General features: G+C 36.2%; 4 protein-coding genes and 1 long non-coding RNA gene across 10 annotated transcripts; 4 read left to right on the top strand and 1 right to left on the bottom strand.

The window, feature by feature from the left end:
* Positions 1 to 4,070: 4,070 nt before the first annotated feature.
* On the bottom strand, positions 4,071 to 9,413 carry LOC136981677 (uncharacterized). Its single transcript, XM_067278015.1, has one exon. The coding sequence runs from the start codon at positions 9,411 to 9,413 to the stop codon at positions 4,071 to 4,073; it is 5,343 nt and encodes a 1,780-aa protein (XP_067134116.1).
* Positions 9,414 to 10,500: 1,087 nt separating this feature from the next.
* On the top strand, positions 10,501 to 62,401 carry LOC136981684 (mortality factor 4-like protein 1). Of its 2 annotated transcripts, none has more exons than XM_067278027.1 (12): positions 10,501 to 10,699; positions 24,966 to 25,012; positions 25,397 to 25,464; positions 25,539 to 25,625; positions 35,500 to 35,594; positions 37,125 to 37,234; positions 37,316 to 37,414; positions 37,517 to 37,608; positions 37,685 to 37,787; positions 58,544 to 58,613; positions 58,700 to 58,784; positions 61,566 to 62,401. In XM_067278027.1, exons 1-12 carry the CDS (start codon positions 10,672 to 10,674, stop codon positions 61,645 to 61,647), a joined length of 966 nt encoding a protein of 321 aa, XP_067134128.1. In that variant the 5' UTR covers positions 10,501 to 10,671; the 3' UTR covers positions 61,648 to 62,401. The 2 variants fall into 2 exon arrangements, with proteins under 2 accessions (XP_067134128.1, XP_067134127.1); XM_067278026.1 differs by having other exon boundaries at positions 37,313 to 37,414.
* A 3,686-nt stretch (positions 62,402 to 66,087) lies between these two features.
* On the top strand, positions 66,088 to 78,799 carry LOC136981682 (tropomyosin). Of its 4 annotated transcripts, none has more exons than XM_067278023.1 (9): positions 66,088 to 66,399; positions 66,561 to 66,686; positions 69,250 to 69,383; positions 69,461 to 69,578; positions 70,073 to 70,143; positions 70,232 to 70,307; positions 77,088 to 77,150; positions 78,133 to 78,202; positions 78,472 to 78,799. In XM_067278023.1, the coding sequence occupies exons 1-9, from the start codon at positions 66,286 to 66,288 to the stop codon at positions 78,552 to 78,554; spliced, it is 855 nt and encodes a 284-aa protein (XP_067134124.1). In that variant the 5' UTR covers positions 66,088 to 66,285; the 3' UTR covers positions 78,555 to 78,799. The 4 variants fall into 4 exon arrangements, with proteins under 4 accessions (XP_067134124.1, XP_067134123.1, XP_067134122.1 ...); XM_067278022.1 differs by lacking the exon at positions 77,088 to 77,150 and adding an exon at positions 76,969 to 77,031 and having other exon boundaries at positions 66,095 to 66,399; XM_067278021.1 differs by lacking the exons at positions 66,088 to 66,399; positions 66,561 to 66,686 and adding an exon at positions 68,325 to 68,823.
* Positions 78,800 to 83,728: 4,929 nt separating this feature from the next.
* On the top strand, positions 83,729 to 86,261 carry LOC136981681 (cancer-related nucleoside-triphosphatase homolog). The gene has a single exon (XM_067278018.1). It carries the CDS (start codon positions 84,123 to 84,125, stop codon positions 84,690 to 84,692), a length of 570 nt encoding a protein of 189 aa, XP_067134119.1. The 5' UTR covers positions 83,729 to 84,122; the 3' UTR covers positions 84,693 to 86,261.
* Positions 86,262 to 90,871: 4,610 nt separating this feature from the next.
* Positions 90,872 to 101,297, top strand: LOC136981673 (uncharacterized). Of its 2 annotated transcripts, XR_010881758.1 has the most exons (4): positions 90,872 to 91,265; positions 98,696 to 98,943; positions 100,863 to 101,055; positions 101,140 to 101,297. It is a non-coding gene; the product is annotated as an uncharacterized lncRNA (long non-coding RNA). The 2 variants fall into 2 exon arrangements; XR_010881757.1 differs by lacking the exon at positions 90,872 to 91,265 and having other exon boundaries at positions 98,319 to 98,943.
* The last annotated feature ends 7,724 nt before the right edge of the window (positions 101,298 to 109,021 follow it).

The following is a 109,021-nucleotide window of genomic DNA, read 5'->3' as shown; positions in this document are numbered from 1 at the left end:
TATTTACGTTCTACAATGCCCCGAGACAGATCGAGTGTTAAGTTTATTATCTGTAGAAAATGATATTTTTAAAGAAACCGAATTTGAGGACGTTATAGATGAATTTGCGAACCCGAAGGCGAGAAAAGTTCGTCTCGTTTAGGTTTATTTTGTGATTGTTATTCGAAAGATATTAGCTAATACTGTATTGTCGACGTTCGTCGATCCGATACGTTAATTATAAACTTTTATTTTTTATGTTTATTACTAAGTAATTATTATTTTTGTTTTGTTACCAGTAACGTGTCAATAAAGGGTTAAATATTTATTTAATTTTGACGTCGAAAAGTGATATTAACTTCGTAACATCGTCGATAAGCGGCAGTATATATGTCGGAGTCATTTGTACGTGTAACAAAGCGAAATTCGTGGTAGTCAAAAAAAGGTTATTTATAAAGATATATTTTTAATTATTTACCGTATATATAGTTGAAAAGTATATTAAATGTCATTAGATAATTTTTTTAGATTAGATTTTATTTTTAATAACAAAAATTAAAAAGGCGCCATTTTTACTGTCGGCCGTAGGCGTCCAAAATCCCAGTTACGGCTCCGCTTCGCAGTAAATAAGGCGAATACATTACTACGATACGTACAGTACAGTACAATATTTCTTCCTAAAACTACAAATAATGTAAATTCATATTTTATTTTAGTTGAAGTCGAGAATAATGCCGACAAGTTTTGCGCCTGGTTGTAAGTCGGGATACACTGTATTAAGAGGTAATGGAAAATCCAAAAAAGAGCATTTTTTAAAGCCAAAGATTAGTCGAGTAAATCTATGGAATGGCGGTCGAGTACGGTATACGCTAGCAATTCCGACACTTAACAACAGTCGAGTATATGCCATCTTTATTTTAAGTTTTTGAAAACAACTAAGCACGCGATAGACGGTGACGTCGAGACCGCTGGTGGAAAGTAGGATTTAACACCCGATAGTATTCCCACTAAATTTCGTAACGCGCCTTACTCGCGTAAAAAGTTACCTACTAAAAAACTCGACCACCGAAACGAAAAATAGTAATTAGATCCGAATCGTTACGACACGAGTCGGTTAAATTACCACGTATCGATACAAAAGGTAAACTTTCCCCCGACATTTATAAAACGGAATTTATATAGTTGAATAATTTTGTTTATTTTTCGGTAACTCAATCGTCACACGGAAACACGGGCGAAACGCAATTATATTCTTGCGAGAACAGATTACAGAGCGGTTCGTCGACAGGAAATTCTACGACCCGTAACGAGTACGTTTATCGAGCGGCGTGTTACTCGAGATACAAAACACAGAAACGGAACGAAAAAAGTAATTGCTAATAACGCTCCTTTCTCTATTACCGTATTTTCCGGGGAAAGTTCGTTAAGTTACGGCGACGCGACACTCGGGCCATCTGCCCGGGGGAGGATGCCTTCCCGGAAGTCCTTTACGGGAAACCGGTCCCTATTTAGGTATTACTGACGCGGAGAAAACCCGGAAATCTCCACGTCCGAGCGAGGCGCGAACCCACGACCGAACTCCCGGAGTTCGGGCTACGAAGACCTCTCGGCCACCGGCGGGCCTCGGCGGAGAAGACTGCGAAATCGCAAGTTTCCGTACGGTAAAAGCCGGCCTGCCGATTTAAGCGAGGTTAAGTTTTTGCCATTTTTTATTCTTAATAATTTTTGTTCCGACATTTATCCTATCGATAGTAAATAAAACAGCAGAAAATAATTCGTAAAGACTCGTAGTTAGTAATTATTTTTGCTGTTGCGGAAAAAACTAACGATCGTTTATTAATAAAGCATCGACGGGAGAAAATGGGCTAAATACAATTAAAAGCCAGCTACCGGTAGATTTTACCACGTAGCGATCCGACAATGCTATCCGTATGTCGCGGGAATACGATAAAAGTGGGGATTTGGTCAAATCCCTAAGGGAGACGATAGATTTACCGAAGATGTTAAAATAAAGGTTCGATATTGACATTTCCCTAATTAAATGAACCGATTTGATCGAATCTCTAAACTGGTTTCGCGAAATGACAAAAAACGAATCGACAAAGTAAGAAGTACTTATACGAAAAGATAGAGATAACGCCGAGTTTATTTATTTTTATTCAAACACGTAGATTTGTGGCACCCGGAGTCGCGGAGAATGTTATTTTTTTTTAAAGACGCATCTATTTGTTTTGCATCGTGTCTTGGATTTTTCGCGGGAACATTTCTTAAACTCTCGACCTCCGAATAAAGATAATTTTCCAGCAATTTCTCGCAAACTTAGCTTTATCGGTGGGACGGTTTCGGTAAATGTGGTTGTAGCTATTTGAAGAGCGTTTCTAGGAAGCCAATCTTTTATAATGCCAGTCGAAGTACCAATTTAGTACAAACCATTTTTTTAAATCTAATATTATTCCCGGAATATTATTTCCGTCTAATGGACTCGTATCTACCTTAGGTACATCGACCAAAACTGTGAAATTCGCTAACGCGTTCTTAAATTTCTTCAATGAAAAACCTTCCATTTTTTCAACTGATATTTTTAGGTATTTTGCGGCACGTTCCCTCTGATCTATAATTTTCTTTTCTTTTTGGCGTAAGTAGCGTAAAATTTTCCATCCATATTCTTCTTCTTTTACACTATTTCCACATATTGCGTGTTTATTTTATCTTTTCGATAAAACAGTACAGGAATTTGATCGAATCGCTTATTTTATTAGGGAAATTACTCTATAGAATTGTCATTTTAACATCTTCGGTAAATTGATCATTTCCCTTAGGGATTTGACCAAATCCGCAGTTTTATCGTATCCCCGCGACATATATATCACGCCTTAAATATTCGTTTCGGTCGTTTTTCCACACGCCGTTTGGTCAAATGGTTTCGAAAAGTTTTAATTGGCATAAATTTGAGTTTTTGTTATTCCGAGTAACATTTTGAATAAAGTTCGTTCGTTTCCACGCAATTTTATCCCCACATCCGTAAAATTAAGCTGTAAAACTAAAGTAGCTCTATGGGAATTTCCCGTGAGCTATCGACCCGGAAATTTCGCCGGCATCCGATTTCTAACGAGAAAGCTTAAGTTTAAAATGTGAGCTCTCTAGACCCGGCACTTTTTCTCTACCACCGCGCGAACTGTCGACGAAGAAAAGAAGGCGATTTTTGCACTTTTTAATCGCTTATATTTCGGCAATCGGTTTATAGAAAATCTTGAAATTTTGCACGCTAGTTAAGAATACAACCCTCTTTCGAACGAGATACTCGCGATAACTTCGGGTGTTTGGGGAAGGAAAAAGCGACCCCCGAAGATCGGCAACTCCGCTTCCTGCGTACGTAGTCGGTGACTTTTTTACTAGGCGCGGAGTCGCGGCGGTAACTCTGGGTATGGGAACGTCGTCCGTGGCTAATACTACGACGATAAGAAATGAAAATTAACAAAAACAATTAAAGTTGTACAGAAAAGGAGGACGGTGGATAAGACGGTCGGCGACTCTATCCGGAGCGTAATTGCTCCGGTTTTCGGTTTGGTTGGGCCGAATACGACGACGGAAGGCAAAGAGGATAGGCGAAGAGACATCGCGTGGCGGAAGGACTTTCTACGGGAAGCCGGCCCTGTTTCTATATTAGACGCGTGAAGAAAATGCGGAAAACTCCGCCTGTCGCGTCAGGCCCATCCTAGTCTCGTGTAATGATTAATTAGCTTTCGTAACTCTCACCTGACCGTCTTGTTCGTACGCCAGGTTCCCTGTCGTATGTCCAATCAAGCAAAAAGTCCACTAAATCTGTCTTTAGATTTTATTCACACAAAACAAAAATCAACTATTTACATTAATTCGGTTACAAGAGCATTCCACTATGTTCCCGCGCCTTTTGGAACTTAACAACTTTTTTCTTGGTGTTGCCAACTCTCGACAAAAAACCAAAATTCCCGCCATCTAGTGGGATGAATGGGTCATCCTCCCACCCTTGATTTTGTCAGTCAAAATCAAAATTAAATTAAATTTAAATACAACAAACACATATAGTACTAATTGAATGAGTTCGAATCAGTCTACAAATCCAGCCGATTGGGAGCCTTTAAGGGTCTGCCCCTTTTTGAGACTCGAGAATTCTCAGATGAGGTGGTCACATCACTCCCTGTAGCGGCAGAGATCATTCGGGACCGATGATAGGTCCTCTCGCAATCGTTTTCAGTAGAGTCTACAGTCTTGCCACGAAATTCGTTTCGCATAACATACTTTTCATCCACCGAAGAGATTTCCAAGGGATACAGTCTCCTAACAGGACGGATGAGAAATCCAACCTGTGTTTTTATTTTGGCTACTCTTACCAATCCATCTTTACCTGGATAGATCTCGACAACTTTCGCCAGAGGCCAATCAAGTCGCTTTTGGTTGTCATGCCCAACCAAGACGATATCTCCCACAGCAATTACTTTAGCGCCCTTGGCTACCCCCTTCGGGTTTTGCAATTGCCCCAGGTACTCAATTCGAAATCTATTTCGTAAATCTTTTCTCAACTTGCATAAATAACGGAATCTCTTCCCAAGATTTACCTTTTCCAAGTGGTTTAAATCGGGAAGTCCAGTTTCCTTTATCCCTTGCAGAAACATATTAGGAGTCAACGGGATTAAATCTTCAGTATCTTCTGAGAGTGTAGTAAGTGGTCGAGAGTTCATCAAACCCTCTACCTCACAGATAATTGTGTAGAGCTCTTCGTATGTTAACGAGGCTCGTCCCAAAATTCTCCTCATAATCTGCTTTACACACCCTACCAACCTTTCCCACCAGCCACCCCACCAAGGCGAAGCTGGGGGAATGAACTTCCAGATAATGCTCTGAACAAGAATTTCATCTTTAATCTTCGTAAGTTCAGCCTCAGAGAAAATTTTGGCAGCACCGACAAAATTTGTACCGTTATCACTATAAATGACAGAAGGGCGTCCTCTTCTTGCCACAAATCGTCTGAATGTTTGCAGGAACGCCTTCGTTGAAAGAGACGTCAACAACTCGAGATGTACAGCCCTGTACACTGCACAAGTATACAGGACAATCCAACACTTCTGCTTATCCCTCAAGTACAGTGGACCAGCTAGATCAACGCCAGTAACCTCGAATGGCGCAGCATCTCTTATGCGATCCACAGGCAATGGCGGAGATTCAGGGTGGGCTGGAGACACAACAAATCTTCGACACCTAGAACATCGCAGTGTGATAAGCCGAATGTATTTTCTGCACCTCAGTATCCAGTATTTCTCGCGCAGATGATTCATTAAAATTTGAACACCAGCGTGGTTTAATTCTCTGTGTTTCCATTCTATCAATTTCTGTACAATATAGTGATTCCCAGGCAAGATAATGGGTAATCGGAAATCTTCACTATCTTTACTTCTGAATACGAGAGTTTTCACTCTCAAAAGACCTTCCTTGTCTATCACTGGGTGCAATTTTCGTAAACGGTTATCTATCCCCTTTGGAAATTCTTCTCTTTGAATCAGTTTCAGCAATACTAATTCAGCGTGCTTTATTTCCTTTACTGTGAGCCCCCCAGACATTCGAAGGGGTCGTCCTTTGAGATTTGAGGTAAACCGGTATATCCAAGCCGTTACTCGTAATATTTTCCAGTAAGTAGAATAATTCTCATAAAACTTTTCTGCTTTCTCTACATCCAGCGCAGAAATCACAGATTTTTTTCTTTCAGAGCTCACTATCTCCATGTCAGGCATTTCCTTCTGCCGAGGCCATTCTTCTACCGGTAAGCTTGTAAATTGAAGTGTCTCCCACCAGCGAGATTCGGCTAAAGTTCTTGCATTACAACCCCGAGATGGGAGATCTGCAGGGTTTAAGTATCCTGGAACGTGATTCCAGTCATCTGGACTACTTAAAGATCTAATTTCGTTTACTCTATTCATAACAAATGTAGCCCAGCATTCCTGATTCTTGATCCAATACAACGCATTCATGGAGTCAGTCCAATAAAGTGTTGATAATCGTTCAAGTGGGAAGTCCCCTTTAATAGTGTTCATCATTCTGACACCCAATAAACAGGCTAGAAGTTCAAGCCTTGAGATCGATACAGACCCTAAAGGTGCAACACGCGCACGAGCCTGTATCAACAGCCACTTTATGTTGCAGGTATCTGGCTGTCTGAGATAAATACAAGCGGCATAGGAGTACTGTGATGCATCACAAAATATATAAAATGAGAGTGGGACAGCTGTATTGTAGCTATTTACTATCCTTCTAGGAATTTTCACCTCCTTTAAAAATTTTAATTCTTTTATCCACTTTAGCAATCTTCTTTCTAAATCGTGCGGTAATGGGGTGTCCCAAGCTAACTTTCTTTTCCAACACTCTTGCATCAGAAGTTTTGGTATTAACGTCACTGGAGAAAGGAATCCAATTGGATCAAAAAGTTGACTCGCCAATGACAGAACCACTCTTTTTGTTAAAATTTCATCGTTAGGTACCCTAAGGTTTGCATCACAGTATAAAACGTCCTCTGAAATATTCCAATTCAATCCTAGCACACTGACTATTTCATCGGGCTGGATTTCCAAAGTTCCCAATGTCCTTTCATCGCCGTCGCAAACCGGTGACGTTTCTGTTTGTATACCATTGTATACCCAACCTCTTAAATCAAAGCATGCTAAACGCATGATTTCTCTAGACTGTCTCATAAAATTCACCAGCTCCTCTTTGGACTGACAACTCGTAACGCAGTTATCAACGTACATCGATTTCTTGAGTTTTAAAGCTGTTTCTTGCAGATGATCTGGAACATGGTTTAAGTGATAATTTAGAGTGGCTCCCAGGAGAAATGGACTCGAGTTTACTCCAAACACTACCCTGCGATGTCTGAAAACCTTTAATTTTCCAGGGTCGCCACCCTCCCACCACAAGAATCTGAGAAAGTTGCGATCCGCTTCACTTATTTCTATCTGCAAAAAAGCCTTTCGAATGTCAGCTATTACTCCGTATTCAAATAATCGAAATTTATTTAGAATACTGGGTATCAATTCAATGTAGTTAGGACCCTTTGCTAAACAATCGTTTAAAGAGACGTTGCCTCTTTCCTTAGCGGAGGCGTCGAAGACTGGACGAATCTTCGTCGTGGAATGCTCTTTGATGACCGCTCTGTGTGGAAGGTAATGGCAGTTAATCTCATTCGTTTTGACGTCTTTTATTTCTTCGATTATTTGTTCTTCAAGCCATTGCTTGAAGACTCCCTCGTAGGCATCGACCAGGTTCTTATTCTGTAGAGTTTTCACTGTAGATTTTAATCTTCGCTCGGCCAGAACCCTATTATCAGGCAGAGCTTGACAACCTTCTATCCAAGGCAAGGACACCATGTACCGACCATCGCTATCTCTCTTCAGCGTCTTTTCAAAATGTTCGATAGACGCTTGTTCCAGTTCCTTCTTTGATTGTTTTTCGGCAGGGTCCTTTATTCCAAGAATATCTAATTCCCAAAGATCAGGAATTCGCAAATCTCCAATTAACATCGAAGTGACAATCAAGTTTTCGGTTGGCTCGGAATGCTCCTTCGTGCGTCCTAAGATCGTCCAACCGAGTTTCGTTTCAATAGCAGTTAAACCTGATTTGAGTGTCCGGAGTCCTCCTGTCATTAGTTTGCCAGCGACATCCGCTCCTATGAGCAATTCAATGGGACCTTGACAATCGCTCAAGGATATCCCCATATTTGACAATTCATCCTGACACAGTTCCTGTGTAACTGGGGGCGTGGTCAGACAAATGGTCGATTGGTCCAAGACATCAAAATTACAACGATATTTATCGTCTACGCACGAGAGGTGTACCTTGTACACATCGTGTTCACAAATATCCGTACATGAACCTCCAAACAACGAATGTTTCAAATTTTCCTTTCTCATTGGTTGGTAACCGACTCTTTCTGCAGTGCTCTTCAAGATATAGGATCTCTGGGAGGCAGTATCAATAATTGCACGGATTTTGAGACACCTTTCCTCTCCCCTCAGAATCACAACCAAAGTCTGTAGCAAGACACGTGGAGTTGATGACACATTAGCCAATGCCTGCTCACATACTGGGGGGGCGCCGTCACCTTCACCAACAGAAGCATTGTTGGGAGATACCTTTCGGCTATTCCTACAGAGAAGAACGTGATGCGGTTTGCCACAAACTGTACAACTACACTTTGCTCTACATGAAGAAGATATGTGATTCAGTTTTAAGCATTTAAAACAAGCTCCTCGCTTTATAAGGATTTGTTTCCTTTGATCTAAAGTCAAATTTTCCGCCTTCCTGCACTCAGCGCTAGCATGGGATTTCTCACAGAATACACACTGCTGATCCCTGAATGGTTTCTCTTGAGCAGAAGTCAAAAGTTCCATACCAGTTGGAACAGTCTTGTTATAGGGAGAAGCAGCCTTAATTTTACTTTGTACTACCTTCTTGGTTTTGTTCTGAAAGCCAAACCCACTTGTGGCTAAGGAAATTTTCTCCTCGCTTTCAATTTCGTTACGCAAAAACTGCATCAGAGTTTCTAACTTGTTGAAATTCTCTCTTCCAGACTTGAGTAGCATCGAATTTAGGTGTCTTTCCCAAATTCTCAAGAGGTCGGTCGGTAAGCTAGATTCAACTAAAGGGTAGAGCATTGAAGCACACTTATCCGTAGTAACACCAAGCATTTTAAGGGATCGTAGTTGTGTCTCGATACGATCATAAAGTTTCACAATTGGCAATTTGTGCTCTTGCCCCAATGCATTATTCAGTACTAGACTCAGGAGCTCTCTCACGTAAACCTCGATGAGCACATCTTCTCTTCCGAAACGCGAATTTAAACACTCAATTGCTTGCGAGTAATGCTCGGCTGTCACGGGGAACGATTCAATTACTTCCCTGGCCCTTGAGCCCTTCAGAGTCGACTGAATGAGGTATTGAAATTTATCCAAATCCGAAATATTGGGATCTTCATGTATTTTCTTAAATAGTCCCCAAAAGGAAAGATAATTTTTCAAATTGCCATCAAATTTTTGCAATTCAATCTTTGGTAACTTAAAATTTCCCTTGGAATAGCCAGTTTCGCCTTCGCTTCGTGTTTCATCCAGCCCCGACGTATTCAAACGACGCTCTAGTCTTGTTTTCAAGTCTACGAATGTACCATTGTAATTCTCAATACCCTCAATTTCTTCATCCAACATCTGTTGAGAACACTTCTCATCCTTTTGTAACTTATCTAATATTTCTTTATCGATGGTTTCTATTTTAGAATATTTTTCCTGTAACTGGGCCAAAAATCCAGCACACGAATCGAAATCTTCAACCTTCGACGTCAGAAATTCCTGCACCCTATCGGCGAACTTTGTGAAAGCACCTCGGTAGGATCCACGTAATCTGATTGAGGGCTCCATGAAGTGAATCTTATTAATTAACCCAAAGAACAAAAGCAGACAAGATAGACATAGAGAAAACCTCGATGCAGAGATGTATTTCCACTAAATCCTCCAATCAGTACTCATTTTCCGCAGTTAAATAAATACTTCCAAACGTAAACAATGTTCGTACAACAATTGTAGAACGTTTATAAATAAAATCAGTTAGAACCTGACGTCCCTGTTCGGGCGCCATTATGTCGCGTCAGGCCCATCCTAGTCTCGTGTAATGATTAATTAGCTTTCGTAAATCTCACCTGACCGTCTTGTTCGTACGCCAGGTTCCCTGTCGTATGTCCAATCAAGCAAAAAGTCCACTAAATCTGTCTTTAGATTTTAATCACACAAAACAAAAATCAACTATTTACATTAATTCGGTTACAAGAGCATTCCACTATGTTCCCGCGCCTTTTGGAACTTAACAACTTTTTTCTTGGTGTTGCCAACTCTCGACAAAAACCAAAATTCCCGCCATCTAATGGGATGAATGGGTCACCGCCAGACCAGCCACGGGTAAGGCGCGAACCCGGTGGCGTAGCGTAGTAGGGGCGGCGGGGGCGGCCGGCCCCGGGCGGCGCTTTTAGGAGGCGGCAAAATTTCACAAGAAATAATAATTTCGTGTAAAAATACCTAAATAAGGGGGCGGCGAAATTTTCCCTCGCCCCGGGTGGCTGACACCCACGCTACGCCACTGCGCGAACCCGGAAATATTTACCCGTATCCGATAATGTTAGCCGGTGGACCCCGCCGAGCGAAAAAGAAACGCGGTAGAAAAACGGAGATTTTTTCGACCCGGAACTGTGGCACGGTACAAACAGATAGAACGAGGCCAAATCTTTTGGCCGTCGACGTTACGCCTTTGCGCTCGCGAGTATAAAATCCGATTACTTTAAACCGGTTTTTTTACCGAAACTCTTTAGGACGGAAATTGATTTTGTGCGTATACGTTTAATTTCACTTAAACGTTAATTTTACGCGGGAAGTACTCGAAAGTCGAGGAGTCGTTTCGTCGCATTTCCTGTAAGATTAAAAAATGAAAAGAGAAGACTCGGATTGTGGACGAAAGGTGGCGCCGAGAAGAGGCGCCATATTGAATACGGCGTTGTTTACGGTTGGCGGTATCGGATATTTGCCAGTGGACGAGTGAATTGTTTTTAGAAAAACAAATAACTTTTTTATTTAGTTTCTTTTATGTAAATTAGTCGCAACCACGGAAAATTCAAAAGCCCAAGACGAAATGGTGCCTAAATTGAGATTTCAGGAAGGTGAGTGCGAGTCCGTTTACTTCGTAAGGATGATAAAGCGGGTGAAGCGTTGGGAAGAACGCTTCTGGGCTTACGCTTTAAAACTCGCTTTTCGTCGACTTTGCAGCTCTGGCCCTAATCCTATTCCTTGACTGATTCAAAAGCATTAAATAAGGGAAAATAACGCATTTGGCCGAGTCCGGCTAACTACGAACGGTTCTCAAATGTTTACTTTTTAAAAGAATATTCTAAATGCGTAACGTCTGTCGACGAGATTCGCCCGTTCGTTAAGTTACGGCAACGCGACGCTTGGGTGATCCCTTTCGACGGGTCTTTCCGAGGGTAACTGGCCCCTATTCGGGCGTTACGGACGTGGAGAAAACCGGAACCCACCGCTCGACTCCCGCCGTTCGGGGAACGGAACCGCTCGGCCACCGGTGGGCCGATTCTTCTGCTGTCGGCTACCGTTCGGGCCCTATCGTTTGAGGTTCGCGGATCGATTCTGCCGTCTAATATTAAAAATGGGCAGAATTGGGGACGTCCCGGAAGTCGAGAAATCCGTTGCCCGTCGTCGGAGGCGAAACCGAGCGGAGAATTCGACGGTGCCCGTTACCGGGGGCGCTCCCGCTCCGAAGAGTCTGGGAGTTTCCGCTCTTCCGGGATTCCTCCGCTGCGGAAAATCCGTGCCTTCGGACGGTTTTTGCGGAGGCGGCCCCGGAACGGGGAGAGATGCGGGATTCGGATCGGCGGCCGCTGCCCCTCTCTTCCGTCTTTGCGGTTTCGCCTGCCCTTAACGTCGCCCGGGATTATTTTATTTTATTTTTTGTCTCGTTTTCCGATTTATATTGTATTTAATCTTGGTAAACCGTGATATTTTTTTATCTTACGTACGTCGAACGTCGTGTCTTCGTGCTCTCGCCTCGTTCTCTCTCCGTATTTTGCTACTCCCGTGCGTACTTCTGCTTTATTTTTATTGTCGTGCCGTCCTGTTAAACGAGCGTCCGCCGGGGTTCCCTTTCCTTTGCGGCGTTCCGGCCGCGGACTTAAGAGATTCGGTGCGCTGTTTTGCCGACGCGCGTGTTTGTTATTCCGTTTGCCGCCGCGAAATTTCTTTCGGTCGCGAAATGTCCGTCTTCGGTTCCGACGGGTCGGACGAAAAACGTGACTCGTCGCCGGGCTTCCGTAAAAACGTTACGATTTCGAAATGTTTTGTATTGTTTTCTCTCTGCGTTGTCGGTTTTAGACGGTTTGACCGTTGTCGAACGACGAGGTTTGTTAGTCGCGTTTTGCGCATTTATATATTTACGAAACTTTCCCGACGTTCTGCTAGTTGCGTACCCTTTACGTAATGTACTTTGGCCTCGGTGTGTTTTTTCCGTTACCCGACCAAAAATTACAAAATATCGCAAAATACTCGACCGACTTTGCATTTGTAAAAACAAATAAAACTTAACTTAAATTTTACTATTAATTTTTGAGTTGTTCGTACGCAATGCAAAAAAAGGAAACTAAGTATCGTGTGAACTGTCAAAAAGCAAATTATTTTTTCAAACTGTGAGTATATTGATTGATTGTGCGATAACCTGGATTAAATAACAAAAAGATACTTTTAAAAGAGGAAACGATACCGAGACGTAGCTGACGTGCGACCTCGGAGAGTTTTCCGTTTCGGGGAGTCGTCGCCCGTTCCTCCGACGGTCTAGTTGTGCCCGTGCTCTCCCGCTTCGCCGACCGATACTTTGCCCGCGGATACTCCTCGCCCGCCGTTTTGCATTCCGAGGACAGACTTTAGGGACGAGAACTTTCTTTAATCGATACGGTCGAAGAAACGATCGAGTCGACGTACGATTTTCCGGTCGACCGGCGTCAGACTCTTAGAACGTCTACGACGAGGTATTTATCGACTTGTGAACCTTTGTAAACTCTCTCTCTTTTGTGTTTAAGGTTACTAAAACCCCGACGACTCGCTATAGTTGCCAGAAATGTAAATCCTACGAACAAATAAATGAGTATTTTTTATTTAACTTGTATCCGAGTGCTTTTCTTCTGCCACGCTGTCTGTTGAACCTCCTTTGTCCCAAATGCGGTTGCCTATGCATACGACCGCTTGCACGATAAGCAATAAGTGGTTTCCGTGTTTTCCGGAAAAGACGCGGCGGCGTCGGTCCCGAAGTGGACGTTGCCGACGTGGCGTCGATCCGTCGGTCGAGCGATGCGGAAGCAATGGGGGATGCTTTGCGCGTTATCGCGATTGGGTTTAGATACCGACGAGCAATATGATCGGCCGGTCGAGGGAATATGCCTTATGGGAAGTCTTTTAATGAAATCTGGCACCTATTCCGGCATTATTAATGCGACAAAAACACACTTTGCTAACTAGCCTTTCGACTAAAGCACAAATTCTAGCCAACTTCCAGTATTTAGGAATCAAACCCAATTAGCCTGTGGGTCGGTATGTGTGTAGGATGGGGAAGACAAACCGGTGGATTCTACGTGAAAAATTTTTTGGAGCAGTCTTGACGGTGTTTGATCTCGGATTCTTCGCGGCAGCAGCTGAACACTACTGTTCGGTTATCTGGCTGCTTTCACTTTGTGAGAAAAACAAATAATATCTTTGAAGCTTTTCAGATCCAATTTCAATGTTACTAATGCAAGAATGCAAAGTGTAGAGACTGTAATAAAAAGCTTATTCTATCACTTCAAAGCACCAAACTTTACTTTATACCAAAAACAAACTCTCAAAAAAAGAGTTTGACTTTCATTTCAGATGCTATAATTTTTTACTTGTTGCAATGATACTTGTTTTACATCTGGGGTGTTTTAATTTGGATATCAATTTTCTTTTGACTAATTAATTTTTCATTGCCCTGCTATTGGTTGCAACTTATTTATAACTATTTATTATTGCTTCTATAACATAATATGGTCTTAATGGTTTGGTTTTATTTGTTTTATGGCAACGTGGGAGATCTGCCGAGGGAAGGAATGCTTCTCGGCAGACTTTTGTGGGAAAATGGTCCCTATTTAGGTGTTACTAACGTGAAGAAAACCCAGAAAACACCACTTGGCCAGCCCGTTGGCGAGGTGGGAACCCACGACCAACAAGCAATTATTTATTGTAGCATTATCACAATGCCAGGTCGCAACTTTTAATCACATTTTTAATTTAAAATATATGCTCTCCACTACTAATCCATTTTTTCATCCTGATCATAAATTTTAGTGCCACTGTTTATAGAGAAATTTTAAATTAAAATATTTGAATACCCAGTGGTACATTTCTTATAAAAGGAATTATAGCGTGGCATTTTAAAAAAGGGAAAGGTTGGAGTCAGAGTCACACATTTCAAATTTGCTGGACTCAGATTCGGACTATCATCTCCACCTCACTGCTTATATAAAGGCACTCTCCTTGACATTCATTGGGTCTTTCCCATTATATAATAGTTTATAGAGGCTTTGATTGCACATGTAGGCTATACATGTGCAATCTTGCCTATTTTCTTATATAATGCATGCATATCATGCTCAAAGTGAATTACAGTCATAGAAGGAATGATGTAAGGAGGTTCAACCTAACCTAACCCACACAGAAAGTAAGATGTTATTGTGAGATCTATATACAAGCAGGTCCAAAAAGGAGATATTTGCATCTTTCTCCTTCTCTTCATTAAAAGAAATAGAAAAATAGCCAATGGTGATTATTTAAACTCCAGTAACTCTTCATCTGAGCCTTCCCATGCAAGTAGAATATCATCAACATATATCAAATATAAAAGGGGATAACACATGGTAAGAGGGGATCTAAAAACTTTGAATTCTATGGCTTTCGTGACTAACTCCACCAAAATGGCTGATAGAGACAAGCCTTTAGCCACTCCCTGCTTTTGCAAGTAAATGTCACCATTAAAACAGGAATACCGTGTAGTTATTCTCAGTAATAGCAACAAGTTTTTTACCTTTCTCAGCACTGAAAGGGTTGAATCTTCCTTTGTTGACACAGATCCCAATTGTAGCAGGAAATCATTAGCCCTACATAAAAAGTCATCATTTCTGTACAGCACAAACTTCTTACCTTTGTATGAGATCAAAAGTCTTACATTCAAAGTGTTCAAGAACTGTGTAGCAACTTTTTTCCAGATGGAGGAGTAGTGTATGGACACTGCACTAGATAACTTTGCAAAGATATTATCCTCTCCAGCTGGGAGTGCAAGTTTTTCTGTTGGCAGTTTTTAATTCTTGCAATGGCAGGCAGAATTAATGTAGCTAGATCCTCCTTGAAATAGTGGCCAAAAACATTTGAATAATTTTTGCTGGAAATTTTGCATTGAGGTGTAATTCTTATCTGCATGTACAGTTCCAGTTTTCTGGTATAATTGGTGTTTATCCTTCTTTGGTTTTGGAATGAACATAGGACCATGCTGTGGCAAGCAATGCACTGTTTCTGGAACCACATCCTCTGAGTAATTGCAGTATGTAATACTGTCTGGAGATTTGCATCTGTCTCGTGCATTCCGTACCAATCGACGGAACTTGCTTTCCAACTTTGTTTTCGTTCGAAATATGCTGTTGTAGCTAATGGAATGAACTTTATCAAGTTGTTCATAAAGGATCTTTGTATCACAGATTTTAACAAAAGCTAAATGTGTAAGATGCAGGACAAGCAATTTGACGAAACATTGGCTGATGTTTGCGTTCTTTTTCTTGAATTGAAATGTTTTGTTAACTATGAATGATCCTGCCTGAAGACAACAGTTGTATACTGTTGAAAGTACTAGCAAAATAAATTATTTTTATGTAATGTTGACAGACAGTGGTATACATTATCTTTTTCTATTAATATACAGTGTGTATCGCTATATAAAACTTTATTACTAAGTTATCTGATCAAACCCGATAGTAACAGGATAACTTTTTACAAAATCCACATTTGTGTGCTATCGTGACGATGCACTTTGCTTCTATTGTCATATCAACTCTGTTAGTACAATGAGTGTAAGCTCTGCTGGTAAGTGCTCTAAACACAAATTTTATAACTGGGTCATTGGAGCATGACTTGAAATGGAGGGAGTTTAGATGTTCAAATGACATTTGTGCCAAAATGCCTCTATTACTCTACCAAAATCTCCAAAAGAAATGACAAAAGGGAAGATTTGTTCAGTTCTGATTACAAATATGTTAGGTTTGTTTTATCTTTTTGTGATGCAAGGGTCTTCTGAGTAAAGCAATCACAGTTAAGAACAACGAACAAATTGCTAATAAAGGAATTGCAAATAGATATGTGAAGGCCCGAATATAAGAATAACGAGATTCGATTAAAATTTTTTATTTGCCAACCGATTTTCGACAGTTAGGGTTAAATCAAACACAGAAACAAAAAAACGGAAAAACACCGACAAATTTTCTCGTAAAAATTAATCATAAACTATCGTTCCCACGGTAATACTTCCTTGTAGAAGATGAGTTAACTGTTGAAAAATAATTATATCATGTAATTCACCATTGGTCAAAAGGGACTTCCACCCTTGACGTACTTCACAAAATCTCGAACCCAAGATCCCGAAATAAAAGGAAAAACGAACGAAGATGACGAGAGAGAGAGAGAGAGAGGAGACAGAGTTTCGACAACTGTCAAGTGTGTGTGTGCCGTGGATTATCATCTCCCGCCGTTGAAGCCGTCCATTTCATCTATCTACAGTCCATTGACTCTTATTTTCAAGCGAACTCTCGTTCCTCGGACTTTGTGCAAATCTCAGGATCACAAATCTCCGGATCACTAAGGTATTTATCCTGCTCGCGATGTTTTGTAAACTCTCTCTCTCCGATCACTCGAGACGCGGTTTAATAATTCGATTCGATGATATAAATACTTCCAAATATGTTAATTGATGTATTCCCTATCAATCTCAAAATAAACGGGTATTTTTGTTTAATATTAGAAGAGTGTGCGTTTCTTCCTCCATTACCCTCATCATCGGCATCTTATGCTTCCGAAAAACGCGTATCTATCCGCGAGAAGTTTGATAGATTGGTGTCAGTTCCTGACGTAAACCGGATCTTACGATCCCAAATCCGTAACTAATCATTGACCGCTCGAGCCTTAATCATCCTTTCGACAACCGAGGTCGGACCTCAAGGTCTTGTGCCGTTAAGAGGTAGAGAAGATAGGAATCATCCTCCATCTCCTACCCTCGGTTAACCTCACACTGGTTGGTCAGAAGTGGGATCTGTTTCGATTCGTTCCGACATCTCACCCCCATACATCTTTTCCGGCGTTTCTAAGAATCGAGAATGGAGACAACTGGAGACGGTAATCCAGGAGGAAGCGCATTCTCCGGAATGTCGGGAATGATTCCCCTAACTCCCACATTTTCAGGAGACACATCAGGGTTGCGTATAAGGGACTTCTTTGACTCGCTAGATGAAATAGCAAAACTGACAGGATGGACAAAAGCGCAATGTCTCGGAGTTGCGAAGCTAAAACTGACAGGCATAGCAAGAGATTTCGCGTGGAAAGATGAGCGAATGCGAGCGATCGACACGTATGATGAGTTCAAACAGCAGATGACGCGGAGATTTGAAAAGGAGCCATATGCACTTAGACTGCAAAAATTCTATGCATGTATACAAAAACGCGATGAGGATGTACAAACATACGCGGTTCGGCTGCAAGGCCTAGTTTCAGAAACGATACTCGAACAGACAGGGGCCGACGCGCGGGAAACGGAAATAATCAAGCGATGTCAGGCTAAAGAACGAGACGAGAGACTACTCGTCCAATTTGTAAACGGTCTTAATGACAAAATAAAACGTACCGTAATGTCTAAAAATCCTGAAACATTTCAAAATGCAGTTAAAGCGGCCATTTGGGAAGAGACGGTGCTCCAATTAACAGAAACCCCTCGAGGAATAATTAGAACGATTAATAATCCGGAACACACAAATAGCAATCTAACCGCAACGATAGCGCATTTACAAAAACAATTGAATGAACTAAAATACAAGGAGGAAAATCGGCGGCGGAGAGGAATACAATCGGCGAATAGAGGGAGACAACATTACTCATCCCCATCAGAAGGACGCGGTTATGTTCGACCCAATTTTTATGGTGGAGGTACGCGAGGCGGAAGGCAACAAACCCGACGGGAAGACCACAATAGCTCAAGCGAACAAACAACCCAATTTCAGTCACGACAGACTCCATCTCAATCTCGACCCCTACCGCAAGGGAGAATTAACAAAATGAGCTGGCGAAGAAATGGCGGAAACTGCAGGAATGTTGGACAAGGTTCCTCATTCTCCTCCCGGACGAATTCACAAACTACAAACAGCAACGGTAGGCACAGAGAATGTAAACCTCGAGTAGGAGTAGGAATAGTGGCCAAAAACTTTGAACCTAGCTTATGTTGTTCAATCAATGACTACCCGGCTCGACTGGCCATAGATACAGGTTCCACGGTAACCCTTTTATCTCGATCCTTCGCTCAACGAGCGACTAAACACAAATTCGAACAGAGGGAAAGAAAGGTATTATTTCAAAGCGTCACAGGACACGGAATCAGAACATATGGAGCCATGGAGTTCCGCTTCTTAATAGGACCCTTGCATTTTTCGTACTTATGTTACGTGGTAGAAGATCAAATACCTTATCCGTTCGATGGCCTGTTGGGACGAGACATAATCAAAGCTCAAGGCCTCACTATAGATTTGGCACGGAAAAAAATATTATTTCGAGGAGGAGAGGAAATCGATTTCCGGAAGGCAGGAGTAGAAAGGATAACGCCAAACCGGAAACGCGAAAAACGAAATCGCAGAGGTAAACCAATCCAAGTTGTTTCTACATCACCCACACAAAATGAGAAAACAACACCTCTCGTTTCAACGAACCCCATCAAGGAGGGACTAATCCGACAAGTATTATTATTGACAGATTGTAATATTCCTCCCAGATCAGAGATTTTTGTCACAGCAAGGATCTCCGGAATAAAACGGAAGGGTGAAATAGGAATTATAGAAACAGAAATAAACAATCGAGAAGATGTAGTGGGAGTCGATTCTATAGTTAAAACGACAAGGGACGGTCGAGTCCCAATTCGAATAGCAAACTTATCTACTCAAACTAGGAAATTATCAAAAGGGGACTGCATTGGAACTTTCCATGAGGCAGTAGAAGAAACAGAACCTCCGAACGTCAACTCAATCACTAACGCCCAACCCTCTACCTCAATTCTAAACAAGCAAGAATTTGGACAGTTATTCGATTGGTCCAACATAGGAAAGGACAAAAAGAAACCTTTATTAGACTTATTGTATAAATATAAACATGTATTTGCCGTCAACGACTATGATTTGGGATACTGCCCGATCGTGGAACACGAAATACGCACCGGAGACGCTACACCCATATATCAGCCACCTTATCGAATCCCTTATGCTCAACGGGAACAAATGAATAAAATCATCGACGGACTTTTAGACCAAGGTATAATTGAACATTCGAAATCACCTTGGTCTGCTCCCGCTCTCCTGGTGAAAAAACGTGATCAAACATGGCGTCTCGTTGTAGACTATAGGAAATTAAATAAAATAACAAAGACAGATCCTTATCCCTTACCACTCGTGCAAGAAGCACTTAGCCTAATCGGGCAAGCGAAATACTTTTCTACCATGGATACCCTGTCTGGTTTCTGGCAGTTGGGGTTACGAGACAAGGAAAAATCCGCATTCTCAACACCGGACGGTCATTACCAATGGAATCGTATGGCAATGGGACTTTCCGGAGCCCCCGCGTCTTGGCAACGGGCTGCCGATTTTATACTACACGGTCTGAAAGGAAAAATTTGTCTGGTCTATATGGATGACATACTGACCTTCAGTCCAGACTTCCAAACTCACTTGATTCGTCTAGAACAGATTTTCCAAAGACTCGCAGATGCAGGACTAAAACTAAAACCAAAAAAATGTCACTTCCTTCAGCGACAGATAAAATTCCTCGGACACGACGTCTCGGAGGAAGGGATCAGACCAGATCCAGATAAAATCAAATGCGTTTTACAGTTTCCCCGGCCAACAAATGTACACGACATTAAGTCTTTCCTAGGATTAACGGGATATTATAGACGACATATCGATTCATACGCTAAAATAGCAAAACCACTGACTGATCTACTGAAGAAGGATACCAAGTTTCAATGGGGAGAAGAACAGGAACGTAGTTTCGAAAGGCTAAAGGAAATAGTCACTTCAGCTCCGCTTTTAAAATCTCCTGATTTTGCGACTCCATTTATACTTTCGACAGATGCTTCGAACGAAGCGATAGGAGCAGTTTTATCCCAGGAGGATGAAAAAGGAGAAAAACCTATAGCCTATATTAGTAGGATACTCCGAAAACCCGAAAAGAATTACAGCACAACTGAGAAAGAGTGCTTAGCTGTAGTTTGGGCTACAAAATACTTCAAACCATACCTATATGGGAGAAAGTTCACAATAATTACAGATCATCGACCATTGAGATGGTTAATTAGCAACAAGGACTCTTCAACAAACTCGCGAATAGCCCGATGGATCATTTTCTTACAAGAATTTAATTTCGATATTAAACATAAGGCAGGAAGTTGTCATAAAAACGCAGACGCGTTAAGCAGAATCCCTGTCCGACATATTTCTACAGTCAACGATGTTGACCCCATTTATTCAAAATCACAAATCGGGGAATTCCAAAGACGAGAGGAGAAATGGAAACTTATTATTCAACGTCTAGAAGACGGAGATGACGCAAAAGACATACAACGCTATTTCCTCGACGAAGAAGGAGTGTTATATCATGAATTTCCTTCCCCACAAGGAAGATTCGTAAATCAATTAGTCATCCCATCTATACTGATCCCTTACATTCTACGTATCCATCACGATACACCTATAGGAGGTCATTTAGGATCTCAGAAGATGCAACAAAAACTCCAGTCATTGTTTTACTGGCCTACTATGAAACAAGATATCAAAATTTATTGTCAAAGCTGTCAACGTTGCGCTATACAAAAAAGAAAGGACAAGCGACAAGAGGCGGAATTACAATTATTTCCTCCTTTAACACGATTATTTGAACGAACTGCTATGGATATCATAGGTCCTTTACCTATTACTACCAAAGGGAACAAATATATACTCGTCTTTATAGACCATTTTAGCCGTTATGCCGAAGCTATACCTTTAGCAGATACCCGAAGCCAGACTATAGCCAAGGCTTTCGTTACTCATATCGTCTTAAGACACTCAACTCCCGTTCAACTACTTACTGATCGAGCACCTAATTTGATATCTAAAATGTTTAAAGAGGTGTGCGAATTGTTACAAATCAAACGACTTCTCACTACAGCATATCACCCTGCATGCAATGGAGTAGTAGAAAGATTCAATAAAACCTTAATCGACATCCTCGCCCATTACGTCGCTAAGGATCAGCGAAACTGGGATGAATGGATCCCCTATGCCCTTTTTGCCTATAACACAACCATTCATGCATCTACCAACGACAGCCCTTTTTTTTTTATTATATGGGAGAGATCCAACCTATCCCTTTGACCTTGTAACCAGCCCCACTCGAACGAAATATGACGTCACCGTCAACTACGCATCAGAACTTAGATGCTGAATGGCTGAAGCTCATCAGGTAGCACAGAAACATGCCGAGCAAGCTGCTCAAGAAAGACAAATACACCATCGACAAACTCACAAAATACCCACATATCATGTAGGCGACCGAGTATTTCTCAACGAGGTTACCATACCTGTTGGATTAAAACGTAAATTAGCACCTAGGTGGTCAGGACCATTTCGAATTGTAAACTGAATTGAGTCCCGTCAATTTTATCATCGAAAATATAGATACAAAGAAACAAATTCAAGTGCACGCCAATCGTCTCAAACATGTTATCGCTCGACAAGAATTCGACCAGAAAGAACTTGTAAACCAACCTTCGATTACCACGACTATCCAACAACCTTCCCTTTCGGAAGAACCCCCTTCCACCATTGATCCATGGGACGAATTTATCTTTGCAGAAATGGCACAATCCCAACTCGAGTCTTCATCTGAATCCGAATCTGAGGAAGAACAAGAAACAGAGATTACACCCTCTATCGAGGAACAACTAACTACATCTTACGCCTTGAGGAGTCGAGGCCCAGTAGAGGATCGACCTTGGGTCCTCCCACTTCCTAAACGAAGTCGAATTCCTAAACGAAAGGCCAGCCCAATTAAAGAAGGGAATAATAGCCAACTTCCCAAAATCACAAAAAGGGGATCCCAAGTAAACGAAGAGGGAACTCAATAAATTTAACTTTACCCAATAACCTTGTTTAATTTTGAAAATTTTGCATAATAATAAACTATATTTTACCGCTTTAAATCGTAATTTCTTACAAACAAATATCACGCTAAGCGCGTCACTAAACATGTCAAAAACGTGTTATTAAAAAAAAGAGACATTAAATGTGTTAAATTAAATAAAGAAATTAAATAAAGAGTTATTAACTAAAGAGAAAAAGAGAGAGAGAGAGAGAGTAATTAACAACGAATTGTTAACAACGTAATCGCGACGTGTCAAAAACTTCCGACATAACGGGAAATAATACTGTAACGCGGTACAATATATATAAAGAGAGAGAGAGAGCCGGAACAACTTCGTTAACTCATCCGTTTCATAAAAATCCAGCTTGCTCGTCAGGAGTAAGCTTGATTTTTGAAAGTCCGCGGTGATGTGAAGGCCCGAATATAAGAATAACGAGATTCGATTAAAATTTTTTATTTGCCAACCGATTTTCGACAGTTAGGGTTAAATCAAACACAGAAACAAAAAAAACGGAAAAACACCGACAAATTTTCTCGTAAAAATTAATCATAAACTATCATTCCCACGGTAATACTTCCTTGTAGAAGATGAGTTAACTGTTGAAAAATAATTATATCATGTAATTCACCATTGGTCAAAAGGGACTTCCACCCTTGACGTACTTCACAAAATCTCGAACCCAAGATCCCGAAATAAAAGGAAAAACGAACGAAGATGACGAGAGAGAGAGAGAGAGAGAGGTAGACAGAGTTTCGACAACTGATAAGTGTGTGTCGTGGATTTTCATCTCCTGCTGTTGAAGCCGTCCATTTCATCTATCTACAGTCCATTGACTCTTATTTTCAAGCGAACTCTCGTTCCTCGGACTTTGTGCAAATCTCAGGATCACAAATCTCCGGATCACTAAGGTATTTATCCTGCTCGCGATGTTTTGTAAACTCTCTCTCTCTAATCTCTCGAGACGCAGTTTAATAATTCGATTCGATGATATAAATACTTCCTAATATGTTAATTGATGTATTCCCTATCAATCTCAAAATAAACGGGTATTTTTGTTTAATATTAGAAGAGTGTGCGTTTCTTCCTCCATTACCCTCATCATCGGCATCTTATGCTTCCGAAAAACGCGTATCTATCCGCGAGAAGTTTGATAGATTGGTGTCAGTTCCTGACGTAAACGGGATCTTACGATCCCAAATCCGTAACTAATCATTGACCGCTCGAGCCTTAATCATCCTTTCGACAACCGAGGTCGGACCTCAAGGTCTTGTGCCGTTAAGAGGTAGAGAAGATAGGAATCATCCTCCATCTCCTACCCTCGGTTAACCTCACAGATAAATTACACAAAGGTTAGCAGAATCCAAACTGATGAACAATCTTACTAATAAAATTCTTAAGAAGAGTATGGAAATAATGTAGGCTAGCTCTTAATTGTTAGAGTCTAAATGAGAATTATGTACAGGCAGAAAGCTTAAGATCTTTTAAGACACTTTATACATATACAGTCAAACCTGTTTTTATGCGGGGGATAGGGACCGCATTAAAAAAAACGCATTAAAAAAAATCTCACGAAACTTCACGAATGGCTGTAAATAATAGTTTTCGCAACACAATTTTAAAAATAATTTTTTTATGCGGTCAACAGGGACCGCATAAAAAAAAGTCTCACATAGAAAATAACTCAAAACCGTACGAAATAGAATTTATTGACAACAGATGTCAGCACTTGACTGCATCGTCTGGTCTATCGTCTGTTTTACATATTTTTGTCCAGGTGGTGTTTTGTTGACTTAAAAAGTAAATTATTTCATTTTTCGCATATTCATGCAATATTATTACTATAATAAGTGCATTTATGCTATAATAAGTTTATTTAGCTATAATAAGTCAACGTGAGACATGACGAATCGCACGAGACTAGTCGCCAACTAAAAACCGCATAAATTTAAAATTCGCATTAAAAAATCGCACAAATAAAAATCGCACATAAAAAGAGCGCATAAAAACAGGTTTGACTGTATATTTTAAATGACAGTAGCAAATGGCATATTTTTTTTTTATCCTGAAATAGTGTGAGAAACAAGTCACTTTGCATTATTATGACAGCAAATGACACCTACCAGTGGAGTTGATCCCAATGCTGTGCATCAGTGACTGTTTGATTTCTCAGGAGCAATTTGTGGAGGATAATGCCTTTTATATCTCACCATACGTACGACATTGTCTTGTGTAGATGAAGATCGGGCTTAGGATATAGTTTTTATCCGTTTCTGTGGGGTCGGCCACTCTTTTTGTATCTTCACGTCGACATATAGGCATTATATTTCGGCAATCCTTTTCCTTCGTTATCATAGGCCATTGCATACGATTATGAAGGAAAAGGATTGCTGCTAGTCTCAAACACGGTAATATTAACAAATTTGAGACACAGATGACAACATACTGATTTTTGTTGGCATTGGTGAGATGCTATGAAATGATATATTTTGAAATCAGCAATTACACGGAGGAAGAATGATGCAGCAGAGGTTAAGCGTCAACCTAATATTTTAGTTTGACTTTAAATAACCAAATTTCCATAACAGTGTACTTGTCATGCAAGTCTTGTTTTGATGTAAATTTTAGTTTCTAGATTAGATTTTTAATGACATTTTTGATTATACGCCGAATTTATTTTTTTAGTTCCTTGTTTACAATTTAATTATCCTGAAGATGATTAATAATAATGGAAAACATTAGAATTTCTTTAAATAAAATACTCCAATACAATAACTTGAGGACTACATTTGCATATTGTATTAAATAAATGACCACTTTTATGTCTTCATGTTACACAGCATAGTCTGGTGTACATAATAACAAATTTAGATATTATTTCAAACAACTTTCTAAGTATTTCTGTATCTAAATATTGATAAATATGTTGTTTTTACTAGGTGAAAAAGTCCTCTGTTTTCATGGACCTCTACTATACGAAGCAAAAGTAAGTTTGTTTTTACAACATGTTTGTTAAAAAAACCTCTTTAAATTTGATTTGAATTACTTTTCTTGGAATATAAAATCCTAGAAAGCTCAAACATGTTCAGGCTTTATACAAGGCTATTATCAGGAATTATTGATGACTCCTGATGTAGCTTGTGTATCCTAAAATTGCTCAAATTTTTTTCCTAATGTTTGTTTACTCCAAAAGCCTTTGAAGAAGAGCTCAACTCATGATGAGAAGAGCCTAAAAGTATTTCAGTCTTATAAGAAGTTTTTTCATTCCAAGAAGAGCGTTTTCAACACATCTACAATTTCTTTATTGTATTAAGTAGAATTAACTTTTTCATTTATCACATTATTTTATTCTGTTCTGTTGTCATTTCAGTGCATCAAAGCTCAAGTGAAAGAAAAACAAGTGAAATACTTCATTCACTACAGTGGATGGAATAAAAAGTAAATAATTAAAATGTAAAACAAATTTTAGTTTTGATATCTTTCTCTAGTAACAATTTTTTCTTCCTTCTTAGTTGGGACGAATGGGTTCCAGAAAGTCGAGTCTTAAAATATAATGAAATTAATCTTCAGAAACAAAAGGAATTAGAGAAAGCTCATTTGTAAGTATTTCCCTTTTTATGTTATGCCAATTTAATGAGTCTTCTCAAATTTATTACTCATTAAACCTTTATCTGATTTTCTACCACTTAATCAGATTTTGGTTTTCAAAATTTGTTTTTTTAAACTGAAAATGAAGCAACCTTATTTTTTGGAGTCTAAAAGCTTTTTAATAACACTTTTATATTCAAATTTACTTTGAAAGTGTTTTCATTTATGCTGTTTACTCCAAAGATTTTATAGAAGTTTTACTTGTTTTTTCTGTAATCAGCAAAAAGGCCTTACATTAAAAATTAACCTTAATATGTTATAAAATTTTCTGTTCAAAACTTGCATTACTTTAACATTGGATCTTTATTTTACTTGAATTAAAATGGTTGAGGACATCAGATGCAGTGTACTAAGTCACCAATTATCTCAACAAGAAAGGTAGGTGATGCAAAAAATACAATTCTTCTGCGTATTTGTTACCATTCTCCAATAACTTTCAAAACTCCACTTCCACCCAAATCATAAATTGACAAATAATAAACATCTTTGGCAAGAGAAAATTGCCAAATTTGTTACCAGATGTATAATCATATTATTTCTTTGCTTTTCTTTTAGTAAATGCAGGGTAAGTTAAATGAAAACAATAATCAGATTATAATTTCAATAACCTTATAGTACTGTTTTCCCCAAACTTATCACAACAACTTCTGTATGTTATAACTCTCTTTTTATTCTTTTTTAGGTACTTTTAACAAAATGCATTTTGGACTCATGTCGTCCCTCTTCAGTTGTTATACAGTTGTTACATAATAAACTGTATGAGACAGGTACAAATAAATTCCCAATTTTAACAATAAAATTAGAAGGTAAACAATAAAATAAATTTACATTTGGTGAACAAAGCAAAAGGTAAATACACATTCGGTCTTGAAGGATCTTCAAATACATTATTAAATTTACAAGATAGATACCATAAGATGACCATATGTTTAAAGTTTCAGTAATCTATGGGGAAGTTTTATGACTCTTACAGTTACTTAAAATAACCAACAACTTAAAATTTCCAGCAACGACGTATTTAATAAAATAATAATGTTTTCAACTATTTTTAATAGTCTTCTTCAGTTAAACAACTTTAAAACAAAAAGAATGTAAAATAGAACGCAAGCCGTACAACGGTTTAAAAAATTCGAAAATAATTTCAGCGTATAGTGCACGTGGTTTACATAGGAAAAATAAAGACAGAATAAATAAAAATGAAAGTAAAAAACAAAAAATAAATTAAAATAAAGTATCAAGAAAATGAATCGCCGTGGTAAAAAGATTTCTATGCGGAGGATAAACTTTCCGCATCTGTATGGTCAATGCATTCCTTGTCAATATGGGCCTTGTAAATTTCAAGTTTTTCAATATGTTTAAGTGCCTGTTTGTTGGTGGCGGTCCTAATTATGGATGCGTTGTCCCAATGAACATTAATATCTTGATGCTTGGCAAAGGCTGCAAGAACAGTATTGTCCAAGTTTTTAGTGATGGAATATTTATGCTCTTTAAGAGACATCGAATGCCAGGCTGCTCCTGACAAATATTTAGAATCACTACAGCAAAGAGTCAAAAAATTTTCTTCAACTCCTTTAGCTTGTTATTTACGTATGCATAACTCTTATCTTACAAGCACCAAGAACACCGAGAATTTTTGCCTTTGGCAAAACTCATAAGCCTAACTGCTTATTACACCCTGTTATTGAGAAATGCGGATCCCCTATTTTTGCACTTGAGAAACAACTTGTTAACTTTATCCGTCCAAGGATTCAAGATTATCCCTATGCTGTTAATAACTCTGTTCAGCTGGTGGATAAGCTCAGAAACATTAACCTCGAAGACAATGAATTTATGACCGTAATGGATTTTAAATCCTTATTTCCATCTATTAAATTACAGCCTTGTTTTTGCAAACTAAGAGACTTCCCTTTTCCAACATAAATAATGCAATGAGATATCACCAACACACATTAGAACTTGCACACCTAATATGTTACACTTCATTTTTTGTTTTTGATGGGAACACATATTTACAAGAAAGAGGGGGTACCAATGGGGAGCTCGATGTCCCCGTTATTATGTGAACTAGTATTACAACATTTGGAAAGTAATGTGCTGCCCGTCTTCAAAAACGACATTCTTTTATATGCAAATTACATTGATGTTGTTTTCATCCTTTGGAGGAATGTTAATAAAGCTCAATGTTTCCTTAGCAAAATTAATAACAACCCATATGGTTTGACTTTATCTAAGGAACAGGGAAGTGACATTAACATAAATTTTCTTGATCTGTCCATTACTTGTAAATATGGTGAAATTTCGACAGATATCAAAAGCCAAGCTTCCTACCCATTATTATACCGAAGAACTCCTTCGACCCTACGAATTTTAAACATGCAGCGTTTCGATTGTGGATCAAGCGGGCCTATACGCATTGTACGAGTATGTTTGATACACATAGAGAATTAAATTACATACATACAATAGCCATACAACAGGGATATCAAATAAGTGAAATTAATGCACTTATTGCTAAATTCTGTAATTAAACAAAAAGGCAGCCTACAACTACGAACCAGGGACGAAAAGTAGTTCTCAACTACAGTGGTGCCTCATATAACGTACTTAATCCGTTCCAGGTGCACGTCCGTTATACGAAACGCATTTTCCCATAGAAATACATGTTAAAACATCTAATTCGTTCCGCAGCATAAAATAACCGTACTGTATCATAAAAAAATGAACATGGGGTGCGTTATTTTATTCCTCCGCGTAACTCTGCGCGAGCGACATCCATTTAAAAATTCCTGCGGAACGCGTTCCTAAATTCCGGTGGGAGTGCGCGCCTTCGAACGGCAAAAAACGGCTGCTTGTAGCAGTAGTTTACGGTGGAAAGCAACATGGCGTCCTCCATGGCTCAGATAGTTTTGTTTCCGGGTCCATTATGTGGTTTTATGAATGAGAATTTAGAAATTGTGAAAGCGCGAGTTAGCGCACGCGGTGATGTAAGTGTCTTTACGAATTTTTTTCGAATGGTAGCCGGCGTTCTAATTTTTTTCGTGGCTATTTTGAATGCTCTTTCAACAAATAATCCATTTTATGGTTAAATTTTACAATTGGTACCCTTCTTTTGCCTTTAAAAGCTCATATTTTAGAATTATAGATTCCTCCATCACGATACTATCGATAGTGCGGGCGCTGCCATCTTTCTTTCTTTCACCGTCGTTTCTAAATGCCTACAAACAGCAGCGCACTCCCGTAGTAGCGGAGAAGCAGAGCGACCGCTATTAAAGAACGCACCCATGGAGCAGTCACCAATTATGCCGGAAAGTCCGTTGTTCGCAGCCAGTCCGTTGCTCGAGTCACGTAACGGCCAAACAGAAAGTCCGTTGTTCGCAGCGTCCGTTATTCGAGGCGTACGTTATACGAGGCACCACTGTATATTCCTTTCCTACGCACGATGATTAAAAAAATGGCCCACAAGAATAATTTAAGAATGATTTATCGATGTAATCGTACGACGTATAAAATTTTACGAAACGATAAGAAGAAAGAAAAAAAAAAACAATAGTACAGGGTGTATTTTAACACAGATCGCCATTTTAACACAGATCTGGTTTACGTTGGTGCTACTACGAGGCTTTTGAAACAGAGACTTAAAGAGCATAAATATTCCATCACTAAAAACTTGGACAGTACCGTTCTTGCAGCCATCGCTAAGCATTAAGATATTAATGTTCATTGGGACAAAGCATCCATAATTAGGACCGTCACCAACAGACAAGCACTTAAACATATTGAAAAACTTGAAATTTACAAGGCCCATATCGACAAGAGATGCATCGCCCATAGAGATGCGGAAACTTTATCCTCCGCACGGAAATCTTTTTACCACGGCGATTCATTTTCTTGATACTTTATTTTAATTTATTTTTTGTTTTTTACTTTCATTTTTATTTATTGTCTTTATTTTTCCTATGTAAACCATGTGCACTATACGTTGGAATTATTTTCGAATTTTTTAAACCGTTGTACGGCTTGCGTTCTATTTTACATTCTTTTTGTTTTAAAGTTGTTTAACTGAAGAAGACTATTAGAAATAGTGAAAACGTCGATTAGTGGAACCAATTGGGGACTGGGGTCCTTCCAGTTAATGATTTGTTCCAGTTTCCGACTTTGTACGAAAAAATACATTAACCTGTCCGATGTTCAAATTTTTCTCCGTTGCGTATCGCTTCCTGTTGAATTTTTCTCCGTTGCGTGTTGCTTCGTGTTGAATTTTCGTCGATTTTAAGCCTAACGAAAATTTTTATAATAATCATCGAGGCTATCGTATCGTTAAAAATTATTTCTGCATTTTGTACAAACAAAATAAATATATTAAAGAATGTAAAAAACATGAAAATTATACTTTAGAAGTAAATTTAGTATCAAAAACATTCGATTCAGCACGACACAGTCCGACTGAAAATCGTTCCACTTTCCGGCCATTCCACTTATCGACGCTCTACTGTATTAAAAATAGTCAGAAACATTATTATTTTATTAAATACATTGTTGCTGGAAAACGTGTTGGTTATTTTAAGTATTTATATTCCTGATTTTTGTATTTATTTATATTTATATTCCAGTAAATTGTTTGTTTTATGACTCTTACAGTGTACTTAAACATTATTGTAGGTTCCCCTGCTGGTTAAAAGTTGAAACAAGAGGGGTGTAACTGCATACCATCATTATTAATTTTTTTTTCTGAATTTAACTTTATTTCATAATGTTCAAAAATTTTCCTTTTGAATGTATTAGATTCCTTTTCAATCATTTTTAATGTAATTTTTGGATTTCACAGCCTTGACTATTACGGTGGTGAGCTACTGCTGAAGTATAATTATTATTTTTAATGGATGTGATGTGCTTTTTATATATATGTTATTTGACTCACAACTGCATAGAAATGTATAAACCATATTTTTTAGTATCCCAGATGTTATAATATCGTCATAAAACCCGAACAAATAAATAATATTAAAACACGTAAATCATAATGAACCGAAAATAGAGCAAAACATTTGGGATGGATGCCTTTTGCTTTGTTCACCAAATGTAAGTTTACTTTATTGTTTACCTTCTAATTTTATTGTTAAAATTGGGAATTTATTTGTACCTGTCTCATACAGTTTATTATGTAACAACTGTATAATAACTGAAGAGGGACAATATGAGTCTGAAATGCATTTTGTTAAAAGTACTTAAAAAAGAATAAAAAGAGAATTATAACATACAGTCATTGTGATAAGTTTGGGGAAAACAGCACTATAAGGTTGCTGAAATAACAAATCCGAGCAAGATGCTAAATGAAGAAAGAAAAAAAAGAAAACCAATAATGTTGTTATAAATTGCATATAATTAGGGAATGAACTGGAGAATAGGACAATACCATTGCACCTCTTTCTTCAGTTTTGTAATTATGACTGTTATTGGGCTGCAGTTTAAAAAAATTGCAACCTATAAATTCCCACTGTCATCCATCCATCTGTTCATCTTCCCTCAATCAAGAGATTGGAGTTAGATAGATGAAATCTGAGACCAAATGTGGAAACCTTGAAGTCCAGATTAACTATTTATGAACTTCCTATGCAAACAGGAAGTCACGTTATTTCAATTCAAAACTTTTTTGTGAAAGCAATTAATAAATGTCCAGCACAACTCTATTGTTAAAGGAAAAGTATGATGTACAGGAGCAAGCCACTGCTAATTTGAGGTGGAGAGCATATATTTTAAATTAAATAAATTAAAAATATGAATGAAAAATTGCCACTTGGCATTGTGGTGTTGTTTTGATAGAAGGAATGGCATCACACATTCTATAACATTATAATATTTGTTCTGATAGCAGGTTTTATATAATTCTGATAGCAGGTTTCAATTTATGTCACTATTCAGCTTCCATGAATGCAAACTTAATTACATTATATAATCAAATTTTTGTTGATGGATGCTATGTTGCTAGTCACTTAACAAGATGGTGCATGCCTTGATACAAATGGTCATCTTATAATCATTACATGGCATCTTGGTTCATTGTTGTGCTTTTGCATTCTGTTGCTAAGCATTGCCTGGACATGTGTGTATCTAACATAACATCATGTACTGATACTAGCTACATTTCAGATATACAACAAAACTATTGTCATCATTTGAATCCTCTCCATAAAAGATTATGACAAAGATTTTAGACCCCAATGAATAAAACTTTTTATCCCTAAGTTCGTATTTAAAAAAAATTTTAAAAATTAAAGTGTGTTAATTATTTCTTAATTTTCAAAATTTTTAAGTTTATTATTTTATTGTATATTTAAATTCTAATATCCATTTTGTTTAAGTGATTTCTAAGTTCGGAACACACTCGCTAACATGTTAACTGCAATCTGTAATATGATATTTTGCATTTTTCAGGCTAACCGTAATATGATATTTTCTGTTTTTTCAGGCCACAATGAGAAAATTTGATATTTAATATTTTATTATGATATAAATAGAAGGGTCATTATATAACAGTCAGTAGAGTGAAGATAAAAAACATATATCAATGATAACCGGCTGTCATATGGCCTGAAACCGGAGACTATAAGGCCACAGAATATTTAATATGAATTACTTTATATGTAACAAAAGAGAATAATTAAACTAGTTTTTGATATTTTTTCCATTTTTTTTAACTATTCACTATTAAAAAACATTATCGGACGAAGTGGTTCGACCGCCGACCGTCGAACCTCTTCGTGAGCCTCACGGGTGGTTCGACGGTCGGCAGTCAGGAAACAAACTTCATAGACATCCGCAAGAGGCCACCACTAGGATGTAAAACGTCTTACGAAGCCAGGATAATTTAACCTTGAGTGAAACTACATTGGTTATAGCAATGTTGGGCGACAGCTGGCAGTCGGACAGCTCTGTACGGCCCTAGTTGGTCGGACGGCTGGTGCGTCGGATGGCTCTCTGCGGTCCTAACTATTACAATGGCCAGTGTATCGGATGGGAGTTAATGTGTTAAAAAATAGAACAAAAATTACACATGTGAAAAACATTTAAATGAATTTAAATTATATGGATAAAAGAGATTAAAAAATAAAAGTAATAGTAATAAAGAATAAAACATGGATGCAAGTAAACATAAAATGATTAATTATTGATTTGTATATAGAATTCATTTGCAGCTACTTTTAAAGGCACTATAATCTATATGCAATACAGATTCTATTTGTCTCAAGTTGTAGTCTATATGACAGAAAAGTTGTTAAAAAAGGGTTAGCAGAGATATGGCATAACATAAAATGAGCAAGTTTACAATAAACTATATGAGACTAAGCCTTTGATAGAAAATTGGACATCTACAGAAATTTATGACATATTGGAAGTAATGTTTACCCATTTGATAATTGGACATACTTGACTGACTCAACAATACCTTTTGAAGGATGAAGAACCAGCCAGCATGCCATTATTGTAACTTTGGCAGATCACCAATGTGTTTGTTGCCTTATTTCATTAATCCAAAATGCATATTATGGCTGGCCAAATGTCAGTTCATGTGGGATGTTTTATGGTGCTTCACATCCAAATCAGGTCCAGTCATTTTAAAATTCCTGTAACAGATTGTATTTGCCACAAATCAGATGTATGCTTGTATGAGATGTATCACAACGCATTCAGCTTGCATTAGCATAAGACTTTATAATAGACAGATAAACGGCACTTGTATTTTGTTTGGCTCATATATTGGCCCCATGTTCACTATCTATCTATGTCAGAGATAGTGAACATGGAGAGTTTTTTTGAACCCTGATGTGGCCATGATTTTTACAATGTGATTTTATTATTTTATTAATTTCATAATCTTGTTAATTTGTTATTATTTGGTAGTTTTTGTTATTTGTTGTTAATTATATTTCCATTGTATTTAACCCGACGCTAATTGCAGTCGGATTTTAATGCCATTACTCGAGGGCGAGCTCCGCGCTCGCCCTACGTATTTTTATTTTCTTAATGATTTATGTTGAGAAATTTTACTTAGATGAGGAAGTTTTGTTATGAATATTTAAAATTTATTTTGTATACTAGTACTTTTTTATATATTAACAGGACTTATTATACTGGATATTATGGATGCAAATATTTAGTCTTACAGATCAGAAATAATGTTTTTTATTTATTACACCATTTTGTTATGAATAATACACATTTTAATGTTTACCTTGCTTTACTTCAGTTAGAGAAAACATTAAAAGTAATTTTGATATGGAAACAGAAAAATGATATTGAAATTATTGTTAAACTTAATTATAATTTCTATTCAAGTTCTGAATATGTGTTGTCTAGATTTTTAAAATGGCATAGTTTGCAGATTGTTATTACGTGATATCAGCAGATTAGTGCAGTAGGCTACATGTTACACTCTGTGTTCCTATTCTTCTTTTTTGGGCAATATGTACATATTTCTCTTGATACTGATGTTGCCTGCGAAGAATATGGTTTCTTTCTCAACACTTCCAGGATTTTCATACAAAGATCCTCACACTCAATGTCTGCAAGAAAGGAGCGTACATTTTCTTCTTCAGACTTCTCATCAAGCTATTTCAGAAACACTTCATCATGTTTTATGAGAGTTCATATATACAATATCACTTTGCAATTAGAATCATACCACTTTGAATGCAAAAAAGAGACATAGTATTACTTGTGGGTTAGCATCACACTAACTTGGCCAACGTGATCGAAACAAAGGTTGCACCGAAAGTATAGGCAACGACTATTATTTCAGTTCCGGTATCTTATCGAAAGGGATACTCGGATCGGAAGGTAGACGACAGTTTGGCCACAAAACTTCCAAGCCCAAGTTACAAGCAGTTTAAAATGAAAGGTGAGCACAGTGCTCAAATAGGTATGGAAAATATTTTAAACATCACTTTTGGAACATTCTCTTAAATCCTGGCATTATGTGAAATACATGGTCTCATAAAGCCTGGTTATTCCATTTTTGAATTTTAATATATTTGGTACCTGTCAGCATTCCATTTTAGAAAATTCTATTCGAGAATTATTGAAAGACCCGAGGAAGGCTTTTAAAGAAAGCCAAAAATATTTACTGTAAAAGTACTGAAAAGTATAATTACTTGGTTTTGAACTCAGTTCCAACTGTTACCTTCAAGTCGTTGAAGAGATTCAAAATCTGAAAAATGACGATGTTCGATTTAACTTCTTGCTTTAGTGTAGTACAGATACAAGGATTCAGAATAAATAGTAAGTTTTACCACTCTGTACCATCTTTATTCTTTTGTCTTTAGATATGTGATTTATTATTAACTTTTGTTATCTGTTTTAAAAACTACAGTTTAAATTACAGTAGGATTGTTATAAAAACAAAGTTTAGGTAAATTTTTTGAAAGTAAATAATTGTTCACTGTAAAAAAGCAAAATTATATCATGCCAGAATTAAGGTTAATTTTTATTAATGAAATTGCAAAATTTGTTCTGAAGATCTAAAGATATGCCACTAAATTGTGTTAAGAATTGTTATTACAAATTAATACAAGATGGCACCATAATCCCTATCTTTCAACCAAATTTTGTAATTTAATTAATTAAAACTATTATTTTATTTAATCCAAAAATGATTTTATTTTTATAAAAAAAATATTAAAAACTCATTTAAATATTAGAATAATTTTGAATCATTCAATTTTTTGGTTAATATAAATTAAATTTGTACATTGCACAAACTGTAGATTTATTTGGATGAACTCTGTTGTAATAACTAAATTTGTACATTCTCGTTTTTCTTTCTTGCAGAAAAACTAAGAAGACCAAAGTTGTTAAGCCAAAAAAAGAACCCGAGAAAGAACGGTCATCTACTCCTTCTCAAGAGAAGCCAAATAAACCAAAAAGTAATGTTTGAATTTTACTCTGATTTTAATGATATCTGTTATGATATTTTATTTAAAAACTTTTTTATATTTTTAACTATTATAAAATGGCTAAAAGCTTAATTTTGAGGGTAGGGATGGGTTTTATAAAAAATTGTAAATGCTAATTACAGGTAAAATTGTCATTAAGACTGACCTTACTTGACACAACCCACTTTATTACCCCAACCCCTTGATTTATACAACGTTGATGAAGAAGGAAGAGCAGGAGTATACAAGATTCCGTATGGAAACTTGGAACTAGACATTAAGAAAAATTACATTGGAGTCACTAATAGAAATTTGGGAGTCAGATTAAAAGAGCAAAAGTACAATGTCGGTAAAAGATCGAATGCCACAATACTATTGCAGACGGCACGAGTCGAGGGCTCGGTGGTCAAATGGGACGAAGCAAGTATTATTAAGCCCGTACATTCACCGACATTGGCAATTAGCACTGAAAAGATTGAAATCTATAAGAGCAATTGCATGATACACACATTAATGCTAGGGATGCTGAAGGGTTACCTCCAGCCTGGAAATATCTAATTAAAAAATTAGAGAGCTCTTAGTTTATGCCTTGATAATGTTTCCTTTTTTGCGTATCTTGCATTTTTTGAATTTCGTATCTGATACTATTATTATATAATGTTTTAATTTATTTATCCTATACATATATTGTTGGTTATATTAATTTTTATTTTATTTTATGTCATTATTTTTATACATGTATATGCATACTTTGTTAATTTATTTGTATTTAAATTTTTGTTCCATTTTGTTATATTCAAATTTGTTTAACCTGATAATGGCCAACAGATTTGGTTGAAAATGTTTGTTGCATTTTTTATTAAATTTTTCAGCAACTTAAGGTATGGTGTTTTCATTTATGTTTTGCTGAGTTAGTTTTACTTGAATGTCACTGTTTTAAATGTTATGGTTTTAATAGTGTACTTTTTATGTATATTGTTTGCCTCTTACTGCTATTACTACTTAATATATCATACCATCATATCTGCTGTAAGTTCACAATGTAACAGTGCAAATACTTTGTTAACTTGTATGCATTGTTTCCTAAACAGTTACGTCACAAAGAGTCGATAAGGGACTCGAAATCCAAAATGCATACTCTAGGAAATAAAAATGTAATTTTCTAAAGATTGTCCTGTTTCTAATTGATGGTGTAATAAGTCTAGCGGAAAAGAAAAGCCATCGTAGAGCTCGTAAAATTGAATACAAGACTAGACGAGAAGCATATAAAAAACACTCCTCGTAGATACAAATTGCTCGTCTTTCAAATTCAATCAAATATTCCGTAACAAAACTAACTCTGTCAAATGTCATTTGTTTGTATCAAAAGCTGATGATAACTGCTGAATTCATTAGTATATTTAATAAGTTATTTGACTTAATCGTATGAAGGACATTTTCTATTCAAATTAGATATATACCTAAAACAAAAGTTTATGTTTTATTATTAGTTTTTCCTCATACATATCATTATCTTATCAGTGCAACAGGGTGGAAGGTCGGGGGGTTCCGCATCAACCAGTCAGCAGGGTGAACAGGGAACGGCAGAAAATCTTCGGAAGAAGAGACGACTCGATCCGCACGTAGAGACCGTAAATATCCTTACAATTTGTCTATTAATATTAAAAGAAAATTTTTTTATAATCTGATATAATTTAATTATTTCTGAGGAGGAAGCATTTTTAACCAGAGTTGAAATTAAAGTACGGATGCCAGATGAATTGAAACCCTGGCTTGTTGACGACTGGGATTTAATTACTCGTCAGAAAAAGGTTAATTTTCAGATATAAAAAGACTTTTTAAGTTTGTTACTTTTTTATAATTTATTTTATTTCAAGTTTTTCTTTTTGTAATGTGTTATATTTAAAATATAGCTTGTTCAACTGCCTGCTCGAATAACTGTCGAGGAGATATTAAACGAATATATGAAGCACAAAACATCTGGAAGAGGAATATCGCCTAATAAGTAATATTTCTTTCGTTGTAAGTCAATTTTAAACTGCATTACATGTATTTATTAAGTTTTATTATAACTATTTTAGAGAAAGTGCATTGTTAGAAGTAACAAATGGAATTAAGGAATATTTTAATGTAATGCTAGGAAGCCAACTACTGTATAAATTTGAAAGACCACAATATGCAGAGGTAAGTCATAAATTAAAATGAGTCTAAAATTATTATTGTTAAATTATTATTAAAATTAAAGTGTAATTATTTAACAAATCTACATGGAATTAAAGAAAGAAATTTTGAAAACTTGAAACTGTGTTGCATTTATATTTTGTTTCTACATAAAGAAGTATTGAAATCTAAACCATATTTGTTTCTATTTATATTCATAATCTTATTTTATTAATACATTAATCTACACACCAATGTATAGATGAAACTGATGAAAGAATTGTATTTAACTCAAAAAGAACCAATAATCCAATTAAAATATTAAAAATTTATACATAAACGATGTTTTCAATCCAGGATAGAATATCTTTTATTTTTAACCAGTTGTTTGCGGGGTACTACCATTGGAGAAACTGGTTTTAGTTAAACTGTTGCTCTGTACTGCAGTTGGAGTAGTGTCAATTTTTCTTCATAATTAACTAGGTGGTGTTGATTTAAGCACTGATTGGCTTTTATCTACATAGACTAAGTCTGTTTCGACGGATAAGATATTTGTTACCACTATGTATTTTTAAATTTCCCGCAAAACTCCTCCTTTCCATGTTAAGTCTATGGGAAACCCTTCTTTTGTTTATTTGACAATAAAATCCTCATTAGCATGCCTGTTGAGCTCTAATTAATATATTACAGCTAAATGATTATTCTTTAATAAACAAGCATTGACTTGGGTTTGTGGGGTGGGAACTTTCTCGGAAAAAGTTATACTTTCTCTGAGCTACGTTGTCAGTACAAACGTAAACAAACAATTATAAATCATTATTCTTATCTGTTTTTAGCTTGAATTTAATAAATTTTTATGTATATTTATCCTATTTAACAAATAAGCATGTTTTTAAACCATCCAGCCATAAATCTTTCAAAATACCAGGTACATACATAATACATAAGAAATACATGTATAGTCGTTAATATAATAAAGTAATAATCGCTTATTATAGTCTACTATTAGCACAATAGTGTAAATAACATATAAATAGAATCGAATACACATCATCAATAATAAAAGTGTATTCACCTAGATTTAGAAAAGCCACCCCCTCCCCCCCCCGTGCCGATCGGTGTTATAATGTATAGACTGTATTATTTCTCTACGTCGATTTAGAAAGCTGCAGTTTTTTTTATTTGACAGAAAAAAGACATATCTAAGTAACATATGTAACAAATTAATGGAATATTTATAAGAAATGGATTTTTTAAAATATTTTAAAATCTTAAATTTTATTAATTTTTTTTAAACATACATAATGTTTTGAAGTTAACAGTCGTAAAGTGTAATATGTACGTTATAGAAAACCAAAAAGAGATCATATCTATGACAATTTTTAAGCAAGATATAGCAAATTGAAAAACCACTTTAAAAACCACAAAATGTCTATGCAACAGCGATTTTGTTTCAGGTTATTGAGACTAACAATCTGACAGGTTAAATTTTGTGTATTACATTTTATGTTCGATATTCCATTCTACAATTTAATGATAACCACTGAATGTAGTCAAAAATGTTTGTTTATGTATTAAATTTTAATAGTTTTATTGAATTATTGGTGTTTTATATATGTTGCAGAGATATGATAAATGTGGGGATTTGGTCAAATCCCTAAGGGAGATGATCGATTTACCGAAGATGTTAAAATAAAGGTTTGATATTGACATTTCCCTAATTAAATGAACTGATTTGATCAAATCTCTAAACTGGTTTCGTGAAATGACAAAAAACGAATCGACAAAGTAAAAAGTACTTATACGAAAAGATAGAGATAACGCCGAGTTTATTTATTTTTATTCAGACACGTAGATTTGTGGCACCCGGAGTCACAGAGAATGTTATTTTTTTAAAGGCGCATCTATTTGTTTTGCATTATATCTTGGATTTTTCGCAGGAACATTTCTTAAACTCTCGACCTCCGAATAAAGATAATTTTCCAGCAATTTCTCGCAAACTTAGCTTTATCGGTGGGACGGTTTCGGTAAATGTGATTGTAGCTATTTGAAGAGCGTTTCTAGGAAGCCAATCTTTTATAATGCCAGTTGAAGTACCAATTTAGTATAAACCATTTTTTTAAATCTAATATTATTCCCGGAATATTATTTCCATCTAATGGACTCGTATCTACCTTAGGTACATCGACGAAAACTGTGAAATTCGCTAACGCGTTCTTAAATTTCTTCAATGAAAAAAACCTTTCATTTTTTCAGCTGATATTTTTAGGTATTTTGCGGCATGTTCCCTCTGATCTATAATTTTCTTTTTTTTTTTTGACATAAGTAGCATAAAATTTTCAATTCATATTCTTCTTCTTTTACACTATTTCCACATATTGCGTGTTTATTTTATCTTTTCAATAAAACAGTACAGGAATTTGATCAAATCACTTATTTTATTAGGGAAATTACTCTATAGAATTGTCATTTTAACATCTTCAGTAAATTGATCATTTCCCTTAGGGATTTGACCAAATCCCCACTTTTATCATATCCCTATGACATATACAGTAGAGCATCGATTATCCGACTTAATTGGGTACTGGGGTTGGTCGGATAATCGAAAAGTATGAAAAAATACATTATTAGTATAGTGTATTAGGCCTGGTTTAAATACTAGCCTCCCTTTCATGGTCGAGCCAGTGCTGCCAGCTAAAATATGCAAAAATTTAACAAAAATAATAATAAAGTAGCCAAGACATAACCAAATATTGTAGCGTCAAATCACTAGCGGACATTTGAGTTTGCCGACTAGAATGCGGTCGGTTAATCGGGGGTCGGATAATCGATGCTCTACTGTAATATATATATATATATATATTACATATTACATATAAGTTTGGAAATGCTGTCAGGCATTGATTTCCACCCCCATTACACAACATGTACAAAAGAAAAGTTAAAAATACCCTAAAGGAAAGGGGGAAAAAACAAAATTTATTAAATAAAACTGAAAAAGTGTTTCCTCTGTTTACAACAGGCTTCTCTTTTAACAATACGCTGATTTTGAGGTCAATCCTATCAAGAAATATACCGAGGTAGCTTTTTTTTAAAATTGTTTCCATTTGACGTATCATCATACTCTTTTTTTCTGTCTACATTTACTTACTGGAGTTAAGGTTCCAAATAATAATTTTTTCCTTGTATTGTTTACATTTGGCTTGTAGCTCTTCTCCAAAAATAATTTGAAAATGGCGTTGACAAAGACCTAAAATTTAAGACGTGAGAATTATTGTACTGAAGTCGAAGCTTTTAAACCTATTAGTCTTATTTGTAGGTATCTGAGGGGCATTTGTTTTAGTAGGTTTTTTTCCTACATTCTTTTCAGTATGATTATTGACCCAGAAAGTGTTCAGAGATTACTTTACACAGTTTGCTTTTCCAAATTGTTCTTAATTTGAAATCTCAAGATGTCAAGAAAATTGTATTAGTTTCTTTTCTTGATATTGAGGATACTTTTCATAAACTTTCTTTTGTGGCTATTATGCTTCATTTAAGCATGGTGTTAATCCTGTTCTTACTTGCTGAAATGATTCTGTTTCAGCATTGTAATGTAGTAATCTTCTAATTTAGTCTAATGTCTTTCAAATTAAAGACAGTGATCTTCCCTTTTCAGCATTTTCCTGAGATTTCTTAATGTGAGAATGCCTTCAAGCTGTGTTCTTTCACACTTGTTATGGTGTCTTATTCTGATGGTCCCATGAGATATGTTAATAACTGTGGATTGTAAGCTCAGGATAATCAGATAAATATTGTTCTGCTTTGTGTTGGGAAATTTCCTGTCATTTTGTCAGAATGTCCCGCCAGGGGGTTATTACGAAAGTTTCTTATAACGTCCTTTACAGCGTCTTTCCCGACGCAAGTACTTCTTGTTTCTCCTAGCCCGTATGAGTTTGGTTTCACGTGGACGAGATTATAACCATCTAATTGGAACTCAGGCGGAATCGTCCCCTTCCGACTCTCCTCTCGACTTTGATGGTGACCCTTTAGGAGGACTCTCTTTATTGGGCCGAAGAATTTGTTGCTATCTTGGGATTTTATAACTTTCTCTAATAAGTTTGTGTTTTCACCATTAGCATTTATGACAATTGGTTCATACGATCGAGGGTCAGTATACATCCTCGATAAGCAGTCAGCCATATGGTTATCCCGATTCTTCACGTGGTTAATTTCGATGTCAAAACCAGATATTTCAATTGCCCACCTCATCAGACGGCTGTTATGATTCTTCATGTTCTTTAAATATGATAACGGCTTGTGATCGGAATATATCAGCACGCGTTGGCCTAGGATCAAAGGGCGAAAATGACGGAGAGCAAGGACGATGGCGAGACACTCCTTCTCAATTGTGGAGTAATTTAATTTGGCGCCGTGGAATTTGTAATTAAAGTACCCCACAGGAAGCAAATTCCCCTCTCTCCGTTGTTCAAGGACAGCGCCGGAACATTTTCAGAAGCGTCCGCGTGTAAAAAAAACGGTTGGTTAAAATCCAGGTGGACCAGAATGGGTGGTTTAACAATGAAGTCCTTCAAACGGTCAAAGCTGATTTGGTGGGACTCCTCCCATCTGAATTTTTCATGCTTTTTGGTCAGTTCGGTGAGTGGAAGAGCTATTTCAGAGAAGTTTTTAATGAATCTCCTGAAAAACCCTAACATTCCTAAGAAGCTTCTAACTTCAGTTACGTTTTTAGGGGACCCCAGGCGTGCTATTGCGTCGGTATTCTTGGGATCGGGGCTGATCCCTTCCTCATCAATTATGTGGCCTAAATAGCAAACTTTGTTGACTAGGAATTTGCACTTTTTCGGGTTTAATTTTAGGTTAGCCTCGTGGATAATGCTAATCACCTTTTCCAATACTTTCATATGTTCATCAGCCGATGGGGAGAATATGACGATATTATCTTGAAAGACATAACAGTGTATCCCTATGTGTTTCCCCAATAGACGGGACATTGCATATTGGAAGTACCTTCCGCTATTTTTGGCCCCCTGAGGAAGTCTACACATTTGATACTTGCCCCAGGGAGTGGAGAAGGCAAACGTGTGGCGGGTTGATGGGTCGATAGGGATTTGGAAATATCCAGACTTAAGATCTAATATTGAGAAGATTTTGCTCCCATGGAATTTTTACAAGATTTCCTCTATGCGGGCCATTGGAAAATCTTGATTTTCAGTTAGCTCATTGACCTTCCGAAGGTCTAAGGTCATCTTTATCTCTCTGGATTCCTTAGCTATGACGTGGATAGGGGAGTTCCATTCAGACGAGCTCTCCTCACAGATTCCGGCCTTTAAAAAAGATTGCATTAATGTTTTTAACTTGCTCAAATTGCAGTTAGGGATACAGTATTGCCTCACATTTACTACTTTGGTATCATTGACTATTGGTTTATGCATGAACTTCTTAGTGCCAGTAAGGTCCTTAACGTCTATTGCAAAGACATCACTCTTTTCTTTCACCAAATCTATAACCCTATTACGGTAAGTGTTCTCCACATGGGAAAAATCTATCATCCCGATGATGCTTTCGTTGGTACCTACTCTGGCGTCACCCATATAAACCCCGTATTCTCTGTAAAATTACATCTGCTCTCCAATGCCCTCTTCACCTCATCCAGAGTAGACGGAAACTTGCTAAGAAAATCAACTCCCAATATGCCGTCGTATTCAAGGTTGGGAGGGAGCCTTATACACGAAAATAACAAATCAATAGCTGCACAGCCTTTACTAACCTCTACCTCTAGAGCCCATTCAGAAACAGATATATGTCCATTGATTCCCCTAATTCTCACCTCTTTTCTAATATAAGGCCGTTTTCCGTGCTGGAGTTCTACTCTGTCCAGTAAATCGGTGTCTATTACCGATTTCTCGGCCCCCGTATCACATAGCAGCGACACATTCAGCTGCTCCATGGTCCCCTTTATAATCGGAAGTCCTTTCTCAGATACCTCAACCCCAGCCAGGCTTATTTTACAACTGGGAACAGAGTGCTGGCATTTATTCTGTTCCTTATTTAGTTTAAATTTGAAGGGTTTCGTTTAGGGCATTTCCTCACTAAACGATTCGGGTCATTACATATGAAGCACCGTCTACTTCCCGAGTTTTTTATCATCTGCCCTGCATGGTTAATCTTGGTCAATTGAGCGACCGATTCACACAGTGAACTCACTGCAGCTTCCAAGCGAGCTAATCTGTTGTTTTCTTGTTTTTCGGCGCTAGCGTTTTCGACCCTATCGTTGCAGTCATTCTTGGGATTTTGTATGGCAGAAATATCTCTATTATTTCTGAAGTTCCCACATTCATTAACAACCTTTTCTTCCCGCTCTGCGATATCAATAGCTTCATTTAATGTTTTAGGTCCGCCGCGAAGGACGTGTTCCCTGAGTTGAGGATGCAGCCCTTTCACGAATCTTTGCGTCACGACATTGTCACGGAGCAACGAAACTTGATTATCTTTCGATACTGCCCCATAAAACAAGGCGTTAAGTCTAATAACATAATCACATACCTTTTCTTCCCTCATCTGTCGAATGCCAAGCAGCTGGTCCAATGCGCTCCTCTCCTGGAATTCTGTCCTATCGTAGCTCTTGATTAAGTTATCCTTCACATCGTCGAAAGACTGGGGGTACAAGTTTTGTAAGGAGAAGAACGTAGATAGTGGTCCTTCTTTGAGTTTGGTCTGCAATATTGCAATCTTTACTTCTGGATCCCATCCGGCCAGGCGGGCAACATTGTCGACCGTTTGAAAAAATTGGCGTATATTCACCGAGTCACTACTAGTATTCGAAAATGTGGAGATCATCCCCAGGAAACCCGTAATAACTGGGGGAGACGCTACACTAGCCCCATCGAGAGAAGTCCCACGAAGACTATCTGGTTCGCTCATTGCGTTCATCCACAGGATACAAACAAAGGATCGTATAACCGTTATACAGATAACTACCGAGAAGATCCGCTTGTAGTCTACACACCAGATCCTGTCGCGGACACCATTGTAAGATTTATTTCCTTTTCTTTCAACAGAAAAAGTTTACATCTGGATTGAACCGGACTACAAATAAAATACAAGCTTTTGCGACAAAAATTACTTCTTTTCCGACACGCATATAATTACATAGAGACTATTATAAATACCGTATACAATCCTGTAGTTTTCGCGACAAAAATTATTTCTTTCCCGACACGAATATAATTACATAAAATTACATAAAGACCATTAAAAATACCGTATACAATCCTGTACATGGGCGAGACTGTCGATGTGCTACCTTCGCTTCTCCGATGCTCCGAAAAAGAAAAGATCCCTTTTCCGTCGGCCTTGCCGCTATTTATACGTCCTGTCCCCCTTGCGGAGTTAATTGTTTCCTCCGGGCCTAACGGATGATGGACCGTTAGGGAAAGCAACAAACAAAGGGCATTGTCTGTTAGGGGACAAACATGGCGAACAATCGCCACACCATCAAAGTAATTACAAAACTGAAAAGATCATGTGACTGTGCATGGACTACTCAATGAGTCTCAATGATGCACTCCAGCTTAATGAACACCCCTTACCACTTTTAGAAGACATTTTCTCCATGCTCAACAGTGGTCAAATATTCTCACAAATAGACTTTTCTGAGATCTATATGCAAGTGGAACTCAAAGACACTTCCAAGAAACTCTTCAATATTGCAACACACTGCAGAGTCTATGAATTCCAATGTCTTTTATTTGGAATGAAGTTGGCTCCAGGTATCTTCCAATCTATCATGGACTCCATGGTCTCGGGACTATTGTTTGCCTTTGCATATCTAGACAATATAGTCATCGTTAGTGGCAATGTGGACGATTATCACTGACATCTCCATGAGATGTTCCATTATATCCACAACCATGGGTTCCGAATCCAACTGGAGAAGTGCACATTCTTCAAGGATTCCATCAAATACTTAGGCTACATTATCAGTAAGGTCGATGCTATCATCAATATGCCATCACCGACAGTTCTATCAACACTTCGCTCATTCCTCAGTATGGTAAATTACTACCAAACCTTCATCCATAACTTGTGTCAAATTTACCAATCACTAGAGGAATTACTCCAGAAAGACCAAAAGTGGCAGTGGTCGAACAAAAGCCAACAGGCCTTTTAGTGTTTCAAAGACATTCTCAAGTCGGATTTACTTCTCAATCACTATGATTTGATGCTCAATATCATTGTTGTAACTGATACATCAGGGGCTTGGTCTGTCATCCAACACTGCCTGCCCAATGAATCAATCAAGGCTATTGCTCATTCCAGCTGAGTAAAACTAGTCAAATCGAAAAAGAGGATCTTGCACTGATTTTTGTTGTTCACAAGTTCTACAAAATGATTTACTGATGGCCTTTCACTCTTCTCATGGACCACAAACCTCTCCTTGCCATCTTCGGCAACAAGAAAGGTATTTCAACACACAGCCAGTCGTTTGCAGTGCTGGGCAATGACTCTTCTTGGATACAATTTCAAGATTGAATATAGAAAAACTACCAAGTTCAGACAAATAGCTGCCTTGTCTTGCCTCATCTCTGCTCAGCCATTAAGGGATAAAGAAACGGTCATGGCACATCCAAGCCAAGATAAATCTTACAGCCTTGTCATCCCAACTTCCAGTAACCTTCAACAAACTATGCGGGCAAATAAAAAAAAAGGATCAACTCTTTCAAATGATCGGACAGTATATTACTTCAAAATGGCCGAATGTCAAAAAGCTTTGAAAGTCCTCCAATTGGGCTCAAATTTGGTAATTCTACTGTTGATGCAATGAACTCAGTGCTGAAAATGAATGTCTCCTTTACAATGAACACATTATTCTCATAGGACTGCAACGTAGTACTATGAGAATAATACTGGAACTTGCTCTACATCGTGGACATTTCAGCATTAGGCATACAAAATCTCTAGCTCGCAACTATGTTTATTGGCCGAATATAGACCTTGACACTGAGTCAACCATGTGACAATGCTTTCCAAATATTAAGCAGCCAAACAATCAGTAACTTCCAAACTATTCTCTTGGCTGAAACCTGCTATCCCATGGCACTGTATCCACATCGACTATGTGGGAGTTTACCAAGGCTAAAGTTTTCTCATCATGGTGGATCCCTATTCCAAGTATCCAGAAATCATCAGCATGGACAAAACTATGTCTTTAGCAATGATCAGCATGCTGCAGAAACTCCTTATTCATCACATACTTGAAGTTCTCATCAATGATAATGGAACACACATTAAAAATTGCCGGGACGATTTCATATTTAGAAAAGAAAAATATATTTCTTACTAGACTATACAATACATGAGATACCGATAGAAATGGACTCATGTATTGTATAGTCTAGTAAAAAATATATTTTTCTTTTCTAAATAATGAAACACAGTTTAATTCGTACAAATTTAAAAGATTCTCTGATCAACATGGAATCAAGCACATTTTTTTTCTGCCTTATCATCCACAATCCAACAGGCAAATGGAATGATCATCAACACACTGAAGCAAACACTCTTCGAGATAAAAAGGGAGTAAAACATAAAACACACTTTGGACATATTTCGGAAGACTTATTAAATAACTCCAAATTTGACTCTCCAGCCATATTCTTCTTTGGATATAAGATTCGAACATCTCTCGATTTATTGTTGTCATCAAAATATCCAACATCAAAATGGTGAGGCAATTCAACTGCAGGAATAGAGCCCAGGAATGAAATTTTGCAACTAAAGAGTTGATCTTTGCACAACATCGATGCTCTCAAAATCAATAGTCAAGAATGATCAAGCACAAAGCCAGAAACATCATATACAAAATGGAAATGACTGACAGATTGAGTCAGCGATTTCACATCAACCAACTCATACGAAGACAATCTTCTTGACTGCGGCCTGAGAGTGACTCCTTGCTGTCATTGCAAAAGTCTTCTCCATCTCACTACGTCCCACTCTGACTCCAGAATTAGAGCATCCAGTTGTGAGACCGTTTGCCATCAAAGAAACATCACTCGAGAATTTAGCACCACAGCCTACGCATCGATTGGCCTGCACTTGGATCTCGACTGGGTAGCTTTAAATCAACACTTCTCGAAAGAACTATTACACTGCATAAACTACCAATTTGGTTGGTTTGTCCTTCTTAAAAGGGGAGGTGTTGGGTTGGTTGTATTTGCTAGTGTGAAAACCTAATGACCAGGGGTTCTATAAGGTTTCACTTACGTATAGGCATGAGATTTGGGGATGTCTTGTTTGGGTCAGTTGAATGAGCAGGTCATGACCAGAGTCTAGTCTGGACCATTATAACCAACCAACTTGTAGTTCTTTGTGAGAGATTAAATGGGAATTTTGCAATTAGAGATTTTTTTATACTGTAAGATCCTAACAGTATTGATACTATTTACAGAGACTGCAGACATTGAACCACACAAGTTTCCACCATGAATACAATGTTGTAAGTGTTGTCTGTTTAGGTGTATTAATCTGTTTTCTCAAGAATGTGCACGTAGATGTTTTACAGATGGAAAGATATTGCTATGTTACACGTCAAACTTAAAAAACCAAAGTGACATCATTACACTTTGATTATTAATAACTCATTATAAATTAGTGAGTTATTAAGATTAAAACATGGTTATTAACTTTTTTATTTGGATTTTCATCTTCTATAAGCCTGTGAAATATATTCAAACACTTCTGAAACACCATGTATATTTACTTGAATCTAATGCACAATCTTTTTGGCTGAATTCTATCTCAAAAGTTATTGTGTGCTTTGCAACCAAAGCTCATTAGATTCAAGTACAAACTTGAAAACTTCACATGGAGCTTTGCCATGCACTATCATTACTAGAACCTTTTCAGCTTCCTTTTTTTTTCCTCCATGCTTTGAGTCCATGGAGAAAATGGACATGTTTCTTGTTTTTATATTCTCTGTATGGTTTTTTTTATTTCCTACTTTAACTAGATTTTTTGGTATTGTTTTCTTAAGATTACTTTTGCAACATCAGTATTTGGTGCAAGTGTACATTACAATTGCCAGCGAACAGATTTTTGTTATCAAGTTTTGAAAATTGGAATGTGCACTAGATTACAGTAAACATGATATTAATCTTTGCAAAGTCAGCATGATTCATTTCTTTTTGAATTCTCACTGTCTGTAAATTTAAACAGAAAAGCTTTCTGAATTTAAGGTTTGAGAACATTTAAAGCTTAAGTTTCGATTGCTCGACGTAAGGCTGGCGGAACACAAGTATGATATCGGTAAAGGAAAATATAACATTGCCCTATCCAGGTATGCCGCAGACAATGGCATTCTAGCCCATCCAGACCAAGCTTCGATCATACGACGATCTAAGCACGATGACCAAATAAGGACACTGGAATTGTAAAAGCCTTACTGTCCTTAAATTCTAATATTATTGTTAATTGTCTACTTGGACTTTACTTATTAATAGGACTTTATACTGGTGCCAATCCTTAAACACAGTATAAAGTCCTATTAATAAGTAAAGTCCAAGTAGACAATTAACAATAAGGACACTGGAAGCTCTCGAAATATACAAATCTAAACAGAGCGGTCATTGCATTAATTTCAAAGAGGAAGGACAAATATCATATGCATGGAAATCCTTACACCAAAGGGAGCAATCAAATTAAAAAATTACTTGAAGTGATTTAAAGTCGATTTATCATTTTAAATTATTTTAATAGAAAAATTTTGGTGACAGAATTCTTTAAAAAATTCTCATTTATACGGTTTTCAAATAATTTTTAAAAAACATTCCATTTCAGCATTCCAATTTAGAAAAACCTGAAGATCTCTTGAGCAGATCAAAAATGTTTTGTTTTAAAGTATAAAATATCCTGGAATTTATTTTAAGGTTCTATTCGTTGCTATACGGTAGAGCATCATTTGTCCGAATCAATTGGAGACTAGGGTTGTTCAGATAACCCATTATGTACAAAAAATATATTAACCTATCCCATGTTGAAATTTTTCTCCGTTGCGTGTCGCTACACATTTAACCTTTGTCGATGTTAAGCCTAACGTAAATTTTTTAAAATAAAAATTGTAGCTATTGTATGGTTAAAAATCATTTCTTTGTTTTGTACAAACAAAACAAATATATTGAAAAATATAAAAAATATATTTTGGAAGTTAATCTAGTATCAAAAGCGTTCGATTCGGCACGACACAGTTTGACCGGAACGCTTTCGGTTAACCGACGTTTCTGTCGATCGGCTTTCGGATATACGACGCTCTACTGTATTTACGATACATTCCAAGCTTGCAGAGTTTGAGCTTAAGTTTTTTTGACTTCAAAAACGTTAATGTGAAATAAACAAGTTGTTTTAACAAATGAAATGTTTGCAGTTTGTTGTTTGTTATCAGATAGTTGCAGTATGTCATGACTTAATTGAATTAAAAAACACTTTTTTTGGGTTTTAGTATCTTTAAAATTAGGATACATCTGATGTATTATGTCATAATTAGCATCTTATTTCTTTATCACTAATTCTATTGCATCATTTTATGATTTCATTATACAGTCCCAATATTTGTAGTAGTAAATATTTTAGAAGTCAACTTAGCTCAGTCTCATTAGTGTATTTCAGTAATGTTGTAAATACTTGGATGAAAATTCCTGGAAAAGTTGTGCATAACTCTTTTCTGATATGCTCCATTTCTGATACTTCAAACAAAATCATGAATGATTGTGTGTGAGAGGATAAGAGCCAAGACTTCCTTATTGAATCTGAAGAGCCTAACATAGAATGTGAAGGGATTTCTTATTTTGATACCATGGAAGACTGATATATAATTTGCTTTACTGTATAATAGATTTGTCTTGAGTTATCTCTTTTTTTTTTTGGCACTGGCATGCACACAGAACATCTTTCTTACTCCATGTTGTTTATTCTAAATTACAAACATTTTTGGGTGTAAACAGTTCCATTATATTTATTTGTTTTTATATTTATGATCTCTTTCATTCTGAAAAAATTTAGAAATGTATTGCATAACTTTCTCAGCTGTTATGAGATTTTATTTTAAAAATAACGTTTAAAATTACATATTTACAGTTAAAATTGTTAAAATATCATTACAGTTTAAAATAGAAAATTACTATTGTTGTGAGTTTCACGTTTAATATCGTACATCTTCTGGTAATAACATTTATATTATTAATTATAATAATAAAAATTGTGTTTGGCACTTTCTGTTAGAAGATTTTGTTATAAAAAAATTTTATATTATTAATTATTATAAAATGTTAAAAAAAACTTAATTTTGAGGGTAGATTTTTTTTATAAAAAATGTAATTGCTAATAACAAGTAAGATTAAGCCTAACACTCTTCAGATGTGACACACATCTATCTCTCTACCCTCGTGGTGTTTAACCATGAAAATTGAAAAGCATCAATGCCTCTTATATACAAGCTACTATGCCAACTTTTGTTTCTTAATCTCTACTCCATCCTGAGATATTAAATAAAATAGATGCCTCCACACGTGCGTGTATGAAATGATTTTACTTTTTTGGGTTTAGGGGATCTCAAAACATACATGGAGATTTGCAAAATACTCAGAGAAGAAAATTTGGCATGATTCCAATACTTTCCCTTGTTATATATACATAACTGCCAGGAAAGTATTATTTATTTATTGGAAATCCTTCTATGATAAATAGACTTAATCTATATAAGCGGCATAGTTAACTGTGATGATTTTTGATGGATGTATATTGTTTGGTTATTTATTATTTAATTTTCTTTAAACATACTAGTTTATTTTTATATTTATCGCAATTTTTTAATAGCGTTTTGCATGTTAATGATAAAGTGTATAACCATTTATGAATTTTATTTTGTGTTATTTTTCAAATTTCTCATTCGATTCAAGAGAATAACTGAGGATGATTGTTTAATGCGTTCGAAAACGTTTTTAAGATATTAAAGCATTGTGCTGGACTGTAGAAAGGTTTTTGTTTTTATTTATCCTACCTTTGAAACATCCTTTGCAATGTTACAGAAAATTTCAGGAAACAGTATCATTGAATACGCTTGTGAGCACTATGTTTGCAACTTTATTCTTAGACTTATTACATAGTCACTGGACACAAGAACAGCCTTAGAAAATCAATTTCTTTTCCCAAAAAAGTATGCATTTCAGACTGAAGTCCCTCATCAGCTTTTTACAAATATTTATGAAATTGACACATCCACATCTACAAAATGTACAATAAAACGTCACCATTTGGTAAAATACCAATAACAGATCCAATTCAATGGTGCCTTTTGTTACGTATAACACTTGACCGGCTTGTAACATTACTTTACTGCTTGTTTTAATTTTACTGCTCTAAATACTCTATCAGCACATTTAACTTGGAGTTTTCATTATACAGTATGAAGAAGCATATGATTGTATTACTTTAAACAACGTACCAACACGTTTAATTATATACATAATGCTTGGATAAATATTTGTAAAAAGCTGATAAGGACTTGAGTTCAAAACGCATACTTTTTTGGGAAAATAAATTGATTTTCTAAGGCTGTTCTTGTGTCCAGTGACAGTGTAATAAGTCAAAGAATACAGTTGCCAACACAGTGCTCGCAAGTATATGCCAAGCATATTATAATAGTACCATTAAAGTTCTAATAGATTTTCCTCTGAAGATCTTTCTAATATTAAAATTATAAATATATACACTAAGACCCCACTTAACGCTGATTCGATATAACATGGTCTACTCAAAGTCTTAAAAAGTGTTTAAACTTTACACCGATTCAAATTAATGCAGCAGCCGATCACTTCGTATATAATACGATTATTCCCGAACACAAACCAATCGGCAAAAGGCGGCAACGAAACCATTGCTGTATTTTAAAGCCGTAGTCCATGCTATTTCAAACAAACCGGCTAATAACAAATATATCCATGCCATACGTTGATTTTATTTCGTCGATTCGTCATAGCACCGTACTTTCCTTAAATCTATGTTTGTTTGATGCAATTTTTGAAAAAATATAACATCTTGGATGTCACATGCAATATCGACTTTGCTAGGCAAGAATTAACTAATAAATGCATGAACGAAGTGTGGTGTGAAAGAAGTTTATGGCCGGAGGTATCCAAGAATTCTCAACGGGAAGAGCCTATCACTGTGTCGTTAGGTTGACCAAATTGTCAACCTAATCGATACAGCAGTGCTAGGAGATGTCGACAAGCAAGATATTGAAGAGTTACTGCAGGTTTCTGGTGAAAGCTTTACCAATGACAACCTTCAAGAACTGGCAGAATGTAGAACTGGAAAATAGTGATTCTGAAAACAAAAAACCCAAAGAATTTCTCTACAGATTTCCTTAGTAAAAGTTTGGTAATGATAACCAAAATCATCAGATCAAATTGTAGCGAATGATCCACATTTAGAAAGAAGTGCAAAAGCAAGACGAGGCATTTCGAATATAACCTCCTGCTACCGACATTCGCTTAAGAAAAGAAAGAGAAAGCGACAAATAAAACTACACGACTTTATCGCAAAAAACAAGAATTTCTGCCTTTGTCACAAAAAATGAACTTTACATTTCTGTGTGCATATGTTTGTGTTATTTAACATATATTAGTATGCAAATTAACATAAAAATAACTTAAAATTAAAGTAAAATCTGTTTATTTTTGGCTGTGTGTTTCCCTTTCCCTATTTACTCTGTTCAATTGACCTTATTTAATGCTGTTTCGTTTAGCAATTTGTTGTCTAGGAATGCATCCCCTGCATTAAGCAGGGTCTTACTGCATATTAAAATATCCTTGTTGTTTATTATGATATTGAGTGTATATTGATGCAGTGTGATAAGGATTCTGATTATTCTAAAGCAATAGTTTCAGTTTTTTTCTTTACTTTATTTGTTTTGTGAGCACAAAGACAGCTGATTTATTTTTACAAGCATAATGATACTAGATATGTATATTTGTTTTTTATTTAAACCCTTAGACTGGTTGAATGTTTTCATAAACTGTTTCTTGTGCTCATAAGCTATTAGTATATTTTTACTACATAAGCTACTATTATCATATAGAGAACACAAATAAAAATAATTATCTTCAGATAAGATAGCCAAAACAACACATAATCAACTTCTTCTTTACGAGATACTTTATCACTGCATGAATTTCTATTTTTTTCATTTCTTCACTGTAATCCACATTCGCTGCTTCCGTTCGTCACAGCACTTTCTATTTCGTCCTTGGCTCCAAAACTTTGCACACATGACAAGTAGCAATGCTGATTTCTGACACTACGTGTTTCATGTGGATAACACTGCCATCTATATCCAATTCTGAGAAATTTCTAAACCACCAACATAAAGTTTCAGAATAATATACACTGATTAATGAATATTTCATTGAACCATTTCTAATCAACTTAATGCAACAATCATTCAGTTTGAAAAATAATGGAACAATTGCAATTGATTAGATTTTTATTTATACCCAGTTATTACAAACTATTAATAAAAATAAAACTGTTCGTCGTCACTACATTTTTATGAATCTCGAATAATTATTTAAAATGACAAACTTAAATGCTACTGAGATTAAAGCCAAACTGGATCAAGTTTTAAAGGAGTCTATCCCATCATTGAATATGATGGGACAGACTCCTTTAATGAGTGGGTGACACTTTTCAAACTTGGCTGAAAAAGTGTGGAAGACAACAGTTGCAGCAGACAGTTCAGTTCAGTTCAGTTATTTAATTAAAAAGATACCATAGGTACATAACCGGTGCCGTTAATACATAACCGGATAAAACACATCAGAGATACAATGAATATATGATTTACAAGTAGGAAAAATGTTAACCAGAAAGCATCTAGATAATAACAAAATAATAAATAATAATAACACAATAATAACTACTAATCTATACAAGCATGACATCAACTACAAGTAGAATGACAATTAACAGATTTAACACAGAGCACAGACAATATACAAAACATAACACAAAAAAAAAAAAAAAAAAAAAAAAAAAATTCTTACAAACTAGAGGCGTTTTCGCCGAGACGGTAAGCTTGCAATAATATTGTCCTGTAAAATTTGCGTTGTCTCTTTGCTGCAAATGGACTTTTTTAACGTCAGTTCCATTAGGTCCAGTTACGTTTGCAGTTATTCGTACCTTTCCCTTCAATAATGACGTCAAATTCTGTTATTTTTCTGTCATTCACACTTCTCACTGCTTCTGATGTGCAATATGTCTTCTTTGTGTCATTCCTGATTAATACTTCCATAAGCATTTTTCACATCAGCTACTTCGCTGTTCCAAGCACTCTTAAAGCACTCTTGAAGCAATTGTCTCGAGGCACTCCAAAGGCACTCTTGAAGCACTCTTAACTAACTCTTGAAGCACTCTTAAATAACTCTTGAAACACTTCTGCAGCACTCTTGATGCACTCTTGAAGCACATTTGAAGCACTCTTGAAACACACTTGAAGCACTCCTGAGGCACCATTTGAAGCACACTTTGAAGCACACTTTAAGCACACTTGAGACGCTCTTGAAGCACTCTTAAATCACTCTTGAAGCTCTCTTGCAGCACTCTTGAAGCATTCTTGAAGCACTCGTGAAGCGTACTTAGAAGCTTTATTGACGCACACTTCAAAGCACCTTGAAGCGTTCTTCGAGCACTCTTGGAGCACTTTTGAAGCACCTTGAAGCTCTCTCAGAGCACTTATGTAGTACTCTTGTAGCAATCCTAAAGTAATCATCGTTTTTGATACATTTTGATCCGTATGCTTTTGCGTATTTTACGGGATGATTGACGCAATCTTGAAGCATTCTTGAAACACTCATGAAGTACTCTTGAAGCGTTCTTGAAGCACGCACGAAGCACTTTTGTAGGACTCTTGTAGCTCTCCTAAAGTAATTACCTTTTCCAATGCAATTTGTTTAGTTACAAGATCTCTGCTTTTAAGACCCTGGTAAGAAGGGCTTACACCCATTGTTCAATGGCAGAGGATAGGAAAATGGAGCTGGAATATATTTCAAGTGTAGCAAGGCAGCATGGTTACTCTACATTCCTAATTAATGATCTAGTAGCACGCCAGGAACAACCTTCAGAAGAGGCACTTCCAGGAGATGTGTCCTTCGTTCCTATTACTTACAACAAGATCCTTACCAATACCTACAAACAAGTAACCCACCATATGAATAAAAGGATCGCTTACAGGTGATCGCCGACAATTTTCTCTTGTTTAAGAAACGATAAAGACTTGATTTGAGCGAAATATTATTCCAGGAATATATTCTATCCCTATTTACGATCATAGGGTGAACAGTCTGGGCGAGTATATTGGTGCTACTGCACACTGCCCTAAAACAAGGATCAAGGAGCATAAATATTTCATTCAAAAATGCCTTTTCACTATGGCATTGGCTTCTTTCGCCATTGATGACAACGTCAGGGTCTTTGATAATGCAAGATTAATACGACAGTGCGAACACCAGGCCAGCCTAAAATATCTCAAATTTAAAGAATTCAAGAGGGGAACAGCCATCAATTTTAAAGAAATGGACTAGTTGGTGACTGCGTGGAGGGTGTATTTTGACGTAAAATAGATTGCATCAGGTTTGTCTGCATAATTTATATAAACATCAAATTTTTTTAAAATAGGAAGCCAGTTTGAGGACTGATTTGTTAAAGCACTACATTGAGCATGCGCATAACTTCAAGACGTGCAATTTTCAAATTTTTGGAATGGGCGTTCTCTTACAAGCATTCCAATGAACAGAACCTGATGATGACTGTTAAAAACGGAAGAAAACATTAATTTTGAAGAGAATTAATGCTGGTTTTCGGTAATTACTTATGTATTTATTGAATTATACACCAGTAATTAGTGGTGATTGTATTCATTTTGTGAATTTTGTTTAAAGTGACTGGTTGTTTTTTTCCTCTACTTTTGTAATGTAGAATATTTATTTATTAACTGCTTAAATTATAGCTGCTATTGTTAAATATTGTAAATCTCATTGTGAGAAAGATCTGTTTACTATACAAGTCTGCAAAAGCTAGAACATACACAAATTAAAAGTAAACACTATACTGTCTTTTTTTAGCATGTAATATTCATTGGAATCAAGTGAATGCCTAACAATAGTTACATTTTACATATACCATACAGTTGTTATTATACAATAAAAAATTAAAATTATTTTTGACCAGAAGCTAAATGTACTGCTTAATCTGTGCATACTACAATAGCTTATGTACATACAGTATCATTCTGCTTTAATATTGTTTATTTTTTTTCCTTTAGGGGTTATTAACCAACGATTGCCATGCAGTGGATATTGTCTCACAATCTTTATTATTAGTGCAATTCCCATTGATTGCTGCATTGAAAATTTCCCAGACTTCCAAGATTCTTAGTTTTTGAACATCAAAGACTTTCCTTCTCAGTTTTGCCATATCTCAGATGATCGAAACCTTGGAATCTCTCTCATATCGGGCCAGTAGTGTTACTAGTTTACTATTAGAGATGTCCCGTCTGTGCCCTTCAATTCTATACATCCGTGATCTTTTAGTAGAGCCCAGTTATACTCTGTCACAATAGACACTTGAAAGAGGTTGAAAATGTTCCCTTTTTAATTAATTCTAATACATTATTTTTTGGAAGACTGTGTGTATGGTGTTCAGTTTTGATTTTTTTAGTATTTTTAATATTTAATTCCATTAAACATTTATCATCATCATCATCATCTTTAACTTTTTTTGGGTCACACAATTTATGACTACAGCTTGACAAAATCTGTCCACTGTGGACTCCAATATAAAGTTTAAGTTTAGTCAAGAGATAAAAGATGTAGTAGTCATGCATGACAAACTAAACTTTGTTTTTTCATTAATGTGAGGAAATAAGCAGTTACAAGGATGCTTGTTTTATGTTTGTCTTACTTTATGATCATATTTGGCCTTTACATCAGCCTATTATACATTTCTTTTTATTAATATTCAGTGGTTTGAATTTTTCACTTTGTATAATATTAATTTATTTTCATAACAGCCTTATTATATAAATTAGTTTAAATAAATATCAAAAAGTAATCAGCTTTAAATTTCAAAGTTTTGCAAGCTATCTGTTTAAGTTATAAAAACTTGGTGATTTTTTTTTTAACTGAAAGTATTGCTTTTTGTGTTAAAAATAAAAAAAACAAGCATTCTGCATTACTCTTGAGTCCTGTCAACAATAAAGCATTCTGCTTTATTCTCTTCTAAAAAGATTGCGACTCCGATGTGATAAACATTTTGCAATAGACGTTAGTATCTTATGTGGAATTGCATAGCTTTATTCTGTAGTATGCTACTTCTAAGCATATTAGTGTCATATTGTCTTCATCTAATATTTTTCACAAAAATTGCATTGGTTTATTAATGGACACTACATACTTAGTCTACTGTAAGACAGTATATTATCTTAGCATTTCTTATGTTATATTTTCAACCTGTTACTATTAAGTGGTTACTTTGTAATGCCTTTAATTTACAGTTCTTAAACAAAAGACAACTTATCTTTCATAATTTAATATTGAAATTTTGCTTAGAAAATATTCCAAATTTATTTTAAAGTAGTGCATGCATTATTTCATTAATATGAAGTGATTATCATGACAGAGATATTACATTTATGTAAAATTTATTTTTATAATCAAATTCTCTTTTAGATTCTTGCCGAGCATCAGGATGCACCGATGTCGCAAATTTACGGTTCTGTCCACCTTTTACGATTGTTCGGTATAATCAAAAAATAATCATTTACGTTTCGAGTTTATTTAAAAGTATTATAACTTGTAATTTATATATATTCTTTTTATTTTCAGTGAAATTAGGAAGCATGTTAGCCTACACACCTCTGGATGAGAAAAGTGTACAGTTGTTGCTCACACATATCCATGATTTTCTGAGGTAACATTTCTGTTGATATATAAAATAATTTCGTTGTCACATGCTTGATTCTTCAGTTAAAATGGGATATGACTGCTCCACATAGCTTTTATGTTTACATAACTTTTTATTTACTTACACACATGTACACAACCTGTGCATCACATATGTATAGCAAAGGTATCAATTTACAACATTGTATAATTAGTACATTTGAATATAGTCAATACAAAATATATAATTAGATTAAATGCAAGTATTAAAATGAGACATAAAAAATGAGAGATAAAAGTATAAAATGCATTCTAAAGTTAACAAATAGTGATTTCAAGTGGTTTACAAGTGTAATACCGATATTCAATATTTCTTTAGGTCGGGGGTTACCAAACCTTATCGTCGTCGACCCCCTACAACTTTTCAAAAACCTCACATCGACCCCCACCAAAAAGTTTGTGTTACAAATAAAAAAAAAGCTCTTACTATTTTAATACATTTTTTTTAATTTTACATTTTTTATATTTATTGTATATATGTTAGTTAATAATAATTTTTGTAACCGACAATCAACGAGACGGATAAGCTCGACGATCCTTAACAAGATTAGCTACGTTCGGTTCGAAATTTGTAAGTTTTAATTCGTCGACTCTCGGGGGGTCGATATCGATCGCTTTGGCGACCCCCGGTTGAGGTATTACATAGCAGTAAATATTTATGTATATTTTTCATAATATTTTTTAGACTTATGCTCGCTATAGGCAATTCCAAATATTTATTATAAATTAGTAACTATCCTTAGACCGAGTTTTCATTTTGTATCTACTACATATTGCATCAAAGTTAGGACGACTAAAAAGCATGTGGCAGTTTGTATGCTTTCGCGACAGAATTGACACGCCGGATCGTCGCCGAATTAAATCTACGAAGATATTCTAAAAAAGACACCACGTCCCGAAAGAAACCGCGTAGTTACAAAATCTGTAGTAAACGTTACGTTTGCATAATAAACCGCACCTACCTCGAGATGCATTTTTTAAGTGGCGAAATGCATATTCATTGTAATCTTATCAAAATTAAGTCATTATATATCAGTAAGGCTTAGCTTACTTTAGTTGAGTCCTTGCTTTATGGAAAAGTCAAAATTTTCTTTATTTTGCATTTAGAATCATCTTGCCTGTTGTGGAAAAGTCAGAACATTATTAATTTGCTCCCAAAATATTCTCTACTAGTGAAGAAATTTCTGTATACAGCATATACTTCCTAACCTGAACCTGTTCATTTTTTCCACTAACTGTTCCTACAAAAAACAAAAATAAATGATAGATTAATTTTTAAAAACATCAAATTTTTCTCCAGTTTCTTTGGTTTGTTTTTCTTCATATACATTCCTAGTAATCCAAATCACCTCTTACAATAATTAGTTCAGATTGTTAAGAACGTAAGGTATATATTTAATTCATTTCGGACGCTCCGGCTCGATTCCAAACTATCGGATTTTGTTTGAAACAAATATTTAATATGTTATAAATCGTTTAATTATTTAATGTTTGATAATTATCAGACCATAAGTTGGCTAGTTGATCATGCAGATACTACACAATCTGGACTAAAGGATTTAGGAATTCCAGAGATGGTTTCCAAAGTGTAGTGTTTCCAGTGCAAGAAAATCGTTACACAGGGTGATTTAGTAAATCCAAGGATCGTGCAGATATATTCTGCTCGGTTTAAGTGTACTTTCGAAATCGAAATGCTCCGCAATAAATCGTAGGTTCTACCACTAGAACCGGACGGTACAACGTAGTCGAAACACACTACAAAACCTCATTTCGGTCCGGCGATAAAATTTTTTTGGATTCCTCCCGACTTCAGTTTCGGGTTACAATAGGTCTAGTGAGGTTTTGTGGTATTTCTACTAAATACTTTGTCTATGGCTATTATTTAACTATTAACTAATTTATGCTTGCTATAACAAGATAGAATTATAGTTGTACGAGCCTCCGCGTGATTTTAAGTTATCAAGTTATCGGAATATTCTGTTCTAGGCATTTTAAAACTTCTCAAAAGTTTCATACACCCAATAACAATTAGAATAATTTTCGGGTATTCCAAAATCTTCTTTTGAAAAAATTTACACACGTCCATTCTAAATGTGGATATTAAAATTATAACGAGTCCAGGTAGACACTCAGAATTAATTCACACCTCCTGGTGCGAATTCAGCATAACTTGCCAAACTCGAACTAGATTTAATCTATCCTGGTTATTACTACAGCCTCCAATAAAGTCCCGTTTACTAAATTTTCATAGTTTCAGCTGTTATAAGTTTTGTGACGTTTTTACGGGAAAAACTTACCCTCTCTTAAGGGGAAAACTGGGGATTTTTCCATAAAACTTGTAATGCGAGAACTTCTTAACCCAATTGTTAACCGGGAGATTCCGGATCTACTAACATTAATATTAAGATTGGTAATACCAAACGGAACGACCGGTTTTTTAAATGCATGCTTATGGCAACTTAAATACGGAGAGTAAAGAAGACATTTTGTATTGCGCGGCGAGTATTTTAGTACATTTTGTACTTGTGGCGGAAACGTAATTTGTTTCTACCGAAGTTAATTTTTGTTTAGGCTTCGTTCTTAATTTTTAAACCACGGAAATCCACTTCGTACAGTCTTAACCGTACTTTTCTGTTTTCTAAACCAGATAAACCACTCGTTAATATAAGAAACGTGTCGTAACCTAATAAAATTACCGTTTAATTTTATACGTAACTCGTAACAATTAATTTAAATTCGTTTTTTCCAGGTATTTGGCTCGAAGTTCCACTTTCTTCAGTTTGAGCGACTACATCGTGGCTCCTCCGGAATACCAGCGAAAAGCGATATGATCGTAATTGTTTGTAGACTGCCGCTCTTCCGTAGAATTTTCAATTGCTAAAATGGGTGCAGAACCGATCGTCCGAAACTTACTTTCCGCGGTAAACGTTAATGTATTCGAAGCTACGCCGTTTATCCCGCGGTTTACGTTTAATTCGTACGGGCCCACTCATCCATTACCACATTTCGCGGAGGATTTTCGTTGGCTTCTATGCCCCGCACTCGAAGCAGGTTCGTGCCTACGTCGCATTTCGTTACGTTTCTTGGGAAGGCGACGATTTTGTGAGTGCCGACCGAAAGGCTTTGAATTGCGACCTATTAAACAACCCAGATCAAACCTCGTCCCACTTGGTCGATCTTCGCCTTCCCCCACTTTACTCGGTAATTTTCGTCTACTCGGCCCCTTTCCGTGCGCGTAGTCGAGCCGTTCGGAAAATTCGGTATAAAAGAATGGCGCTTCCGATAAATCTGGTGTAACCGTGTATTTGGAGACGCCTGGAGACGCCGAAATTTCTCTCACCTTCCAGTGTGGCCGCGGATAATCTTTTTCTGTCAAAATTCCGGAAATTGCGACGTTTCCGGTTGCACTTAATTAAATTCTTTTCCTTTTCAATTTAACCCGTGAAATTTCGTCCCTTTACGCGAATTAATCAATTTCATTTCATTGTGTCCAGTTTATAGCAGCTAAAATAGGGAATGTATGGTAAATTTTCACTTCGAATGTGAATAATTACGATTTTAATATTAAAAAATGGTACTTTGTGATTATTGAATATTTATTTTTTTTATTTTTTATAAGATTTCTATAATTCGGCATTTAAATAAATTTTATAAACTGACAAATGTAGTCTTGGTGATTATAAAGACTCGATTCTGAAAATCGGCAAAAAACCGTCTTGGTAAATTGCGGTGAAATATTCTAATCGCTAATATCTTTTAAAAATTTGTCTCTGCAGTTAATCGCGTTATACGTTTTCCCGTCTAAGGGTGCGACTATGCAGACGCGATAAATATCAAAACATGTCGGATCTGTGCGAGAACCAGAAATTCGCTCTCGCGTGGTTTTCCTTTGCCAAAAGTAAATCGCTCGCTCTAAATTCGCGTCTGCATAGTCGCACTCTAACACTAAGCTCGGTTGTTAGCCGTAAGTTCCTGTTTTAAACCGGATTTTACGGGAATAGATAAGTAGAAAATTGTTCCTTTGTATTCCGCTTTTATATGATGTCTAAACTTTAGTGTAAAAATAACATCGTTACACCCCTCTTATACGACTCGAATTACACAATTCTACCTGTACTACGGCTGGTTTTACGTATCTAAGCGGCTCCCTTACCAACTGTTTACGTAGAGGGGGAGAAGCCTTGAAAGGCAAACGGGAATTTTTCTTCACAGAAATAGACAACGGATCGACGTACGTCTTTTGTTAGACTATTATGGTTAAAAGTTAAGAATAACCCACTCTTCTGGGTTATGGTAGTAGAGAAAAATTCAAAATTCGCAAATTAGGAAGTAGTAAAATACCCTAAAAACGCATCGCGCCTACTTTCTAAAAGTAGAATTTTCCTTTTAACTGACACTGCAAGAAAAGTAAAGGAGGCATTCTGTATCCTGGCTGCTTAGTGTACAGTTGTCTGTACTATTTCCAGTACACTGTACGGGAGTGTCACTTACCAGCTGTGGTCTAGATCTGCGCTTCTAGAAATAGAACCGTCCCACTTACGTCACGCTGCTCCTCGTACCTTTTGCTAATCGATTTTGATGCGAAATTGCTTTCTGAAATATCAAAATCGTCATTTTAACACCCCGACTCCTGTTTTGTGACGTAAGAAAATCTCGCGCTCCTATTTTTTTCATACTTTTATGTTCATTCATGAGTTTGGTGTCTACTTAACGATGTCCTCTTTAGGGAAATGCTGGCTTCTAACCAAAACTTTGCAACCTGTAATTATTATTCTAGTAGCCAAATTGGAGAGAAATTAACTTTCGGAGTGGTTTATTCGTTGTTACGTTTACGTGGATGGTTCTCGAGATGATAAATTAAGCAAAACTTACGAAAATCACAAAAACGCGGTGTTAAATGGATGATCTTTTGTTTTAGGATCTAAAAATTAATCGGTGGTCCATACGGGACCTCGAGTCGATGTATCTACGGTAGCTAGGATGATGATCATTCTTTTATCTTTGAGATAACTGGCGATGATTAGGTTCTAAAAAGTAGTAAAATGTAAAGAATAGAATGTACAGTAACGTGCAGACTAGTATTTCGTTTGGCAAAAGAACAATTTTTCTTTCCAAAACTCGGCTGTGCTGACTAATTGTCATGTTCGCTCTAAAATATTTTATTTCTGTCTGGCTTTAACGGGGCATTTACCTGTTTCTTATTTTACATTTTCCTCAAAATACTTCGATTTATATCTACCTTTTACTCAAATTCTTATACCAGACATCAATATCGGTATAAGTTTATAGCAAAATATATAATGACTAATTTAGCTTTAATCGAAATTGTGGTCTGCTGCCTGTCTGTATTTTGCCTTAACATTTAAACGTGTCAATTTGGGGGGTCTACGTTCGAGCTGTCGAAAAATTCGTATTTGAAAACATTAGGTGACCTCGCTGCCCTTCTTTGTCGTGTCTTAAGGTTGGTCTCGTTCTCGATCCCGTCGGTATCTACACCATTCTTTTCTATTTTCCGGTGTTTGCGTATTTTTACGCAAAATACGCCAGAGCGTCGTCTATAATATGTGGGAGGTTAATTGCGGATCACTTTAAAGCCCTTAACGTCGTCAAATATGTCGATAAGGTGTCATTTTCTATTCTAGATCAGGCGACGGCCTTGTGCCCTACTCACTTTGATCTGTTTTCTTTTTGGAAACAAAGACTTACATTCATTCCCCGTGGCAACTTTCCACTTGGGCATAAAAATCTTACATTTTCATATTGGAACTTTTATAAATGGGGCGTTTGGAACCTCGGAATTTGGGCATTTGGCTCAGATTCCGACCTTGACAAAGGGGGAAGTAACGGAATGAAGGGCGATGCAAAGTCTAGGTCTGAATTTCAAGCTTGGAATTAAGGTCTAGGCTCAACTTTTACATCCGGCATCTACGGAGTTGACCAAATTAGGCACTTTTGCTGATTATTTCGTCGAAACCCACAAATGCCTCGGTTAAAGTCACTTGGGTTGTCTAAAGCGACGCCGTTCTGTAGGCGAGAAAAACGTTTGGATCAGATTTTTCGAGTTGTTGACCTTTGTGACCCTAGAAAGGTCATCGTTATATTGTACGTCAGGCAACATATAAAATGTTGGTAGACGTATCGCGAGCGTTCGCCATACTTGGAACCATCACAAATCTGCAACACAACGGAGTTATTTTTAGATGGCTTCTACACATACACCGCGCATTGTGTCTTGTGTAGCATACGCTTCCTGCCTCCGACTCAACTTGAAATCTATCTTTGTTAAATGATCGTTCGAGTCCGTCCTTTCCCCCATTCACACCTTTCCACACTTTCTCCATCGTCGTCATCCTCCTCCTCTTGGTTCATTTTAATTTCTTTGACAAGACCTCTTCTCGTCCAACTTATTTCTTGCTTTTAAAAACTGCATTTTATTCTTTTATTTAAGTTTTTAATTACATAAAGATCTGCCGTCTCTTACCGTCCGATGTTTTCTTGCATCATTTACTATAAAATTTCTAAATTTATGTATTTTTACTATCAAAAAATGCAAAGTATATTTTACAATTTAAAAACTTGCCAGTTTTTTTCAAATTTTACGAATGGAAATTCCAGATTACGTCTATAAATCATTGTAAATCTAAAAATATGCATTTTAACTGTCATAAATGCACACTTGTGGATTGTAACGTTGTAAAATTCCAATTCTTACGATTTATTTAAAAAGCTTTTCTAAAAGATTAAGAACGATTGTGTGGGAAAGATTTCTAGAGAATCGCTGCAAGGGCATTCTCCAGAAAATAAGCGTTAATTCAATAAATGGGGATATTTTTTTCATTTACTATTTTCAAACCGCCTTAAATTCGGACGATAAATCTACGAATTAGCGAAGAGAGTGAAAATAACGGAATGGCGTGTTCGACTCTCCCGCAAAGCTTGCGAACCGTGCAAGGAAGCAGTCATTCGGTATGCTTAACAATTGGGAGCGGGGACGACAATGCACGAATTCCACTTTTGGACTAGAGAGATGCGTGGATTTAGAGAATTTTTCAATTGTTAGAACCCCCTAGTCTCGAAAATTGTCCTTCCTCCGCGATATACCGGAAATTCGACACTTAAAAGGTCACTTCGGACGACAATGGTTCCGTACTCGTAGACCCGTGATTGGAGAAGATAGAATCTATGTACATATGCGCAGCTTCCAGAAACAGCAATCGGAAACGTTATCCTCAACTCATCGGTCCCACCCCTAAGAAGTCGTGTTCCGTGTGGGAAGTGCAGTGTGGGAAAATACTGACGTAGTTGCTCTCCAAACTACTTGGCAGCTTGGTGATTATCTTCGGTTCACTCGGCCTGTTGTAGTCGACGGAGCCTGCACGTATCTGGTGTTAGTCCCTCTTTCGCTTATTCGAATTTGTATATTATTTTGATTTTGTGTAAGTGCCGAAAGCTCGCCGAACGAATTAAAAATGGAAGCCATCAAGAAAAAGATGCAGGCTATGAAGTTGGAGAAGGACAATGCCGTTGATAGAGCCGAAACTGCCGAACAGCAGGCAAGAGATGCCGGTCTACGGGCCGAAAAAGTAAGTAGTTTTCAGCCTTACGTCTCTACATCCGTACGATTGTCCTTTAACGTGCTCGAATGACTGCGCTTCGAAATTGCCCGAGTTCGGACCTTTTGCGGGCGCTTTTTGTTTTTAGCCACCCGAGCAGTAGGAATTGACCAGATTTTTGTATTTTTTAGACCGAAGAAGAAGTGCGAGCTCTTCAGAAGAAAATTCAACAGATCGAAAATGAATTGGACCAAGTACAAGAACAACTGGCACAGGCCAATAGCAAGTTGGAAGAGAAGGACAAGGCATTACAGAATGTATGTATTTTTGTGAATTGCCAATCCGTTTTCGTCTTAATTTTAAGTATAAAAAATGAAATTATGGCGGCTATCCATCTGTTTAAATTCTGTAGCTAAATTTAAAATTTCCGGAGTTATCTAGCCTAATATAAGGCAATGTGTCATCGGGAATTGCTAAATTTAGATGACGCTTCTTTCGGAAACGTACTGGAGCGCACCGATTGAGGGGCGCCTCTAGCGGGAAAAGCGAACACGAAATTGATAACGATAATGGAATATTTTAATTGTTTCGAAGATGACGGAGTTAATCAATCTTATTTGTTGTGTAGAATAAGTGAAATGTAATAAAATCATTGTGTAATTTAAACGGTTTAAGGATTAATTCGAAAGAATTATTATTTTTCCTCGTGTTCTTCGATAACAGTTTTTCGTTTTAATTTCAAATTTGAAACTAAAGAATGGGATTTCGATTCACGAAACGTATTTCTGTTTAATGAGGTTAAGGAAACGGTGTTTAAAGGTTATAAATGTTAATTTTATATTAAGCCAAGCTGTTACAGTTGATGATTTAGTTTTTGTATAAGTCGGAGAAACTAGGCTCTGCTTCTCACGTTCGTACGCCAAGGCTCGCGTGGCATCAAACTGAACTTCAAATTGTATATAAATAGTTTCCGTCTTTCTTTAATGGTCCAATTAATTTCCATTTTTCACTTTCTTCCTCGTTTTTCTAAGTAATTGCAAGGAAATGTGAATAACATTAAGCGCATGAAATGCAAAATTGACGTAAACTGTAGAATTCCCTAACCGTGCTTCAAATTTCTCGAGTTAGCGGTATCCAGTTCGTGGCGATGTTAGTGAAGAATAAATTCCAATGTTCCGAAAGTCGACGAATCGATTCAAAATTCTAATGTATTTATGGGAAAAGGTTCGAATTTTAAACCTATATATTTTTTAATGTAGTAAATTTATAATGGATTTCAAAGGTGTACATATAAAGAAAATGCTAAATTTAACTACCAAATCGGTTTTTACCGGAACATTTTCGTGTTTAGAACTTTAGAAGCTTTTTAATTTTTCCAATAAAATATTTGCAGTTAAAGCTTTTTAGAGAGCTTTAGGTCCCGAGGCAACACCTCGCGCTGCGCCTCTACGTCCGTTGCAAATAATATAACAGTTTTCGGCCATCAACATCTCCTTATGATTTTATGTCGTATAAACTTTGCGGTTAAAAATCGTCTCTATTTTCTGCATCTCGTAATAATTTAGCTCGTGTTAACGGCTCAAAGTTAAATATTTATCAAGAATTGTTGTAAATTTGTTTTCGAATATTAAACTTTATTTGTTTACATTATCTAAATAATTTTCGTAAACTTAAGTCGAACTTCGACCCGACATCTGTAGACGGTTTGCGGAATTAATGGCCAGGAGATATTTTAGACGATTTGAATTTAGTTATTTGCATATTGTAACTTAAACGTGCGAAATGAAACGCATTTCGTTTTAAAATTATTTTTCCAATGAAAAACTCCGAGTATTTCGACTTCGTTTTTTTCTTGTCTCTACTTATCGTCGACATTCCCTAGCCAAATATGGTGAGGTGTCGCTTTACGCGGCGCCATTGGTCGATCGTTTTGCGCAAGCGCTCTGACGACTTCGTCAGTCATTTGGCCATTAGCTTCCGGCGAGGTAGGGTCTCTCGTCCGAACTTAAGCCTTTGCCATGGCCAATTATTGCGTAATGTCGACTTAGTTTATAACGAAGTAAACTACTAACAAACCCAATCGCCTCCTAAGCCTTATAACAAGCGCCTTACAATCGATATTGATGGATTTCTGTTAGAAAGTCCGTCATCTGCCAGATGAGGAATTCTCATACTTCCAGGGAAGCCGTCAGTCTCGAATTTCCCGATCGAACTGCCGACGGAGCCGAGGATGCTTTCGGACAAGAAAGCGACGAGAGCGAAGAGTGGTCCAGGCTTCGGTGTTCCAGCGTCCAGACCGAAGTCATAGCCGAAAGAAATCGAAGAAACAGGCAGCCCAGTTCGGGTTATCCCGGTCTGGCTTTCGGATCCTCCCTCTTCTCTGCCGGCACCATGATGAAGTTCAGCGTCATCTCCAACGAGTTGCACAACATCATGAACGTTCAGCTCAGAAGGGTACGGAATGTTGCGACGGAAGATCGCACTTTCTACGCTCTTCTGGTTTTCCGTATTTCCGCGGCGGGAAACGGAGAAATCTCGTTACCGTTCCGTTCTCTCGAGTCGCTCCTCCGCGGTACGTCGGTTTTTCTGCGTTTCCGATCGTGGACCGAACTTTTTGTCCGTTCGAATACCTACGGATGTTCGATCCCGCGACGACGGAGTCGCGTTCGGCGTCGAAGAATTTTAATATTATTATTATTAATTTTTTTAAACTTAATTTTGTATTTTATCTTTCCAAATAAAGATCTAAACTTATCTGCTTAGGCACCGACGGTTACTTATTTCCTCTTTGATCTCGATAAAAGTATAATTCTACCTTTTACGGCGGCAGTGTGACGACTATTATCGGTTCGCTAAGGAAATCTTATTATGTTTCTACAGGCCGAGGGTGAAGTGGCTGCCCTCAACAGAAGGATCCAGCTGATCGAGGAAGATCTCGAACGTTCGGAGGAGAAGTTGAAAATCACCACCCAGAAGTTGGAAGAGGTTTCCCAGGCCGCCGACGAGAGCGAACGGTTAGAATTTCGCACTCCGGAATTTGTAATACGGGGAAGTAAGAATTTAACTTATTGATTTTTGCATTTTCTTGCAGTATGCGTAAGATGCTCGAGCACAGGAGCATCACCGACGAAGAACGTATGGACGGTTTGGAATGTCAGCTGAAAGAAGCCAGAGTGATGGCCGAAGATGCCGACAGAAAGTATGACGAGGTGATCGAATGTTCCGTGGCCAGTTTGTCCGAAACGGAGAATAGTTAATTATTACTAAAAATTGGATTGAACGAAGCTGAATTATAATAATAATTGCACATTAATCGGTGTTAAGCATACACATATACGATTTATTTGTATATAAACCTATGTATAAACAACAAATATATTATTTTTTCTTACACTTTATAAAATTTATAATAAATTATTACAATAATACAAGTTCTTGAACATTTTCGCTCAAAAAATCCAAAATCAAAGATTTTGGAGCTAACAAAAGTTAGATTGACACACTTGCAAATGCTAACATTTTTGCCTTTCTAAAATCAAAACTTGGATTGTTAACCTTAAAAATTATATCGACGTGTTAAATAAATAACAATAAACAAATAAAATAAATCGATTACGATTATGTCGTTAAACTAATATCGTACTGCATGAAACTAACGTAACAAATCCCGTCTGTCAGAGTCTAACGTCGACGTCTCGTCCAGGTTGCCCGCAAGCTGGCCATGGTAGAAGCCGATTTGGAACGTGCGGAAGAACGTGCCGAGACCGGCGAATCGTAAGTTGACGAGTCGACCGCTCCGTTTCCGACGACCGATTCTCCGTTTACGTTTAGTACTCATGCACATTTATAATCATTTTTACAGCAAAATTGTAGAACTCGAGGAAGAATTGAGAGTTGTTGGTAACAACTTGAAATCCCTGGAAGTTAGTGAAGAAAAGGTAAGGGGTTTTCATAATATGCAAATCATGGACGTTTTTGAAATATATATAAAATGTGCAGGATTAAATTTTGCATTTTTCCTTTTTTACTCTTGAAAATCCAGTATTTTCAGATAGCTTTTCGTGTAACCAATCTTTTTATTACTTCCTCTGCTTTTGTGTATACGGGGTTCCTACGCACCTAGAAAGTCGGTAAAAGTCGTGGAATGTCGGGAAATTGTTAAAAATTGTCAAAAAGTCGTGGAATTTGCTTCGTTAGATGCCGTGTCGATTTTTTGCCGACAACGTGCTCGACCGAGTGTAGTCATCTGCAGTCGGCAAGAAGTAATGCGGTGCAATACAACTTACGAAAAGGGGTGCAGAATATTTTCAGGACCCAAAATTTTTCCAAAAATTTACAAAGTACACAAATGATAAATAATTTAAATGGTATTATTTATCATTTTAATAATTTTGATTGTGTAACAAAACAATTTCTGATTTTTCCAGTTTATTAATATTTTATTAAGTTTGGGAAATTTTTTAAGAGATAAATTTTATAAATAGATACTTTTGTACATGGATTATATAAAATTTCTTAATGAATAATAAAAAATAATTGATTTTTTTTTCTTTTTTCAAAACCATGTATATTTTTGGTTGTGGAGTAATAATAGAATTTTAATAGCACATTTTATTTTTAATTTTAATAATTCAGCATTTATAAAAAATATATAACTGTTAATTAGAAAAAATTACTAACTAAAACATTGGAGAAGCAAAACATACAAAGTCGAATGCTGTTTTATCGTATCGGTGTGCCATACCGTAAGGGACACGACGGTCGGGGAATTTGCACCTGGTTGGTCGCGAGAAGGCAGGGAAAGTCGTGAAAATTAAAATTAAAATTTGAGTAGGAACCCTGTATAATCCTGTAACAGAAGGAAACTGTGGCAATTAGTAAAAAAATGATCCCCAAAATTTTTACATTTTTGGACTTGGGGATCTTGAAACATCAAGAAATGCAAAAACAATTGGAGGTTTTTTATGTACATCTGGATGTTTGTGTGTGACACAATTTTGTTTGTCCACTTTAAAGTGTAATGACTCCCGTACTCTTTGTCGAAAACTTCCAAAATTTTGCAGGGAGGTTCGTGTATTAAGGCAGCGATTCTCGACCGCCGTGCCACGGCACTCTAGCGTGCCGCCGCTGCAAATACCCGTACGTAAGCGACGTCGGACGAGCGGTTCGATTAGTTCTACCTACTAGAGGCACGTTTGGGAAACTTCGACCTAAATAACCGACCGTGTTTAAAAATCGCCGGTCGTCCTGCGGTACTTACCGAAGTAACCGTGCGTGCCGCCAAACTTTTAAATTATTAAAAGCATACCGCGACGACAAAAAGGTCGAGAATCGCCGACCTCTAACCACCAAAATTGAATAGCGTCCGTCTCCCCGATACGGACGCTATTCAATTTTGGTGGTTAGAGGTCGACGTGGTGGAGATAAAGAGAATCTCGTGTCATATCTTAAGCGAGATCAGACTTTGTGAAGATTTTATTTATTAGCCTTTACAGTTTATTTTTTTTTTATAAAATTGATCTACATCTTGAAAATTAAACTTTTTTGCCATTTTATAATAGAAAATTATAAAAAAAAGTTTTTAAAATAATATAACGTCGGCACCACACGTAATTTTAAATTTTCTGGGAAAGTTATATATCTTGTTGCTGTATATTTTTAAACAGTTATAGAGATTTTTTTGGTCACTGCAGCTACAATTTGATTATAAATTTTAGATCAAACTCAAGATTGGTTGAATAGGAATATCAGAGAATTATTTGATTTGTTGTTTATTATTTGTGGATGTTGCAACACAAGTTAGGTTTATTGCTTACCTTTTGTAGGTATTGCAGCCAAATTTAACTCTTGCTTATCTTTTTTATTTCGTCAAATTTTATTTTACCATTAAAAATACTCAAAATTTCGAAATATTTGCATAATTTTATAAATACAAAGCCATTAGTATATTAAACTGCATCAAAATGCCTTTCACAATGTCTTCGTTTGACATCCCATTTTATATCAATAAATTATTATTAGAGGTGGTTTGGATAAGATTTGCTTCAAAAAATTTACTTGAATATAAAGATAATCCTGTAAAATATATAAATTTACACTTTCTAATTATAGTAAAATCTGCAGAGATATAAAAGCTAAGTTAACTATAAACATCTGATGATATCAATAATTTATAGTTATACTGTCCTAATAAATACTGGATATTCAAGAGAGAATTTATAGAAGTTTTTGCTCCTTTTGAACAGATAATTATATTTTTATGGTGATTTTGCAATATCTGACCTTTTAATATTAAATTATGTTAATAATTTAATGTTCGTGTGTTTAAATTAAGAATTATTTATCAAAAATATTAGATAGGTAATTAATATTTTAGTAAATTTGTTTGTTCTTTTTAAATGAAATGCAAATTTAAGTCCTGTTTTTACAAATTTTGAAATTTTATTGACTTATTTGAGCAGCAGCAGTAATTTTTTTCCAAATTTTGTGTTTTTTGCACAAATTTTACATTAACCGAGCTTTGCGTAAAACATTTAGTTTTCCCATTTGCAGTTTTACAATTTTATTTTAATTTTTTCTTGATAATGCAAAGCTGTTTTGCTTTTATTTTCATTTTAATTTGGTATGTTGCTTGCTTTTTATCATTTCAGTTTATTTTTTGTCTTTTTTTTTTGCATGATGTAACTCTAAGCTGCTATTTGTTTGTTTCATTTGCAGTTTATTTAACTGCATGTTTTTATATTTGCTTATTTTATTTTAATATACAGTGGAACTCTGATACAGTGAACAGGCAAGGAACCACTAGTTTTAGTTCATTCTATCTAAAGTTCATTATAATCATGTATCAAAAGAATGATTAAAATGCATTGAAAAATGCAATAATGCACTCAATATTCAGCATAATCCATTTCTTAAGCATTTATACTGCCCTTTATCACTATGTAATTTTGTACAACTTTGAAAAACCTCTAACCAACTACTGTTTGTAATTCTTAATGAGTTTTTTGTTTAGCAATTTTTCCAATTGACAAACATTGTATGTCAATATATTTGCATCCGATTCTTCTCGAAGTTTTCGAGTCCTCGCATTTGTATTAATTCCAGTGCATTCCGGTCTTCCTCGGTGCTCTGAATAGGAACAATTGCTTTACGCTCGTCATTTTCTTTTCCTTCCTCTTCTTCGTCTCCCTCTATTTTTTCTTCCGGGGCAATCGCAGATTGCAAAATTTCTTTATCTGTAAGGACTCTTTCCGTAGCGAGATCGGAGCTCGCGTAATCCGGCACGCTCGAGCCGCTCGAGGCTCCTTCGACTTCGGTCGGTACGGGACCGTCGACGTCGGCGGCTCGTATCTTCGCCGCCTTTTGGATAATTACGGCGATCGAAAAACGGTTCGAGATAGTTTTGGATGTCACATTTTCCCACGTGGCATAGATTGAAATTGTTGAATGCTTTGGAGTTGTCCAAACACTGGATCTGCTTCTTCACTATTTGTTCTCTGTAGTGAAATTTTAAGTTCTTTATACCTTGGTCCATTGGTTGAGAGGCGCTTACAGAATTTGGAGGGAGATAGACAATTTTTATATTGTTGAACTTCATATCTGAGCAGTGCAATTATCAATTAAGAGGAGGATTCTTCTCTTCTTTTTTGATCAGAGTATAATTCCAGGACAGCCCAGTTCTGGAAAATTTCTGCAGTGACCCATGTTGTTTTATTTGTGTCATAGATGCATAGATGACAGTTAGATTCTTACAAAAATTTCTTTTAGTCCTTGGAGCAATTAAGTTGAATAAAATATCTACAAATGTGAGGCAGATAATGGTAAGGGCTTATCACACCAGTGAAAATAGACACAAACACTCAGGAATCAAAGTAAAAACATTTAATAAAAACAAAAAAGGGGATGGACAATAAAATTGACTACGTAAATATGAAAGCAAAAAGACCTAAAATGCATTTTGAACTATTTTCCAATAGAAAATAATCCCTCTTCAGTTGGTAATATATTTAAAGCTATACAAGATAAAGATAAACACACCACTATAACCATACGAGCAATAAGCCTCGCGTTTGTAGCTATTTTACTTTAATTAGATTCTTACGATTAATATTTTTGAAACGACGAGTTTTCCCGTGGCTTTTTAACGACCGTTTCAATTTGTTCGTATCGGTTCCGGTAGCATTTGAACAGGCGAGGATTGTCACTCTTTCCCTCGACATCTCGCCTCGAGTACATTTCTCTCCCGAAAGTAAGGTGAAAATCGAAGCGAGCGAACCCAATTGTGCTTTTTCCTCTCCTTTTTCTTAAGCACCCACACATTTGAAGGCTAAAGTCTTTGATAGCACAGCCTCGAAAAATAGTCCAGTCTCGTCTACGTTGTAAGTGTCTCCGGGACAATACGACGGAAGCCGACGGAAGCCATCGTCGATCCGGTCGGATATCTACTCGTCCACCGCCCCGATTTCCCCACGGACTAGGTGCGCGTCGAGCTTTTAAAACGGTCCGTTCGACCCGAAGAAACGGTCACATAGTCGTCCTCGGCATCCACGACGCCGAGTTCCTCGACAAATTCCAGCACCTTCGACGGTAGCGGCGGTCCGCTCGAGGAAACATTTCCGGTTCTTTGCACCCGGAACCATCTTTGGAGGGGATCTAGGTCTGGAAAACTGTTTTTTCTGGCCCTCTTTCTCTCCTAGATTATTCACATTACGACAATGAGTTCACAGTTTCGTCGATGTTGGTCATTATAATTCGCCCGTGGACAGGTGAGATATTTCGATTTGTCCTTCAGAATGTGACTTATCGTGCTGTTGGCAATGTTGTACTTCTGACATAAATCTTTTCCGGTAGCTCCAATGTGAGTTTTGTCGATTATCTCGAGTTTATCAGTAATGGACAATTGTCTGTACTTTCTACTCATTGTAGTTTTTTTACTGTTGGTGAGTTGGCAGTGGATAGCTTGCCTTTCCGAATGCTACCGAATACGAAAAGGCGAAGAAGTCTATGTCGACGAGGAACGTTAGTAATTAATACGGTACTGTAGTTTCTAGTAAACAAGAAATGTTTTGTAGGAAAAGAAGCGCATGGTTTACGAGGTGTTTCGCCTGGAGGCAGTTCACTGTAATAAAAGTCTGAAATAGAGGTTCAGAATAATTAGGGCGAATGCGGCCGAGTTTTACTATATGCAATAAAAAATGCATTAAAGCCAAAGCGCCTACGCATAACGGGCTAGACTGTTCCATTGATGCGAGTTCCACTGTAATTTTTTCAAATTATGTACATAAAATGTTATTTAAATCTATAGATTTATTATTAAATCTTATTATTGGTAACTGCAAAGAACAAAATGATTCTTTTTATTATTATTGTCTTTGACGGCCAAACGGCCGAGGTGCCGCCTCTGCAAGATCTGGTACGGAGTCGGAAATATTCTTAGCCCGTTTGATCGGATGTGGCAATTCCCGTGTTTTGCCGTAGAGAAGAAAGAGTCGCGAGATTTTCTTTCATTTTATTAAAAGAAAAATATAATCTTGGCGAAACATCCTTACTTATGCAACGGGCAAAATGAAAGAATTAAAATTTGAATATTTTGAGACGACGAGGGCAAATCGAATTATTTGTTTTGTGTGCAGCGCAAGTGATCGCGTGCATTACGTAGTCTGTTATATTTCGATAAAAGATGCCCTGCACCGCGTGATTAAATGTCAGTAGTCGAGTCGCGTTCGTTTTAAATTGAAAATGACACCGTCGAGCTAACGGGATGATCTTAATCTTAACTCGTGTATCTGTCGACCGGTAAACCGATTCGGATGTCGTCCTGCCGAAGAGTTATTAAAACTCCGGGCGACCGAGTGGTTTTTTTTAAGTCTTTCCGCCCTGTGGGCGCTAAGAGGGCCTCTTTTAGTAGGCCCATTATGGGTTCGGCCAGGTCCACAATGGGGCGACCGGGTGGTGAGGGACGGGGCCCGACTTATCCGAACGGACCACCCCCGAAAAATTCCTGGGGATTTCTCGACCCGTTCGGATTCGATCCCGGGTCCCCTAGTGCGGTAGGCTGCCACCTCGACCGCTCGGCCGTCCGGCCTCGAAGGGCGACCGAGTGGTAACGGCAATGGATTTAAAGTTGAAATTGACGTGGATGCCATCAATTTGTTCTACGCAGTCGTACCCGATAACTGGCTTATTAATTAATACCGGAATGCACGAAATTTATTTTAAACTTAAATACGTTTTTATTAGTTAAGTATTGTATATTTTTATAATAATTACTGCACAAAACGTCGTCCGAAGTATGCGATACTCCTGGCTTTCCGCACTTGGTCTCCTGCTGCTGCTCCTATACGTTTACCTCAAGTAGATTTGTGAACTGCCAGGTATTTGCCGTAAACGAAAAGTATTTCTTTTGAATTTTTTCCTCTTTTAAATTTATTTTGCCACAACGTTTTTGGTGGGTAAACGAAAAGCGGCGAATAATTTTCAAAATTTTACTTTTTGAAACGTTTTGATTTTCGTCTTTACAAATCCTGGCTCTTCGCCCGTTAATTGTGCCTTTAGTTCCTTTATTAATCTCCTTCCACCGTCCGTTTTTCCTTCGCATAGGCCCAACAAAGGGAGGAAGCATACGAGACGCAGATTCGCTCCATGACTTCTCGACTGAAGGAGGTAAGTCCGATCTTTTTCCATGACCGATAATGAAACGTGGACATTTTTGTACGCAGGCCCTTCAGAAAGAAGACGCTTACGAGACACAAATACGGCAAATGACCTCCAGATTACAAGAGGTAGGGCGACGAGTGACGCCGGAAGGTGGACGGACGTCGTCACCTTCCGTCGCTTCCTCTATCCGTTCACGCCGATAGTATTGTCGGGCACGGACGTGAAAATTAACGCCACCCTCCGATTAATAACTTCGCGCTCGTTAATTTAATGTTACGTTAAATTAACGCTGTTTCCAAACAAATCCATTGTAAAATTTAAGACTTCCGACAGTTTACGAGGTAGGAGAGTATTTTTCGCCTAAATTATTGCACGCGTTTTTACTTATTTATTCTTTGTGGTGGTTACTTATATAAACTAAATTAAGTAAGAACGGTCACCTAGGAAACACCGGAACGGAACGTAAGATACGGCTTTACATTTTGCTTCGCGTAGTTACGGTTTACGGGAGGCGATTCTAGGCGAAATCGTTAGGCAAAAACCGATCCGGTCCGGGATAAATGGGGCGGGAAATCGCCCGACGGTTCGGCAAAAGTCGGAATTACCGTCGTCCGCGTCTGGCAGTGCCGCGCCCTCCTGGGAAGGAATGCGATGTTGCCACTTCCCTTCCGTAGAACATATATCTATCGCCCCCTACCGTCCGCAATTTGCGTGCCGGTAGGGGGCCATGGATATATGCGTACGCACGGGGTAGGGCCGGCGGCAACGTAATCGTCAGCGAAAACAAAGGGAACGGTCGACCGTAACCGGTGGAGAATGCCCCAAAGGCGGCGAAACGTTGGGAAACGAGCCCTTCGGTCTTCCCGACGTTAATCCGGATCCGAACCCACCACGCGGGAAAACTTCGCCTGTCTTAAAGTGGGTGTTAGCGGAATGTTAACGGTGTTTTCGGTTACGGTAAACGACGTCGATCCCAGAAAATTGCGCTAAAGTTTCGAACATTAAAGTGTAAATGGGCTTTTTAAAATTGCGGATTTATTATCGAGACGCGATGGAGATTTAAAATGGTGGCCGTTCTAACCGTAAGATCTTTTCTTGGAAATATAGGCCGAAGCCCGTGCCGAGTTCGCCGAGAGATCCGTTCAGAAACTGCAGAAGGAAGTGGACAGATTAGAAGGTAATTTCCCCCATTCCCTTCCCGTCCGGACTAAAACGGACCCGGGTCCTCTTTCCGCCGGGCGCGCTTGCCTTCACCTTTTAACTCGGTTAATCCGGCCTTTACGACGTCGAAACGTAATCGATCGTAACCGCCCCTTCGTATTTTCTTGTTTCGTTTGCCGCCTAACCTTTAAGGACCGACCCGTTGGCTTTCGGTGGCTTCGGTACCCGTGTCGCGGCCCGCCGAAGAATAAATTTTCCTCTGACCGGTTTGCTTGCTTCTTGCAGACGAGCTCATTCACGAGAAGGAGAAATACAAGGCCATCTCCGACGACTTGGACCAGACCTTTGCCGAACTCACCGGATATTAATTCGTCCCGCTTTTCGTTGCCTCTGTATCTATACACCGGTTCCCGTTTTTACTTCACTGCATTGGCAAAAATCATGTGTGCGACGTCCGGTAGAGTGTGTGTGTCCGCAGAAAGAAAAGACACCGGTTACGTCTTGTGGACTTTGGCGGGGATTGGGTTTGTTTGGTAAAGTGACTCGACGGACGTGATTTTAGTGGTGGAAGCAAAATTAAATAACACCCGACGTCGATCTGTTTATCCAAAAACAGGAAAAAATCTTACTTCTGCTAAATCGATAAATAATACAGAGATAATAAATTCTAAATTTACAGAAATCACCCATTGTGTGTTTTTGTCTTTGTCTATGTTTAATATTCTTCCCTTCTCCCGTAGAAAACTTGTTGTTAATAAAAAGTAAACCTTCAGGCAGTGTGATTGACTTATTCCTGTTAACCGCCTTCTTCCGAGATCGTCGCGGTGTCGCCTTCCGTTGCCCGGTCACCGACGCTAAGAAACAATTCGACCGTACCCCTCCGCTCGCCTATCAATTTTTAATCGTTTCTTGGCGGTTTTTACACCCGGAGATACGTCTTCCCGTTTTTTATCTGTAAGTAGGAGCCCTTAGCGGCCGAAACTGCGTTGCAAATTTTTACCGGTCGCGCTACGACTTTGTTAGTTCGCTTACGTCCGACCCAATTACAATACCGGACGCCAAACTTGCGACGAAATACAACGTAGAATCATCTCTGCGGCGGGCCTTTCGGTTTTACGCAATTATCAAAGCCTACGAAGTTAAGGGCTTTTTTCTTACCTCCGAGGTAAAGTTATTACAGTTAGAAAGCGTACGACGGTGCCGGTGTGGCACGCAGTTGGTTTTTTAAAGTAGTCGCCCGGTGTGTCCGAGCGCTTCTCGTAGCGGGTAATCAAAATCGCGGTGACAGTACGATGTGTTGCGCGGAATAGCGCGACGGAAGACGGAAATAGGTCTGCGGTCGAATTATTTTTGCCGAGAATAATGTTCCGTGTCGCCGTTATTACGCCGGAATCGTACGTCGCTTCGGACCCTTCTCGGATGTCTTACCCGAAAAAGTCGGTAGCCGGTAACTCTTGGTCGTAATTGTTAAACTTGCGCGGGACGGCAATCTGGAGAATGTAAGAACTTAACCGAAATCGGTGTTACGGTGTGTTATTTTCGTACAACTAAAATAACTTTATACTTTCCGACATTATCTGGCGTGGCGAGAAGTCGGCCGGTGTTCTTATTGCACGACCGAAGCCAGTCTCTCCGTTGGCCGGTGTTTGAAGGTAAGAGCGAAAGACGTTTAGAAAACGGATTAGAAGATAAAAATCGAGCATCGAAATTTAAAAAATCGTTTCGATTTTGATTTCAAATTTGATGGTGAAAAATAATAATCTGTAGAACAAAACGAAGTAGCGGTCTGTCCGAGTAAACGACAAATGCAACGATTGTTTACTATTATATAAATGTCGGCAAAACTTTGCGGTTTTTAAATAACTAAGTAACTTTCACGGTAAATAAGTTGCCAAAAACATTACTCTCGCTTACTGAAATCAAAAAGAAGTCTTAAATTCGGAATAACGATGAAACGGTCTCCGTTTAATTATATTGATTACCGTTAGAGGATTGATCGCCGCTTCTTTCCGAATGGAGCCAATTGGAAGAATTTTTATTAACAAAATAAATTGCTGCGGAATTACTCCGACGTGTCGTCGTGGGAGATTACGTCAATAATATTTCGTAAATCGTCACCGACCGATTGCGCATACTTTACGAAAGCTTCTTGTTTTAAGATTCGCTAACATTACATCTTCTTATTTTGTATCCGATTCGACAGTCAATTTCTTTTCCTCCGATTAAAATACGCATAGAACTGCTTTCAAAGAAATTCGTACCAAGGAATCTATTAGGTTTAATTTCTCGAACAAATTAATCGGACTCCAAATGTAATCCCATTGCGAGCAGTCCTCCGCCGGCACCGAGATGAAAAAAGGCCCGCAACGAGAATAGCCGGAGGCTCGACGTCCGTGAAAAATCCCCTCGGTTTCTAACGTAAACGCAGTCTACATTCGGGTCTCGGAGAGCGGCCATCTAGCTGTCTAGTTCTGTGTTATTTTACGGTAGTCGGCTAGACAGAAATGACCGCTGAGGATTTCTTCCGAAATTCGGTATTCGGTATTCGGATCGTAGAGTTTATTGCTATTGGCTTGTACTCCGAAAGATAGGCGGGTGATCGCTAGGCGACCGAAGAGGTGGCCTTATAGAAGACGGCCGTACGCGAGAGGGGGTATAGAATGCCTTCCGGGAGGACTTTTGTGGAAGCTGGCCCCTATTCGGGCGTCGTCCGCGAGGAGAAAACCCGGAAAACTCCGAGCTGCCAGCCTGTCCGATCGAGGCGCGAACCTACGACCGAACTTCCGGTATTTTCTTCCGAAATATTTGCGTCGACTGTTTTTTTAGAAATTAGATATATCGGAATTGCCTTTCGTGGACTTGGAGTCTAATACAAACACCGGTTATGGCCGGGAGCTTATATAGTGCCAGAGGCGGAGGGGCCTCTTTTCTACTTGGTTTTTGAATAAATGAAACACGTAGAGTATTTTTTCGTTAATAAAAACTAATTTAAGAGGTTTTATTTTTTGTCGGTAAAAATAACATCTATTCTCCGAACTATAAAGTCAGCGACAGATATTTCGTACCATACAACTGTGGTAAGCATCTGGTCAAAGAATCGCCATTGTTTGGCTTTAGTCAATCCCGAGATCGAGTCTGGGTTGCGAATGCTTGGCTATTTAATATACTTTGTGTTCGCGGTTAAGGCGTCGGTAGGCCTCTCCGAGGATCCGGGATCGAATCCGGGCCGGTGCCGTACGGAACAGATTCGGCCCATCTTCGTCCTTCGTCGTTACGCCTCCGATCTGGGCAATCGAAAAACCTCCAAAATTTCTTATCGGCCGGTTCCGTCCTTTACTCGGTCGTCCGGTGCGGATCTGACCGAACCTGCGACGAGTACGAATAAAGACCTTCTCGGAGCTTCATTTATACTCGTACGTGAATAAAGGCTCTCTCGCAGAGATATATATAAGGCCTTGTGTATATAGGCTGTATACTACGGGTCTGCGGATTCTTCGGTGCATAGATATCGGTCTTATTTCCTCGGGAGATTGCCGAATCTAATTAAGACTACTGCTATAAGTGTCTTTGCAGACTTCGGAATATAAAGGATTCTAGATATATCGTTTCTCGCCCGTGGACAGCTAATCGAACTAGAAGATAGCCTGCCATTCCGTGAGATTTCGCACAAAGCTCTTACTAAAAAACTAACGAACTTTTTAGTAAGAGTCGGGACTAAACTGAAAGTTTTTCTGTCGTTTACTCAATCCCATTACGCAAAACTACCTTTCCGAGAAAAACTCGGTGTAGATTGTCTTACACGCAATATCTCTTTCGAATGAAAAGTTCTAAACATATCAATTTTATTATTATTCTATTAAAACATTCCAAAATTTACGATCCATTCGAAAAACTGTCCCGTAATATATAATGACGATGATATTTACGTCGTCGTCATTTTTAAGAAGCCTCGAAACAGCGAGGTCTACGGATTTTCTCTCGTGCAAAACTGTTTTCGGTCGGACACAATAACGATGCACCTATCGGTGGGCTATATAGTGTATAAAACACCTAACACCGGTAGTTTGTCGCGTGCCGGCCACGTAAAGTTCTCCGGGTTTTCTTTACGTTAGTAAAAACTAAATAGGGATCGGCTCCCGATAAAAGACTCGGGAGGCATTCCCCCGGGAAGTTGGCCTATGCGTTCCGTAGCCGTAATCGAATAAAACCAAAACCAAATGACAATAATCGGTCGATTCCTTAATAGGCGCGAATTTGTATTCCCGAAGCCGAATTTATTCATAAAATTATTTTGTACACTAACAGCACACCCCCGGTGGAAATTATATACATACACTCGTAAGGAATGGTCGGTGGACGGACAAAATTTGCGTAAATGACGAAAAATTTAAGGACATTCTTCCAATTTCGGACGGCGAAGCCAAATCGTAACTCGATGTAGTGTAATTCTAAAGCGCAGGCAAATATACCGGTTGTATTTTAATTAATTAAAGATGTACAAAATCACACGATAATGATTTTCTATTAAAAACATTTTGTTTCGAAATTTGGATTATTACAACGATGCAAAATATGCGTTAATAACCGAATTAGAATTTCGAAGACGGCGCGTATACCGTACGTGAAACGACGATACGATTGAAATTCGATAAAGGGGAATATTGACACCGCGTTATTACCGGGGCCGAGCAAAGACTGCGAGTTCGTATTGCTCCGAGTGACGTAAATGATCTTCATCGACGACTCGAAAAACTAGCCATTTGAGTATGTCGCTGGACGAAAATCTCGAAGGACGAGAAACGCTAAATGTTTCTTACGGTTCGAAATGAATTACTTTGCATTATTCGCCTCTTGTTTCGGCCGATGTACGAAAAATGCCATTCGAACGACAACGAGAGAAAATACGAAACTCGTTAACTCTGCCTACAAATTCCTTTTTCGCCGTTATCGACTCGAATGGCGACACTTGCCAATGTTGCGACCGTGCTTTGCTTTTTCCCGAAATTTTAAATTTCGCTTTATAAAAACTTTTAAATTCCATTTCTGATATTTCGCTCCTATCGATTTTTTCCGTAAATTAAAGTTAAATCGAAGTAGAGGCAAATGGAAGATCGGCAGTAAATTGCGAAAGAGAGTTTCATTTAGGTCACGAGACAAAATAATCGAGCGAAGAGAAAAGAAAATAAAAAAAATCCCGACACGAGGAATCGCGGCACGCGACCGACCGGCATTTCTGAAGAAAAATTGGCTTAATTCGCTGGAAAAGTGTAATATTTTGTTACAAAATTGACGAAAATACAATTAAAATTTCGTTAAAAAACCTAAAAGCGCGAAAAATTTCGTAAAAAAGCAAAAAAACAAATAAAAGAAAAGCGAGTCGTGCGAGCGGAAGCGGCGAAACGTGACCCAACCCAAAATTGGAAATAGCGAGAAAATTAGCGAATAAAATGCAAATTAATATCGAAAAGCGCGAAAAAGTCGGGAATAAAACGGATGAAAGGCCGAAGAAAGCGCAAATTGAGTAGCAAAAGAATAAAAACTTATATTTAAATTTCATTTTTCTGACGTCGGAAATCATTGTTTGATGTCGCGTCTATCGACGTCAGACATTAAAATTATTTAAATTATGGTTGATAAATTGTTGACTAGTTTATTAAAGATAATACTCCGTTGGGTATTTGGTGAAAATAAAAATTGAAAGATGACACGAATACTTTTTTATTAATAAAAACAAGTAACAAATACGCTACAATACTATTTGATATTAAAATTTTCTTCGATTTCCGAGATCACTGACATCATCGTCACTTGCTACCATCGACCGAGGGGAATTTCCTCCGTTATAACTAAATATATTTACATTTTCTTTAATATTATAGATTATTAACGTAGAAGGAGAGTTAAAATAACCGTCTAAAGCTAGATAACGAAGAGTAATGGAAGCTGGATTGAGTTACAAGCACATCTTGTTGACGGGTCCGCCCGGAATCGGCAAAACCACCGTAGTCAGGAAGGTTTACGAGAAACTTAAAGAATATAACACGATAAGAACTAAAGGATTCTACACGGAAGAGATCAAGAGCGGAGGCAAGCGCATCGGATTCGACATCTGCTCCCTGGACGGCAGGAGAGGACCGCTGGCCAGAATCAGCGGCGGCGGCTCCGACGGGCCCCGCGTGGGTCAGTACGTCGTCAACCTGAGTTCCTTCGAAAATCTGGCCCTTCCGGCTCTGGAGACCGACAACTCGCTCCCCACCGTCCTCATCATCGACGAGATCGGTAAGATGGAACTGTTCAGTACGTGCTTTCGGCAGTCGGTCAAGGAACAGTTCGGACGGTCCCCGTCGCTCAAGATACTGGCCACCGTGCCGGTGAGGAGCAGAGGAAAGCCGCTCAGCTTCGTCGAGGATCTGAAGAAGAGAAACGACGTGGAGATTTACGTCGTCACCAAGGATAACCGCGACGAGGTGGTGGCCGAGATAGCGGAGAAGCTGGTTTCCAACTAGGAGTGCGACTCGTCTCCCTCTGCGCCTCTCGTTTTATTTATTGAGAACGAAATATTTGTAAATCTGTTGCTGCGAGGATAGAGTTTACCTTATACGAAAAAAATATATATATTATTATGATAACGATGCTGTTGTGTTCGGCTATTTCGTACGTTTTTGCCGTCGTATTATCGTTTTATCGTTATTATTATTACGATTATCGGTATTTGCTTCCGCGGTCGAGGACGAATTGTGTAACCGTTGTCGGAGTCGTCTTTTTGTGCAGAATCGTGCCGGACTTTGCATATATATCCGTAACGTTTTAATTACTAACGACTTAGCTGTTTTTGTGGGAGACTTTTGTGGATTTGCCAGTTCGTTATTATTTTTTCTAATCTGTTTTTTGAGGAGTTGAGGAGTTCTTGGTTATATTGAGTTTCTTGTTATAAAAGTATTTAAAAAAAATATATATATATATATATTTAAAACTTAAAAAGTATAATTGCAAATTATAAAAGTTTCTACCTATAAGTGATTAAAAGTATCAAAAAAAAAAAAAAAGTATCGGAAGTCCAAAAGCTGTTGGATCCTTATGACGAGACAATGATAGTCCTATTGAATATTTTGTTAACTTATCTGTTTTATTTAGACTTTTTTGTGTTAGTTTTTTGTATACTGTAGATTTGGTGGCTTAGTTATGAATTATTGCAAAAAATAACAAATTTTATATAAATGACAGTTGCAAAATGTACTTAAAACAATCTCGATAGCATTGAAGACTTAAAAAACATTCTCGGTCGGTAGAAGCCGACGGTCGCCCGAGTTACGTTGGCGACTATTTTAACTCGAAGGATTATTCCGTTATTCTTCGTATTTTTATTTTCTACGATAACCTTTGTCGTTGCAATTCTTACCGTTAGGAAACGATACCCGGAGCTACTTCTCGTGAAAACGTTGCCGAGTTGTTTGACGGTGCGTCTCGCACGTTTACTTTCGGGGCCGGTCCGATCGACGTCGGGCTCTCGAATGCGGGTCTGTAAACAACGGGCCGTCGGCGCAACAAAATCAAATAATTTTTCGGCGGTTCGAGACAGAGTACTACATCGAATTGCCTCGTTCCTATGGGACTGGTGCCGTTTACTCTGTTGGACGATTCTCGAAATTTAAACGAGGTGTGTATTATAACTTTTGCAAGATCAAAGCTTTTTGAGGATTTGTGCCGTGTTCAAATTAGTGTTTAATATAGACAATCTGCACTAATTTGTTTTACATTGTATCCATCTGGTAATTTATCATGTATCATACATTATAATCAAAGCATAGTTTGCAATGATTCAGAATATTTAGAAGCCATTTTATGATTTTGTTAACAAATTTTTACAAACATTGTTATGGTATGTCTATATTTGAATTACAAGTGCTTCGACTTAACTGTATAACTAAATAAAACAAAAGGGAATTAACCTGATCTTGTGTCGATAAATTACAGTTATTTTGAGCTATCCGTATGTACTTTGTGTGTAAAACTGTAACGGTACTCTGTATGTGTACTTAAGGTGTTAATTACAATAAATATATTAAGATACAGTACATAGGTAAATTATTATACTAGGTGACACGACAGATTTCGGTTCCAAGACTTCTGGGTCGTCGTTACAATACTTTTTGGATTTATCATATTTTTTCACCAAGGTCTGTTTCTGCAGAACAAAGTCCCTTATCCAGAACACACTGTGTTCCGAACTGATGCAGGAGAGGACAACCTTAGACCAACTATGTTCCTAATCTTTGTATTTAGTAAAATTATAAGTGTTAGCCATTAAGCAGAGATTTCAAGGTATGTTTTTGACGTTTGTCGTACTTAAAACTAAACCGTAATTACGAATTTTCTTACAATACGCTTTGTTTTAAAATTAGTCTGTATGTCTGTCATATTTGCTAATTTACATTTTGTTACCTTGTTTTTAAACATTAATGGATCCATTATTGTATCTTTTATAAGGAGTGAATACATAAATATATATATATATTATATATATTTTGATAATGGATCTTGTGTGTAAACCTGTTGTTTTTCTTGGGAATGAACTGGAAGGAGCCACTTAGCAGAGAAATGTTTTTTTTTTAGCAAAGGGCTCCTTATCTGGCAGTTCTGTTTTTCTTAGGAATATATTTGTAGAACTTTTTAGCAAATTACTATAGTGAAAAATCATAATCTATTGTTGATACTGTACTTGTACTTTGTTGAAAGCCCTATATATAATCCATGTATGATATAGGCTGTTAGTAGTGTTAAAATCAAAATAGTCAAATCTATGGTTGAAAAACAAACAAAACAAATTGCAATTTATCTTAATTAAATAAAAACTTAGATGTGTTCAACATAGTTTTTTGGAAAATTATTGTCTGCTGTATCTAAGAAAACAAATATATATATACATACATATATATATATATATATATATGTATACTAACAAGTATAATGAAACAGGTCAAACATACTGGTTACATTTTAAAAAATCAAAGAAGTTTGACACAAAGACACATTTGATTCACCTAATAAATTGACAGCATTAAAATGTATATATGTTGCACAAATGTGTGTCATGACTGCTAATGATCAGATTTTACATAATCAAAAGTGTTTTTGTGCAACATTTTTTTGATTTACTAAACACGAGTAGTTTGCAGCAAGAGGAAACTGACAATGAGAATACAATATCAGTTTTCTTGGAAAGAAATGAAAATTATTCCTAGCAAGTATTGATATTTCTGTTCTGGACATTGTGAGTAAAATATTGTTCCTAGTCTTATGAATAATTTTATCATCATACTAATGATATATACACACACACACATATATATATAGTGTTGTATAGAACTACTAAACTTTTTTAGAAAATGAATTGCTTGTAATTTGATTTTATAGAATGTATTACAATTGTTTTAACATCTTACTTTTAGTACTTGTAATCATATTGTGCTCAGTTGTTGATATTTAATCTGCTATTGATTATTACAAATTTCATTAATAACTAATATTTTGATTGGTTTGATATTGTATTGATATTTGATGCATATCAGTATTTTTTAAATAAGTTAAACACACTTTTGTATCATTCTCTTGTGTATCTATAAAGCAACATATTGTAAATATTTACATTTTAAAAAACTTTGCATTAACATTGGTATGTTTTAAGTGTTAAACATAAACTATAATGCAGTAATATTACAGAGAACATTTTTTAGAATCATCACATAATATTTAGAGGCTAAAATTTAATGTTGTACATTAAGTATGAGCATTGTATAGCTGCAACATAAATTTCATACACATTTTCAGTAATAGCATTGAAATTTGTTCTCTTATTGAAGCTAAAGATATGCATTTAACAGTTCTAAACCATACAAATGTATCCAAATTATGTTAAGGTCATGCTCTTTTAAAAGTGAATTTTTTGTTACAAAAATTTTTTTGTAAGATGTCTATCTCTGAGAAATGTATCAATAAATCATTGTTAAACATTTATGAGTTTTTATTGCAAGTTTAATTAAAACACCGGAGTTTTAAATATGTTGGAGAATTTGCATCAAACAGAAACTGTGAAGTAATACTTTATATAATTTTAAATAGAACGAACTGTGTACAGACAAAACTCGTTTTGTAAGGAGATTCGTAGTATCGTGCTAAATCTTTTATACTTAGTCCCATTTTCAAGTAAAATAAGTGTATAATATACTTTAAATGAATCATAGGATAGCTACTACAGAGTTATAAATTAAATTTCAATTTTTGTCATTGTACAAGCTAATGCCATTGAATTCTAGTAGACTTGAGAAAACAAACAGAGAGATTATTTCATGCTTTATACACAAAATTTGATCTTTTTATTTATTTAAAGATGGTAATAATAGCAACTTATGAATATAATTTCTTACTTTTTCCATAAAATTAGCAGATTATTTGTATATACAGTAAATGGAAAAGAGATTTTGGGTATTAAAAATCTACATTTTGTTTTGAACTGATAAATTTATCTGTCATCTCATAAACAGGGAAGTCTGAATATTCTACTCCATTATGGTGTATATTTAAATTATTATTAGTATTGTGTATATTTAATTTTTATTCTTTTATGCTTCAAACTTGACAAAATAAAATAATCCAAAATGAATTTATTTTATATTATTTTAGTACATATTTTGAATGTTGTGTACCATTATGGTTTATAACATGTTTTGCAGCTTATTCCTGATAATTATATCTTGAACCTAAATATACCATCGTGGATCATTAAAATTGAATTCATAGTTTCACTCCACAGTGCGTATTTTGACTGTTTTATATGTTTACGGTGCATAATTCGTTTTTTCTACGCTCGGTTAATAATTGGTTCAATTGCATTATAACGTAGTTTGAGCATTCTGTAACATTACAGTATATAATGTAAATATTTTATATTATTATTTTGATTCTATACTATTTTAATTTCACTAGAGTGTTCTATTTGATTGTGGCGCATAAAATGTTTTTGCACTACGATGCATGCTAATACAAACTGATACTTATACTGGAAATTAGGAAGACATAATTGAAGTAAAATTTCTTCCAAATTTTTCATTGTTATACTATAGAACTATATTTCACGAAACATAAATGTTAATAACTACAATAAGCATCAATATTGTTACCAATCGTTATATTGGTAATTGACAGATTTAGAAATGCACATTTTCTATCTCGGATATTTGTTATGACTTTTTGAAAATTTTTTCAGAGAACTAAAATGTGCTTTAAGAAGACACAAACGGATGTTAATTTTTACAGAGAAATTATTGGTTTTTTAATGTACATAAGGTCATGTAATCATATAATTTTTTAAATTCTTAATAATAATTTTTATCATTTTATTTACAGAATATTTAAATACTCAAGCCTAATCATTAAAATATAGAGTATTTTCATTTCATTAGTATAAATGCTATGAAAATGATATTGATTAATCATCTACATTTATCTTATTTTGCTTCGATATACAGATCGTTGCAAACTTATTATATACAATTATTTAATCCGTCTTCTTTCCAATTTTATGCTTCCTAATTTACGGTATCGACCGAACAAAAATGTTCGGATCGTCGTCGGTACCAAAAGTTTACCTTTCTTCGAAGATAATTCAAAGGTGAACGGTGAATAATTTAATGCGAATGATACCGTATGCTTATTGTTATTAATTAAATAAAAAAATCACTAAGTAATATTCCTAAGATGGTAACCAAAAATATCTCGTGTAATGCCTAAAATACCTTTAACAATTATTTAATTTTAGCAAGTAAACGTTTAACTAATTTTATAAAACTAGATAGAAATACATATTTTTAAATGTCATATTGCAAAAGCAATAATGTTAAGTAATTCGAATACGAAGGTAATTTCTAATTTGTTTAATATCTAAAAGCATTTCTTAGAAGTAATAAATTAACCGAAATAAAGAAAACGTTTTCTCAGTGAATTGCAGTCTGATATATAAATTAAAATAGTTTTTCTCATTTATTTCTTGTCTAGACAGCAACTCAATGTGGAAAAATTTTTTATATTATACATTTAATATATAAATTTCTTCTGTATTTTGCTTTTAATCCCTTATTTAACTTGAGATATATTTATAAGCATTAAAAGCAAAATACAGAAGAAATTACGATATTTAATTAATGATGATGGCAGTAAATGGTTATCAAGTGCTTAAAAATAACGAATGGTTTATTTAATGCCATTCTGTTGTTATAACCATTTCTTTAAGGATTTACAAAGTCTTTTTAACGCCCTAAACATCAATTGTAACTTCAAAACTATATATGTTATTATCTTGATAAAGATTACATATTTTTAAAATAAAAGTATTATAAAACAGGATTATGTCGTTGAAATTTCACGAAAGAATCGAATATCGTTAATTAGAAATGTAAATTATTTTAAAAAACAAAATGGCGTCGGTTTGTTTATTGTTTTTTGTAATCATCGATCGCAGCTCGGGTCAAGAGTTCGTCGATGAACTATTTAAATCAGGTGTTTGCTCCGCTTCATTGATAAGTGTGACGTTAGCAATTAGTGGAATGATAGCGATTATGACGTAGTTTTATGCTTATTATTTTGATTATGACGCAATCGCATTGATTAGTTTCGGTTCTAGGCTATTTAAAATGGCGGACGTTTTGTTTGTTGTTATCCGATAAATTTTGTGACAGATTTTTTACATTTACGATACAATCGGAATATTGGCAAAATTCATTAATATAAGTTACTACTAGATATTAATTAGTTTTCCCGATTTTTTTTATTTCAAAACGACTGTGAATCAGATCAGTCTCTGTTTTGAACTTGATAAACGTCCCTTGTATCGGCCTACTTTACATAGTTTTATCTCTCAACTAAGATTAGCGAATTTACAAGCTTTGACATATTCGGCTTGTTTGTAAGGTATGCCTTAGGATCTTGATTTCTGCCCGTCTAACATGCTGGACCCGCACTGGCGTGGAGAATTGTCATAACTTTTGAGCATTTGCGTTACCTTTTAACCGGAATCGCCACCCTGGGTAAGTCATTCTCATTTCTGTTAAATTGGCACAAAATACTGTATTAGATATACATTGAATTTTGTATCTGAATCACACCGAAATTACTTTTTGTAAACTTATCAACAAACTACAAAAGTATCAGTGTTTTTCATTATAATCTCTGCACTCGAAGCTAGAACTATTTAAAATCAATGACACAAAAACCTTACGTGCGTTGTTTCTAGCAATTAAACTGATAAGCACGAATGTTTTCGGCCGTTCCGACCGACCTCGGTGCACCCGAAGGCGGCCTTTCGAAACAGCCGAAAACGTTTGTGCTTACTAGTTTAATTGCTAGAAACGTGTGTAAGGTCTTTGTGTCGTTGGTTTTTCATTATACAGTGTCCAAAGATTCTCTTTGCCTGTTTCCTTTTACAACTTTTCTCTATATTCCGTTCACTCTACAAATTTTACATTTTTCAATTTTTTTTTCAACTACTAACATTTCTTTCAATCTAAAACTTCAATATATTTGTTGATCTTTATTTATTAGTCGTTTTCGTTAAGTACAAAGCTTATGTACAAACTTTTGCATTGTTTGACAAATGGTAAACTTAACTGTTAGTAAATGTAACTTTGGTAGAAAACTTTGCGTATGGGAGTGATTAGGTTTCCGGTTTGCTATAAAGTGGATTGTTCATAAATTGAAGCAAAATTGTAATAACTTTAAATGAAATTAGTTCCAACTTGTTTCCAACTTGACCAAACAATTAGTATTTTCCAGTCTAGCGAAACTAATACAAGTTGAAAACATATTATTCCAACAGGACCCCCGCCTTTTGGAAATGGGAAATTAGTTCCTTCGATATGAAAATTGACTATTAAAAGTTTATAATTTTTCCAAAATTTGTGGTTATTTTATAATTATTTTACGTAAATAATAGATTAAAACCTTGCTGTGTGCCACCCCTGAAATTCCCCCGTAAAACTGAAGAAGTTTTTAAATTAATATGAAATCCGTCTTGGCAGGTGGTGGCCTTGCTTAAGTTGCCGAGATATGAGTGTCCCGAAGTGATGTTTATTGCTATTTACGTGGCCGACAGAATTTGAAAATAAAACTCCTATAAACACCGGGTTGTCGAGCCTAAATTTTTTTCGAAACGGTTTTCGACCGATCCGGATTGGTCGAAAACCGTTTTGAAGAGAATTTAGGCTTGAGAATGGATCCAGAGTGGAGTCCGAAAACGTTCGCCGTAGAAAATTAAATTGAATTTCACCAGTTATAAGGTTTATGATGGAGTTTAGAAATGTCGAGTTTTCAAATCTTCTATCTATTTAAATGTAACAAAATACAAATAGGAGGAAGTGTCGGAAAATAAATTCGTGTGGCAAAAATCAGCTAGCAAAAAGTTTAATGTAACCAAAACATTTCCAACCTAAGTTGATAACTCTTCGTCAGTTGAACATTCCAAAATAGAACATATTTGAAGGAGCAGTTATTTATTGTTACATTGTCACAATGTCGGGCTGCAATTTTTAATCATAGTTTTATTTATTTAACTTAAAATATGTGCTCTCCACCTCAGATTAGTAGTGGCTTGCTTGTGTAATCACACTTTTCCTATAACAATAGTCATGCTGGTCATCTATCTAACACCTTTTCGGGGGAAAATTTTGAATTGAAATAAAGTGACTTCCTATCCTGTTTGCATTGGAAGTTCATATATAGTTAATCGGGGCCTCCTGCCCCTAAGATTTTCATATCCAATCTCGTCTTTTATCTGTCTGACTCCATTCTTGACATTAACTCTTTAAGCTGTGAAAAATCAATTTGTCACTGTTGCTAATGCCTAAATTGTTTCTACCCCTCAAGCTACAAGGGGATCTTGTATAGAAAAACTAGTCCGACAACTTTTCGATCGTCCAATTTTGTTTTTAACAAATAAGGCCGATTTTGGCCACTTTTGCGTTTAAAGAGTTAAGGAAAGACGTACGGACAGTTGACGACGGTGGGAATTTATAGGTCTACAATTTTTTTTCAAATTGCAGCCCAATAAAAAAGCATTCAAAATACGTCAGTAGAATAGAAGAAAATATAAAATTTTCAAATACAAAAGAAAATAAAATATATTATTTTTGGTTAATTTATATTTAACAAAAATTAATAATAGTAAAAATATATAGGGGAGGACGGGGTAACTTTGGCATAAGGGGCAAGTTTGTCAATTAAATTTTCTTTGAAACAAAATAAAAGGAGACTCTTTTTAGAGGCTAGACAGTTAAGTTTTAATGATGGCTTGTAGATGTGGTGTCTGTGTTGTTCTTCGACAAGCGTAGTTGAAATATCAAATAAGTTGTCTGTTTCATTCACTTTATAATATTTTGCTTCCATTTATATAGAATTGGCATGTTTTGTTATAATTCCATAATAATGAAAATTATTTTTCCTGATAGAAGGATAAAACATTAACTTATTCACGTGACCAGATTATGGCTTGGTGTACCCTATTCTTGGGGTTTCACTTAATGTTTTTAAATCGTGACTATTGGGGCATCTTTGGCAGTGTTGTTGATCTTGTTCCCGATAGTGTTTTGCTACGGTTTGATTTGACCGCAACTAACAACTAGTAGAATAAATAACTGGATTTCCATACAATGCCACACTATAGAAGCCAAGGCTAAAGTTAAAAAAATTGGCAACTTGCAGAAAGGCAATGGATTTGGAGAAATCGGATTGGAAGTTCACTAAAGAAAAAGGGCAGAAAAGTCCTAAAAAAGAGAAAACGACGATGAAAATACCTATTGCATATATTGCAATAAACAATATAGAACTACTTAAAAAAGTGGATTATCTGATGCAAGTGTTAACTGTGGGCTTGTGGCTGTACAGATGTGGAAAATGAGTTGGTTCAATTTATTTGTGATATGTGTAGGGCATAAAGAATTTGCTGTTAAGCATATTTCATTTCTACTGTTTGTTTGAGTTCACTAATTCATTTATATTGCTTTTAACTTGCATTAGAATGTTTTCATTTATTATCTGTTTGATTTTTTTTTTTTTTTGTTTTTAAATTTTTGTTTACGTTTTCTTTACTTAAATATGCCTTTGAACTTTTACTTTATTGTTATAATATTAAATAGGTCTTTGGACCATTATTTCTTTGTTTTAATAGTGAATTCCAACTTATACATTGTTAATAACACAGATTTATATGCCTCCCTGTCTTGCTCCATTGCTGTTGCCGAAGTTGCCCCTGGTATGGGGCAACTTTGGCAATAGCTATCTTTTTATAAAGTTATTATTATTATGATTATTTTTATTTCCAAACTGATTTTAACCAGTTTTATGGTAAAGATACATTCTGGTAGACAATAAATAACACTTTTCTTTCAGTTTACAGTAGTATTTTTTACAAAAAGTTTAACTTATTCTTATCGTGCCAAAGTTGCCCCATCTTCCCCTACATATAATGTATAAATATAATAAATATTTAACAGAATGGAATAACAAATTAAAATTAGAATAACAATAAAATAATAATATAGAATGGACAGTCATGTTAAAGTTCATCAGAGACCTCCACAGTTCTATAATCAATACAAGTGAAAGTTTTATTGGATTTATATATTTCTAAGGTTTCTAAATGCCTATGTGTTGAGGTCCTTAGCCAGTCTGATGATTGATTGTATTGTCTTCCCACTTGACCCATACTTCCTATTGGGTAGCATATGACCACTAATGTCATATTACAGAGTTCCTTAAATCTTTGTTGTGTCTATATCACTTTCTTGTAGATCTTGGCTGGTGTTAGATACAGTTACAGCTAAAAATGAATAACGAACCTACTGGAACTGGTATAATAAAGAGAAAACAACACCTTTCTTAAATTCCAGCAAAAGTTGAACTATATAAGAACGTTTTCAACTGATTTCATCAGTCTTCTTCAGTTACTCGAACAAAAACAAAAAGAAGAAAGAACCAAATTCAAATTTACAAAATCACGAGAATGGAAAGAATTCTCGTGATTGCGCAGACTATGCAAAAACAATGTACCGATAAACGGTAAAAAATGCAAATTCTTGACAAAAAATGCAGATTCTTGACAAACTATATATAATATCACAATCTTACGTTATCCAATGAATGATTTCCAAGCAGACGATAGCCCATCTGCGTCCCTGTGGTTGATGCAATGGGATGTTAATTGTGCCCTATATATTTCTAATTTCTCCAAATGTCTAACGGCCTGTTTAGATTTAGTGGCTTTTATGATGGAAGCACTATCCCAGTGTACCGTGATCTCCTGTTGCTTAGCAAATGCTGCTAGGACTGTGCTGTCAACTGTCCTCTTAACTGATTGCTTATGCTCTTTTATTCTTTGCTGTAAACCACGCAAGGTGGCCCCAATGTACACTAGATCGGATTTAAAACGTTGGTCCCTGATTGGAATTGAGTACACTCCTGTTAGCTCATTTGGTTTCTCTTTCCTCTTATCATTCCTTAACAGACGGTATACTGTCGGGTTGCGCCTATATATTATGCGTAAGTTCCTTTCTTTGGATACCTTCTTAACAATACTTTTAATAAACGGAATATAGTCCATGACCACTGTTTTTTTCTGTTCAGTTCTGTGTTGTTGATGTTTACGTCTCTGTATATCCGTAATTAGACGGTTCACTACCCTTCTCTGATAGCCAAACTGTGTTGCTACGCTTCTTACGTACTCCAACTCCTTGTACGTGTCGCAAATACTTGAGCAATGTGTGTAAGCTCGTTGTATCCATGCTCGTAAAGCCGCTAACTTAAACTGTTCAGGATCCACGGAGTTTCTGGGTATGATGCTAGGTTGATATACCGGTTTCCTGAAGATATCCGTCTGTATCTCCCCATCCTTACATGTGATCGTCAAGTCCAAGAAGTTAACCCTAAAGTCACTCTCTTGGTCCAACTCCAATGTGAGTCCGTAGGGGTTGCTGTTGATTGCATCAAGAAAGCGACGGGTATTGCGATCATTATGCCATATGATGAATATGTCATCAACATATCTGGTATAGAAAACTACGTCTTCTTGGAATGAAGGTAATATATTGCATTCTAGGTTTCGTAGGACCAATTCACAGAGCATCGCTGATATGGGACTACCCATCGGGACTCCCCTTCCTTGCATGTATGTTTTCCCTTGAAATTCAAAGAAAGAAGAATGACAGATGAGATCAGCTAATTCCAAAATTTGCCTTTTGTATTTGAATGAATTCACGATGTTGTTAAACAAGAAGTCCCTTAAGGCGCAGAAGCACGGAGGGAGTTTTATCGAGGGATACAAGGCCTTAAAGTCCATAACCGTCATGTGTTCCTTGTCCTTAAGCATAATTACATTCATTCTATGTACGAGTTGCAAGGAGTCTTTGATGCAATAAGGGTAATCCTGGACCTTATCCCGAATAAATCTGACAAGTTGCTTTTCTAGTGCGAACGTGGGTGCATTACATTTTTCCACTACGGATCTTATCTGATAGCCTGGTTTGTGCGTCTTGCCAAATGCAAAGATCTTTGGTGGTCTTGGTGCCTACATAATGATATTGTCCAAACGCAAAAGGCGTCTATACCAGATATGTTGATGACATTATTCATCATATGGCATAATGATCGCAATACCCGTCGCTTTCTTGATGCAATCAACAGCAACCCCTACGGACTCACATTGGAGTTGGACCAAGAGAGTGACTTTAGGGTTAACTTCTTGGACTTGACGATCACATGTAAGGATGGGGAGATACAGACGGATATCTTCAGGAAACCAGTATATCAACCTAGCATCATACCCAGAAACTCCGTGGATCCTGAACAGTTTAAGTTAGCGGCTTTACGAGCATGGATACAACGAGCTTACACACATTGCTCAAGTATTTGCGACACGTACAAGGAGTTGGAGTACGTAAGAAGCGTAGCAACACAGTTTGGCTATCAGAGAAGGGTAGTGAACCGTCTAATTACGGATATACAGAGACGTAAACATCAACAACACAGAACTGAACAGAAAAAAACAGTGGTCATGGACTATATTCCGTTTATTAAAAGTATTGTTAAGAAGGTATCCAAAGAAAGGAACTTACGCATAATATATAGGCGCAACCCGACAGTATACCGTCTGTTAAGGAATGATAAGAGGAAAGAGAAACCAAACGAGCTAACAGGAGTGTACTCAATTCCAATCAGGGACCAACGTTTTAAATCCGATCTAGTGTACATTGGGGCCACCTTGCGTGGTTTACAGCAAAGAATAAAAGAGCATAAGCAATCAGTTAAGAGGACAGTTGACAGCACAGTCCTAGCAGCATTTGCTAAGCAACAGGAGATCACGGTACACTGGGATAGTGCTTCCATCATAAAAGCCACTAAATCTAAACAGGCCGTTAGACATTTGGAGAAATTAGAAATATATAGGGCACAATTAACATCCCATTGCATCAACCACAGGGACGCAGATGGGCTATCGTCTGCTTGGAAATCATTCATTGGATAACGTAAGATTGTGATATTATATATAGTTTGTCAAGAATCTGCATTTTTTGTCAAGAATTTGCATTTTTTACCGTTTATCGGTACATTGTTTTTGCATAGTCTGCGCAATCACGAGAATTCTTTCCATTCTCGTGATTTTGTAAATTTGAATTTGGTTCTTTCTTCTTTTTGTTTTTGTTCGAGTAACTGAAGAAGACTGATGAAATCAGTTGAAAACGTTCTTATATAGTTAAACTTTTGCTGGAATTTAAGAAAGGTGTTGTTTTCTCTTTACAGTTACAGCAATGCCAACCAAGGTCTACAAGAAGAAAGTGATAACCTTAACCAAATCCAGAGAAAAGCTGAGACATTCCAAAAAATAGAATCTCAGTTTAAAAACCTGGCTTATCAATTAGGCTGAAATGTTTGTTTTAATTAAAATTAATTGCTGGGAAACTGTATAAGGTATTTTCAGTGACTTTACATACTGTCTTTGTTGTCTGTTTCGTTTTGTAGCCCAGACATGTTAGTGTCCTGTCAAATGGATTTTCTATTGAAATTGAATAAATCTCAGAGGAGTCATGTGACTACACTGTGGTTTATCATTTCTTAAGGTCTTGAAAATAGTGAGATTACATTTATATATCATGTTCACATTATTGCATTTGATCACGTCTGTGTATTTTCTTCAAGATAGGGAAGCAGTTCATCTTGTGTTACCTTTTGTACTCGGGTTGTGGTTTTATAATCTTGGGTGATTGGAAAGAGTTGATTAAACATTGTATCAACCATGCCAGAAACCTGAATGCAGAAATTTTGTGCTGTAGCAACCCACAATACAAAAATTGTAAAGGATGAAAATAGGTTGATGCGTTGGCTTATGTTGTATTTTGATATGGATTTCACCATTTGTACAAGTAATGGAAATATCTAGGAAATGTACTATAGTTGTGCTTTCTTGTTCCAGTTGTAATAGAAGACCATAAGAGATTGCAATTAATTCTTTGGAGAAATAGTTGCAGGTTGGATTTCTTGCACCATAAGATAAAGATATCATCAATGTATCTCATCAGAATAGGATGTTGGACCAACTTTTCCAGCAGCTAATGACAAGTTCACACAGTAATGAAGAGGCGGGATTCCCATGGGTATAACCGGGCCTTGGATATGTAATATCTTATTCTCATACTTGAAAAAGTAGTAGAAACAAATGAGGTGAGTGAGCTGTGAAATACTTTGATGATATTTGCAGGCATTCTCCACATTGGCAAGAAGAAAGTTCCTGATCTCACAAAAACAAGGCAAAAGTTTAATGGATGGGTAGAGAGGTTGAAAGTCACAATACAGTCATGTGTTCTTTGTCTAGCAATGTAGTGTTGTTAAGACATTTGAATAATTGTAATGAATTATTAATAATGATTGGATATGTGGTTTACAAAATAAATATATTTCTTGATAGACCATACATACATGGTGAATCCATATCATTTGGTCCTTTTACATTCTATTGAGGTAATAACAGTTCCACAGCGGAGTCGACCTTTTATTGTAGGCTACTCGTCTGCCACTAAATGCAAAAAAGTTAAGTCCTCTAGTGGTAGCACAATGATAAAAATTAATGATTACATTTCAACTCACATCAAATAAAAGAACTGGAGGAATGTACTTCGTCTAATATTACCTTAATCTTTCCAGTTAATCACTCTCATATTTGTTCTAATGTTTTTGACCCACCCTGGGTCATCTTCAGGAAATCGTTGTAATAAAATAAATAAACGTGCGGAATTGGAACATTCAAATCGAATGCAGTCCGATTCGAATTACTGTAAAACGGTTACGTTTGCTGATGGAACAATTCTCTCGTGCTATGATGACGATATGGCGTGTGAGAAGATCTCTGCACATTTATTTATTTTACTACAACGATTTCCTGAAGATGACCCAGGGTGGGTCAAAAACATTAGAACAAATATGAGAGTGATTAACTGGAAAGATTAAGGTTATATTAGACAAAGTAATGATTACATTTTGAAAAAAATGCCAGGATGAATACACTCAAACCTGTTTTTGTACGGTCTTTTTTGTGCGATTTTTTATATGTGCAATGTGTTTTGTGCAATTATTTTTGTGCAGTATACCAATTTGAATTGAAATTCATATACCGCACACAAAAAATCACACAAAACAAATCGCAGAAATAAAAAATCGCACAACAGAAGACCGCACAAAAACAGGTTTGAGTGTATTATTTCTATTCTGTAAATGTGAATTCATCCTGGCAATTTTTTAAAAAGATAATATGAGGCCTTACTGTTGTAAAACTTAACAAGCTGCTTCTCCAAAAAAGATGTAGTGAAGAACATTTTCTTTCATAGCCAGACATATTTGAGTTCCAGGCTTGTGCATTTTTGTGAAGGCAAAGATACATGGAATTTTAGGTGTGAGAATTACTGTTTGTTGCATTTGAAGATGATGTGCCAAAGAGGTAGCAATGAATCTTTTCACCCTTTGCTGTAAGGAGTCCAGGAAGTTGGAGGGGGGGCAATATGACATTCATTAGAAGTGATATATTCCTACAACCTTTCATTGTAGGTGGACTGCTTAACCAGCACAATGTTCTTAGACTTTGTTTGTTCCCATGATGACATTATTTTGCTTTAACCAAATTTTGCAAAAAGGTAAAACACTCAAAAAATGTTGCATCTTGATATCCATTTCCTTAAATAACTTGATTGTAGTGTTGTTCTCCAATGGAAAAAATCCTTTTCAGTAGTGTCTAAACCATTAGTGATCACTTCGATTAGTTTATTAAGACAAGGTGTAGGGGCATAAAGTGGATTCTAAATCTTCCCAAAGCTGGTTATACACTATTAAATAACACCAACAAAACCTTCAAAATATACCAGCAAATATAATTTAATATAAATACATTAATGACAAATGTTTTCAATCCCAATGGGATATACATCAGGTCAAAAATGTTTGATAAAATGGATCATATTCTAAGGCCTTCATAATGTAATGTGTTGTTACATTATCCCATGTAAGCATGTTTAGGGTGTTGTAGCATCATCTTACATTCTGTTTTCAGAAGATCTACTTAAGTTTGTCCACATATTTTTTTTTTTTCAAAGAAATAGAGACCGGTTCAGCCAAATCAACAACCCAACAGTTCACAGATGTCAAGAGATCAGGTCCTTATGCATGAATTCTCTTCAAAGTTTATCAATTGACATAGGAGAGTAAAAGAAAGTTGTTTTGTAGATCTAATAGCCTCCTCTAGACAAAGATGGTGAACATGTGGGAGGAGAAATTCACATCCAACAGGTAATTGTATAAGAAAAATTGATATAGGATAGGCATCATTTAAAGCACTTTAAATGGTATTGAGCTTTGTTACTATAATTTTAGAACAGTTTTCCAAGTGGGACGACATCAACTGGACAGTGGTGAGTGAGCAATAGTCATCTGGGTGACAGACAACCGGGCAATTGTCAACTGAGCTGCTACTAACTGGGTGCTGTACATCTGGGTGACAAAATAAGAGATCAGTAATAGACAAAATATAATATTTTTATTTTCTTTATTAAAATTACCATTTTTTTCTATTGATTTACTATCTGCTAAATTTAAATAATATTTTTTAAGAAAAAAGTTGAATGAGTTAAAAGAATGATTTTGTAATTAACAAACATATTTATACATGCTACATACATTAATTATTTATTTTTAGAAATAAATGTTAACTGTCCTTTGGGACCTTTCTATCTAACCCAGGTTTGTCCAATTTTTTTTCCTAATGCACCAAATCAGAAATTTGGATATATTCAGTGGGCCACAAAGATACTTTATATAAATGTATGCTTTTAAAAAGTTTAAAATGTGAATAACAAATATTTATAATTACAAAAAATACTGTATTATTGACAGTAAAAAAATAAATTATACTCACACAAATAAAAATAAATCATTGCAATTTTTGACATTCTCTTCCTTTCATAATATTTTCAGTGTCTGCTTTTATGGTACTAGTCTTAATTCTAATAATGTTAGATAAATGGGAATTACTTGATCTATTTTTTCCAGCAGTTTTGATGTTTTTTATGCATGAAAAAATTGTTCACAACAGTATGTACTATTCACATGCATAATAGTTTTCTACATAAAACAGTTTTCTAACACCAGCTACATCATTATGACATCAAAGTGTATCCAGTGAAACGAGAATAATTTTTACAACATACTTTTACCAAAATAAATGAAAATACACCTAAAAAATTTACGGTGCAGTGGGCTGCAGGTTGGACATCCCTGATCTGACCCCCAAAATTAATAAATATACATAACAACAAAAGCAAATTACATAAAATTAAAAATACATGTGTGTTGTATTTAATGTATAATATAATTAAAACAAGTATAAAACAGTCTTTGAAAGAATTTGTTTTGGAAGAATTGTTTTTCTTTGAAGTGCTTTGTTAACTGCTTCTGACAATAATGAACAATGCCACAGTTCATTGTTCCAAAACATTTCATTTTCCTAAATTGGAAATAACTCGTAACTCAGTTCGTAAGTCTTAACCGTATGCTAGTGTGCAAAAATGTTTGTTTCTGTTGCCCAATTAACCATTTCCAAGCTGTTGTGTACTAGTGTTTCTCATTTCCCGGTCTTTTGCTTGTCCCAGGATTTCAGGATAAAAGTGAACTGTTTCCCACAATAGAATTAATTATTTTTAAGATATACAAAATATCTTGAAATTAAATGATATAATTATTTTTCATATTTTAAAGTAATTTTAATATGTTCTGCAACTGCCAAAATCATGTTAATAATGCTGTGTAAGATATATATTAAAAATTACCTTTTGAACTAAGTAGAAATTTTCACAAATAGAAAAAAAATGATTAAAGTTTGCTGGAAACTGGTATAAAACGACTACAACAAAAAAAAAATGCTTTAGAATTGAGTTGAAAATTTAAAAAAAACGAACTTAGATCAAACTTCTAACTTAAAAAGTAATTTTCTTTTTTAAATAAAACATATTATAAAAATTTACAATAATATTTTGTATTAAGATTTTAAAAAGCAAGGATGGTCAATACTCCAATCACTCACTCTGGTTCTTATTTAACTAATGAAAAGCTTGCTACCAAGAATGCCCTTTCCGATTCAATTCATGTGGGTGCAATTGTCTTTAATGCATTTAAGAGAAGACAGATGTGTGTTTTCACCTGCAGCCTGGAAGATTTCTAGTTCATTTTCGAGATGTAATACTTCTTTTGCCATCTCGTATTCTTGATTTGTCTACCTCGGTTGCTTTAATAGAAATATCAACTTTATAGCCCAATAATTTGGCAGTTCATTTGTCTTTAATAATCAGGTTTATGAAGAAAAACTTCGTACTTGCAGACTTCGTGCTCGTTTGTATTCTCACCCAATTTGCACAACCTGGTGTTACGCAGTTATTGAAGCTGTTGGGCATAGTTAAAAATTAAGACAGCATGAACACAATTATTCCAGATATTACAGGTTCTGATAAGTAAAGAATTTTTAGAGTCCTGTCACAAATAAGCTACATATTGATTATCGACCATTTGTGACGTGCCATAACGAGCAAAAATTTAAAAAACTAACAAGTAGGTTTAAAATTAATAAATACAAATGTATTCTGACAGAAAGTATAATTAACTCGTAAACTATTTGCAAAATTTCCTCAAACTTAACATAAAATAAGGAAAAAGTGAATTTTTAAGAAATTTGCGGGATTTCCCAGGATATATCCCAGGTTAAAAAAACAACCGGGAACCCGGGGATCCCGTTGGAGAAACCCTATTGTGTACCCTGCTAAGTTCCTTCCACAGATGACATTCAAATAAAATAATCTTTCCTTTCTTGTTGGGATCACCGACTATACTGTAATTAGAAAATTACATACATGTATGTAATCAACCAAACTAAACATAAACTGTAAGTTTTGGATCATTGAATTACCAGTAGTGTTCATATACATCTACAGATGCAGGAATATGAAATTTTGAAGAATTTTCTAATTAAAGTAAAAATTTAATTTGTTCAGTGTAAATAAATAAATCTCCAGAATTTAGTAAGAAGAAAGGTAATTATGCATTTGTTCAATAATCTTATAATTTCATAAATCTGATTTATAGTTATATTTTAAAAAAATACAATCAGTAATGATGGTGTATGTCACTGATAGGTCACTTGCAACACTTAATGAATAAAAATATTGATGTACCTCGTGGGTCATTCCATGTCAAGTGATCCAGGTCTCCAGCTCAACCTTCTCAGATTCATTTAAATCTGAGAAGGGTGAGCTGAAATTTGACACAAAGTTATCTAAGTACCTTAAATTAAACCATGCAAAAATTAGCCCCGTGCATTGAATAGTTTTTGAGATATAAGACCTAATCTGAAGACATGCCACTTCTGCATTTGCAGTGATTAATAGCCAACTTTTGTTGTCCAATGGTTCCTTCACTAAGGCAGAACCTGACTCCTCTAAGGGCAAAAATGTGGCATTAAACATAATGATGTCTGAATAAAATACTATGTATAATTTTGCACTTTTGCCCTTAACAGAGTCAGGCAAAAAATTAAAACCATATATTTTGATAGAAGGTACATGTATGCTCTTTTTGATGTAGCAGGACAAAAAAGTTTCAGATATCCCACATTGTTATATTTTTTCCAAAATAAATACCACCTTTATCTATCCAGCAATAAATATTTAATAACATAAAAACGTTGAAAACGTTTTTAATGGTCTTCATCAGTTAATCAAATATTAAAAAAGAACATTAAAATAGAATGTATGGAATACATATGAAAATCCAATAGGAATTGCCCATGTGTAGAATGAATATAAATACAAAAATAAAGGAAAATGCACAGGGGATTACTTATAAACACTAAAATTTAAATAAAAATAACATAAAAATTACGGCTGCCATAAAGAAATTGCAGGATGACCACGAGGTATTAATGCGTATTATTGTAAAAAGATTTTCACGCAGTGGACGATGTGTCTGCATCTTTATGATTAATGCAACCTGTTCTCGTGTGTGCCTTGTATATCTCTAGCTTCTCGAGACGCCTCGGTGCATGTCCGTTGGTCACAGTTCTGATGATGGATGCTTGATCCCAATAGACGTTGACCTCTTGCTGTTTGGTGACTGATGCAAGTACGGTACTATCCGTGTTCTTATTAACGGAGTATCTGTTCTTTGAATTTTTGTTTTAATTGGCGCATAGTTGCCCCTACATAAACTAGGTTGGAGTCAAAGCGATGGTCTTTTAATGGTATGGAATAAATCAATATTTGATATTTTTCTCTGAATGTTTGTAAAAATTAGTCTCAAACTTTTTGCATTTTTCAGTATGCATATTTTTAAAACTATGACAGTCAAAAGCTTGAAATTTAACACAAAATTACCTTCTTATACAGTTTTAAAATCCAAAGTTTGGCTATAAAAGAACATTTTCTTCTCGAGTTACAGGCAATTGAAATGTGGCTTCGGTTTTATGAGAATGAATTTTACTGTAACTTTGATGATTTGTGAATAGAATACATTAGAAATTTTTGTTATTATATCTCAGTTTTTCACTTGAAACTGTCTTATGCTACCAAATTTCATGCTGTGATTGCACTTACAATTGTTAGTTGAGGAACCATTGGACAACAAAATTTGTTTAATCATTGCACACACAGATGGTGATGGATGTCTTCAGATTTAAGCTTATATCTCAGGAAGTACTCAATGTATGCAGAGCCGGTCCTGGTAGGTGTGCAGTATGTCCATACACACAGGCTGCCAGATCCCAAGGGTGTCGATATTGGTCAATGTCAAATGCCTCTAGTCGCATCACTGGTATACTTCAATCGACACAACAGAGTTGTTGTAAATTTTAAATGTTTCTCATCATAGCTGTAAGAATCTAAATATACTAAACTTAATACTAAACTTAATAATAAAACTTGATCAATGTTTGTTAGATCAGGTCGCGTCTTTCAAGTTTATTTGCTCAGTTGTTATATGGAACAATGTTCTTTTAAAAATTGATGATGTAAGTAAAATGTTCCAGTACCCTCAATCCAACATAAATGAATCACTTAATATTTTGAGTGAGCTTGTTAAATTTCTAAGTGCAACAAGATCTGATGAAGCATTCAATAAATACATTAGGGATGGAGAAGTTTCAGCTGTCAAAGTAAATGTAGTGGCAGAATTTCCAGTTGCAAGAAGTAGAATTAAAGTTTGCCATTTTGATTATGAAAGTCCAGATGAAGAAATTGTAAAGCCAAAATAATTGTTTAAAATACGGTTTTATCTAACTATTGTTGATACAGGCTTAAATTCCATTGAGGAAAGATTTGAAAATCTAAATGAGTGCAATAATATATTTAAATTTCTTTGTGAATTTGGAGAAATAACTGAAGACGAAATTAAAAAACCTCGTTTCGATTTACATGTTTCCCTTCAAATTAACAAAGGATGTTGATGGTTTTGAGCTTTTCAATGAGCTGATAACATACATACAGAAATTTGTACAGTGGAATTACAGATGCATTCAAAAACTTGCCATATATTGCAAAAAATAACTCAGTGTCATCATTTCCTAATCTGTTTATAGTGTGAGATCCCGGGGAGGTAAGAGGGAGTCGTACCTCTCTTTCCGGCGACTCACTTGTCAAGGATGGCTGTTACGTCGACGGCGCGTTATGCGAGTGGAGGAGGAGGAAGGATGGGGTCAACGATAAGGCGAAGCCGACAGTCAAGAAAGACTCCATTTTATAACAAAACAAGATTTATTAAAATTGAAACGAACAAAACTACACTTCTACCCTCATATACAAAAAGGGGGTCTGGAGAGAGAGAGTTTACAAATATTTGTTCATACATCTATAAATTCCGTAATAGACAGTCTGGTGAATGGAGTCTTAGACTGTCGCAGACTGGCACTTAAAACTTAGTAATTTTTTGGGTCCGGTCAATGGCACAGTGCACGTCGTACTGGAAAGACAATCGGAGAGCCCTTTAGGGGGGAAGGAAGCGTCTTTTATAGGTTTTTGATGAGAAAACTAGTCACGTGATCGACAATGGATTGCAATTAGGGCCATAGGTGTTCCCGGGATTCAAAACAAACGACGAGCTCGGACGCTGTAAATTATCCTGCAAGTTGATCTACCGGCTGCAAGGGAATAATGTCTTATTGACAGATAGGGGACGATAGTTGCCAGTCAAGGGTCAACAGTTTTTTTGGTTATGGAATTTTGTACTTTGTACGTAATCAACAGTTGTATATCAGCAGTGAAATAATTCAGAAATTTAGGTTTTTATCTTCCAGATTTCACAATAGCTTTGAGAATTTTTGATATTACCAGTTACTGTAGCATCAGGTGAAAGCAGTTTTTGGAACTCAAACTTATAAAAACACAGTAATGAACATCAATGACTCAAGAAAGGTTTAATGATCTAGAACTGTTAGCTATAGAAAAAGAATTGCGTGAAAGTTTAGAATTATCAGATGATATTGACGAATTAGCAAATAAGAAAGCAAGAAGAATGCAGTTCTAACTTTTTGTTATTTCTGTTTTATATCTCATACATTTTTGATTTCAATAAAATTAAAATAAATACTGTATTTACTCGCATATTATACAAGGTTTATATTCATTTATCACAGCTTCAAATTCCAAGGTTGTCCTATACGCGCGAGCGAAAGATTCTTTGTACTTTTGCAAGATTCTTTTTGTGAACTGTGTATTCGCATTTTTTACCGAATGTTTACCCTCTTATATTTAAAAACATAAGTATTTTATCTGGGTCGTTTGAATCGTTCTTGTATATTGTCAGGAGTAAAGATGAATAGCAGTAGGAAAAGCAAAGCTTTTGAATTGAATTCCAGATTGAAATTTCAAAATTGCACAGGAGCCCGATGTAAGTTTTAATCCATTCCCGTGTGAAAATGGATGATTATTTGGAAATCAGAATTCAGAGAAACTCGTAAGTGTAATCGATGGAGAGTGGCTTGGACTGTTAAGAATTTGCAAAAAAAGGTTCCAGATTGTCCTGCTTTACATGAACAAATTATGTTGTTGATTTTACAAGATTTTTTCTTAAAGTTTGTCCTGCAAAAATTACTGGCATTTTAGTGTGTGCATTTACATTCATTTGATATTTTACTTGTGATTAAACGAAATAAAATTAGAATTGTATTCATAAATCTAATTTTCTTTATTTTGATCTTTAAAGTCACACCATGTCCTATATGCGAGTAAATATGGTATATCAAATATTTTTATGGATTTTTTAAAATCATGTCAAATATACAGAACTATCATAAAAACATACTAGTAAATGCCTATCAGTTGGGTTAAGTTATAAATTACTCACAATTCACATAATGGGAGGCAGCCAAATATCTCTAGCATGCAGGCTGCTAACAGTCTGTTTAATAATCTTTTCTGGTTTGATATAAGCTTCTAATCTGTGTTATCAATGAATTAGCAATAAATAACTAAGCTTTGTTGGCCTTATTGTTATAAGTACAAATTCAATTATTCATCATACACCTTTTGATTTTTATTCATTAACACTTGATGTCCAGGAATGAATTTCAGCTTAATCTTTTCTGGGATTTTACTGTTAAAAATATAGTATTTAAATGAATCTGTTATTACCATTTAATAAACATTGATTCTGTCTACAGGTACAAAACAATAGTAGACACACAGTGTCAGCTCTCGGATGCCTCTTATGTAATGAAACTACAAAGTTGTGTCGGTCAGTTCACACACATTGGCTTAGCAGCAGCATTGGGCCTTCAGCATACAATAATTAGCTCCCCACTGCCTTTTTATCATTGCTAAAACACACAAACCTGGTCAACATCTATGACCTATGATTCATAAAGCCAGATCTCTGGTGTTCTTACTGGAAGAATGGATCCATTACTTGTTAAACTACCACCTTGACTTATATACATATACTGTTTCTTATTCATGCACACTTTTCTCCAAACTTGCAAATATTAATTAAATGGGAATAAATATCCTACAGTGTTTGATTTTGTATCCATGTTCCCTTCCATATGTTTATAACCATGTTTTTGCATGTTAAGAGATTTTTCTTCCTCATCACTACACCTAATATTCAGACTTTCTATTCCCAGATATTAGAGCTTGCACACCTACTGTACCATTCACCTTTTTTGTTCTTTGATGAACACACACATCTGAAAAAAGGGGGTACTGATGGGTAGCCCCATTTC

This window comes from Centruroides vittatus, unplaced genomic scaffold (genome assembly GCF_030686945.1).
Source record: "Centruroides vittatus isolate TY-2023 unplaced genomic scaffold, ASM3068694v2 contig_787, whole genome shotgun sequence".
Taxonomy (NCBI): domain Eukaryota; kingdom Metazoa; phylum Arthropoda; class Arachnida; order Scorpiones; family Buthidae; genus Centruroides; species Centruroides vittatus.
The sequence above is the reverse complement of the archived record's forward strand: the minus strand, read 5'-3'. Positions and strand labels throughout refer to the sequence as shown.

Bases quoted from the DNA above. Each gene is read 5' to 3' on its own strand.
- LOC136981682 (XM_067278021.1), top strand. From the start codon at position 68,527: ATGAGGAATTCTCATACTTCCAGGGAAGCCGTCAGTCTCGAATTTCCC. The intron at 68,824-69,249 runs GTACGGAATGTT...ATGTTTCTACAG, and splicing joins TGAACGTTCAGCTCAGAAGG to GCCGAGGGTGAAGTGGCTGC. The intron at 69,384-69,460 runs GTTAGAATTTCG...ATTTTCTTGCAG, and splicing joins GCCGCCGACGAGAGCGAACG to TATGCGTAAGATGCTCGAGC.
- LOC136981684 (XM_067278026.1), top strand. From the start codon at position 10,672: ATGGTGCCTAAATTGAGATTTCAGGAAG. The intron at 35,595-37,124 runs GTAATGTTTGAA...TTATCTTATCAG, and splicing joins GAAGCCAAATAAACCAAAAA to TGCAACAGGGTGGAAGGTCG. The intron at 37,609-37,684 runs GTAATATTTCTT...TAACTATTTTAG, and splicing joins AGAGGAATATCGCCTAATAA to AGAAAGTGCATTGTTAGAAG.
- LOC136981677 (XM_067278015.1), bottom strand. From the start codon at position 9,413: ATGGAGCCCTCAATCAGATTACGTGGATCCTACCGAGGTGCTTTCACA.
- LOC136981681 (XM_067278018.1), top strand. From the start codon at position 84,123: ATGGAAGCTGGATTGAGTTACAAGCACATCTTGTTGACGGGTCCGCCC.